The following is a 121577-nucleotide window of genomic DNA, read 5'->3' on the forward strand; positions in this document are numbered from 1 at the left end:
CTCTCCCTTCCATCCACAGCAAAAGTAAGAGGTTAGATAATGAAATTTTATTCTTTCTTCTTCACCTGCACTGGAGATGAGATCATCTGTAGTGAATGATTCACCTCCCAGCTTCAAAAAATTCCCAAGCGTAAGAGCCTTTATTTATATCTGAGTGATCTGATCAGGAAATCACCTACCTAGAGGCCATTCTGACACCATTCTACAGTGAACCCCGCTCTGGGTGGCCACAAAGAAGAGGGCAGTAGCTGACCTTCTTTTTTGTCAGCTGAAATTTGGGCACGTTGATCTTACTGAACTACAGAGACCACCTTGCCCTTCTGGGTCATTTTCATCATCATGAATCTCAAACACGATGTAGGCTGGGGTTGGAACACATGCCAAGGGTCAGTCTAATACCCTGAAAACTGGAGAAAAAGCCCAGACTGTAGTTAACACTACATTTTCTTAACAAATAGGAGTAATTTCACAGGCTAGAGTATTCTCTGTGTGTTTCTAAGCTATCTATCATTATACTTCTACTAAGAATTCCTTGAAAATCAACTCTTCAATAAGAGTGTATGAAATTGCAATGTGTCATTTTATGCTGGTAGGGTATGGTTTGCTGGGTTTTTGTTGGCTTTTCTAGCAGGGATTTTAGAAATGATTCAGAGATTACAAAGCAACATAAAGACCAGCTTTGAAAGATAGGACATTCTGCTCACTATGATTTGTATGAACTAATCACTAACTCCTCTTTGGGAAAAAACATCATAACTGAAGCTTATATTCCATTGCATATATTAGCAATGACTACTTATTAATCTTATAACCTTTTCTAATTAAATTCCAAAATGAATACAAATTGAATGTATCCAAGGGTAAAATATATTCAGCTATGGAATGTGCCCTTATGTTTGCCGAAATATCTATGAAGTAAGTGGTGGGTCACAGAAATAATCTGTTTCATTTCTTTTTCATTCACTTTTAGTCAACAAGAAAAGAAGTGTCAGCAGCTGGCACTTTGCAAGTAGCACATCTGTGTCAATCTTATATATTACCATAGGCACGGACAGTAAAATTGCTTGCTGTTGCTGCTGCTGTTGCTATTGCAGCTGTTGCTATTTACTATATGCTACAGTTCTTTCTTCCAAATATGTGACCGATGAAAAGTAGAAGAGAAATGTGAAGGGCAAATTTATATCTAACATCTTAAAGTCATAAGGTGCAATGTGCAAATTAATCTGTGGAATGAATGATGCTTATGGAAAACATATTACATATAAATTGACACTGTATGGAAATTCTGCTGTGCATATTTCAACCATCAGTTTGTTCCATAAAACCCAGCACAGACAAAAGTGCATGCAGGAACCATTATCATAAAAAGAGGCACAAATGCCTATAGAGATTAGGACATGGTAAAATGAAGAAAAAATACCTCTAGTTATTTCCTAGCAGGAATCAAACTGGTATAGTTATATGAACAAGAAGCAAAAAATATAAAGAGACTGAATCTAGTCATAGTAAAAGTTTAACAGTTTTGGTATTCAAAGGAAGGAAAACAATTTATGTGCAGTCCTTTAGAAGCACCTGATTCTCATTCCACTGTCTATACAGGAATTAAAAAGCTGCATTAAACATCCAGCTTTGATTGCCCTTTCTTATCCAGGAACCAAACAGAAGTTCTAGAGCCCAGGTGATACATTACTTCAGCTGGAACCTATTTCAGCACACTCAGCTCTGGAATAGAAGTATATATATTTTTCATTTGTGGGAAAACAGTTCAAATTTGAGGACACATCTGCAGAATCAGAATTAATATTTTACTTGAAAAATTACTTAGAGAAAATAGGAAACATGAAACATATAAGAATAAAATCAGAACAGGTTGTTTTTTTTTTTTAACTTCCCATAACAAAAACTCTAAAATATCCAGTTTAAGACAATTGTATCAAGTCCATGATACACCAAACAAGATAGGCAGCAAGAGCCATAAATCTGAGATTAATAATTAGGGGTATATATTTTTCTTTTAAATGTACATTTCTCTGCGTAAGAATACATGTGTAAGGCATACGGGCTTCTGTCAGTGATGCCCAGTGACAGGAATAGAGGCAATGGGCACAAAGTGAAATACAGGAGGTTCCCTCTGAGCATCAGGAAACACTTTTTTTCCTGTGAGTGTGACTGAGCATTGGCACAGATTGCCCAGGGAGATTGTGGACTCTCCATCCTTGGAGATATTCAAATACTATCGCACCTGGATCTTAGCAACTGGCTCTAGGTTGCTTGGCTTGATCAGGGGGTTGGACCAGAAGAACTCTGAAGGTCTCTTCCCACCTCAACTGTTCTGTGATTCTGTGATAGCATCATTAAATCATATATGATAAAAAAAAAACCCCTATGACTAAATGAAGTTGTCTGTTTAATTAAGAAAAGCAACTTCTATAGTAATGCCATAAAGCAAAATTATGACTCCTTTGCAGTTGAGTAAGTTTAGCCCAGAGACATCTTATAGGTGTTAATCTGTGTGGCTGAACATAGTTATTAAATGTGTTGAGTCTTTTTGACTCACATCCCCAAAGCCATTTAGATGCTAAAGTTCCATGGACTGAAATTGATGAAATTATGATTAACTTGAAATTAAATGACTTCTAAGTGCCTAAAACTCTCCAAGGTATTTGGTCCTCTCTCTTCAACAGGAAAACATGTCGAACAGGAGACTTCCATCACTACATAGTTTCCTTGGCACAGCTCTTATTTCTTGAGCTGTATGACTGACATTGTGCTCTGTAAAATTACCAAAATGAAAATTAGTTTTTAATAGAGTTTTCTCTTCTTACTACCACGCCAAATTGTATACAAATATTACCAAAATAATAACTCAAAATTGAAGTGTTACAGCCAATGTATATACAGTTTTATATTTATATTTTCCTTCAAATAAGGTAACTCCATTATAACTATGAGTGCTAAAAACACAAAACCAGAGCTGCTATACCAGAAAACATATTATATTAGCACAGAAACCAAGAAAGATTAGTGACAGATGAGAGCTAAAAATGTAAAAAAACAAACTCTTGACTTTTTACTGCATCTGTCTCCAAAAGGCGACAGGATTCTGGGGCTCTTTTGGTGTCTTGTAAAGATTATTTGGTATGGACTATTGTGTTGCCGTGATTAGATAAGCAATTCCATGCAGACCAATATTAATAAGTATTGAAAAATTCATAAAAAATATTTAATCAGTGCTTTTAAACTAATCTCCACACATTTGCAGTCGATACTCATTCATCAGAAGCTTTCCTTGAGTTTTTATTGCTAATTAGCATACCACATCTTATCACCTAGTTTGGGAATACTGGAAATATCTGACATAATTAGAGGAATTTTCTCACATCAGAGTTATTTGAGTTATGTATATCTATTACAGGATTCAGTATTAATTTGCTATGTGACGTAAGCAAGGAGACAGGGGTTTGGATGGTGTGGAAAAACTATCAGACACCTCAAAATCCAAGTTTTGTAATTTGCAATTCAAGCACACAGTAAAAATCATATTCATTGCAGATGAGTGCTCTCTTGACTGAAGAAAGCCCAGCGGCAACAAAAAAGAAACAAAGAACCCGCCCAATATACAAACAGACCCCCAGGAAAACCCACATTTTGCCCACAGGATAGAATATCTTCTGGAGTGAAATTGAAATATGTTAAGTTTTATTTTGAGCAATGCTAACCCCAGATTTTTGTCTCTTTTTTGATAACATGGTGATTGGCAGACATGAACCCACCATTGTATGAATGCAACCATTTGTTATAGCAGTCACCAACTTCTGATATCAGCCCATTTCCCTCTCAGCTAAAACCATGTCAGGCAACATCACACGGCATCAATTATTTTTTTTTTACTCATCCCAACAAATCTTCACTACTATAAAAATCCATTTTCTTCTTTGGAAATACTTAGAAGGGTTGCTTGTAAAAAAAAATCAACTGATTTTGTAGTGAGAAGGAAACATGGCAATGCAGGAGAATCATGTCTCTGCAGTGAATTCTGGTTAGCTTCAGCTCCAGAGGCCACAGGATCCATGGGAAATGTGGTGTAGCATCACAGGCAACTCCTACTGTTCAGCAAACAGACAACACAGGTGTTTAAATTGGACAAAAGCACTGGAAACACTACCAATATCCAAGCATTCTGTTTCAGCACACTCTCCCACCTGCAGTCTGCCATCCATTTCAAGACTACCAATCAACTCTTCTCATTTTATGCTGATTTTATATGCAAACAAGCTCCTTGTGCATACACTCATCCCAGTGACTGTTGCGAACTCAGTTGTTTAGTTTGGGCACTTTCAGTGACAAACCATGCAACTGAAAGATAAAGCTCCATGCCTCCATCTGTTTGAAAGAAGGTTTCTTAATATTCTGTATATGTTTAATCCTCTTTACTTGCTGTTTCCTCAATTTGTCATACAAATGTATTCTTCCCACTGAAATCAAACTTAAAATAAAATTTGCGTTCCATGGGTAATGGCCTCCCCTCAGACACCTGGAGAATGATTCTCCTCTGTCTGGCATCTTTTATCAGAAAATCCAGTTTTTCCCCATGTTAGAGTTAGCACCAGTGCAATTATGACTGTCACAACACAGTCATCCCAGTGTATTAGGCTGAGTGCTTCCCACTGAAATAAGAAACAATTAGTAATTAAAGTTCCCATTCACATAGATTCCATTCCACCCTGTCTTTTTGAGGAAGGGGGAGGTAAACACAAGCCTGAACTGCTGTATAGGGCTCCTGACCCACCAGCAGCTGGGTTTTCTCCCTTACTGTCAGAATTAGTTTTCTTCATTTGGGATGAAACTAAAGCCGGCATTTTGAACTCTTATGTTTCAGAAATTATTTTGGTGTCTTCATTAGCAAGTGGTCTTTATTATTCCCTCCTGGTGATATTTAAGCCAATTCCTATTTCCCCTGTCCTCATTTTCAGGTTTCTTTCATACTTTGATTAACTTGATTGATATCCCTTCAAGCATAGTATCAAAGTTTTAAAAAGCAATACCAATATCCCCGGGAATATATGCCAGGTCAGTTTAGTATGACATGGCACTTAAAAGTTGCCAGTTCTTGGGGTGTCACTACAAGAAATAACACAATTTGGCTATCTCCTGCTGACCTGCTTGCTCCTTGTGATGGGAAAACACCAACCTTGTGTACTTTAAAACTCCCAGTGAGAAATATTTTGGTCTCTCTCCAGTCTGTAGGCGATACATAGTCAATGAAAGGTCTTTTGCAAAGTACTCCTCCTCCACTGAGGAGGTGGCAGACAGGCATGGACATGAGAGAGGGTCAGAGGTACAGCTGATACCTGTTACAAACAGTTGGTAGGGCAAAACAGAAAAATCCCGTCACCTTAAAGCTGCCTTCTCCTTCCCCCTCCTCCCTCTCATTCCTCTGCTCTGTCACATGGAGTCTCTCTTGAAACACGTGAGGGATGGGTGAAACAGATAACACTGAAACTTTGGGAAGGGGAATAGCCAAGAGATTCCTGGAGCTGCCTGATTCAGTACAGGGGTGGCAGGGAGAGAACAAAGCCCCCAACCCTTGCCACAAAATACTGCTCTGCTGGGGAATGTGTCCAAAAGTGGCCTACTCCTGGGGAGTAAAAAAAAGGAAGAAGCACAGGGGAACAGCGTGATGATTGGAAGGACTAGAAATCACAAAAGTGAAGATTGACTTTTGGGCTGAAAAAGCAGCCTTGCCTCCAGTGACTGATTACCAAAGTGACAGAGCTGGCAATTCCGGTTGTCCCAGGCAGAACAGGGCTGGCGGGTTATACTGTTCAAAAAACAAACCAAGACAAATAAACCAACCAAAAAAAAAAACCAAAAACCAAACAAAACCCCAAGCCCTGATCTACAACTTTATCTTATTTATCTGTTTTTTTAAGGCTTTATGGCTGTGTTGAAAAAGGATCTCTCCTTTTGGGGAAACCCTGACACTGGGGCTGACAGTTCCAGAGTTCCTAGCGCTGCACTTTTAAGGAGCTCCTGTGCATCATGTTTGAATTAAAGGAAAAAAAATAACTGGCATGTCATGATGACTTGATTGATGGCAAACAAGCTTCTAGTGAGGAGGCAGGAGAATCAGAGCTCTTGCAACACAATATGGAAGATTAATGCTAAGTATATTAGTATTGATGTGGGCAGTAGATTACACTTAATAAACTGTTTTAAACAAGGAACTCACACAGACTGATAAACAATGGAATTTCAGAGGTTCTTTAAAAGATCATATGTATCATCATAATGCAGAATAGTTATAGTTTAATTTGGAAATTCATCTTCATTGTTTCAGTGTTATTCAGTATTATTTCAGTACTATCTTGCTTTCCAAGGCAAGGAAAAAACCACCAGAAACACAGGAAAACACTTCCACCAGAGTCCTTTCTTTCTCATCATTAGGAACCAGTACTATATTTGATGAACTCCTCCAGCATGAAGAATACAGTTGCTCCCTATCTTGGACCTTTTATGTGAGAGGCCTTTGCACACCTTATAAATTCAAAGATATGAATGTGGTAAAAGTACTACATATGATAAAGACTAATTTCCCAGCCATATGTTTTTTCTCTGTTTCTGTAATCTGGTTCAAGAATCTGTGTTATCTAGCACTGAGCTGAATGGGAGGTATCTGTGCTCTGGCAGTAACAGAGCATCCTACTGAAACATTGACTGGAACAATAAAACAATAACGTGTCTTGAACACTGAAATTATGTGTGCTCCAAAGCCTTTTAAAGAAGGGCAGAGGGCAGGGAATACTCACAGAGCAGTAATAAATATCACAAAAAAAGGTCACCCTCTAGTTGAGACAAAACTTTGTATTCCTTGGAAAGGAAAAATCTAAACTGTCTGAAAAATATCTTTTTAAGCAATGTTGAACTACAACAGAATATATTTTACAGCAAAACATAAGGTACCTAACCCTCAGAGTTAAGTCACAGATAGCTGGGAGTTGGTATTTGAAAAATGACTCTCTTCTACTTATGAGTTGATATATGGATTCACATCCCTGATTGTAGGCATCAGACACACATTCTTCCTTTTAACTTGCAATAATGCTTTCAGGGCATATACAAGAGCAGTAACCCACAGAAAACAGGCGAATTACAACACTGACTTAGCAGCAAAATTGTTCTTATATTTTCTACTAATGAAAAACAGGTGTTTTTTGTCAAAATTTAAAGTTTTCATTAAAACATGTTCATGTTTGTCTCAAAAAAAAAAAAAAAAAGAAAAAATGGGAAAATGTCCACAGTTTCTTAATCTTAAAAAAATTCTAAACAAAAAAAGGAAGAAAAAGGAAGAAAGAAAAAGGAATAGATCAAGGAAAATAATTTTATCAAAATATTTAATATTTGAAATAAAATGCAAATAAATTTATTTAATCTGGTTTTCCTCTCTAATAACACAACCAAAAGTTTCATAATAAAAAAAAAAAATGCTCCCTTTCAGATGAATATTCTGCTTCACTAAAGATCGTTCTTTGAAAATATTGTGATTGCTGGGAAATGTTTTCCACCATGACTACATATCTCACAGTTTGAATCTAAGCTAGAGTGGTAAACATTTGAAAAATAATTTAAAATTTATATTTGTATAGCTAGAAATCATGACTTTTCAAGTACTACATGACATCACAAAGCTTTCCATCACCTCCCGCAGCTCCAGCCTTTCACAGAAAAAGGTTTTGCTGCTACTCTTTAAACTACCATGCTTTTTCATGAAGAAAAACTGCTTAAATTGGGAATACATTTATGTACCTAGATCCTAACACATGACATGTATTGTTATTTTATGTTGCATTTTGTTTATGATATTCCAAAGGGCACTTCACTGGGTCTGACAATGGTATGCCCTTTACAATTCTTACACCTTACAGGAAGATAGGGGCAGTATTTTCTTAGGGGATCATTATTATTGGTGAAGACTTATTAGAATCATTTTTACTCATTGAAGATGTGAGTAAAATGAAGAACATATTGCCAATGTCACCTCTTCTGGCACATTTCAGGAAGCAATTTAACAGCTACTGTGGAAAATACTATCATAAAGGTTAACAGGATGGACACCATAACAATCATTTTAATGGAGTTTTAGAAATTCCAGTTACATCCTTTTCTACTTTTTTTCCAAATGGTATTCTGGAGGTTTATAAAGGAAACTTAATGATGTGCATGCTTGTGCATGAAGAGATTTTGTGCATCAGTATTCCAGAACTGAAAGCACAACCAAGAAGACCTCAATGTTACTTGTTGGTGTGCCTTTAGGGCAAAAGAGTTATATTATTTAATCTGGGAACCATGGCAACATAGAGGTGCAAGATCAAGTACAGACTGAGTTCAAAGGATCAGGTTGTCAAGCAACATCTTAAATGAACTCAGGTCTGGCAGGGATCTCCAGATATATCTATGCAAGTTAAATCAAGGCTTCTTAACTGTCAGTGTTACTCAATCTTACTCATACAAGGACACTGAGAAAATCTGAGGACAGACAATGTAGTTAAACATGCAGCAACACACAGTGGCTTCAGTACCTGCTTTCAAAGGCCTCCTACCAATAAATTAGTTTAAATAAATTAGGTAATTCTTTTTGTATGGAAGGTTCAAGAATCTTTCCTCCAAAATGTTTAGTGTTTTAATGAATGTCATTGAATGCATTTATAATGAACCATTTATATTTTCATCATTTACCTTTGAGGGATAAGAAGCCTATGTAGCCAGGGAAACCATGTAGTTCAAGTCTATTTACAAATACTGACATTCAGAGGATTGATCAAAATTTTAAGTTTACTTTTCAGGGCTGAGATATTCTTCTTTGATGAAAGGAATACCTTTGTTAATACCACGGCTTTGTTTCTCTGGTGCATTTGTTATTTTATTCTGGTGTTTTGGTTATACCTTCACCTCTTTCTTTCCCTCACCATCAACATTTCAGCTGGTAGGTCTTCTCACTCAGCTTGTGGGCTACCTCTCTAGCCAAGCCTATACAATCCTTTCCTCTGCACATGTCCCTTGCAATCTCCTTTCAATCAGCTTTGTTCTCTAATGTGAGTGTAGTGAAAGACTTAAAAGCCATCAGTATCACTACACAGCTGTAAGTTTAGCAGGGCTTCCCCTAATTAAAGCATTGTTGAATAAAAAGGAGAGGCAAGGCGAAGCAAGGCAAGGTGAGGAGAGGAAGCTTACATGAAATTAAATTATTTAAGGGTGTTTTATTAGAGGTATCCACCAGTTATGGGAACTTAGCTGCAGATTCTCTAATTTGCATTGGTGTGTCTTCTGAAGTAGTGATTAAACCTTATTCCTAAACCTCATTCCCCTACTTCACTGGATTTCCACCCTGAATATCTTGTGTTAATTGCTTCTTAAAGTTAGCAACAGCGTTCATCTCTTCTTTAGAAAATGCTGCTTCTCTTTGATGATGAAAATGAGCAAAATTGCAATGGAATAAAGAGATATAAACTTGATGGACAGAAATAGAAAAAAAAGTACAGAAAACATTTCTGTGAAACTGAAATTTAACTTTCTGCTGAAATCAGGTTACTGACTTCTTAACTGATGCACATTTATTCTAATTCATTTCAAGCAAAACTAAATGTAAATTAATATTGAAACATGGATAAAGAAACCATGCTTTTCTGTGATCACTAGGCTTGATTTTCATCTAAGGTGATTAGTAGAAGTTGTAGACAGTCCACTAAAAATTGCATATTATCTCTTCTAAATAATCAGTTACAATGGGTAGGCTTCATAATATGACACTCCTTAAAAAGATTGATATGCTTTGAATTTTCTGATTAATGTTGACAAGTACATGCCACTTTTGTTATGGCAATTAATAATGCATAAGATTGGAGTGTCTCCTGCTTCAACTCTGAACTTTTCTTTTTTTCACTATTTTATGTTCCAGAAAGATTGACACACTAAAATCTTTAGAAATATCTCTTTCTTTTCTTGTTTTTTGGAGGGTTTGTTGCTAATCTCTCTATTGTGTTATTCTGTGAATTACAAATTGCTAGAAATAGAAACAAGCACTCAGGACAACAGCCCATTTAGACAGTTATCTGTCCAGAGGAAATCTTCATCGTCCTTTGGGTATATTGTTTCTTGGATATATTGTATCGTGCTACATCATCTGAGGAAGTCAGCGCAAATAATTCATTAAAAAGTGCAGGGAAATGCATGCTTATAGTATAGTGAGTCTGAGTCTGATATTTTGCTAATGGTCTGAGTCTGGTATTTTGCTAATGTCAAATTACTTCAGTTTTGGATATGGCTGTACTTCAGATTTTGGTGCAGCTAATGCAGATAGAATGAGACTTTTCTAATGAGCTTACCCAGCTGCTGGTTTGCAGTTTAACCTTGTAAGCACAAAACTGAACAAGGATTAATTTATGCTTCTAAATGATATTATTCCTTTGGAAGCTACATTTTAAGAGGCTTTAGAGTTTTATTTAGTAGTAGTAGCAATTAGCAGTATTAGAATTTTATTTGGTGTTATATTTGACATGTTATTTGACAGTACTTAGGATCATGATGTTACATAGTAATGGAAGTAGGTAAAGAGCAGAGTTACAGTGAGGAAGAGAAATGAGAATGCAGAATTATTGTCTTAATGATTCATACCAAAACAAATTTACATGTCCCTAAGCACAAATTTGGTTTAAACAGAACTAAAAACGTGTATATTTTACATATTCAGTCTGGGATCATAGCATTTATTCCAACAAATCTGAATCAGTTTCTATTAATGTCTTTCATTCAAAAAAAAAAAAAAAAAAAAAAGAACTAGGATACTTGTCCAAACAAAAAACATTTTAAATGTAGGTGATGAATGATTTCTTCATTGCTAGAGGCAGTCATCATGTTTCTTAAATTAATACATCTTATTTGCCCCAACATTTACTTTGTCTAAGTATTTGGTAACATTGTATTATTGTAACATTGATCAAAACAGTCTGGTGAAATCATACTTAAGTATTTATTTCATTTTATTTGGGGAATAAGAATAGACTTACCATAAAAGCTGCTGGCAATGCTGGAGGATATCCCTTGTCCCAGATCTCCAACAGGTTCCAAAAACACTATTTCTGGATTGCTTCTTCCTCTACACTTAGCTTTGAGAATTTCTCTTTGTGTTTAATTTTATTGTTTACAATTAACACAAATATGACATACCTCTGGCAACCTTCAAAGTCGTCTACATTTTTGCATTAAATTTATATATGAAAATTAGGCATTTAGAGGGACTTCCTCCACCAGTTGTAGGTCTTCACAGCTGTCCAAGTCAAACGGAGATTTTTATAGAATCACAGAATGTTTTGGCATGGAGGGGACCTTAAAGACATCTGGTTCCAAACCTCCTGACAACAACTTTCCACTTGACCAGGCTGCTCAAAGCACCATCCAACCTGGCCTTGGACACTTTCAGGGTTGGGGCATCAACAACCTCTCTGAGCAACCTGTTCCAGTGTCTCACCATCTTCACAGTAAAGAATTTTAACATCCAATCTAAACCTGCCCTCTTTTAGTTTGCCCTGGGAAAAGGTCCCTCTCCAGCTTTCTTTTAACCCACTCTAGGTACTGGAAGGCTGCTCAAAGGTCAGCACAGAGAGTTCTCTGGGATCAACAGCGTCAACTCTCACTCTCTGTCTTCATAGGAGAGCTGCTCCAGCCCTCTTATCCCTCTTATTATACCACCAAATTTGTCATACAGGATTTGCCCTTAGTGAAGACATGTCAGTTGTCACCAATCACCTCCTTATCTTCCATGGCCTCAGCATAGTTTCCAGGAGGATCTGTTCCATGAACTTGCTAGGCACAAAGGTGAGACTGGGTGACCTGTAGTTCCCTGTGTCTTTCTTTTTACCCTTTTTAAAAATGGGGGTTATGTTCCTCCTTTTCCAGTAAGTGGAAACTTCACCAGACTGCCACAACTCAAATACACTTCCAAGGGTATACATCAATATACAATAGACATCCAAGTATAAACACAGCTGGTGTACATTTTTTTTATATCTTTCTGTGGTTACTTGACAAATTCATATATTTTATGCTTGAATCCACTTTTCCTATATTTTAGTTTATTTGCTGTCCTTTCAACAGCATTTTATGTCTGTGGAGCCATAAGCTAATGTAACAGTAGCTAATACTGGGCTTAGCTCATTTCTATCTCCATGTGTAAAATGCTTTTTTCACCTCTCATTTATATATTTTTATCTTCTCTTTTAATAATGGAATCTAACAGATTTAGAGTTGCTTCTTGAGACCCATGTAAAAAGGTACATTTTATAGCTGGATAGTAGTTGATCATCAATGCCTTTGGATTTATCCCCTCAGAAAGCTTTTCATTTTTCTGTGTTTTTTATTCCTTTTTACCCTGTACATTCTACATCATGATCTTTATGGTAAACAGTATCCTAGTAACAGAAGTAATTGGCTGTAGAGCGCAGAAAAAAAAATATTAACTTGCACTGCACTTTCAACAAAAAGCAAGGCTGGAGGCAAGCTTACAAATATCTGATGGACATAGCCCAAAATTATAGAATGGGAAAGGTTAAACCTGGAAATTAAAATATGCAAAATGTTTTTTGTTTAATGTAAATTAAAGATATTGATAGTAAAAAGAAAATATTATACATTACTTAATCTGTGTATCTTCTCTTGAACAGTCTCAATCAGTAAAATTCCTGAACACAGTGGAATGATTCAAATGGTTAAATTCCAAACCTTGTTTCAATGCCCTGCTGAACTAGGATCTTTCTGCTTCTGTTCTTACTAGATACGTGTTTAGTCATGTGATAATATAGAATATTAGGAAATAAAATCCATTAAGGTGCTGCAACTAGTTTTATACCTAATATAATGCAGCATAAACATTTTTAACTTAAGAAACAAACTGTAAAAAATGCCTAGCAGATGGAGCCCTAAAATATTTTTTCATGCATAATTCAGTGCAGTTTATATGTTTGCTCGGCTGCAAAGTATTTCTGAAGATACAAGTAGATGGAAGATGTGTCATATGCATATAACAATGTAAATGTTTTAACACTTAAAGATCCACTATAGTAGAGGTTGAAAGTTGTATTTTAAATGTCATGATATTTTTTTCCAGAAGTCCAGCAGTATCCTTTCAAAACAATCATCATTGATGTTAAAAGAAAATGTAAATTGTAAAAGATCTTAAGTTATTTTTAGCAAAACTCTATTCTAATTGAAATATCTCATCATAGTAAAATAATTAAAGGGGCATAAAAATGACTAGTCTGATCTTAAAAACAAATTGCCTGACCTCTATAATGATGACACTTCTTTTAAATACTTCCAATAAGATATTTCTTCTCTTACTTGCAGAGCATGGTAGAGACAAAAAGAACTGAAGGTTCATGCAAATAACCCCAAGGAAACAAACACAGAAGAAATAAAGAAATTTATCCTTCAAAAAAAGTGTTTTCAGTGAAAAATAGGAATTTGGTTGCAAACTTCTGACTATGATGGTCCATTTTAAATTTCATACTCCCTACTTAAAAAATATTTCAAAAATTCCAGGAGAAAGAAGTAGGATTCTACTCCCTAAAACCAGATAAACAGATATTGTGGGATTTTATGCTGTTTAAACTGTATCCTGTGTCCTTGTTTTCCTTTTATCTATGAAAAAGCAAAAAAAACCCTCCAAATCTGAGAACATTATTAGGCATGACTAATAGAATCTTCACACAACCATACAAGCTAGGATAGACCCATCTTGTTTTTCTTTGTCCTAGGTAGAAATGGACGTAAGCCCACGTCTAGATATCTTCGTCATTTAACTTAAATAAATCTCAGACCTAGAACTATATTTTTCTACCTACAGTGGTTTCTAAATTCTTCTGCAGGCAGGTAATGCATCCTCCCTATGTCATCTAAGTACTTTGATCCTACTTTCAGAGCACTACTGGCAGTGCAAGAATGAGGTGCTTTCTGCACAAGCACAGTATTTCTAAGCCAGGGATCAAAGAAGACAGATAATACTTTCAAGCCTTCCCTCCTTGACATTTTTCTAGATGGGACACGCAGTTAAAACAAAGCATTCCTAAGCATCTGGCTGGGTGTGAAAAGGGGGGGGCAAGGAGAAGTACACTGTACATTCTGCTTTTTCTGTACAAGCTTTGCTGCTCTGAAGTGAAGACTCCTACCCTTACCAGGTCAGGTAGTGAGTAACAGAGACAGAAAGTGACTTCACAGCCATAAGGTATATCTGTCTCTGCTCCAGAGGCAATCTGTGTACCTCATGTGATTAAAAACACTTAATCAGTCTTGAAGTTTCATAGCAAAGCTGTCATCACAACCCAGGTGAGTGTCCTTACCGCTAGGGAATTTTACCCTCTTCCTCGTTCTCTGGATTTAAAATTTTTTATTATGCAGTGGCACAGTTTCAATCAGATGATGAAGAGTTTTTTATTTTTTCATTCCCAGACTGTATACTTTCCTACATCTTGATTTCTACATTCCCCAAAATGGGTCTGGAGAGCAAAAGGAAAAACACAAGATATACCCAAAAGCCAGCCATACGTTTAATATGTGAAGATGGAAATTCTCTACATAGCCTGGTACTGAGTGTTTAAAAACTGAGTGTCAGCAGCATTCATTTAGTACACACTACTGCAGCTGCTGGAGCTCTAGCATTCATTATGGTCATTAATCCAGAAAGGGCAGACTGCTTAGCTGCTGGGGTTGGTCTTTTGTGACTGAATTTTCTTGAAAGATAATCAAAGTGGGTTGTGATTCAGTAGCATAAATCTTAGCATCAGAGAGGATTTCCACTTATTTTTGGTAAGTATCATAGAGGAGAAGGAAGGGGTATGAAGCAGCTCGTTTTGCAGAATAACATGCTTTTTAAAAGCTTGGTCAGTGATGACACATCACTGAATGACTGTGTTTCTCACGGGTATCAGACAGGGAAGTGTTAGGATTTAAAATTCCTATTCTGGAATTTTAGACAAAAACCTCCCTGAAGTTTAAACAGTCATTAGGAGAGTGGCATTAATCAGGTACTTCTCAGTGCATTGGATATGACAATGCAAGGTTGACACTTACAAACCAAACAACACATTTTCCTAAATCTGAGTATTTTGTCTGCTTGGCAGGAGGAGTTATAACATAAAAGATAACAATAAGGAAAAAAATGAAAGAAATTCTCACACATAATACAAACTTCAAGTATTCTTTTTATTACTAATAGCAAAGGCAAACTACTCTTAAACTTTGAGGATTTTTTCTTTGTAACTTTATTTTTCATTTGTGAGCAATGAAGAACGTATTAAACCAAAGTTATTCTCTTGCAGCCCAACTTGAGTCCATAAGGCTTTTGAGATGCTTTGTATCTAATCTTTTGTAATAAATATTGCTACCCAAAGCAACTTCATATCAAATTCTCTTAAAGTAAGTGTCACAATGAAGAGCTCTGCCTTATAATTTAAACTGTTTCACAGTTTTTTTCACATAAATCAGGTACAATAAAATATTATCTGCATAAAAAGGCTTTATTATTGGATAACAGTAGAATAAATAACATTGGAGGGTGTTTTATAACTGAGCTGACCCCCAAATCCTGAATTTGTTATCTTCAAATATAGCTTTATTTTCCAAGGAAAGTACCTGCAACACCATTCTTTTATACATCAGACTAACATTATTATTCTACATGGGGAACCTACCATGATTTATATTAAAGGAATGTTTTTTAGGCATTTAGGAGATGCTGTATAAGCATTGCAAAGCCTATAATTCACATCTCCCAAGTTCAGCAATGTTTCATAACCTTGACAGTGCAATTAGAGACGCACAGATAATCAAGCCAGTCTTTATCTCACTAACCACTATAGCACAAACTCCAGTGGGTGTCTGGAATTCAGCATCTTTCCATATGTATAAGAAACCTTCAGTTGCTGTGCCTTGTGTTGGCACAATCTCATTGTTCTCAGTACCAAACTCACAGGTCAGAGTTATTGTGGGAGAGGTCTTAAGAAAAATTTGCAATATCCTTTGTTTGCTGTACAGGTGAAGTTTTAGGCAGATTCTTATCAGTTTTGATGTAAATAAAAGCTACCAAGAAGAGCATGGAAAAGCCATATGATCTGCCAGGGTGTTTCCAGGACTCTGAATTATTTGCAGTTTTAGCCCCCTGTAAACTGGGAGTCCCTAGAGCCTGGCTCAGGTCTTCTGGTCCTCCAGTGAAAAAAGAGACTGTTGCTGTCTTAGACTCAGAGTGTCAGACTAAGATCTGTCACCACATGTATGATGATTCAGGAGCAGTCTGCTTGGCATAATTATTCAGAAGTGAGGGGTGGTGCATCCTGTGGGTTCCAAACTAATTTCCACCTGACAGCCTGGCACAGAAGGACACTGCTGCAGAACACACAACAGTCCAGCTGGCCACAGAGGGGACCTCATTCTTCCTGGTCACCTGCAGTCCCTGAGAGACCTAGAGGAACCAGCAATTTCACAGAATCACAGAATATTCTGAGTTGGAAGGGACCTAGAAGGATTTCCAAGTCCAACCCTTAAGTGAATGGCCCAGATGGGGACTGAACCCAGAACCCTGGTGTTATTACTACTGCTCTCTAACCAACTTAACCAACTGAGCTAATCTCAGGGTCAATTTCCAGGTCTCTGTCTTTGGGTTGGAGATTACCCCCAGACATTCTTTGCTTCCTGGTGGCTCCCAGTTCAGAGTTTTGGCTAAGCCTTTCCTCCTGCCCACATGGCTGGCCACACTGCTTGTAGTGTTTTTGGGCAGGGTTGCTGCCTCTTGCTCCTTAGAGCATATTTTGGATGCTGCACAGGCAATGGCAGAGGAAAGGGAAATGACAGAGAAGATGAAAAGATCTGTCTTAAGCACAGAACTATTATGTCCTAATGTAAGTAAAAAACATTGTAGTAATGTATGTCAAAAACATAAACCAATTTTTAATATACATACTCTAGTAGAATACATTATTTTTGTAGCTGTACTTGCACTCTTTTTCTTTCTTTTTCCATTTGTTCCTGTATCAAGTGATATCTTAAGTGATATTTTTTACATTGTCCACATATCTGAACACCCAGATCTCACATTAATAGAATGTGAAATAAACTATTGCTGGCAAGTGATGATTCTCACTGAGCTGTGAAGTATACGGACCAGATTCTCTTAGCTCTCTGCAAACTTTCAGTTAGATTTAAGTGAGCTGACACTTCTCTCCAAAGCTCCTATTTCCATTTTTCTTTTTTTTTTTCCTTTTGATTTTTCTGACCATAATTTGGGGCAAGTCAGGACATCTCTATTTTTAATAGCTGAGAACCTGTGAGATCCAGTCCCTGAGGGAAAAATATTATTTATTATTCCATGTAGTTTCCTGACTGCTAAAAAAGAGAATAAATATGATCATAAAAATGTGACTTATAGCTTCCTCTGAATCCCAAGCATGTATCTTTTTTAGCCATCTATTTTCTCTCCTCCAGATCATGATCCCACATGCACTAAACAGTACACACAGAATCCACCTGAAAACCTCAACTTAAGGGTATCACATACCCCCTCGTATAGGGGGATCTTCTACATCCTAGTTTTCCAGCTTTTAAATTGTATCTTCTATAGAGAAGGTGCCTTATTGACTAGAAAGTGTACCTTTACCAGCTTACCACTTCCAGCATTTTTTGCTCCTTCAGTATTCCCAGCAGTTAGAGAAATACTGTTATCCTTCTCTGAGTGCAGCAGACGAACTGAGAAACGAGTTAAATGACTTGCTCTGGGCTGTACAGGGACTGCCACAAATTAGGATATGATACTGTTAAATAATACTGTAGAGGAATACACTTCCCTCTGAAGCTGAACCTCCCAGTTTAAACAGACATATCCAACAAATAGGTACCATGTTAAAATACCAGTGCTCATTAAATGATAGATTGAAAGTCAGTTTCCAAGTATCAGAGCACATTCTCCTAGAGCCTTCCTTGTTAGTAAGCTGTGAATCATGTATATCTCATCAATAACCTGTTGTGAAAAACAAAACTTTTCCTTGTTAGAACAGGCAGTGCCATTACACAAATGGTATATTGTCCTTCACATTTTATTTTGCAGATAAACAAGACTACTTTAATTACCCTGATCTGACATGCCATCTCCAGAACAGAAGGTACAGCACTGAAAGGTATAATACATTTGCAATACAGGGAAGGTTTATTCTAGGTATTAAATGAAATGGTATTAACATAGAGTATGAAAAATACTGCCCTTTTCTTCACAGAATCTTTCTTGAAGGAACAATTGTAAAAATGGATTTCATATTTTATTGCTTTCTTCAAAGTATTAAATGTTGTACTAAATGATATTTTTGAAAATATAAAGTTTATGCCACAAACAAGAAATAGTTTTTATTATTTGAGGCATCTCAGGTACGTTTTAATTACTTATATTTCATAATACCAAGGTAATTCTTGCTAGACCTTAAATAAGCAGGAGGTTAGCAGAGTCAAGGAGCCCTAGAAGTCAAATCCTTTTACAAAGACTACTTTTCATTTTCTGATTGATTAGGGCAAAATAGCCATTATAATCAATATGACAAGCAAACAGAAGGACTGAGTGGCAAAGAAATAGATGGAAAAGTATTTCAGGGATGTGGATGTTTTAAGAAAGGAGATCAGAAAGATGGCATCAAAAGCCAAAAAGGAGGGTATGAAAGAAATGTCATATTCAGGCGAGGAGAAATCAGAGCAGTGGAAAAGTCACCATTTTTGATACCTTGATCAAGCAGCACAGAACAACTTTTGTGCCTAGCAGAACAAAGAATTCTTGCACTTGCAGAAAGGAAAAGAAATAATAACAACACAGCATCTTTCTGATGAAAAGAAGTTGATATTAATCTCCTTGAAAATATAAATTGAGATCCCTGTAAAGGTCACAGACCAGAAACTGTGGAAACAAAGTAAATCTAACAACACCAAATGCCTTGTCTGAGTTAGCACTGTATACCTAACACACCACATATTTTTTCCCACATTCTTTGGAAGGAATACTTGTTTGAAAAGGTTTTGTGTAAGCTGGGGCAGAGCTGTGGGAGTTGGAAAGAGCATTCCTCCACACTGTGATGTTCCAGCACTCTGGACACAACCTGGGCTGCCCTTTGGCTGTGGGGAGAGACACACTGGCACCAGTGCCATGCCCCAAGGGGCTCCAGGGCCACACGGTGAGGACCAAAAACTTGGGAGGTACAGATCCTGCCATGATGTTGAGAGGCAGTCACTCTCATAGAAGAATAATTGTATTCAAATGAGGCATTTTTCTTCCTAAGGTTATGTAGTACATTAGTGATAAATACTGGTCATGGGACTCTGACACCTTCAGAGAGTTTGCAGAGGTCTATTTAAGATCATGAACACCAGGTGAAACATCAAAAATAGAACTCCAAGGAAAAAGTACATTTCCCAGGACAGGCTTCCGGATATTGTGGAGAATGAAATTTTGAATGAAACTGCAACAGAAAACTCAAATAAAACCTAGGTTTTACAGACAGAGAAATACACCATCTATCACAATAGATTTTTATATGACAGGCTTCAATAGCTCACAGGAACCAGGTCACAATCTTAATGTTGGTTGACTGAAGCTACTGCATTACTATTGTCACAGATCACTTTTGCCCCAAAGAGGTTTTAACATGTCATAATGTGGGAATTAACTGCTGCTTTCTGATAAGGAGCAAGTTACTTTCTATTATCAGACATCAAATCATTTTACTATTTTGCTGATATCTTCTTTTCTATATCTCTACGCCAAAGAAAATAGATTGTCTGCCTGTATAGTGGAAAGAAAATGTGCCTGAATAAGATGGAGATAAAAATGGATACAAAAATTAGCCCTTGAGGACAGTAGATTTCCCAAGACCTTGCTAAGAACTCAGAGACAGTTATATTTGGCTTTAAGTACTCAAGCCCAAGTTTATTTTCAGAAAATGAGAGATCCTATTCAGAGAGCTTAAAAGATGGCAAGGATATTTAAAGGAAGACGAAATTTTATTTATTTGTGATTAGTTTCATCAGTGGAAGAATAGTTAGGGTAAATAGATAGGGAAATACATATTTGTAGGATAGTACCATGTGAATCTGGAATGCAAATATCAAGTATGGATCGAATCTTTTATCAGTTGGACTATCACCATGAGAGTGTGCCTATACCAGGGATTGAAGGATTTATGGGTTATGAATTTGGCTTGCATATATATAAATACATATATATTTGTATGGAAACTTATGGTACACACTCAAGCACACAACTGGTGCACTTGAAGTGGTGTCCTTTGAAACAAAGGTTGCTGCCATGCAGTAGGACAGTGGGGATGCTTGGAAGCGTCATTTTAATATGGACACAAGGTCTTCCACTACATAGCTCTGTGCATTTTTATGGCACATTCAAAGTCAGACTGTTGGCAATCTGTCAGTTTTTTCATACCTGTCATGCTTGTTGATAGAGATCTGTTGCAAGTCTGCTCTTAACCTGTCTATCAGTTACCAAATGACTGCCACAGGAGGACCTCTCCACTCTTATCTCTCTATTTTTAATTACTTGGTGCTATGACCTACTAATGGATAACACTTAGCAAAAAGGACAGGAAAGTGTATTTAGTAGTTGTTAAATTGACAGAAACTATAGGTAAATCCTTTGCTGTGTAAGAAAAAAGCTGAAGGTCTAGAAAATTATCTCCCACAGAAGATGCTCACAAGTCTACCCATGTGTAGATTGGACAGCAACATGTCCTTCATGCTGTGTGATAAAGTCAGAAAAGGTGTGTCTTGCTCCCCCTCTCTTGGCACATATTCTGACTGAAACTCTTTTCTACTGCAATAGGTATTTGAAGACTAGTCCTCCTCCAACACAACAAAACCTTCTGAAGGCTTGTACCACAAGTTCAAGTCAGACACCCACACAGCCCTGGTCCAGTTTCTGAAAGGGAATTGCAGCTTGTTTATCCCGAGTGCACCTCCAGTGGACTCCCTCCTGACTCATAGTCACAATAGCAAGACTGAAAGAGAGATGAGCAGCAGAGCTGGAGCCATGGCTTCCAGAGAAGGTTGTCCCATGACAGCTGGTTTGGAACAGCATGCAGGGATCTGGTGTGGTTTTCTACTGCTTGGTGTATGACCCTGAGGATTTCGTAGAAACGGCTCTCAGTCTCTGGAGTCAGTGGGACTTTCTCTCCAGGGTCTCTGGACAGATCAAAAAGCAGTGGAGGATCATGTTGTGTAATGAATCCTCCATGGCAGAAGCAAACGTGAGAATCATAGCAACCATTGGAGTCCTCAGGACTGAAGTTTGGAGTGAAGAAGAAGACTTTCCAGACAGATTCACCTGCAATTTACATCCACAAAACAGCTGGTGATAAAGTGATAAAATGACAAAATGGAAGTCTCCTAGTTTTAGGAAACTCCAACATGGGAAATCAGTCTTTTGGTAAAAAGACAGCATAGACACTCTGTACAGAAACTGCATACTGAAAGAGTAAAACAAAATTGAGCAAAACAAAAATAAGCAAAACATGGTGATTTTCATGCTAAACATATTTATGAAACAATTATGACCATTTCATTCCCTTGGAAGAATTCTGATTACCTAAATCATAGAAGACTTTAAATAACGCTGTGTTTTACAGAAACAGCACTAAGAAGATTTGCAGAAATATATACTAAGTCTTCTTCAAGGCTTATTAAAATGTATTTTTGCCCCTTGACCATATTTATCCACTAGTAAATATGCTGGGCCCTGCATCTCATTTTGCTAATCAAAATAGTTTCCTTGTTACCTTTTTCTTCTCTTTCTCTCTTTGCTGTATTAACCCACTGTCCTCTGCCTCATGCTTTCTTTGCAAAGACCTGGGTGCAGAGTTTCTCATTTTATTAAATGGGATGACATGAAAAGGCATAATGAATGCTGTCTTAGGCCTCCAGCTGATTTTTCCAAACATAAATAATAAATAACAGTTACAGTAGCACAATTCTTAGGTGACATTCTGCTTTGTAAAATGAGAACCAAAGTTCTTAATTTATAGATTGGTCATTCTCAGCTTAATTTTCTGTGTACAGAAACTGAACTGTCCACTCTCATGTAACTTTAGTCAGTATTTTCACTGTTTGAAAATCCAAGATATTTCTTGGAATAAGAATAAGCAAATATCAGTTTGTTCTTTCAAGAAGCACTCTCAAACAGGTCAGTGGAGGATCAGAAAATACTTAACAAGATAGATGTAAACAAAAAATTTGTTACTGTTTTCCTCAAGTATCACAGAACAGATAGGAAAGGCAGAAACAGACAAAAACTTCCAGGGAAGCACACCATCCTCCTACAGCCAAGGAAATATATAGTTCTTCAGAAATGGAATAAAGAATAATTAATTAGAGTAAGAAAAATCTGTATTTTTCTCTTAATGAAAGCAGGTTACTAAACATCTGAGATCTATAATGTCAGATTACCTGCTCACTTGAGACTATAAAAACATTGGAAAAATTTAGTCATCAGTAATTTACATTTCTCAGCACCCTATTGTGTGGAAGGCCTTAGAAAATGTGGGACGGGTAGAGCAGAGATACACTGGTATATGCCATGGTGAAACTACATCCTACTCAGCTTTTAAAGAATAAAAACATGTTTAAAGAGAAATGTTTCAGCAGACTAAAGAGTCACAGGCTGCAGCTCTAGACCACAGCATGGATTTAAAGGACAGTAGGTGACCTTAAGATTCTTGACAGCTTCTTCAATTCCACAGCATTTTTCACATTATAAGTGATTTTACCTTTAGGAACCAATTCAATGACAGAGCCTGGGGACTTGCAGTTCACTTCATCTCCACTTAAATTGGGGTCGGATGGGTGATGGCTATTATACACATTAGACTGGGAGAACCCTCTGAATGCTTCTTGGAAGTCAGCAAAGGGAAGGACTTTTAAAAGCTGAGTGACTTGCTGGCACAGACAATAGGACGTGGAAGGTTTTAAAAGGCTCTGGCTGTGACAGCTGCAATAGCACAGTGTTACTGGGAAAAAAATGAAAGGAAATTTAAAGGAAGGCAAAGCAAGATAAGGCAAAGTAATGCAAGATGGCATTCCTTCATCTACCTCCAGGAACATTTGGAAAGGTTGGTTTGGCACTTGAATCTCTTGTTTTCTCAGAATTAAATAAACAAACAAAATCAAATAGTGCCACTTAAACTTCTTTGAACTTATGCACCGAACATTTCCAAGAAATATACCTCTCGTTTACTGAGATTTAGAATTTAAACTCTGAGAAGGCATGTAATTCTCTACTAAGCATTGGTTCAGGCTCCTTAGATGTGTTTAATTGCAAGATGGACAGAGGAGAACATAAAAAGCCATAGGGCTTGATTAATCAGTGCACTGTGTGTCATTGTAGACCATGCAACATTTGCCACACCTGAGAATTTGATTCAAGGCACCAGAACACCTTGACAGAAGATCAGCAGAAAAAAATTTATATGGCTACTAAAATGTCAATTAAAGGAAGTTCCAACAAGGCCACGCAGCACATGAGAACTTTGTGGTCAAGCCTACTGCACATTGGTCTTTCATGGTACATTTGTGCTGAATGACATTGAAAAGAAAACTTTCAGCTACCTTTTTTTTGGTGTTGGGCATTATAGCATCAGGTCTGCTCTAGGGCTTACAGATAGCAATACAAAGTTGAAAATTCTGAATTAATGCAAGCTGGTACAAGCCGCCAATATAGGTAAGAAATGGGGAAAAGAAAGAAATAAGGAAGTTGTACCATGATTTTTTTTCCCCCCAAAATAAAGACTTGCTTAGGTTTTGTTATATACAGAACATAGAGCATGTTGCAAAATCATGCGTGGGTTTGGGGACAAGGCGCGCGTGACATCGTCTCATGTCTGAGTGACATTGCTAGTGTTTTGAAGAGCTGATGGTACTTTATCAGATATGCAGCTATAAAATGTCATGATTATACAGTACAAAACACTGATCACTGGGAGGGCAAAGGTGTTACTGCGCAATGCTTATCTGTTGCACTGCAGCAGTGTTTCTGGAGACTAATGTTATGCTGGAGAAGCAGCAGCAGACTGCTGCTTCTTTAAACACCTATTTCCTAAGCATTATAAAAACTAAAGCATATCTGTCAGTGGCTGTGGCTGTGGAGCAGACAGTGCAATATACTAGGAGACATTAAGAACTGTCAGACTTCTAATCTGTAAAGCTGATGAACTGTATTAAGGCGCAATATTAAAAAGAGAGAGCTCTCTCCCCATCTCTCAGCTGATAGAAAATCTCAGGTTGACAGAGGGTTAAGTACAAGGATCAAATTAATCTCCCAGTAATTAATGGTACCTGTGTCCTCCAAAACATCTGGATAGTAAAACCTTGTTATAAAAAAAGATAACTGTATGTCTCTTCCACAGTGAAGTTAGTAGTAAAATTGCCAGGGCTTCCCCAAAGCCAAGTATATCAAGCCCCTTATGAAACAGCAGGCAGGCTTTAAGCCTGCAGCACCCTTAAAGGTCCTATCCCAGTGCTTCACAAATAATTTCAGTCCTTTTTTCCTGCAATTCTCCAGTTCTCTGAGTTGTCCAGTAAGATCGCTCTCAGAATACCTCTTTTTGTTACGTTAAGAAAACAAAAACTACAGAAGCTGTACTTCTAAATAGTTTCAAATTAAGATACGTTGCTATTAGTCCAAGTGTAGTGGTGCAGGTGGCTGCAGCTACTCTTTCTTCTGAGGAGAACTCAGACAATCAGCTGTGGTGGTCAGCAATCCAAATTTAGCATGCAACTTCAACTCATGATTCCCTTGTTTTGCTTTTTGCCTGTTTTCCCCTGATTGGTTAATATTTTGTCTTCTAGTTTTATGTATGAAGTTATGCATATTCATTTTCCTTCTTTAATATTAGTTCTAGAAAGTTCTTTGTTCCTCGACGCCCCATTGGATCCTTCCCTGAGTCCCTCCTATGTGTTGTTCCCATTGGTTCCCTTGCTGTCAATCCCACCTGCTTGCCCCAATCCCATTGGCTAAGATCCCTTTCCCCACCTATTCTGTACCCAGTATAAGATCCCTGGACCCTCCCACCAATGGGTCTCTTTGTCCCTGTCATTTCACAGGAATAAACCTGTGTGGAACACATACAGAGAATCCCCTCTCTTTACTTCTTTCCCTTGGCCTGCGTGCCTGCCTGGCAGCGACAGGAAGGTACAGCCCCTTTTGGGTGAGGAGCTCTGCCCCTTTTCAATGTGTGCTGGGCACTGAGTGCCGCCTTCCAGAGGGGTTTCAGCGTTGACCTCCAGGCTTCTTTGTGTCAGCATGCGAGGGGTAAAACCCCCTTCTGCCAGCTCCCAGTGGCTGAAAACCCCTCCATCCAAGTAAATCTGCTATGAACATAGTTGTTCAATCTCCCTAGAAGACTTCTCTTTTATTATCCTTTACCCAGCTATTTATCTTCTCATACAGACAATAGTAGCTTCAACTGACAGGTAGAGGCCATGAGATTAAATAAAAGTCTCTCAGTAAGATATATTAATATATTCAAGATGAAGTGACATACTGGATACGGATGTAATTTCTCTTATAAAAGCACCCTTCTTCATCACTGATGGCTAACTGGTGTTTTCTGATAAGCGGTTCTTGACGTGAATAGAAGCTATTGTTGCATTATTGCCTGGACTTCATTTTTACTGAATTTAATCTATGACAGTAGCTTTACAGGTTTGCAGCTACTGTCATTTCCTTTGTTCACATTATTGTGTGGCTTCCCTCTGTAGAAGAACAAGTTAAACAGGTCTGTTCTCCACCATACACTGGGGAGCTAGTCCCTGCTTGAATTCAGATGCCTCAGAGCCATCTGGGTGTAGCAGACCAACATAAATTGCCACAGACTTCTCTGTCTCAAGTGTGCTCTGGAGCCATTGTCAACTCCCACACTCTAACTCATGCTTTTCAACAGTTCTACACAGTAGCAGATGAAAACTGCAACTCACTTGAAAATTACTTTTTTCAGATAACTCTTGTTATTAGATTGAATCCTTTCTTCCCCATTCCTTTAAGTTCATTCAGAATTCTTATGTTCTCTGATAATTTTATTTGTAGCAAATATCACATATATGTATATATTCAGCTTTTCGATAATTTAACAGCGTAGAAAAGCTTCAGTTGTGAAATTCTTGTAAAACTATATATAACTCTATATAGTAAAGACAATACTATTTGGTTACTATAATGAAACTATACCTATTATTTTTATGACTATGTGCATTCCTCAATCAGCTAATGAAAAATATGCCATTTGAGTTTAAAAATTTGTAACTTTATTGTTCTTACAATGAAAATTCATTTTACTTTTTTTTATATATTTAATGTCTAGATATCTTATAGTGTTATATTGTTACATCAGTCAAAAGATAGCACATTATGTCCCAGTGTAGGTAGAGAATAGCTGAGTGATATTCAAAGACATAATGTTGGTTTATAAGAACCAGTTGTTGCTACAAGAGGCTTGCATAAAGAACTGTGCAGAACTTAACAGTTTTTGACTGAAAAACATGAAAAAATCAGGAGTAGCAGTGATTTTAAAATAGTTAGCATAAAACCTACAGTGTTAAGTATCTACTAAAACAGAAAGGATTGCACATTGCTGAATATCTAATAATCATACTGAACAAATACTGCAGGAGAAATATAAGACACGCTGAAACCATTCCCAGACTGATGAAGGCAGAAATCTCCCGACTGAGTTCATTATCTAGAGTAAGTGCTGTGGTATGAGAAACTTCCACTGAATCCTGTTCAAAAGTCAAGATTATCCGCTGAATTGTACTAGATGAAAAAGAATTATTTTCCTGAATTCTTCATCACCTTCAAAAAGAATTGATTGATCATTTGCAGTGTTTTCTTGTTGAAGAAAGTCTTAAAAGGGAAGAATCTGCGGGTATAGAAATTATGCTGCTAAAATAGGAAGTACTATAATGCAATGTTATGCCTCATATTTGGATGTCTTAGGTGATAGCAACATGGAAGAATACGTATTGCTCTGGAAGAAAAATCCCATCTGTAGTAATTTGATGGAAATAATCCAGACACCTGCTAAAGATTTGTTTGAAGAATATTTACTTGCTGAATGGTCCATGTAATTTTCAGTTCATCTAAGCAGCAGCTGATGGCATGCTGGAGAGAGAGGATAATGTTGGCACACACACTATAAAAAGAAACCTAAACCAAACCAAACCAGAAAAAAAACCAACTAAAAAACCTGGTCATTTTCAATCTATATTAAAAGTCCTTGAAAACACAAAAGCCTTATTTTAATGCTTATGAAAATATAGTCTTGATTTTCATGTGGTGGTTTTCCACCAGAGTCAATAAGAGATTAAGAACACCCTTTCAGTTAATCAGTCAGTTAAGAACACCTTTAGGAACAAAGCAGAAACACTTTGCCAAAGATGGCAAAACCCAAAGAGAAACCTATTCAGAACGGTGTTTTCTATTTTGATTTTTTGTCTGTTCTTCAAGATTGCATTTTATTAGCAGAAAATAAATTGAGGACAATAATTTCCCTCTTACAGAAAGCGGATGCAATATTTCTGAGTGAAAAGAACAGATCTATAAGATTCAGAAAGCAATTTTTGTGATACTAAACAAACACAAGGGACAAAGATGCAATGGAAGTCCTAAGCAACTTCTGCAAATATTTTTAGACAAATTTCTGTCAGCCAAAAGCAAAAGCACCACCAGGAATTTTCTTATAAATTATATTCTGCAGAAAGCTGTCAAAATTTGGATGTCAAAAAAATAAGCTGTCAACACATGGAATGCTAGTGAAGTACACAAAATCATTAATCTGAAAATTACTACCATGCACAACCTTTAAGTTATCAGATGTACATCTAAAAACAAAGAAATAACAGTTCAAAGTTGATTTAAAACTGAAAAATAGAAATTTTGTAAATGCAGTTGCCTGAAATTTTGTGCTGTGCCAAAGAATACTGAATAATCATTTGCTTTACTTAAAAAAGTTGAAGAAAAGTGAAATATTCTTCCTTACAAGTGTCTTAGCTAGTTGAATTATTTTATTATTTTCTTTATTTTTATAAAGGTACAAGGTCACTTAGACAATCTTTTGGAAAAAAAAATCATTTTGAAAATTCATTCAGTTAAGTATGAATGACAACAGAGCAAAGAAGTTGCTTTTATGAGAGTAAAAAAATTGAGTTGAAGAAAATGAACATTTGCAAGTAAGATGGTGCAAAAAATATCAGCATCAGCCACGCCTAAATATTAAAAAAAAAATCAGAATGACTGAAATTTGGTTTTATTGTAAAGATGTATGTGCAGTTCAGCATCTGAAACATAAGACAGAAGCTTTTATCCCAGTGTTAGAAAATGCATGTCTTTTCCAGAATCTGAACCCAGTAAGATTATGAATGATGTTAAACCATAAATTTGCAATTTTCCTGACACTGAGCAAACAATGCAAAAATCCTTCAAAATCTGAATTAAAAACCTTAGCACCAAAAGGACATACCACAGGATGCTCTCTTACATGTGATCAGCAGGGACTGTGGTACAAATAACACATTTATTCCTAAGAACATTTCTAGAAGTATATTTTCTGTTTCACATGGACTTTTTCAAGGTAATGGTATTTCATAGAAATCCAGCAGTTTGCCAGTTTGGACCTTTATGCAAAATCCAACCTTTTTTTCACAGTTCTCCAGGCAGCAAAAAATCTTTGAATTTGAAAAGAAGAGTTTTAGGAAAGTAATGGGAATATTTTCTTGTTTTGGTTGAATGCAAAATGAATGTAGAAATCTCCAGCTATTCTCCAGATGACAGTAAAAGATGGAAAAAGGAAAGAATCCTGACTCTCTTTCATAATTTTCAGCTTAAAAATGCATGTGTACAGTGCAGTGAAAAACAGGCTTTACCCTTCAGAAGTGCAATAACGTGCTAGAATCTCCTTCCTCTGAGAAACAAGAACAGAGAAGGATCTCCTGGAGATGCAGATGAAATGAATATGTTTTAACTTTTCCTTATATAGGACTTAGATGGAAACACCAGCATCATTATAATGAAAAGTTATTTAGGTCTGTCATTCAATTAATACAAAATAATTTTGTAATTTTCAAGGTTTGTTTGTTGGGGCTTTTTTGATTTTATGGGGGCTTTTTGGTTTTCATTTCTTGTTTGGGTTGTTTTCGGGGGAGGGGATTGTTTGGGGTTTTTTGTTTGGTTTTTTTTTGTTTGTTTGGGGGTTTTGCTTTTTTTTGTTTGTTTGTTTGTTTGTGTTTGTTTTTGTTTGTTTTGTGGGTTCTGGTGGGTTTTTTTTGCTTGTTTTGTTTTGGTTTTTTGTGTTTTGTGTTTTTTTTTGTTCTGCTTTTTTTTTTTTTTTTCTTTTTGGAGTGTTTTTATTAAGGAATCATTCATTGGATTGGTGTACAGGAGGTTTGGCTTGTACCTTCCACGTTGCAGCCATATTCCTGCCCCTTACCTTGCAATAAAACCAGGATGAAGGGAAGTGAAAATAAGAAGCAGAAAGGCAAAAAAAAGGTCTCCATTTCAACTTAAACAACTGCAATAATAAATTGGTTTTATGATCTTGCTAGGATTAAGAGTAGGGTAAGTATTTTTTTGAGGACAGTATTTAATTTCTTTTCATTCCCTTTATTTCTCTCTCTTTCTCTCTCTCTCAAAGTAGGGGAATGCTGGTAGGGAATGGAGCACTGCAAATCCCAGGGTATAAATAGCTCTGCCTGAGCCTAACAGTAACTCTGCTGCCACTGACACAGGGCAGAGCAAAGGCAAGAAAATACTGTAACAGTATTTGTCATGCTTGTCAGGGGGAACACTTCCCTACCTAAAATATTGTGAGCAGAAATGTGTATCAGATGATTAGGTCAATTTTCTCGAGCTTGATATAAACCATTTCATGGTGTCTGTTCATGCTAGAAATGCTCTTCTCTCCTTTGACAGTCATGTTATTTCACACTTATCAAATCATATGTCCATAACTGTGTCACCCAAATTCAACTGTAGCTGCTCTGATATAAGGCTCAAAATAGCAAATTAAAATTCTTAATGAGATAGTTTAGGTAAATGACACTTGATGCTTGGTTTGCTTCCTCCAGTGCTGTGGTTGAAACACTGAACATAAAGAAGGGTTTTGGGAGATAATTTGAGATTTTTGGAAGATTTTCTTGATTGTAACTCCATGACATGGAGAAGATCAGGTAGAGAGAGGGGAAAAAAACAAAGGAGAGAAACATGGAGTGAAGATGTGTTCATAAAGCAAGTTAGGAAGCAGGGAAACAAAATATCTTCAGTAATCAGATGAAAAGGTTGCAATGAACGACAGCAAGAAACAGTAATAAGTGATTCAGATGCTTCATGCAGAGCAAGAAGATACTTCTTTTTTATATAATAACTTTTCTGTAAACTGTAACATGTAAATGTCTAAATATCAGTAAAAGATATGTCTATTTATCTATGGAAACTTTGTATTTATTGCAACAAGTTTTTGTGCAACTTCTTGATAGATTACTTTGCCACTGTGTGTTGGTATTAAGACAAAGTCTGGTGACAAGGAATGAGGTTTAATGAGACCTAATGAAGTTTTTTAAAGTGTTTTTGTGGAGGGGTGCCTTTGCCTCCACAATAAGAGCTGCCCCATCACCGACAGCACCTGTGAGAAAGAGTAAAAAGATTCTCAGAGAGCCAATAGCTAATGGACAATGTAAATTACTGTTTTAGTCTTATGTTAAAAAGAAAATTCAACAAGCAAAGTGAATGGCACTTTCTTAGAGTGCCACTTAAGTCAGGATTTGCATTTTATATTTTTCTGACCATTCTTGTCAGTTCTTTTATTACACTAATACATGTATAAAATGCGGCTTTGTGATCCAAAACCAATTCACTATTTGCATTTTATTGCACATTCTAATGGCTATCTTATTTATTTGTATTTGTAGACAGGTCCTTTTTTGAACCTCTGCTGATTTAAAAGTTACACTAAATAAATTCCCTGAGTCTAAAATTCCCAGTCAATTTCAAAATACTCTCACAGTGTTCTTCCTGTCACTTAGCACAATAATACTATTTTTCAGACTGTGAAAAAGGTAGCAGGGCATCTCCAGTTCTAAATTCATGTTACTAAATAGGATTTATTGCTCATCACTTTGCTGCTACTGCTACAGTATTCAATCTGACAATCTGGTCACCTCACCTAATTTTGGATCACTGCAAGCAACGTGCAGGTCTTCATGTAAGTTAGTTATCAGCCTATACTTACCTGCTTTTTAACTTTCTTAGAGATGTTTAAGGTGAGAAGAGCTCTGCTTGTTTCTCTTTTGATGAGAGTGATTTGCTCTCATCAGGTTAGCTCAGCTGTAGGTGTCTACTACACTGTAGACATGTACATGTTGTCATCACCATCCTCAGAGTCTGCTAAAAAACCAAGGTGTTCTTTAAGAGTCTTGAGGCCATCAAAAAGCCTCACTGGACCTGCCCAGCCCTCAGCTGGATCAGGTGGTGCCCCAGCCCCACCTGCTCAGGTGGGCCCTCATCCATGCAGGATTCCCATTTCAGCTCAGCCCAAGGCCATCACTCCCTGCCTGAGTGGTGCAGCAGTGGCCAGTTCCCAGCCCTGTCTCTGGATGTTCCTATGTTACAGCCTTTCTTCCAGCTTTGTCTGTGCTCTTGTCTCCTCCTGTTCCTGACCAAACTCTCTGGGTGGACCTTGAATTTGACTCACCACTCTCCCTCCCAGGACTGGGGCTGTTGTGGAGCCTTTACCAGCACCCAGCTCTGCTCATTCTGCTCAGTTGCTGGAAGACATTGGTCTGTCAGTAAAGCCACTGTCAGTGCTGGGGTCACTCACAGTTCTGTTGGAATCACCTTCAGGGTGAAGTGTCATCCCAAGTTAGAAAGCTGAACTTGTCTCTCCAGTATTCTCTACTGTATCCTCAATTTTGTTTTTAAGATCAAATATCTATCTACAAGGTGCTGGTGCTTATGAAAGTCCCACAGTGTTCATCCATAGGGTGTTAAAAATTTCCTCCTCTCAAGTACATGTAAAACCCACATATTTCACTGACATGGCCAGAAAATAAAGAGGTTTGCCTTCCTTGTTCATATATGTTACTTCTGCATACCTTTTTTTAAATAAGTCTTATTTATCCCTAATGATCATTCAATGATCTTTGAAATATAGTCACTAACTACAGTACATCTACATCAACACTGCCTATGAGATGCTGTATCTTGCTCATATAAATGTACTGTTTCTTTTGTTCCAGTTGTATAGAATAAGAACAAAATCTCATTCCAGGTATTTCAAGTGAAGTCTCTTTTTGTCATCTAATTCATCCCCCTGCCACTGCACAATTGTTCTCCACAATGTATTTTCTAAGAGCTCTCTTGATGTATGGTGTCTTCAATTGTAACTTTTGTGCTACTATCATTCATTTCCTTTATTGCAGAAGACAAAGACATTTTATTGGCATGCTCCTTTCACTTAGTGTTTTATGTACTAACTTTTTCAAATACAAATCCTTTACAAACTTTTTTCTGAAGTTTAAGGATTTTGGTGCAGATGACTGTCTCACAGTTCATTTGGTTTGCCCCATCCCTCAACTACCTGTTGCATTGTCTATTCTAAATTCCATTTCTACACCTTTTGCAGAGTTGTGGTGCACTGAAGTGAATGTTAAAATCCCTGTGAATTTACTGATGATTTAATCTTGTTTGCCTTCAGTTCAACAAAGTATTTTTACATTAGCTTAAGAATACAAATAATAACCCCATGCTTAAATTTAGCAAAGTACAATGTATTCTATGACTGAAGCTGCTGTGTGCTTAACTAATTGTTTGAGCCAGGATCTATATATGCTGCTCAAATTGCATCAAATCTCCTACTTCAAACTATTTGATGAAAAAGAATGAGTAAATTATTTTTTGGCCATCTGTGCTCTTGCTTAATAAAATAGTTAATAAAAACTGTTTTATTTCTTTGCAACACTCATATATATTAATGGATATAGTGTGAAGAATTTATTTAATATTGTCTCAAGGTCTGTAGGAAGAAGCAACCTGAATCAAGTTTTACCAAGTCGAACTTTCCTGTTCACTGGACAGCTGTACCTTGTAGAAAAATCAGTGTTCAGCATTCACATCTTACCTCCCTGAAAATTAAACTCATGTCTGAGTAGCAACAACCTCTACCTTCAAACATAAATTCCTCAGTTACTCAGAATCTCAGTGGTAATATCTTGTTGCCTTTTCTTCTTCTGGCATATACATGTATATGTATACATGGCATACTACTTAATATATCCAGGTAAATCCAGGTGGTTTTGAGCTATGTGCTGTGTGGACCTGGTGCAGCATTTGAACAAAGCCCTTTCCAGCTCTTGGGCCTCCTGGAGAGATTCATAAGCATAGGATAGTCCTACACAATGCCAGAGTGCTCAGCTGAGATGTAATCAGCTATGGAGTGAGTTCATCTCAAACTAGAAGAATGCAGCAATGGACCTCGGGAACTCCAGGCATTATCCCTAATTCTCTGTGCTGTATTTTCTTACAAATTTTTGTGTAAAAAAGATAAAAATGCTAGAACTTCAGGCAGTGTTTGATATCTGTTCTAAAACTGACTTAAAATTTCTACCCAATCATTTTCATGGGTCACAAAGGGCAAGGGGTTTTGATGACACGAGTGGCAAAAGGGATACTGGTGGGGTATTTTCCCTCCAGTTTCTGGAGCACACTGAGGGAGGGTAGGTAGACCACTGCTGTGACTAAGGTGGTAGAGACCATGTCTGTTCCCTTTGGCTTGATCTTTTATTTTTAACTAACTATACAATTCAATGTAATAATTCTAACTAGTCTCAAAGTATCTTTTGAAGAGGGCACTTATAAAGTTAAGCCAACACCTACTATTATTTCTTGTGGCACTATGAGGTCAAAGGTATGTTAAGCAAGACAATTACAAAGACAAGTTAAACAAAGAAAGCTTTATCCTTGAGCATGAAATTCTACAACTTTTTATTGGTCTAAGAGTATGTTGCCATATATTATGGTTTTCTCTAAGGGCTCTAACCCCTTTTTTAAGAAGTGATATAAATAAATAGAATATAAAACTGTTTGCATTCTGAAGTAATTCAGTTACACATTGTACTTTCTCAAAACTACTGAAAGTGCTTTTGGCACTACATGACAGATATAAATTTTATATATGCCTTCCATCCTCACTGCAGTTAAGAGTGATGACAGGATATTGTGAAATAGAAACATCTGCATACTGGTAGTTGTTTTTGGACTGTTGAATCTTACATTAAATTTTTAATTCATAGTTCTGCAAACTCGACCTCCATCTCTCAATTTTAGGTGGTTTATTTGTCAAAGTACTCCTTATAAAATCTATGACAATACTAATGGCAACAGGAAAGACTAGGAAATGTTTTTCTATTTTATTCACTACCATGGCCCCTTCTAAGAATTTTTATGGTATTCTTCACAAGGCAAATAACCTTACACAAATTCCTCATCCATTGCAATGGAAAAGAAAATTGATTACATGAATGATTTTCAGCTGTAAACCAGGTTTGGTTTAGCATTCAGCAGTGGTTTGAAGTAATCCTTCCTTCATACTATAGTGCACCGCACACTGACAGATGTTCACCTCAATTTCATGTTGTGATTAATTAAAGCACAATTTCTCTTACTTTTCCAAAGAAGTCTCTAACTAGCTGTCATTCACCCTGAACATGTCCAAGCTTGTACTCTTTCTTAAACTCTTTACTGATACCCAGTGGGAATTCCTAACTGAGGGCTTGGCACTTAGACTCTGTAGACATAAAAAGGAACCTGAAATTCAGTTAGGATTAGAGGATAGGAAATCTTCCAAACAAAGTGCATTCAAATGGTAGTCAAGCCAGGCAGATAGACCTGCTGAAAAATTTACCTGTCATCCAGATCTTCACCCTCACCTTGACAGCTTTGCCTGTCCTGCTGAATCTTATAGGTCTGTCTAGTTTTAACTTCAGAACTTTGGATCACTACTCACCTATCAAACATAAAAAAACCAAAAAGTTAAGTATGAAAAAGGTTATCTGCTTTCACAACTAGCTCCCCAAAAACAGATCAAAACTTACAGGAGGAATAAGATGGCCATATACAGACATATTACACAGCTGTGCAGATGTGCAGGAATGCACATAGTTTAAGGCTTCCTAAAGGTTCTCCTCTACATCCCTGAGACACAATGTGTCCTCACACACCTTTTGCAAGTATGTAGCAACTGAAATACAAAACCTAACAATGCAGTGTGATAAGAATATATCTGAGGTCAACTGGTCCACAAAGAGAACAAATTGCTTGAAATTGGTTAGAAAAGACCGAGTATAATTATCATAGGAGCTGTTCTTGTGTGTCCAGGCAGAGACTACATTGACAGGCTCAGCCCAGCTCTGAGGTTTACATGTTAATGAGGTAGAAACCCCTTTCTGACTCTTCCATGCTATGGTAATAACACAGATTTAGCAAGCTTGACATGTAGGCATTGTCCTTGTAATCATTTGCCAACATCTTAGTTTGAAAAATACCCACTAATGGAATAACACTTTACAACAGTCAAATAATTTATACTTAATTTTCTTGATTAAAAGATAAAAATATGTAACTTTTTCACATTTAAGCTGTGTTAAAGAGAGTGATGTTGATTTTTTCACATTTTCTGTCTTCCAAGTACAAACACTTCTCATGGATTAAATGCTTTGAAAGATATGTACTCAAAAATATTTTCTGAAATACAAGTGGCACTTTTACTTTTTTAAGTTCCACCTGCTAGTTGCTAAGCATTCAAATATACTTCTCAGAACTTAGTTCAGGGTTATTGTTTTGGTTTGGCATGGTTCGGTTAATTTTTTTCAAAAATCAGTAGTCATCACTATTCAAAAGCACTGGTAGATATTTAACACTTCTATCTGGAGACCTCAAATATTTTGGCATATAAAAGCAGGGAGAAAAGAGGCCTTTGATAATGATCAGGAGGTACAGGCTTTGTATAATCTACTTAGTATCATGTTCCCAAATCCAGTTAAAGCATTTCTCAGCACCTTTCCCTTGATTATTACAATGACTCTGTAAATACCAGCACGGTTTTCTAGGACAGACTTCTGTTGCCACAACACAGTCCTGGTGTTTGGAGCCACTTGGCATTCTTGAGATCACCAGAACTTCTAAATAACCCAACAGCTCCACTCAAGCAGAGCTGAATGAACTGAAGCATATGAGAAAACAACATGTATTCTTGTACAATGTTTTGCAATTCCCAGTTCCTTTTCTGTCTACTGACTGATTATGTTTCCATTGACCGTGAAACTGAACTGAGACATTTGTGTTCAGTACTTACTCGTGTGCTAAGATAAGCTTATTAATGCACTTTGCAAGATTTTCAGGATAAACCTCAAAACTGTCAAAGTATGATATCCAGTAGAATAAATTCAGTTGTAATAAAAACTGGTCATTTTTGCTAATTTTGATAAATTAAAATATCATAATTCAAATATTTCAAGTATCATATATAATTCATTTTTCATAATGGATTTAGTTTTATTATAATCCCTATTTCAAGTCACATCGTGTATTTTCTGCCACTAAAGAATGCATCAGATTACTAATCTTTTCCTTACTCAAAACTTAAAATTAGAGAATGAAAAACAAAATAATGTATGAGGTCCTAAAGTTTTCCTTCAAAGTTTAAAAGTGACCATTGCAAATATGACTCCAAAGAAATTCTACATGCTTTCTGTATTTGTTTTGAAAAAAAGTCAGCTATATAAACCCTCAGTTTCAGCATGACATAATAGTCACATTTTTTTCTCTCCCTTATTTTCTTGATTCTCCCTTTGGTCTTCTTATTCTGATCAGCTCTGTTAGGATAAAATCTTCCATATGATATTTAGGTTTTCTAGCAAATTTCAAACTTTAAGGCAAAACTTCAATCTCACAGCATAATTCAAGTCATCTTGTATTTCTCCTCATACTTGCACATAAGCTCATGCCTTCAACAGCATACATACCAATACTCCTCACTGATGAAACTGATTTCCTCTGGAAGATGTTTTGTTTAATCTCTGGCTTTCTTGTAATTTGCTTTTTGAAAACTGACCTGAATGTGCAAGAGCTACAGTTGTTTCTGAATCATAAAAGTATGTGGTCTTAGAGCCTCTGGCTACAGCTGAAAATTTGTTTTAATAACAATTGCACTGTTTTTCAGAGTCAAAAAATCATTTTCAACTAAAAATACTACAAGCAATCCACCATTCAGTATTATAAAGCTATCAGTATCATCCTCTATGGGTGAAAGCAATAACTTTGAACTTTTATATAACATTTATGCATCAAAATTATGTTTGATTATTACACATAATCAGACAATAGAGAAATCAGACAATAAAACTATTATATCATATGGAGCACTTGATGCAGATATATATATTTAAAAAGAATTGTTTTAGCTTCTAATTTAGATATGCTGCATAAAATGGAGAGGGATATGCTACAGCACAGCAAATTCCATTTTTATATCAATGCCTTAAAATACACAGTCTACATACAACAGACAGGAATTGCATTTTTCTGCAAAACAACTTAACCATGTCTGAGACAAAAAGGTAACAGCTGATCAAGAGCAAACAGCAATGTAGTTGCAACAAATTCCCATTTGTGAGACTGAAGTTTGGGATAATTTGAGAGATGAAGTAGAGAAAGTGCATGAAAGTGCCTCCATGACCAGCTGTGGGATAAAGTGAACTTAGACCCTGATGGAACTAAAGGATTTGCAGTTCTAAGACACTGTGGTCACTAAGAACTAAGGAGTCCTAATTTTAATGTTTCCCAGAGCATTCTAGAACTAGAGAAAAGTGCATTCAAAAGAAATTCCAGAGTTTTGAGACACCATTTTCAGAGATGTCCTGGGGTGACTGTATGATACTGTATTCCCTATCGTCTGCCCTATGCCAGACATGAACCCTGTGCCTTTCTGTACCTTTAAGATAGAGGGGGGAGAGCCAGTGGAATTTGTTTGGCGCTGTGTTCAAAACACAGATAAGCTCACTGGCTTCTCCTGCTCAGCACCTCCACTTCTGCAGCAGGGAAGAGACCTACATTCCTTTTGCTTTCTAGCTCGTTTCTTGTTCATTAGCTAAAGTACAGAGCCCTGGGACTTTGGCTTCTTCTTCTCTTCTGGAACTGTTCAGAACACCAGATCATCAGAACTTCCCTGGGAGGCCTTTCCACCGAGGCCTGGAGGGACCCACACCAAACCCCAGCTCCGGAGAGAGAAAGCCCCACCCACAAAGGACTGAAATCTACCCAGGTTCTCTCCATAGTGAGAGGTTTTATTACCTAGCATTATCCTTTTCTTCTCGTGACTGCATGCACTTTTGCTTGTTAAATAAATAGGGCTTTTTAAACTTTCCTCTGAGGAAAATTCTCTCTGAACTTGGGTGGTGGAGGGGTGGTTGTAACCTGCCTTCTATCAGAGAACGTTCATTTCGGACATTCCTTTGAATTTGTCTCAAACTGGGACAAGAGAATAAGTAATTCTTCACTCAGGTAGATTTATTTACTCACACCTTCTTGCCTAAAATTTCAGCCTTATGCTTTTGTAGTGCTAAAGTCAAAATCTTCATGAAACCATTTATACTTTATTAATCCCTCTCTCTAATTAACTTTGTGCTTATGTATCATGGTACAGTTTTAGCAGCTCCACTAAATGATTAATTAGTTCTTCCCATGCTGGCTTTTGGAAGATAATAAAGTATTTAGAGCTTGGCATTGGGTAGGGATGGGAGGGGAACTTGGTTAAAAAAAAAAAAAAAAAGAATCAACTAAAACCTTCCAAAATTGCAGTTTTGTGAAGAGCTAAAGTGAAGAATTCAAACTGGAATTATCAACAACACAGTAAATCAAGAGACTCGTTTTAAGCTCAAACTATAAACCTTTGCTGACTAAGTAGTTTTGCTTTTAAGGATATGAACTAATGCTAAGGTAATTACAAGCTTTTAGGAGTGAGATTCAGTCTCCATTTGTCACCAAACAGGACCATACAGAAAGATAAGACTTACAGAATGAAAAGCTGCCTGTAAAATATCCTACGACCTTGAAGAGAGCCCAGACAATATAATTAAGATAATCTTGAAGATTCTATGGAGTCTTGAAGCCTCTACTCTTCTCACTGAGCAAGTGAGATGATTGAAATCTTGCTTCTATGATATAATAGCATTTAAAAATTAATGTCTAACAGACAGGTAACAGGTTGTACATGAAAAATTAGCACACACTTGGTAATGACAAAATTATCTTAAGGGTAACTAATATTTCTTAATACTAAAAGGGTCACCCTTTCTTTATTGCACCAGTGCTAATTCTAGGTGCTAAATTATCATGATCTTTATTGAGGTTTTATGGTCTTGTTGACTTTTAATGTTGTGAGTGAACCATGATTTCTAACTTCCCCTTTGTACTTTGAATGCTAGAAACCTATTTTGCTTTAAAATATCAATCTTGAAGAGGACTGAGTGAGTCTCAGAAATGTTTGTCTTAGAGTCCCACAACCATGAGACCATAAAATTCTCCTGAATATGAGTGAACTGCATCTGAAGACTTATTTCCAATAAATTTGGGGGTAAAACTTTGAATAAATCTGAAAAATGTCACAATGTGTAGGGACTTATTCTATACAATTTCACCTAATTTGCATTGCTACTAGGAGGTTATTGAAAGAGCTAAGATAAAAAACTATACATGAAATGTAGTCTCTTTCGTTTCAAAAAGCTTTCATACATATCCACCACAAAACTTCTGTACTAAGAACAACAAAAGAAGTAACAAATTATAGAAAGCTGTGTGGTGTTTTGCTGTGGTATTTTTAACCCCTTACTTCTAGTTTTAGGAAACTATGGATGCCTTAAGAAAAGATACTTGAAAAATGAAATGTGTTATGCACCCTCTGATATTTTGAGACCCCATAAAATTGTCTGAAAGCAATAGAAAGATCACTCTTTTTACTGAAATGTGAGCTTTTTTTCAGGCTGAGAACAGTTTCACTGATTATTGAGTAATTCTGGTTGTGTTCTCTGTCCAAAGTACTGATCAGTACTTAAATTTAGAAGCAACTACATGGTACAGAGTGCACATCATCCACAGATGCACACTGGCCTCCACCACAGTATTGCCCAAGTGCACCTAGCCTGCAACCATTCACTGTTTTCTTCTACATTTATTTCTTTGGCATTTCATGGCAGGGTCTTTTATGGCATACTGGGAAGTCACCTTGCTCTTGACAGTCAAGTTTCCAGGGAATTTCACTAATAAACAGATACTTTGCTTTATTTTCTAAGAGTAATAATATGATGTTAGAGGCTGTGGCACACAAAATACTCCATGTGGGCTGTGCATGCATTAACTACTTCCCTTGAAGAACATTGCCTAAGACAACATATGCCATTTGAATCTGATTTTAAAATTAGGATGAATCAGCGCTATGTTCTGAATGTAACATGCAAAATGCTGCAGGCTCAAATCCAACATTGAACTAAAGATATTTTTGGAAGTGTAATGCTCTAGATATTGTTAAAGGCTCTTTTTTAATGGTATTTGGAATGATGAAATTAATTTTTGAAAGTTGCAGTGCATTTTTACCTAGTCTTCTATGTGGCTGTTGTTATTCATACTTGTTTTAACTACTGCTAAATTTATAAGTAAATTAAAAATATTAGACAGTTGCTCTAACTCAGATAACTTTTTCTATTTAAGTGTTAGCTGTAGAGCAGAGAGGAAAAATCTGTTAAATTTTTTTTTTTGTAAAATTTTTGTTTTTCTTTGTCACAAGTGCATGACAAAATATCTGACAGCAAACGATTAAAGCTAAAGTTTAAATAGCACTGAGTTATCTACTTTAAATGCCTTTGTCTTTATATGATCACTGAAACCCGTCAACCTCTCCATGTTCACTAAAAACATTGCTAATTTAGGTCAGGATATTTTGAATTCAATAGAGCAGTATGTTACAGTTTCTATTTTTCTATGAAGAAAAAGTATTCTGATCTGATCACTGAAAGTCTGTGTGTATAATGTCACTGTCAAAGGACATTTACCATGGTCTTTCACTGGGGGAACACCCCTCTAAAAACAAAAGCATTCCTGCATCAATTTTACTACAACTAAAGAAAAAGTTTATTCCTTCTAGCTAGAAATCTAAAATTTTTGTGATAATAGGAAAGTTTTACTCCTTTAAATGTTTATTCTTTCTGTTTTATCCTTTCTCATCTGTTATTTTCTGAGAAAAGATATGAGGTTGGTGTGATAAGATTTGACAAAAAAAATTTATGTTCCTTTGAAAGAAAACAAAATGTTTCCTTGACAGCAGTGAAAATCACATGGTAGTATCTCTCCTTTGAAGATGTTGTGCAAAAGAAGAAAGTTGTGGATCAAGCTTCTATTACATTTACCTTCCTTTGTACTGTTAAGCAATGAAAGCAACTATAACTGTTGGCATTCTCAGGGCCAATGCGAGTCTTTACTAATCTGTAACAACATCTTCTAAGTCCTTTGTTCCCCACAGAGAAGGCAAATAAACCATAAATGGAAAAAGTTCCTCAGGGAAGCAAGCAAAAACAATAAGAAAAAGTTAGGCAAAGGTATGGGTTCTGCCAATGGGTCTACTGTGTGTGACAAGCACATCCCACATCTTACATGTGAAGCTACCTTAGCATTCATTCACCTTATGGTAAAGAACACACTGAAAAATTTCCCCTCTTATTACTAAGAAAGTAATAAAAAAGAAGCTTATGAGGCTTTAAAGAATGAATGGCTTGAAATTTCTTGTTTATATTTAGAAAGTAGAAGCAATATTAAGAGAGATCTTTAAATAACAAGTACTTAGGAAAAACTCTTATACTTTCTAATTCAGAGAAAACAGAATTATTCATTTACTTTGTGGACGTCTGGATAATTATATTTTTTAGATGAACTAAGATAACCAAACAAGGAATGACAGGCATTTTCAAACAGAAGTGTTCTAGCACCACATAACACTCCAAAATCTCCCTTATATACAAATTAATGCATTTCTGTTTGCTAGAGACAACCACTAGATTCACCTACCCTCACACTGAGAACTTGACTGTAGAAAAAACATTTCAAGCTGGTTCTAGACCTTTATAGAAGTTTTCCAGTTTCTGTTACTTGTCTTAACTCCAACTACTGTGTTTTTCCTCTCAGTACAATATTGTGCTCACAAGCCACTATTTTAAACATATGAATTCATTTTACAGTTTTTAACTATTAACACTGAATGTGATATTACAAAAAATTAAGCTAAGAATGGCACCATAAATAATACAAACCCTCTTAATTTATAAGGTAACTCTTACTACCTCTTAAGGCATACATAGCATTGGGCTTTTGAGAGGCAAGGAAAAGGGAAAGGTATTCCGCATATTTAATTTCTTCAGAAACAGGTCTTATTTTAACTCAATTTCACAAGAAAGGTTGCACTTAACCAAACCAGAAGTCATTACAAAATGACCCTTCTGAGCAGATTTTTCATGCTTTGTCCTCTCTTTATTTTGACTCTAATGCCTTTAGTCAAACTAAATCTTGAGGAACCGCTTAAAAACCCCAAAACACTATTTTGTAAATTTATCCTACAAATCCAGTCTGAAAACTACAAACTAAAATATTTCTCTCTCATTCACTTTTTGTTTTTTTTTAACCTTTAACAGCTGAAAATGTAGAAAAAGGCTAAATTCATGACTAGGAAGAGCCTATAACCCCTATCCATAGAACAAAATATGTCTCATGAAATACTGTTGGATGCTGGAAAACATTGCAACAGCCAGGAATCAGAGTAGCTATGAATTCTGTGATATTACAGAAAAAATCCCTAGTTGGTGAATTTGACTGAAATAATTTCAGTAATTGAGGAAGATCACAACGTTCAAGAAACTCAGTATAAACACTAATTGAAATGTATCTTATTTATTAAGTAAGGCAAAGTGGGAAATTTCTATATAAAGCTTTCCAGTGAATTTCTAGTGTCTTTAAAAGTCATTATATTTGTGAGATAATTTGGCTATGCAGTCTAGTCTGCTTCAATTGAACCTGCCATAGGAAACCTCCTTTTCTTTTGTTCATTGAATGACATATTCCACTAAATAACTAAATTAATTTTGAAATAGAAATTTCAAGTCTAGTAAAGTCACTCTAGCATTTATCAGAAACATTAGTATATTTTTATTAGTAGTACCAAAATACTGTGAAGAAAATTATTTCTTTATAATGCAGACTGTATTACATTATATTTCCCAATGTTTATCACACAGCATTACAATATATTTCCTCCTTATCAAATCAAAATTTTGCACACAATCAGTGCAATCTGAAAGATTCAGTTTCATTCAACTGTAGATTTGCTCTGTATCTCATTAATTCTCCCCTTATAATTGAGTTGTCATAGCAAAACATTTTTAATAGTACTGATTCATACGTCAGTAATATTCTGGAGACAGTGCTCTTGGTAGTTTTTTAGTACTCAGCTATGCTAAATTATAATGTTAGCAAATACAAAAGTACTGGTCAACTTGCTCAAGCATAAGAACATGGGATCAGACTTAAAACAGGCCAAAGCATCATCTGACATACACCACAGAAAGCAACACAAAATTTTGGGTGGCTCAGCTCAAGAAAGTAAAGGCATCTGTTTTATTTTCAATATAAATGCTTAATGATTAAAAAAATTACTTAATGCTTTAAAAAAACTAGGTAACTACACCTTACTAGGAAGAAAAAAAATGTAGTGTTTTTTTTCTAAAGGTGTTGGTTTTATATATTGGTACTTCTATGGTATACCAGGGAGCTGTGGAAAAAATATTGATAATGGGAAATCACTGTACTTTTTGGACAGTTTTAGCATGTCTTCCCCTCTGTATTTTTAACAGCTAAATTAATTAAAAATATTTATAAGGGTTCAAAATAACAGGAAATCATCCTTTAAGGACTAGGACTATATGTCTTGGCTGTTTCCAAGGCACTTATAGCAAGTTGGACTCAATGGTCCTTGTGGGTCCCTTCCAACTCAGCTTATTCTGTACTTCTGTGATTCTGTGAAGTATCAGCATGCACAAATCTGTGAGAGTGAAAGAAAATTGCCTGATATTTCATTCTATTTTTTTTTTTTAAATTCAGAATGTGAAGAATTATGTGCATTATTTTCTACCATCAGGTAAAATATGAGTCAAAGTGACATGAAGAAAAAATGGTGTTAGCTTATTTCTGTGGCTGAGAAAGAGGAGGAAAATAGAAAAAAAAAGAGAGATTGTTTTCCTCATGATGCTCTAGAAAGCACAAGGTTGAAATTCTGAAGACTTGTTTGAGAAGATCACTGCATAGCACACATCCTCTAAATGCTCCTTCAAAGGACTGATGAAGGGGAAAGTACATTGTGAATGCCATAACTGACCTAACTAATATAACTTAATGAAGATGTGTATTGATTTGGTTATGAGGAGCTCTTAGCCTCTAAATATACAAATGCAAAATGGTAATTGTTCACTCTGAAGTTTCTGACCTTCCCTGAATGATGTGAGAAACATGCCTGCTTAAGTCAGACTAGAATCTTGCAAGCAAGGGAAAGATGTGCAACTACCAAGAATTTAACATACACTACATTTACCTGTTTCATATATATAACCTAAGAGTCAAAAATTAAACCAAAAAAAGGGAGTTTGGACTGAAGCACAGTGCAAATCTAACAATGGCAAAGATTAAGCTACTAAGGGAACTGTGGGGTGATGGAGTTAAAAAGGGACCAAATAGCTAAGCAGAATTTTGCTTCCCTCACAATTCTTGGTATATGCATTTTTCCTGAGGATCAAAGCTAAACCGAAACTTTGAATGTCTAGAAAAAAATAGTGAAATATGCAAGCTGTAGCTGACATGCAAACTGAGGCTTCCCAGAAAATAAATATAATAAGAAATCTGATGATATATGCATTAATAAGTGCATATACACAATATATGTACCTTTACCTTGTACTTGAATCAATAAATACATAAATCTTATTTTCCTGGGTTGCAAGCTTTCACTTCTAAGCTGTTGTTGCTTTGTTCTTCAAAAAGTGCATCTTTGAAATTAATAGAAATTACATGTTTAATGAAGGAATGAGCAGTCTAGTTGGACAATTGGGTTCTTCTTAGAAAGGCCCGTTACCAGAGAAGTGTAGAAGATGCTGAACATGGCTGAGGGTTTTCATCCCACACTGTCATGGTTTCTTTCACTGAGCCTCAGGTGGAGTGGGAGGCAGAGCTGCTCTACTGATCTGCAGGTAGAATGTTTTTACAGAATTCCAAAGTAGCTGTAGTTACCCTAGTTAACTATGCAGCACATATCAAGAGGAACACAAGTTTTTTCTGGTCTAAAAGATCATTTACAATACACAAAAAGAGAAAACTATTGGTGACATTTTTTTCCAGAGTTTTCATATTTTTTTGATAAGGAATATCTCTTCAAGACTCTCCTTAAGATTATTAAGTATCTTCTTCTGACAGGAGGAAGCACTGCTGGGACAGCTGACTCCAGCTGACCCAACACATATCCTAGACCAAATGGCATCATGCTCAGCACAGAAAGCTGCAGAAACAAGAAGGAAGGGGGGATATTCAAAGTGATGACATTTGTTTTCCCAAGTCACCACTATGTGTGATGGAGCCCAGCTTTCCCGGAAATGGCTGAACACCTGCCTGCTAATGGGAAATAATGAATGAATTCCTTGTTTTGCTTTGCTGACACATGTGGCTTTTTCTTTATCTATTAAACTGTCTTTATTTCAACCCATGAGTATTCTCACCTTCTCACTTCTACCCTTCCAATTCTCTTCTCCATCCCACCATGTTAAAGTGGCTCTGTCAGGCTGTTTCTACCTGGAATTAAACCACCACAACCTTCTGTAGAAAAGCCAGCCCACTGTTATGAAAATGTTATTACCAGGTCCTGAGTGGGCTTTATCATTTGAATGCCTTGGAGAAAGGAAGACACACTCTATATTGCTGTTGCTCATCAAGTAAATACAATAGACTAGCCCCTCATTCTTGCTCCCATTCATTTCCCATCACATTCCCCTTCACTGAATAGCAAAGATGACTCTTTCCTCAGACAAGGGATATATCACCTTGTAAAGGTGTACGTTTGAGAAAAACAGCTTCTCTGACTGTGAGAAGCTCTGCCTACTTCTCTCATCGTGATGCAGAATAATTTCATCCAACACCAGATACAAAATGCTCCTAGATCTGATTGCTTTGTTCTTCCTTATGATTATTTATTCCTTATGATTTATTTATTATTTATTAGAGCAAGACAGAGGCACAGTAGTGGTAAATAAATATTATATGTAATATTTTCCCTTTTCCTAGTTTAAAGTCCAAGACAGGTAGAGAGTCGGCCTACAGACGATCAAGAAGACAAAGTTTCCAAATACTTTAAGTTTGCATACTATTAAACAAGTCCTTTCCCAAAACACTTAAATAAAAAATTTCTAAGGCAAAGCTTGTCTTGGATCATCTTTTTGAAGCTGTAACACAAGTCATCACTTTCAATGTCAACTGAGATGGGACTAATATGTGTTTAACTTCATTCAGCACAGAGATTTTTATAGAAAGGGAAATATGCTTTGGTTAATGTGGAAGGTGCTACCAGAAACAGTGAGCTGTTAGTTAAAAAAGAGCAAATCAGTGAGAAATGCTTTTTTCCTTGGCCTACAAAGTAGAATTATGTCATTCATAAAAAGCATGAAATGGGACTCTATAATACTATATTCATTCATTGGATAATTATGACTTTGACTCAGTGATTCTTCTATGTTTTGCTATCTGAATAATAAAAATGGCCAGGCTGACATCATACTTGCGCTGTTATTCAGCAAACCATCCTATTACCTGTGCATTTTTAGGACAATGTAAGAGTCAGCCTTGACTACTTTATTTTGTTGCACAGACTCTCTCTCAGGAAGGTTTAAAAAAAGGACAGTTTCGGATACCATAGATCTCAGAATTGCATTGATATTTAACATTAATGCATAATAACAAAATAACGTCACACAGTGAAATGGCGAATAGGCATGCAATAGCAAAGAGAAAAGTTAAAGAGAAAGAAAAAGGCTAGATATTTTAAACAATTTTTTTATTACTATAGCCCAAGGCTTCCTCCTGATTCTTTTCAAGCTGCAATAAAAATTATATTAAATATTTAAAATGTGAACAGGCAAGTTTACTTACTGTTTCCTGGATGCCAGCGCACTGCATTTAAATATGCATTGCAGTAATGGAAGAGAAATTCATGCTTAGATCGAGTAACTTTTCCTTGAAGTAAAGGTAGCAGATCATGTCCATCAATAATCCTGAGTAAGAAAGCATTTCAAAATCAGAAAAATAACTCAAACCTCACTTTCCTGAGAAGATATTATAACTCTGCACATCTGCTGCCTAAAATCCCCAAATCTGAACAGCCACCTCCAACTGGTCAATTGAGAGAAAAACCTTCAGGTGCTCTTCCCTTCGATTTTTACATTAGCTAAGGAAACAATTTTACATTTATGTCATTAGGAATAGTTGTTCCCTCAACTTTTTTTTTTTTTCCCCTTTAAATGAGAAAGTGAATGGACGTAAATGAATAAATTGCTACAACAGAGTCCTTCACATTTACCTGCTTAAGTTTTTGGGAGTAGTCTGGCTGAAGTACCCTAAAACTAGAAAAAATATGCTGTTCTGTGCTAGAATCCTCAGAAGTAGTGGTAATATCTCTGTCCAGCATATTACGCATATCAGAATTTAAGACAGAAGTGGTCATTTCAAATTTGAAAATTAACTGTTTAAATATGCATTTACCAACTACACACACGCATACACATAAATATGTATAAATTCTCTAAATGCTGCTGGACAACTTTGATCATGCTTTGAAGGAGTCAGTCAATTTACATAAAAACTGACTTATAAAATAAGCAAGGCTTTTAACAGTTTCCCTAAATTAAACCTTTGAATTGCTGACATCAGCTGGCAGGGGAGAAATCACAATCTGCATTTTTGACCTGGTATGGATTACAAATTTTTCAATAATTTTTATAGGAAATTACTTTTTGCTGATATACAGATCAGCAAGTAATTCTTTCTTCAGCATTTTGAGCAACATCCCATTAAAACTTTTTGAAACTTACAAAAAGATTTAAAAGGTCTATGTTAATTTTCATTACCTTTACATACATGACCATTTCATTAGCATTATATAAAACATTTTTTACTTTAGTTTAACTACTGCAAGACAGGTACTACTTTTTAAGTCGCATGTGTTAATTAAATTCTTGTCAGCAACTGTATGCAACAATCCATTCAGAGTAGCACTTTTCTCAAAGGATGGGTAGGAAAACTTCCTGTAATTCCAAAAGCTACCTTGTCTGATAACTGCTTTCTGGGTTAATCCCTATCTGTGGGGGTCTGTTGAAAAGAGTCTTTCCCACTTTCAGTTTTTCATGTTTTCTTGCCTGAGTAACAGACTCTTGTATTGCAAGCTTGCTTATTAACAGATGCATATCTATTGAACACTTTCTGCTCTACAGCCTGCCCGTTGATGGGGAAAAAGGCATCTCCAGTACTCTAGCACCCCTACAACTGCTGGATTCAGAGGAATATACTAGACTTTTCTTTCCAACGACTAATTTCTTCAACTAGGAGCATCTCTTCCATTCCTCTTTAAACTGCTCCCTCACAGTGACAGAACACTAATTATATTAATTTTTCTTATTTCTCAGGAAGAATTCAGTGGAGCTATAAGAATTCAGCTACTGGATCAAAAATACTTCACGCTAGTCCATGACCTAAGATGTAGTAGTACTTGTGGCATCAGTCTACACAGAAGAATCACAGTGGAGTAACCTGCAAGTGGAAGTTATGCAAGTATATTTGGATTTCTATAAAAGAGATCAAAGGAAACATCAGTACTTAGTATTCACTCAAGCAATATGAAAACAAAATGCATAAGATCTGCCACATTAAGAACAATCAGAACTTCTGATATTCGACAGAATTACTGCTTGTAGAGCATCTCTCAGGACCAACCTGACTAATTTTTCATGTCTTAGACTTGTCCTGCCCTGCCCTTTCCTTCAAACACTCAATGAATAATCATTAGCAGAGTGACTGCTCACCACTGGTCTTCCCCATGTGGATTCTTGATGCTTTGTGCTCAAAAGCTGTTTGTGAGTCACACACATGTTCAAAGCGTATGTGTATCGACAGGGTTCTCCACTTACTGGATTTGGATAGCAACAGCATTTAGAAAGAGGCACCTTGCCACTGAGACTGTGTATGTCTCAAACAAGACAAAGCCTGGGGATATACCAGTGTCAGGAAAGCATCTTTTGAATTGTAGAAGTCCAGTGGCTTTTCTTATCAGGCTGCAAAACTCTGTATGGGATCATTTTCACTAAGTTGGTACAGAGAAAAAAAAAACCAAACCAAACCAAACCAAAAAAACCCAAACAAAACTGTGAGAAAAGCCTAGCTGGCATTTTGATGTGTTTTATTATATTAAGCAGGTCAAGGATGAGATCATGAAGTTTAAAGTAATTTACACTTATAGTTTCTTATTCCAACATATTCACTCATGCAGAACAGAACCTTTTTTGATACATTCATTTTTGCCTTTAGTAAGTAATTCCAAGTTTGATTTGACAGTACATTGCTCTGATGGTATTCTGTTATCTTTTTGGTGGTTGGTGCTTGTTCTGCAAGTTAATCTGTATTTACATACAACATTTCTGTAAAATACTATCAGTATTTCAATATGAAAAGAGACAACATAATATTGCAAGTATAAAACCTAGTTTCTTATTTACATTCTGACTCAATAGATATCACCAGAGTGTACAAAACACTCATGACACTTTCTCTAAGACAGAGATGACTACAGAGCATACCTGTCAGAGGGTAACTGTGCATCTGCAAGTTTGACAATGGTAGGAAATATATCCATGTTACTCGTTGGCTCATCAATATAGGCACCAGCCTGTACCACTCCAGGCCAACGGAGAAGACCTGGCACACGAATACCTCCTTCCCAGTTCGTTGATTTTCCACCTGAAAAATTAGTTTTGTTTGCTGAGAAATCAATTTCTTCTTAGATAATGCCACCCCGTAAGATTCAATTTCCAAATATTAAACATTTTGTCTAGCTAGAATCTCTACATGAGATGTATTAGCCTTGTTCTTAATTTTCTAGATTTTTGACCTACAGTAGTACTTTCTCACAGTAAATTTACTAATATGTATTAGAGAGAGCTTATAAGATGCATTTAAATGACACAAAAATAAGTAGTTGTAGGAGATTAAAAAGCACTTCATTGGAATCTTCACATAGAAATTGGTCTAGATAGTGTGCCCCACAGCCATGTGAACCTACAACCAAAATACAGGAATCAAAAAAAAATTGAGTTATACCTAGATATCTGAGGTATGGACCCAGAGAAAGTTCATGATTTTTTATTAAAAATGGTGCTTAATGACTTTATATAGAAGAAAGTACTAATTTAAGTATATTACTGAATTCTCCAATTCAGTGCATTAGAAAGAAATTCCCTTCAGTGATGATAACTTTCAGGATGTTGTGAAGAACTTTTTGTCTTCTAAACCAACACAGTTGCATTAAATGCACTATCAACTGATTGCATGCAACACTTCATTGCAGTCATTTATTGTTTCTACAAGATCCATCACTGCACAGTCCTCCCAACATCTTTGCAGCAGGGCAATGGGTTTATTTTATGACAGCATGGCTACCATTACTTAATAAATAATTGACACGACTCTGTAGGGACGGGCATCACAAATGCTATTACCAAGGGCCCGCACAGTCGTGACTGTGTAGAGCACTTCAGGGTGACCTTTGAAATTAATACATCACTTGAAAAAGAAACCTCTGTTAAACAGATGGGGTTTTGATGTGGTTAAGCATGGTCAGGGCCATTTACAAGTAAGTTGAGATTGTTTTATACATTTGAAACTTCTGGAAAAAGAGGAATATGTGGGTTGGGCTCCTTCCATTAAATGAATCAAATAGCAATTCATGGTTCAGCCAAAACTCCTATTGGCCTATTTTTTCCTGTATCTCCCTTTTCAAGTAAAAAAAAAGAACAAAAGAAAAAATATTACAACAAAGTACTTCAACAGTTCTGTTTCCTCAGCATCTTAAACATCCAAAACACCTCATAGATGTCAATATCTTTGGTGTTCACCCCAGGCCTTGTTGTAACTGCTGCCTATTTTACTGACTCCTTGATGATCTTTTCCATTTCAGCAAAGGGGGTTAAGAATCCACCTGGTTTTATACAGGTTTTTCACTGTTCATAAAGGTAAATAGTAACTTCAAGACAGACAACTCTTTTGTGCATAAATTTACCTTTTCCTTTTCTTGTGACTGAAAGACCATTAACTCATGATTCTTTGTTATATCAGATTTTTGCTTAATTTTTTCATGGGCTTTATCAGAATTCATAATATTGAATAGTCAGGGACACATCTAGTCTGACGTCAGAAAACTTAGACTATCTAATATTCAGCCTTATGTCAAGTGACAATACTTGTTTTAAGTTTTTTTTTTTTGAAAACAGAGCCAAGATCTCAAGAGGACTGTCTGTCTTCTGGAACACAGTTAAAAGTATACTGTCATCACTGAGTTAAATGTAATTCCATTCTTATGATGAAGTGTGTGACTACCTATTCAAAAACTCAAGAATGAGATGCATGTACTATTTTTGTTTACATTATTGTAAAATATTAGTTTCAAAATACAAGTATAAAGAAAATGGAGATTTAAGTCCATAAACTGTTATTTGGTGAGACACAGAACACCTTTCACCTAGCAGAAGGAAGTTTTCACCTAAAAGTGTGTTGATTAGTTGTTAATGTTGTTGGGTCAAGATCAGTGTAAATGTCACTAGACTGTGTACATCTTCTATAGAAGAGATGATTCTACCCCTGTACAAAAGCCATTAAGTTTTCAAAGTTTGTTGGGAATTAGATGTTATGTAGCAGGAAAGATTAATATCCTGACTGAGCTATGGTGCATAGAAAATCCTGTTGAGCGGGAGTTGTTAAATCCAAATCAAAATTCAAGAAAAGCATAAGGCCATAAAATTACAGATATCCTCAAATTAACATACTTTCAGTGAACAGCTATGCCAGGGAGATGATTTAGTTCATGAGCCAGATCCTAATTCTGTGTACAAATGACAGCAGCTTTAGGGCTGAACAGCATCAACAGACAGACAACACCAGGAGTTGATCTATACCATAGGTAGCTTTAGGTATGATGTTCCTTTTATTTCTTTATGCCTGTCAGAACCTAGTAAGAGTGCTAGCTAGATAGGATGTTTAAATAAAGTCTCCTTATACTGTTGTCTCCTGTCTAATCTGAAGACAGAAAAAATTTCAAGGTAAGTGGTAAATCTGATTCCCACACATTGCAATTCTTAAAACCTAGATATTGTGTCGCTTTTACAGTGTTTAGGTTCACAGTACAATTTTCTTGAATAACGCAGAAGAGGTCAGAAAAGTTGCACAGTACCCAAGCACAAAGGAGCACTCCACAAACTCTGATGCCCTGCTGTAAGATAGAAGAAGCAACATGGATTCCACAGCAGGGCTCTTTCCTCACTTACATCTATGAAGAAGTGACTGCTGTTTTCTTTTCAAAAGGCTAATTGGAGCATAATTTTTTTACATCTCTGGAGACTGGGAATAGCAGGGAATCAGGGCAGGAATTACAGGTCATTGCAGAAGACTATCTTCTATTATCTATGCTTACATGGCGTTCATTTTTATTAGAACTGTGTTTAGTGACTAGAGGTGCTTAATACTATTATATGATTACAAATCCCTGGACATTTATCATCTTTAAAACTCTAGCTGTTAATTTTTGTTCAAGATATCTGCATTCCTTTTCCTTATAGAAAAAAAATCAAGGTTTTACTACTGATACTTGAAACATGTAGCAAACATCTAAATGACTAATAAAAAAAACCAAACAACAAATGTCATTATTTTGAAACAAAATCTCTTGATATTTAAGGATCTGGCTCATTAGTTTTGTATTTTGCTCAGACTTGACAACACAGGAATAGAGAAAAACCTGCAACCTAGTAGCCTGTATACCTTGCAGACTCTAGGCAACCTAGCTTTTTGTTATTTTTTTCACTTAAATTTGTCTAAAAATATTTTTTAAAATGTGTAAAACACACCAGGCTGTATTTTCCTGCATAGCTATCTACAATTTCTGAGTAGTTACACCTTTCAGTGTTATGTTCAACAATAGCCTACATCCACCTTTCCTGAAAAACCTGCAGGAGCAGGCAAAATGCAGACATAACTCTCTGCAGTCATCCACAACATGACATCAAATTTCCATTTTGACCTCATTTCAAATCTTAGCTAAAAGAATACATCTTTTTTTTTTCCTCCCTCTGGTTTAAATTGACAGCTATTACCTAAGTCTGGCAATAGAGGTTTTACAAAGGATGATATACAAAGGGGAACTGTGCAGTAAATCGGTATTAACATTATGAATGATTAACGATGAAAACAATTTTAAATAGCTTTCTTAAATCACATGGATTATATACTACCCTTTCCTTCATATATTCTTTTAAAAAACAAAGCTTCTAAACCCAATTTATTCTCTTGAATGATAGAGAAATACAAAGAAATTAATTATTCTACCCATCTATATCAGATTTTATGCCACAAATATCAACAACCAAGACGGGTTACTATTGGTTACTTTATAAAATGGTCAAACCACAATTTATTTTCAATAGCAAATTTACTCTTTATTTTACTGATTTTTAACCCGTTTTATGTACTGTTTTTGTTAATTTTTAATCTGAGTTATTCTTGTACAGGTGAATGGAACAGACATGGCTCATTTTGCCATTTTTCATCTGACCTTTCTTCCAACCAAATGAAATGATCTCTGAGGATACCTTCTGTTTCAGTCAAAATAACAAGATGGGTTGATTATTTAAAAATCTGGATTACTTCAGAGAGAATATAAAAGTACAGTACATTTGAAAAGAAAGGGTCAACTACTGCTTTCTTTCAAGTCAAGAGTGAACTCCAACAAATATCACTAGATATGCCATAGCATGATTCCTGGGGCCAAAGTAATGGTCAGCCTGGTTTCTCTGTGGCTTACAGGAAGGAAAAGGTTTACTAGCAGCTCCAAGAAATGCTGCTGAACTAACTTATCACTGCAGTATATAAACTTGTATTACAGTAATACATTTTAATAAAATATTGGGTAATTGATTCCTCCATTTCTTGTTTTGGTCTCACAGATCTGTAGCAGATTTAAAATATAAGGGTCTAAGTCCTTAGGAAACATTAATTATTATTTTTTATGGATATTAACAAATAACTATGATAATACCTATTTCTAAGGCACAAAGCACTTAAAATTGATGTTCAGTTTGGCTTTATCAGTGTTTGGCTCCACTTCCATTACTTCCATTAACAGCAGAACTCACGGCCCAGCACGACAATAGCCAAGTGTCTGTACTGTGCTAAGTGCTTCACAAGTACAAAGACAGTGTTTCTAATGCAGGTCTGAGCTACAGGCAACATGTACATATCCAAAAGACAGTAAGAGATGTAAGGAGATTCAACAGAAAATCCCATATGTAACAAAATGGGATAGATGTCAACAAGTGATAGTGAGGGAGGACTTCTACTGTCTGCATATGTACCAGTGAAATACTACAGTGAGAAAAAGTGTAGAGAAAAGTTTTTACTGCCTTCATTGTTTACTGCTATAAATTGTGTGTGTGTATATATATATATATTTTATAGCACACTGAAGCTAATTCAAGAAATTACTCACTAAGAAACTAAATAAAAATTACCCCAAAATATTTAGATGCAAAATCTCAGGGTACCAAAGAAGAATATAATGGTTTCCTTCAAATCAGTCACCTTATGCTGGTTGTTAATATAGAGGAAATTCTATTCATTTACTTATTCTACTCATCTTATTTGAAAGTAGAAATCCAAAGTATTTGGAAAAACTAAACTTATTTCTGCTCCTAAAGGAAAGCTATGGTGACTAGCTCAAATGGACATGCTTCAATGAGGCAGCTAGTGAAAAACACCTAAAAAGAAGTCAGTGCAGGTATCCTGGAAATCATATACACAAGCAATACCTTAATGTTTCATACTTTCAACATATTATGGAACTGAAAAAAAAGCTGGAAAATTACATAGAAAGTTTTAAGAAGATACTTCAGTTACAGCTAATATTTTCCATATTTCAATATAAAATTGTTAATATTAATGTATTAAATTGCTAATATTGTTAATCTAATTAAAATATTAATAGTATCTTGTACAAATCCCAGGAGTACTTCATGAGTTCAGGTAAGAAGGCCTTCAGTTGTTGGTAAGAAATTCTTACTAAAATAGCCACTATTTTTTGTTTTAGAAGCTGTATCTAGATTTAAAACTTTGAAAGATCTTTGACAAAGACCTTTGGGAAAAGTTACTGGAACATTAATCATGGTTTAGGAGACAAAGGGTTATCATGAATCAAAATCTGACTAACAGTCAGGAAACAAAAAGAGAAAACAAACAGCCTGTCACCCTTTGCAAAAATACCCAAAACCAGTATTAAGGTACCTTGATGCTACTATATGTTAAGCCCCTTACTACTTTAGTATATTTACTTCAGTTTTGAATGGCAAGTAATTCACAGAGGAATATAACAAGGAATTAGAGACAGGTAAAAACTCATCAGGTAAAATTGATAAGAGAGTTGGAAGAGACAATTATCTTCTGAATTTTTCCTCTGCAAAGAGACACACCATAAAAGTATACAAAACAAATCTAAGCTAGGGAAGATATAAAAACTTTTCCCTCCTTTATCCTGTATCAGTTAGGAAATGTTATTAAATTTCAAGATATTCCATGAAATTTGCAACTGCCCCATTTCAAAGTAGTAAATGAAAGCACTGTGTTCTCATGGACAAGTGTTAGAGGCTATGCTCAGACTTTAGAAAGACTCAAAGTGGAAATCCATCTTTATATGATGAAAAATTATGTAATTAATAAAAAGAATCTTTGTAGAATCTAAATTGTCAGGATTCACATCTTAAACCAAGGTCATAATATCTAGGATTAGGAGGAGATCTTGGGGATTTTATTTACTACACAGATTGTGATCCTGATAATCTTCAGTAAAAGGCCGCTGGAAAGAGATTTTGACCCATCACTTCATTATTACTGTGTAACGTCCTCTGAGAAGGGATACTGCAGAGATAAACCAGACTGTGTCCAACTAAACACTATGTTAGCTGTAGTTTCTAATTTCAAGGGCTATCCAAATTTATGGTGAACTGTTCTGTAGTTAGAATCCAAAGTAGTAAAACCTTCAAATAGCAATTTCCCCTTTTTGCATTGAGTCTTGCAGCACTAGCTTAACTCTCCAAACCCCTCCTGAATTTTATTATTGGTGCTTATTTGGCTAGGTATCAAGAGAAATTAGTGAGTTAGAATTGTGGAGATTGATTGAGAGCTTTTGAATTTAGGGCAGAACCAATTATTGCTTAGTACACTGCTCGAGCTCTGACAAGAGGGTTAAGTGGCTTGATTCATATTTACATTCTTACAGCACTCAGATAGCTAGTGGAGATTGACTAGCAGAGACAGGGAGAGAGAAAGGATGTGTATGTCTCCCAGTTTTTTAAACTACACACCAGAGGAAGCAAATTCCTAGTGTATGCACACATAATTGCAAGCAACACAAAGATTGTCCTTTTCCTTTTTTAGGCACATTGCTATATCAGTGCCTGAGTCTCAGTGCTTCACAGGTCTGCTTCTCATTAACTCTGCCAGAGATGAACAGACACTTTTCATCACACATGACTTTTAATATGAATAAATTCCTATGTATGAAAATTGATAGTTATGCAATTAATTGACCATTTCCACTTCAGTCCTTTTGAAAATTATGCATAATATACCTGTTAAATTAAGGACTGATTTGGAGATGGAGCGAGTAGATGATAAAGCAGAATTCATTGTATTTTAAAATGTTCGAAGTATATTCAACTAATCACATGGGTCTCTTAATTTATTTTAATTTTATTAAGAATGTCTCTTATCAAATAATAATTTTGTTTCTTACATTGTGATTATTTTCTGACCCGTTGTATATTACATTTGCCAGCACAGCATAGGTGTTAACTGCAAAACACACAATTTTTACTTTTTTTCTGAAAAGAAGCCCCATTACTATCCAACTAAACCTATCAATCAGATTTTTTTATTAATCCAGGTAAGATCTATTTCAAATTTTTCTCTGCACTGTAAGTATGAATACAAAATTTTGCAAGGCTTGAGAGAAAAGACTCCATTTAATCAGAGTTCCTCAAGAAAACATATTCCCAAGAGTATTTTTTGCTTCCTCTCATTTATCCTGTACCTTATGCCTGGCACTCTAGAAGGCAAATATTTTTTAGAGTTTCTAAAACACCTCAGGCTGTGCCTACAGCTACAGATATGTAACCATATGGTTCCTTAATTACTTAAATCACTATGCAAGGCCTATGTGCTAATGTTCAAGACACATTTCACTCTGGTGTTAGCCCAAGGGGACCCATCTGATACACAGACCTCATGACTTTGGCGTTCCTTGTTTTTCTTGTGTACCATTTCCTTCGCAGCTCTCTTAAAATATAAGGGTCATTTCTCAGACAGATACCTACTGACTAAAAACTGTGGGGTCCTCTTGCTTGAAAACCTCACTGTATTGTTATTGCTTACTCTATATGCCTGTATTTTTTCCTTTTTGAAGTCTGCAGATGATATAAATTAGGCAAGAGTGGAAGGTAGTGTTACCATCCAAAGGGACCTTAATAGGCTTGGAGAAATGGGCCAAAAGGAACCCCATTAAGTTCAGCAAAGGAAATAACAAGTCCTGCATCTTCACAGCAGTAACCTCTAGCAAAGCAAAGGCTGGGCAGTAACTGTCTGGAAAGCAGCTCTGCACAGAGGGACTGCAGGGTTCTAATGAACCAGCTGAACATAAGCCAGCAATGTGCCCTTCTAGCAGTGAAGAACAACATCATTCTGGGCTGCATTAGGAAGAATGCTTCCAGCAAGTCTTGTTCTCTTCTCAGCCCTAGTGAGACATACATGGAGCACTGGGTCCAAGTGCAGGACTCCCCAGCAGGGACTTGGACATAGTGGAATGAGTTCAAAGGAAGGTGATGAATTATTAAGTAGGAGAGGATGAGAGAGATGTTTATCCTGGAGAAGAAAATGCTTAGCAGGATCTTACCATCTGTAGGGACACATGGTAAAGAGTGTACCTGAATAAAGAGGACAGTCAGACTCTTTTCATTGGGAGGCCACTGACAGGATAAGAGGCAATGGACACAAACTAAATCACAGAAAATTCCATTTAAACATAAGAAAATTTTTTTTATGGTGAGTGTGATCAAACACTAAAGAAAGTTGCCCAAGGATGCTGTGATGTTTCCATCACTGGAGATTTTCATAACTTGACTGGATACAATCCCGAGCATATAGCTGACCCTGCTGTGCAGGGGCTGGGACTGCAGACCTTGGGAGATGCCTTCCAGGCTCAACTGGATTTGTAGTTGATTTTGAGACTTTGTAGTTCTGCGATACCATATATAAAAAAAAAAGAAAAAAAATTCAGACCTAAGGACAATTTACTTATTTCTACAACTAGAAGCTTCAAGTTGGGTGAATGACTTTTTAAAAATTACTGGATTTCTTTGATCTTGACCCCTGAAATATGAGTGGAGAACATAGCACAGCCTCTACGTAGTGAAACAATGAAAAGAAATTAATCTCTCGTAAAGAGACAAGAAGACTCATTGAAATTCATTAAAAAGAATAAAAACAAACATTCTTCATTTCAATTAGATTGAAGATTTTGACCTTGGCCACATAGTACATTACAGTTTTGGTGCAAACCTAAGGAGATGCTTTCTTCTTGCATTTTTCAAGAACAATCAGAGAATATTCACCTTTATATATGCCATTGTATCCTCCATGGACTTCTCCAGCACTGGAGATTTCTTCAACATGAGCTCCTTGGTCAGATGTAAAGTATACAAGAGTTTTGTGACTCAGATTATGTTTCTTCAGCACATCCAAAACTTGCCCTAGGTATAAAAAAAAAAAAAAAACAAAAACCAAAAAAAACCAGCTTTGAGGTCTTTAGCACATATAAATATTTGTGTCCTTATGCCTTCTCAAGACCACTTTTCACATAAACTCTCTTATACACAGCACTTGGCCCATGCAGCACACAGTAGGGCACAATCACACAGGGCTTGTAGCAATCAGGACCATGACTCGATTGCTGCAGGGTTTCTTGAAGTACAGAATGAGAGGATTTGTGCACTTCAGAGAAAAGAGCTAATCCACAGAGAGCAAGTGACCTTTGGAAGCAGTTGCTCTCAATCAAGGAAACCCCTTAGCAAGAAGATTCAAGCCACTGAGGATATCTGAAAGAGTCTCAGCATGCAGAATAGATCTCACAGTTTGGGGGTAAAACCTTGATGCCTAGCAACCTATAGAGGCAGCAAGGCAAAAATCTCAGTGTGAGTGTTAGAGTAAAACAAAAAAAAAAGAAGTAAGAGAATATATGTAGCACCTTTGGAGTATGTGTGGTTTCATTGTCAAACCTAATAATTAGTCTTTAATAGCTCATCATATAGAAAAAAATCAACTAAACTCAAAATGTGCAAGGTAATTAACACACCCAGGTGCACACATTTAAAAGAAGTATCCACAGGGATATATGTTTTGTACCTCTAAGGCACCATGGACTCCTGTTTCATTTTCACAAAAGGCTCCTCACACTACTTTGTCACTGTGGACTGCAGTTATATAAATTACACTGAAACCTATTTTGACTGAATTCTTTCAAGTGTGTTTCTGTATGAATGAGAGTAAAGCTGCTCTTTGTAACTTGCTCCAGTGAATTTTATACTGATGAGGAATCTAAAATTATTTGTCCTGGAAAATGACCAAAGGTTAAGAATATAATTCTTCACATCAGCCTGACATTAGGGATCTAATGCCTGTCCTTTAGGGATCTCAGAGCATACAAAGATAATTCTGTCTTCACAACCATTTTATCTTTATTCTTTTAGTTAAGTACCAAGAATAGTTCAATTTGAATGTTAATTTTGATTTGCTAACCTGTCCACCATGTCATCTGATGCCCAATTATTGTGTCAAAGTGGATGAGATAAGAACTTTGAAATACAGAGCCTTGTAAATGGTTTTCAGGTCATTGTTTCTGTTGCTATGTTCTTTTTCTGGATAAGGAGTAACTACTTTACCTTATTGATACTATTTCTAGTTGTCTTTTAATGTTATATCATTCTAAAACTGCCTTTTTAAAAAGGTTGACTGTCTTCATTTTTCAAATGACTGGGTCATCAGCAGTTAAATTTAAGTGATACCTGTTGGTCTTGTTTGTAAACTAGGAGCAAAGAAGAAATGTAAGAGTAGGAGAATTTGTTTATGTAAATTTTGAAGCCTTGTGGGAGTTGAAATTTCCCAACAGAGCTGAGAAAATCTGTTACAGAGGCTGACATTTTAAAGTTTGTGGGTTGAGGGAAAATCATGCAGATCCATCTGACAAGCCATGCGCTTGCTGCATAAGGTGGACTTAGTGCCAGAAAAGAAAGAGGCCATTTCCCATTGGCTTCTGAAATTGTTTGGAGAACGTACTTGCTAAGTGATTACAATATCTCTTGGAAATGTGTCAATGCTGATAAAAAAGTGTAGTATAAAGATAAATTAGGACATTATGTGTAGGTATTCAGCCACATGACCTCCAGAATTCCCTCCCAACCTATATCAAGCTATATTTTATGACACTATGACAATAATAATAAATGGTATTGTGCAAAGAAATATATGTGCAGTGACGTGCACAACAGTATTTTTTTACATACACCATTTTCCGTGATGAAATTGAACTTTCAAATTCATCCTGTATATAAAACAAAATGAAAATAAAATGTGAGTTGCACTCAGTAAATCACATTAAATGATCTCTGGTGAACAAAGGCATTGGCAACCATTCAATAATGGCCATTTTGCTTTCCCAACTAATTTGGGAAAATAGGAGAAGCAATGAAAAGTGTCTTGATATCACAGATTATTAAACATAAAATTAAAAATTCATATTAAAATTAAATATAAGACATTATGATGACTTTTTTTTGGTAACAAGACTGAGTGACTTGATTTGCCCTGAAAAAAATATAAAATTCTGACACTCAAATGCTTCCCATTTTAGAAAAAAACCACCCAAATAAAATGCACAGAAATTTTCATCCAAACTTGTTAAACTCAATGGTAAAACTTCCATTTCCTTCAAAAGGACTTCTAAACACAAAGAAGATTGACTACATTAGGTTTAATAATGAATGCTAAAATGACAATTTATCGTAGCAGCAACACTTTTCAGTACAGATGGACTAATAGTGATAATTCAAAAAACATTATTGTCAGAGTATGGCAGTCACAACACATTCACAAGCAAACCTTCCATTTTTATTTTGATCTTGAACACTGGCACCTACTAGAATGAAAACTGTAGATAAACAGAAAAGTGTGTGTGCTAGCAGGAGATAAGCCACATTTAAGTACATTTGAATGATGTGACTACCGTTAACACAGGAAATACATTCACTTACCAGTATTTCTAAATGGTAACCAGTGCAGAAAAATGCAAAGAGTGCATTGTGGATGTCTATAAATAGTTATCTTTCTTGTTCAGTATTATACAAATTTTGGAAGCAAACACTATCATGAAGACAAAACACATCTTTTACTGTTTTCTTATAAAAAATTATTTCTTTTTTAATTTTAACTCCTTCACTCTCACTACTTCTGTATATTTCAGAGATTTTAGAATTAAATTAAAATTGATGTATAAATATTCACAGGCAATGGCAGTTATTTTAGCTGCCTGGGAAGAGGTGAATCACAGCAGCAAAAAGACCTTTTTTACCTGTTGACTAAAAAAGAGAAGATAGGCAAATAACTGAAAACTAAATGCTTTCATATTAGACATCAAGGACAGTAAGATGGATCGTACCCAAAGTGCTAGACATGCAACTCCATGAGCAACACACTTTAATGAGTGTGGTGAACAGATAAATGATGTCTGCGTAAGAGAAGATGGTAAAATTGTACTGCTTCACCCATAAAATATGATTGGAAATATGTCATATGTCATGTGCTCTTGAACTAGAAGAATGGGCCTCCAGCTGACTTAGTGTCCCCTGTGAGTTCTATTGCAGGCTGCAGAAAGCACTACAAATTTCAATCGAATTTTTGGATGTAGAGAGTTTATACAGAATATGAAACTGTAGGATGAATAGGTCAAAGCTTCAGGAAAACCATGGCTTTGTTAAAGCAATGATAGCTTACTATCCCCAGAGTAGGAAATTATGAATAAAAATGCAAAGAGTTTAGACTAAAATACCTCATTGAAAGCCACATTCTGAAAAATTAACTGCTGTACTGATCCATGTAGATGGTACCAGTTAATTTTTTTCTCATTTAAACAGAATATATTTGGAAAGACAACATTTCTGAATATCAAAATCAATCTAGCTGAAGGAGCTACATAATTCCTGCAGCTATTTAGTAACTAGAATTTCAGATCAAGCTACACCTACCATTGCCATTCTAGGAATGTATTCCACAATGTAGGTGACTGACATTGTAGCAGACAAAGGCGCTAGATCACTGGACATTTTTTTTCCATTTATATATTTTAAGATACAAAACAGATTGAGGACTGCATTAAGATGTAACTTGTTTTAATTAATACATCAGTATTCCAAAATTCAAGTGAAGTTTCTTCTGAAATATACTGAAGAGTGCTCTCTATATTCTGCTCTCCATTCTTGTTTCAAACTGTGTAAAATTATAAAGAATTGTTTCATTCTGAATATGAAAATGCCAATTTCAGTGGAGTGATAGCCATGTGAAAGTGAGAAGAGCAATTGACTGTTCTTTGGAAGGAAACACAGTGCCATGCTGCTTATTCACAGCCTGAATGGTAGCTGAACCAGCCTCGCTAATGATGATTGTAATTGCTGAGTTTTGACTCATGTAAAGCTCCTACTGTATGCATCTACATGAAGACATAGGGTTTATGAAAAATGACTGTTCATTTGTAAACAAGGTATAAACACCAAGAAAAACAGTAACGTGTCTACAAATGTGTTAGTGATTTGGAAAAGTGTTCAAAGGTTTAGTCTGAAAAGCATATGAACAAATGCATTTTAATCAAAATTAGTTTACCATCATTTCAAATCAATAGGAAAAAAATATTATTTGTATTAATTCAAAAAAATGTAGAATATTGCTGAAACTGTGAATAAAAAGACAGAGGAAACAGAATACCTCTGTGTAATCTGGGCATTAGAAAAAAATAGTCTCTCTACTTGTGAGGAAAGCTTTAAAGCAGTTTGCCAGTTTCAAAGAAAAAACGTGTTGGAAGGAGAGTTAAGGATCTGTCTCAGGAAAAGACAGTTGACAATAAAGGAAATTCCTGTAAATGTAACACTCTTCCAACTACAGTAAACTTTCACATGCCTGTCTTGTATCCAGAAACTTACAGCAAGCTTGAGACAATTATTGAACAAAGATTCCAATAGATCAGGCTGGGAAAATAAGCCATCACGTCACTGCCTAGAAGAGCCAGTTTGATTGTTGTTGGGGTTTTACTGTTTTTATTTGCTGTTCAGAATTTGATACTGCTGCTCATGTTTGGTTTTCAATAGCATCATTAAACAGAATCACAACTTGTAGTCAGCTCCAGGCATTCACCTCTCTGAGTGGCAAGCCTTTGAATAAATGCATAAAATCCTACAAATTAATGCTACATTCGTAAGTATTTGGAAACCCAGATTTCTCCCAGAAAATATATTGATGCCATTCAACTATATACCCATAGGTTTACTACATAGTAAACCTTTTGGGAGCCCCTTTCTGCTATAGCAGTTTAAGGTTTTGCCACAGTTAACCATCTCTTCAGGGCTCAAAGGCTAAGATTTTCACTTTATGAAAACTTAACGTTGCAGTTTCTGCATAGCATCATTCACAAGCTAACAATCATTTTAATCTCTATGTTGATTTACTGTGATGAAGAAAAGATACTTCATTTCAATGCACTGATCCGATTACAAAATCCACTGACTAAAAGCTTTGTATTAAAACAAGCTTATAACTAAGACCAAGACATCCCTATCTTAATTTTAGCTTTTGTACATTTCAGGTTATAAATATGCAAATGTTCCCAGAGCCATCCAGTTTCCCTTTGATAAATATGTAAATCAGTTTGTCTCTGCAGCAGGGAAGTAATTATCACTTTCAGACCTAGTCATTGAGCACAGTATTTGAGGTAAAGATGGAAAATAATAAAACCATTGACAGCAACACAAGAAGTGTCTGCACATATGGTGAACAGTACATAAACTCTGCATGCAACTTGTTTAACATTCAGAGCTACAACACAACCACTGTAAAGTGGAAATTCTGGGACAAAGCATTATGGGATATGGGATATGCTATGGCACATTATCTAGCCAGTCAATGGAACACATCCACCTAAGAAGACAAGTGATTCTCATAACGAGGACATTAGCATATGAACCTTAAATGTGAGAGTGAATACTAGGTAGTACAACTCTTTGACTAGAACAGAAAACAGATGCATAACTAATTACAAAAGGTATAAGGTTCTTCCTGCAGAAAGAAGGCAGAGTGTAGCTTCAAGTACAAAGCCTTGAATCAGCACTACCGTGCTACTATTTCTAAAGAAAATACCAAGGAAATAATCCATACAATGAAGTCTGCTCCGAAAGTACAAAGCTGGAGTCTCAAATGTGCTAAGCTCCTGCTGTGATAGGTAAGTGGGATCTTCAACATCATCAGGACATTCTGCCAAAAAGTAGCATCTGGTTATGAAAAACCACATCTATATTAGTGTTTTAATTCATAACAGGAGTGCATATTTACAGTAAGTCCAATCATGGACAGTTAACATATTTATGTTTCCATAGCAAAGCCCTCTTGGATTTTGTGACCTGGATTTCTTTCAAAGTCTAAATTTAAGGACTAATTCTGGGAATCCAACTAAGACACTCACATTACTGACGGACATTCAGTCAAGGACCACAGTAGATCTGGTCTGAAGTGGGTTTCTTGTCTCTGCTGGTGTGCTGACAGTCTTTTTGCAGCTCAGAAGACAGTTCAGACCTGCCACTGTTGGCAATTTTAAACATGGTAGGATTGGTGAATCCTCCACTGAAAGTCTAGTGCAGGCACAATCCAGCTCCACCTGCTCATGCTGTAGATACATTGAGGGTGGGATTTACATACAGTGTACACAAAGCAAAAAGTATGTATTTTCCTATGCAGCTCACCTATTGTAAGAATTTGGTCCCAAAAATCCTGTGTTCTTTTTAAAGTGAAGTAAGGTGAGGCAATTGCCCCAGATATAACTACTTACCGCTAGAAAACAGATAAGAAGGTGTTAGGTCCTGATAGTCTGTAGAACATCAAACACTTCTCTGTTAGATTCCCCTAGCCTCAGAGGAGGACAAATAAATCAGCGGAAGTGCTCAGAAAAGGGCAGTTTTTTAAACAAAAAACAAGGCAACTTTGATGTGGAGTCAGCTAAGCTGTCAGTGTGAACTTGCTTTTTGTTTGGATTTGCATTGCCATGTAGCTGTAAACTCGAAATTCACTTTTGACTGTTTATACAGTTTTATAAGTATAATGTGTCTTTCAGAACCTTGGGATAAATTTTCTGCATAGTGCACAGCAGATTAGGTACCCACACTGCTCAACAGCTTTGAATAAATCAACCAAATTTGACTTATGCATAAGGTTTTTCCTAGAGATGAGTACCATATCTCATTTTTCTTATTCATATAGGTTCAAATTATTTTTTAAATATGAAAGTTGGAATGATACTTTAGATATGTATAAATACATGTGCATAATAAAGAAACAGTTAGATGTCTGAACACCTGTAAGTATAGCAGCAATATAAACAATACAGGATGGAAAAGTTTCCCATACTATAACACTAATAATGGATTATTACAGGTCAAAAAGTATAACTAATCAGTGGCTATTTCCTTATTAGTATTTAAATTACCTAATAAATGCGTTGCTTGAAATTCACTCTTAGACCTTACATCTGTTGAACATAAGTCTATGTATTTCTAATGTAAATCTTGATTTTTAGCCTGCTTAAAATGCTAAAATATGAGAGATGGTCATGCAATTTTAGGAGGGTCCATTGCATTTGCATTTTGCATGACAGCTGTGATAACTTTTTGGGTAAATTTGCATCTTCATTTTTCACATATCTAAGATGCCATTTCACACATACAACAAAGATGCATAATGAAAAAGACATTGTCTTATTTCCCACTTTGAGATCTCCCATGTTTTCTTCCAAACTATGAAAGGCATTTCTTTAGGTGTGACCTTGGCAAACTGTAGTGACAACTGAGGGATACTATTTTATTTTGAATTAGACTGTCAGGTAAAGTTAAGGCTTCAGGTATTTTATCATTCCAATATATGCCGATTGTGACTGATTGAATAAATCTGGAGTGATTAAAGAAACTCTTCTCTGTGTCTTCAAAGGTTTAAACATTTATTAATGTCAGACTAAGTTTTAAACTGAATATGTATATGGTCCTAGATCCAAATGCATAATGACAACATTTTGCCAGATTAAAGTATGAAGAATGATGAAGAATTTAAAGCAGGGCAAATAATTTAACCTCCCATTTTAATCCTCTGCACTTTTCTGAAAACTTCAAAGTATTTGCCAATTGTTTATTTCATTTTTATAACTTTTATTAAGTAAAATTCAAACTGTGGTAAAACTGTCTGACATTAGAGTATAAGCATTTATTGTCTTTCAGCAGCCAAATTTTTTAATCTTTGCTGAATTTGGAAGCAGGTTTTAAACACTTGTTATAAATTACATACCATAAGGTTAACAGGAGTTTTATCAAGATTGAGTTATTATTCCTCATGAAATCTCAATAAATTTAATTTCCTGGTTTTCTGATTTTAATCATGCAAATCTAATCTAACATGAAAGTAGATGTGCATTAACTCACCCCCAATACACAAGACACCTTTTTTTTTCTCCTTGACATGACAATCACCATGCAGACTTGTTAATTCACCTACTTCTCTAATTTCTTTTGGAAAACTCAGCAGCTTTTATGCCTAAGTGCTACTAAACACTCAAAGCCTACTGTGAAATCACCATCTCCAAAACATGTTACCTGTTAATGAATCTCTATACAGACACTGTTACTACCAGTAAGAAGGCAAAACTGACTGTGAAAATTGTCTCAAGAGACTTTTCCACTAATGATGTAGACTCCACTCTGTCTTCTCAAGATGACATTCAGAATTTAGGAAAAGAAAAAATACAAACACATTGAGAGGCACAAATTATGATTTGGTGCTTTTTTCCCCCAGTATACATATGTGTGTTAAATATGACAAATATATGCTAACTTAAATTCCAGAGGATCCTTTCTGAAGGGAAGGCAAATAATTTTACAGGTCATCCTCATTGATGATAGATTAGTAGCTCAAAAAGATTACTAACTATCTTATGAAATTGCACTTTGATTCCTTAATTCACCTAAGTGCTCTTGAAAAAAATATTCACAGGCTATTCAGAAAGAGTTTTGTTGAAGTTTCAGAGTAGTATTCAGTAGCACAACAGATGCCTATGAGGGAAAAAAAGAAAATCTGCCTTTTTCTGGTCTGAGGCCTGGAAAGAGAAATATGTCATTCTTGTTTTAAATTGGTTTGGAAATACTTGAGGACTCTTCTTAGGCCAAGATGTATTTGATGCCCCTAAGACATGGTGGAGTCATGAGATCAGAGAGGGCCATCAGATCATTAGGCTCATTTCTTTCCCTGTTCTCTAATTTGGACTCATATAATAATAAAATAATAAAATGAGTACGTTAAATGTGAAATTACTAATTAATCTGAGTTCACAAAGGTTTAACACTATGAATGCTATGTGTCATTTTGTTTGTTACGAGAAGTTACAAAAGTTGACCAATACATTTTTCCTGTGTGAAGGCAAGGCAGAATTCTGAAAGGGTTCCACCTTGCATGTAATGATCACAGTGAGATGTGTTTTTTAGGATAAATCTGAAGGCTAAATGTAAGATGAGGAAGGATCATTCACACAGAAACACCAGAGATCAACTGAAATATTTATGTAGATACACGGAACAAATTAGTCTACCTGTAATTAGACACTATTTGGGGAAGATGGGAGTTATTGCCAAGGTAAACTCTCCAAAGAACAGATGGCAAATAACTACTTGAAAGCCCCAACCAGCACATTTCTTATGGGAATAGCACTATTCCTATGGATACACAGGCAGGTAGAGGGTTAGTTCCTCCCTATTAATGTATGATTTTAGAAACTAATCATTTCTGAACCTATAAAATCAAATTTAAGAAGTTGTATATAAACAGATGTCTTTGAACAGAAAATGTCTGGAAGCTTCACATTTCACAGGAATAGCTCTGTAACACACTGGTGTTTCAGTATCACATGCGGAGAGATGTAAGTACAATGCAGCAAATAGATTTCTGCTCTAGAAGGCACTGGAAAAGTATGGCTGGCTATACACAGGAACTGACTCTATTGTTATCAAGATTCAACACGTAAATATGGTAACAGTAGGACAGAACGTTTGCATACATTTCCTGATAACGTATTTAATATACCAGCGCCTCCTATTTAAAACAATTATCTTCTACTCTTTTGCTATGAATTGCTAAAGTTAGTTTATAACAAGGGAAGTAATTAAATGTCTCATCAAAAATCAGTTTACATTCTGAGAGGTAAATGTGATATTATTGTCTAGTATTTTTTTGCCAAGAAATTCCTCAAAGCTCTCTTTAACTAGGCCATCTATTTTTTATGAGCAGCACCTGGGGGTTATTGCACAAGTAGATTGGCAAACTGCAGCAGAATCACACAAAGTTGGACTGAGAAATTTGGGATATGGAGCTTGACTACCTCAGCTCTAAATAGGCAAGAATATTTAGGAAATGTCCTGTAGAAAGGTTTTAGGCTTTTTTTTTTTTTTTTTTTTTAAGGACAACTACCAATTTTATGCCTTATTAAAAAAATGCTGGTAAAAAAGCCATCATAGCAGCACTTTGCTCAGAATACCCTGCTAAGATGTTCAAACCTTGTTCTGTAGGATGTGCTGGTTACATCATGTCTCACTCTCTCCTGATGTTGGTTTGGAAGGGGCCTTCAAAGATCATCTAGTCCAACTTCCCTGCCATAGGAAGGGACATCTGCCACTACATCAGCTTACTCAGAATCTGGTTTTGAACACTTCCAGTGATGCAGCTTTCACAACTTCTCTGGGCATCCTGTTCCAGTGTCTGACCATCCTCATTCTAATATTTCTTCCCAGTGTCCAATCTAAATCTACCATTTTGTTGTTTAAAACTTTTGTCCCTTATCCTGTCTCTACAAGTACTGATATCAAGTCTTTCTCCAGTCTTTATTATAATTTTTTCTCCTTTATATACTGAAAGGCTGCAATAAGGTCTCTCTAGAGCCTGCTCTTCTCCAGGGTCTCTCAGCCCAGCTCTCTCAATCTGTCTCCATAGGAGAGGTGCTCCAGCCCTCTGATCATCTTCACAGACATCCTCTGGGCCAGCCCTGAGAGGCCCACATCTTTCCTGTGCTGAGGAGCCCAGAGCTGAATGCAGCACTCCAGGTGGGATCTACCAAGTGCAGAGTAGTGGGACAATTCACCACCTTTGCCCTGCTGGCCATGCTGCTTTAGATGCAGACTGGGATATGGTTGACTTTCTGGGCTTCAAGTTCACACTGTTGGCTCATGTCCAATTTTTCATTTGTCAGACTGAAAGGATAACATATATCTTTGAATTATAACAAAATAAAAAATTATTCATTTATTACTTGCTTAATGTATGCTCTGTGATTTTGTGATGACAAAATCAACTGAACTCTGGATTAGAAGCACTTTGCTACCTTTTACACAGCAATATACTATACATTGAAATACTATATATTGGCTATACTTTTCACATTACCACAACTAGTACCTTCCTTGACTTTACTAGAAATAATGAGGAATCCTGAGCTATTAATTTCTTTCAAACATCTGGCATTAAGTTATCTTTGGATTTGCTGGAAGACCAAAGTTCATACTGCTTTTCTGGGCTAGGCAATTCCTTTCTTTAAGATTAAAGTGCAGTTACATTTGCATTATTTCTTGTTTCCTTCTTTGTTTTTAAATGCCAGTCTGAATTCAGAAATGAAAGTAAACTTGATTTCTAACCCACAGCTATCTCAACCACTGAGATACAGGAGCCTAAAGAGCCAAAATCTTTTATCCTCATAACAGTGAAATGGCAACAGTACCATAAAACCATGAAAACTGAAGGACCTAAGTTAATCACACTTAATTGTAGACAAAGTAAGTGTGACATTATAGATGAATACATCCAGTCATTTGCTAAAAGGCCACTTGCTTAAAAAGGAAGATTTTTCTCTTCTTCTCTTCTTTCTCCTTCTTTCTATTTTCTCTGGAAGCTGGTTAGGAAAAAGGAGATAAGGGAGAGAGGGATGCTCTGCCTCCCCTCTTGTGATATCATAAGGCTGCAAGATCCACTGAAGTTGTGGAATATAAGGCAAGAATTTGATTAACCTGGAGTCTTTTTTCGCTCATCCCAAGTAAGCAACTCCGCCCTCGGGGGTCAGGTGTTCATTTGGATACTGAGCTTACTACTGTAACTTAAAATCAGTTTGGTGTTCTCATGGTTACTGCGATGTGCTCTTCATGAGGAAATGTTATAAAGAAAGTTTCATTGGTAGGGAGAGAGAATGATTTAAAAATAGAAATGTGTATACAAAGTCAAAAGAAAGAAAAAACAAAAAGAAAGCATCAAAACTAGTAAAAAAATACCCTGAGTACACTGTGAAACACACAATCCCTGCCCCGCAAACATCAGTATTAAAAAAGAATGGTAAGAAAGAAAAATAAGGATTCAGTATCAGTTTTCCTTAAACAACATCCTAAATTAAAATATAAATGCCTTTTTTTACAACCAACTGGTGAGGGAAAAAGCTGCAGAGCAAAATTACCACTTTACCAGCCTGCCTTTCACTAATCACTGCATCATTACTCTACTGCTTTCCCTAACCCTAAAAAATTCATTATTTATCTCATTATTGTATTTCATTATTATACAGAAAGAAAAAAAAAAAGCTTTCTTTAATGCAATATAAACAACATTTTTCTAGAAAATTAATGATCTTTAGTAGTATTACCACTCTGCCTATTACATAGTGTGGTTGTTTTAGCAGTCAAATGTACCACTGAAAAATTACCAGACAGAGTCAATAAAAGGGCAGTTCTATCAACCTCATCAATAAGAGCTTATTACCACCTGGAATTTGAACCTTGTGATTCAGCAGTGTGAAATCTCTGCATGGAAATTCACTAATAGGAACAAGTCTGTTGAACAATACAGAATCAATATTGCCATACGCTTTATTGTATGATTACTGCTTTCACTCAGAATTAGGTCACCTTTTATTTAAGCAGTACAGCCTCAAAAAAATTAAGATACATTTCAAAAGAAGCATGAAAAAGTTTCATGTCTCTCTCCAAAAAACATCATGGATTATTTTAAAAGAATCTCTAGTATTCTCAGTATCAACACTGAAACTGAAATGCACATGATCGGTTTTAGGGTTTTTTCTACAGCTAACTGATATGCACCCAGCTATGAAAAAATGGTAAAAGGATGGAAGACATTCCCTGAGTCATCACAGAAACTGTTCATATCATTATAGTTTATTTGTTGGCAAAGATATTTAATTATCCTTTAAAAATACCACTTAATCCCTAGGACCAGAAGAAAACCTGAGTTCCTGAGTCCAGGTGCACATTCTAACCTCCAACATGGATCAAGACCATGAAAAAAGAATTACTTATCTTTCCCCCTTCATAAATCCCATGCCAGCTGAATAAAGTCCTAATGCTTTACTATAGATCCAGATCTGGATTAGTGGGTGACTAGCAACAAAGTTATATCTCAGTAGGTAAAACTGAACATCATCTCTGTGTCTCAGTTTTTCTTCTGGGAAACAGATTAATGAGATTCCCCTATCTTACAAAGGCTTTGTGAAAATGCTTATTTGCAAATCTGTTATACACTGTAGCAAAGTACTGACAGAGAAAAGATGAGAAATGTCAAAGAATCTGTCTTCAAAACAGAACTTCAATAGTATGTGTTAAATAAAACATGAGAATTCATATTGAACAATGAGGAATACACCTAGTGTTGAGAAGCTGCTCATTAAGAAGGCATTCAGTGACAAGGAGATAGGATTCCAGTGGGAAAAGAAGTGGCATGTAAACATATGCTAAAAAACTGTACCATAAGACACAAACATAGGAAGATTGATTTCTTTCTATCTTTGAGTACTTGATTTCACAGTCTTACAATGTTCACTTGTGCCTTCTGCATGTTTGTATGCATTTATGGGCTGTATCAGCTATGTTAATGTATTGGGTAATCCACTACAAAACTATCTGAAGATACAAGGAAGAGGCATGGATGAGAAGGTTTAAACACCCAGATGAAAAGTCCTTGACATTTTCAGTTTCTCTGTTCCTTAGTTTCATGTTTAGGCTTCTTTCATAGACATGCAACAACTACTGGCAACATCCTTCTCCTACTAGCACAGTCACATTCTTTGTAAAACCATGATTACAAGCTCTATAAATACCTACGCAGAGATGTTTTCAGTGTCCAACTATTGAAGAAAAAGGATGGCAAAAGTCATGTTCCTAACTCAAGGATGAAGGTTAAAGGTTGACAACAGTAACACTTTCACCAAAGCGAGTAAAGTCTATCATCCCTATCCCTTGTTCTGGATAACTGACTTACTAAATTCCTGTGGAGTTTTTCTAGGACAGTGCAAATGTAATTTTTCTTGAAAGCTTCATGGTATCTGTGCTAAAAAGGTTGCTATGCAGAAGCACTTGACGTGCAAAACCTTTACCTTCTTCCTTAAAATTGTTTTTCCAGTCTGTATTTTGGAGATTATCTACAATTTGAATAAAGTTAGCCCCATTCTGTTTCCTCATTGCAACCTTCGTCTGAGTATTCATAGAAATCACTGTGTTCCTGTAGGTCAGTTTTGGCTTAAATCTCTGCTGTGTTCTTTATCCCACTGATAATGGTTTTCCTTACCCACCTTAAGCAAGGAAAAAAATCCAACCATACCATTTATATGTAAAATTAAACCTCAGAGGGAAAGGTTAAACAAAAGGTTGATAGCACATTTCATTACAGAACTTCCTATCCTCCTTGCTTGGATTCATCCTCATTGCTTGGAGTCATCAGGATTTTCTTATTTCTAGTTTATCTAAAGCAGGCTTTGAGCTTTCTCTTCCTAAAGGAAATTAGCTTATCTAAGAGTAATGCTAATTTTTTTTTTCACCAATTACAGCATTTTGATCTAACACAATGTTATTTTACTGGTTTTGTATTAGAGCAAATTTTAAGAGCTTCATAATTTACAGAAAGCCTTTACATTTTTGAACATTACATGATTACGTTTTTGAAAAAAAAAATTGCACAATGCACTACCACATCTTGTCCTGAAAATTTAACTTCTGCAATATCAGATGCAAATGAAACCTCTTCAGAAGCTGGCACCAAATTTTGAACCACACAGCACTACTAGCACAAACTGCATTACACTGAATTTTTCCGTCATGGAGTACTAAGGCATTATTTGAACATGACTGATTAAGAAGTGCTACAGAAATGGCTGCTTAAGGTGTGCCTTGTAATCTTGTAAATAATGTTCTGGGAAGGAGCTTTGCTTTATACAAAGATGTGATATAGAAAGAGGAAACTACTTAAGGAGGATTAGGTAGATCAGGAGGCTTATCATAGTGGAAATGGGAGTCTTTCATCACCTAGTCACTTCTTAAATTTGGTCCCATGCAGCAGTGACTGAAAGTCATTGCTGCTTAGTGACATATGAAATGGGTTTGGGTTTTAGAACAGATTGCAACTGGAAAGCATCCATGTCATAAAAGGCAGAACCACAAATGTCTTTAATCTGCACCCATATTGACAATTTTCCCAGATGTGACCTAATGAGTGAATGTGCTTCAAGAGCTTAACTACTGTCTTAGAAGAAGAAACAGTCTTAATGCTAGGATAAGAGCAGAATGGCAAGACGGAGAGGGAAAATTTTATCCTAGTCACAGAGTACCTGTATTGGCTGAATACCTTCTTCCTCAGAGGTGCTGGCTGAACATCTTTTATGATAATAAAACCAGCCTACATTAAACCTTATAGATTTGAGATGTATACCAGTATACATCCAGAAAAGCAAGGTCAAGGAATGCACCATCAGCATCAGGCATCCATTTTCAGATTTTTAGTTTTATCTTTAAGTTTTCAGGCTCAGCCAACATTATGTCACATTCACAGTAGCTGGATAAGATCAGTTCTTATCTGCTGCTTCTGATCATGTAGCATCATTCTCCCTTGCTTATCTTTTAAATCGATGTTGCACTGTTATAAATGACTACATGAGGTGAAAAGCCATGATAAATTAGACTTATCTCAGTGTACAGGATTTTTTCTTGAGAAAAAAAAAATAAGGATAGATCACTCATTTTTTTGTCAAAGCAATAGGAATTTATTCCTTTTTCCCCACTCATATTATTAATAATGATTATTTTGATTTTTAGTATAATTCAGAATTCTCAGAAAATTCATGGTACATTTTTAGGTTGTTCCTTATGGAATAGGGTTCTACATAGAGGTTCAAAGTCTAAAAAAGATGTGAGAATTCGAAATAACAACCACTAACAATTATATGTAAAAGAAGAAATATTTATTTCTGATGAAATTTAATAATACTATGCTGTTTACCAGAAGGACTATAGTTACTGTTCAGTATTGGAAAGAACATTAAAAAACTCCACAAAACCCCCAAAAAACCCCAAACACCCAACCTGTAGGAATGTAAGTTCAGGCCAGAATAGATTGAAATAAATATTAAAATTAAATTACTTTGTAATTAAAAATAATAAGTCAGCTTTAAAAGCTTAAAGGATTTTAAGTTTAAAACAATTACTTTAAAAAGAGAAAAACATTACTTCTTTTTCTCTTTGCTTTGTGAATGCTTTAGACTGTGTTACTTCCATCAGAGAAAGAATTCCTATGAGTCTTTTGGACATAGTTCAGTTTGAAGTCTCCTAAATATATTACATTTTCCAAAGTAACATTTGGTTTTTTTTCTGAAAGCATTCTTTCTATCTATTAATGAAGTGGTGGTACATCTATTACCAAAACAGAGAAAGATGCCACAGGGGTCATTAAAAATAGTTTATATTAAATTGGAACGGTTTTCACTTAGACCATTGATTCACATCATTCCAGAGTAGAAGAAAGATTAAAAGTAGAGGATGTGATCAAGTTCACATATTTAGCATATTAACTATTTAAACAGGCACAAATTCATCAGATAAAAGGTATGTAAGAATTTAGTTTTCATCATCTCACAATTGGGTGATATAGAGATTAGGAGCCACAGCTTAATCCTGCACATATTATTGATATAATCTCTTTTACAACACTAGGAAATCTCATTAGGGAATAAATAAATTAGATATTTTTCACTAAAGTCTGGAGCTGGCTTGGTTGAGCTTCTGCCCTTCTCTTGCCCTTTGAAAGTGCTATGTGAAGATACAAATTTATAGCCAATTCTTAATCATGGTAACAGTGGAATCAAAGAAAAACAGTGTGAAAAGGGGTCTTTCAGTTAGTCCTCCTGGACTGCACCCCAGCTGGCCTTCCTCAGTGAAGTATACTTTACACCTGCCCTGCTGCATTTTAGAATAGGCCACATATCACCCCAGAGAGTCATGTTGCAGAGTATTGCAAATGCTTCAACAAGTCATAAATGTTCTCATGTAAGGTTCAATTTCTTCAGATATCTAAGGTTTAATTACAGTTACTTCTAGTTAGAAAAAAAGGTTATGGGTTGTTATTTCCTTATGAGGAAAATCCATTTAAGATATCATTAGCATCCTCAAAATTTGTCAATCACTATAGTAATACAGAATCACAAAATGGTTTGGGTTAGAAGGGACCTTCAAAGATCATCTAGTCCAACATCCCTGCCACATTGTTCAGAGCCCTGTACAACCTGACCCTGAACACTGCCAGTGATGGGGCATCCACAGCTTCTCTGTGCAACCCCCCAGTGTCTCATTGACCTCATCACAAACAAGTACTTTCGAATAGCTAACCTAAACCTGCCCTCTTTCCAGTTTAAAACCATTGCCCCTTGTCTTGTCAATATAGGCAATGGCAACAAGTCCCTCTCCACCTTTTTTACAGTCCCTCTTTATACACTGAAAAGCAGCAATAACATCTCCCTGAAGCCTTTCCTTCCCCAGGCTAAACAATCTCAGCTCCCCAAGCTAAAGAACCTCAGCTCTTTCAGCCTTTCTTCAGAGGAGAATGTTTCCAGACCTCTGACCATTTCTGTGGCTCTCCTCCGGACCTGGATGCATTACACTAGGTGGGGTCACACTAGAGAAGAGGAGGAGAGTGTCATGACAGTATCTTGCTTCTGTTTGCTTCAGAGCTCCTTTGTTCTTCTACACTGACTTTTAAAGGTTGTATTTGATTTTGTTTCAAATATGATTTGACTTTGTTGAACAGCTTTTTTTGTTTTCTCCAGCATCTCACAGAATAACTGATGTTGGAAGGGACCTCTGGAGGTTACCTTGCCCAAGCCTGCTGCTTAAACAGGGCTACTTGGAGCCCTGGACCATCTCCAGACTCTACCACCTCTATGGCAACCTGTGTTACTGTGTGATCATCCTCAGAGTAGAAAAGTTTGCCCTGATGTTCAGAGGAAACCTCACGTTTCAGTTTGTGCCCATTTCTTCTTGCCACTGGGCACCAATGCGAAGACCCTGGGTCTATCCTCTTTGCACTCTCCCTTCAGGTATTTATATAGGTTAAGAGAATACTCTCTTCACCAGGCTGAAGAGGGCTTCAGTCCCAGCTCTCCCAACTTTTTCTCTAAAAAAATGCTCTAGTCTCTCCTATAACCCTTTGCTGGACATTGTTCAGTAGCTCTCTATCCCTCTGGTACTGGGAACATATCAAGCTATACCCTTCCTATAAATTTCTATAAAACCTTCTAAGATATTTCAAATAAACATTACATGTAAGATTCTTTGGGATTCCTTTTTCCTTTCCTTTCCTTTCCTTTCCTTTCCTTTCCTTTCCTTTCCTTTCCTTTCCTTTCCTTTCCTTTCCTTTCCTTTCCTTTCCTTTCCTTTCCTTTCCTTTCCTTTCCTTTCCTTTCCTTTCCTTTCCTTTCCTTTCCTTTCCTTTCCTTTCCTTTCCTTTCCTTTCCTTTCCTTTCCTTTCCTTTCCTTTCCTTTCCTTTCCTTTCCTTTCCTTTCCTTTCCTTTCCTTTCCTTTCCTTTCCTTTCCTTTCCTTTCCTTTCCTTTCCCTAACATTGGAAGACTGCAATATTTTCTTGCAATATTAATTTGATCCTAAGACAGGTCAAAAGATCATGGTAGAGAGGCAGTTACGTTTTTTCAGCTTTCAGGGTATTCATATAATAAAGATATCCAGACAAGGCCCCCAATTTACAGTTACCTAGCCTGTGCCAGACTAAAATTTCTGAGACTTTTTTACATCTAAGCCTTTCAGTTGTGATTATCCTACAAAGGAAGAAGACCTGATATGTAGTTCTGCTACTGCTAAAAGAACAATAAACAGCCATTTGTAAAAGTGGTGTTGGATTAGTGTGTCTTCACACAGCTTGCATGCAAGTCTACAGGGGGCTCCAAAACTCTTTGCAGTGCTCTGTTTGGATTAAATTAGTGTAATGCAATTTACATCAAAAACAATTTCTGAACATATCCATTTTTCTTCCTATACTCAATCAAGAATGAAGGAATGAAAAAAGGGAATAGAGGAAAGAAGAAAAGGATGACAGTGCATTCATCGATTCATTCATCATTTCTTTTTCCATTTTTAGACTGTAAGATTATTTCATCTGCTCTCATGTGAACTATAATTAACAGCATTAATAAGGTGCTTAGCCTACATTGAAAGAAAATTAATGTTATTAGCCAGAGAATAATTCTCTAAGGCATGTCACATGCAGTGACAATATAACTGTGAATGCTTTCAACATTGAATTCTGTTATACACACACATCAGTTTGCAAAACCAAGACACATACATGGTCCCAAACCTTATCAAGAGGCTTTGTATTTTGGATTTTTGACATGGATTGCAATAATACTCTTCAGTATTGGTTTAACAAGTCACAAACATGAAATATTCAAAGAAGTATTTTATTCATGTGTCTTTTGGGCTTTTCTCCTCCTAGCATGATTGGTATTGATTCTCAATAAATAAACAAATGAAAATGGAATTGTTTCGCATTTAGAATTCTGAGTCTTGCATGGACTTTTCCATCTTAAGAGAAAAACTTTTGCTTTCTCTCTTGAAAATGGCACTTAAAATCTTTCTGATTCCATCTGATCTCTCAAATGAGGAAAAATATTTCAGTTGCATTTCATTCTTCAATCTTCACATCTTTTTCATCACTGCTACCTGGCAGTCCTAACTTCTACTTGCAACTTCTACTCTTTTCTACTCTTTTTTTTTAAGCCATCCACAAAGGTCTTCCACAAAATGTTTCAGTCAGCACAAAACACACTGTAAATTTCTTTCAGAACTGAGTTAAAGCTGGTGTATTTTTCCTACCAAAGGTCAAAGATTTCTGATGTTGTTCTATAATGTAATTTTCTGTGCACTCATTTTTTCTTCATATGCTGTGTTGTCTTTTCTTAGAAAGTCTTGCAGCATATTGTTATATTTGTGCTATTTTGTTCTTATTGCTTTTGCAAGTTACACTCATCTATGCATAAATAGTAATTTCTGTCAAGTGAATGATAAAACCTCAATTTCTGAAAATCTTACAGTATTCACTTTTTCATCTTTTCTAGACCATTTTTTTTTTAAACTTTTCTACTGTAACATCTTCAGAGGCATTTGCAAGAACATACTGGTTACTGACATCAGCAGTACAGTGACTCAATCTACTTTCTCTGACATAGCTGATGCATTAAGACTGGAATTTTCAGTGGAGGTTAATGGAAATAAGTACTCCTTTCAACTGAAAAAAAAGAGAAAAGCTATATTATTCCTTGAGATTCATTTGGAAATAAAAGCCATAACTTTTTTTTCATCAGGCTAATAGTGGAGGAAAAAGTAGCACAGGAACTGAACACATCTTCTACCTTCTGGAGCAAATATGCCATCTCTCATCAGTGAGATCTTACAAGACATAAGCAAAACTGAGGAACCAGATCCCAACTGAAAAATAATTTGTTGCTTTTTTACTAGTAAATGACAGTTGTGAATCTGTTTCCTGATTAAGCTAGCCCTACTGTCCTTGATGCTCCTGTAATGAACAGGAAAGGACAATAAATGAGGAATGTTGTGTATCTCCTCTAAGTTTGTGCTAAATTCCTATATTATCACAATTAAATTTGTATCACTGATTTATTCCAGCTTTTAAAATAGCATGCTTCTGTCCTACAGTTTGGTTTATTTGACACATCTCCTAAGAGCCTGTGGTCATTCTAGAAAAGAGCAGTGGTTTTCAGTCTGTTACCATCTCTGCATCACTAAATAGCCTGAAACAGCAACATGTCAGGTACCCTGCTTTCCAACTTGCTGGTTAAGCCCTAGAGACACTCTCTGGGGCAGCAAGGAAACAGAAAAATGTAATGGCAACAGCAAATAACCAATTAGGCTGGAATAAGCTAAATATTGCACAACAGAAAAAAAAGGAACAGTAAAATCAAACACAGACAGTAAAACCAGCTAATTCTCAGTAGATTGCTACAATGTGGATGCAAACAGAAATGATAACACACACATTCTTTTACCTAGTGCAAGTACTCAAATGCTGGTGGCCACTGATAGACATGGTAAGGATTCAGGGTTGACAGAACTGGAATAAAACCTGCTCTCTCTTTACAAAACCTGATTTACAAGAGTATTGTTCTGTTACCTCCTACACTGAAAACCCTTCCTAAGCACATCACAGTTTCCCAAAAAGGTTTTCCCCATTCCTGCAAATACTGCAATAAGTACATTACAAATCACTAAGTATGCTGTGCTGCCTTTTGCCCACTGTTTCTGCAACTAGACTTCTTGATACAAAATATGCAAATACATGTCTAACTGCACATGCTAGCATAATTTATGTATTCACCAAAGTTAAATATCTGTTTACAGCAACTTAGTCAGAAAGTTTTCTTCAAGAAAACTTATTTTTACTGACTTGTATTGGGAAGAGAATAACTTGGGGTGTACAGGAAGGAGGACGGTAAAGTCATCTTTACCTATTATAATACTGCTTTTATACAATATGATTATTTACAAATATGAACTTGTTACTTGTTTTCACAGGTGATTATCCCTGGAATCAAAGAAACACTTCAATACATCTAGAGATATAGGAAGCCTGTTGAAAGATGTAGGGACCAATTGCATTCCAACCTCAAAGAGAACGGAAGGTGCTGAAAGGCAAATTCATTGGTTTTGAATATTCTTAATAAATAGAAGTGGACCTCACCTTAGTGATTTCAGCAATTCAGAGAACTCACTGAAATAATTAGCAAATTAGTTTTGCCAACAGTGCATATTATGTCACTTCATTTGAAAATATTTTGATACTGATATCATATGGTAACTTTTTGAATTAATATGTTATTTTATAAGGATAGTTTGAACAGGCCAGATGCACCCAGAAGCTCAGAGGGTTGGATTTAACCACCAACTTCAAAAGTCCGCAGGTAAATGTCCACACCTCTGCTAAGTCCATGCTGTATAGACCACCTTCACAGTCAAAGAAGGGAATGGGCTTTTGTAGGACACAATAGATTTGGCAATAAAGTAGGTGCTGCAAAAGCTCAGATTATTGTGCTTTCTAAATGACTGTTTCTTTCCCCTAAGTATAAAGGACAAGTATGACAGATATACTGTAGACACAAATTGCTGGTCTGAATTTGGTGAACATGAGCACAAGTTATCATGAATTTCCTCCACTGCTGTTAGAAGCAAATGTAACATACCTACACTCCAGTCCATTTCCTCCACTGCATCACCATATAAACCATGCTTGCTCTTTCCTTTGAAATTTTCTGAAGCATATAGAGCAGTATGGACATGAAGATAAGACAGGACAAGAAGAAATGGTGCATCAGTGTTCCTGGAAAACAAAACAAACCAAAACCACAAATCCTTAGCATATTTTATAATAAAATTTCTACAAATAAATCTTTCGACAGTAGAGTTAAAAAAAAAAAAGGTTCCCTGTCCCCCCATAAACAAACAAATACCAAAAAAAAGGTGAAAGGAATAGTGTAATTGATTACAGGGTAATTCTGAACAATCACACACACAGTATAAATGCCATTCTTTTACTGAAATGAAAGCAAAGAGAAGTGACAAAATCTAGATAATTATTATTTGCTGTATATATTGAAAGAAGACTTGTTTAAAGGCAGGAATCTAGTAGTTTCTGAATACAAACACCCCTCTTCATTTTACAAGTATATATTTAAAAATCTGAATACAACTGCTGTTCAAAAACATACCCTCAGAACTAAATATTTACATGAAACACAATTTCCTTCCTCACAAAGTCCCGTGGAAGCGATCAACTGCACTATTATGAAGACCTGGGTCTTTATGCTGGACTAAGGTATATGACCAAATCTCTGCTCTTTTAAAGCTCTGTGTGTGTATGCATGTGACTGTACATAATCTCAAAGTATATACTGATTTAAAATTTTTCTTCTGAAGGTAATGAACAGTCTCCATTGTCTTCTATTTCCTAAAGAGATACAGAAGAAAGAGTGCAATAAGTAGACTCTCAGTAAATTTTGCTGTTCATGTGATCTGTCAACACAGTATTTATGATCAGTTCCAGCAGGCTGTGAAAGCACAGCTCAAACGAGTACTTCTCCTTATGCATTATTTATAGTACTTTATTTAAAATTGTGCTGTACTAGCCAAATTTACTGCTATATGCTCTAACAGCATTTGCAGTGCATTATGCATATTGTAAATATCAGCTGAACCACAAAAGCACTACCCAAAAAACTTGTCTGGATCTCACCTTAAAGCACACAGCTTATTATAGACTATTTTTAGTTTTATTTATCATATTTTCCCTCAGCAAGCTGTGGTGGATAATACCTGTGATTCACGTCAACATCAAAGGGAAACCATATATTTCCTCAAGCAGTTGATCCATCCACACTTTAAAGAGGGAAGACACAATACAGGCAAGCTCATAAAAAACATTTCTTTGAAATTAACAAAAAAATTCTAACCTTTAGAACTTGAAAACAAAGTCTTTTAGTAAAAGAGATTCATCTGATATCGGTACTTTCCTCTCAAAGAAAAATAATTACATTTAATCTAGTATATTTATGATCCATTTTTCCTCCCTCCTTGGTTGGATCTGTTTTTGCTCAAGTTGCATGGTTATAGTTTTTTTCTCCTGGCATCTACAGTAGTACATAAATACAAAATAGGAAATTTTTATCCATATTACTCACTTGATGATTATGTTTCTGATGGGGAATTTTTCTTCACAAAAAATTTCTTTTTTTTTTTTAAGAAACCCAGAATAAATGCAACTTTCTTCATGTGGAAAACGGGTAAAAATATTTTAATTCTCTTACAAATATTTGTGCATTAATCCTGTGTTACCTTACTAATACAAAATACTGATCCAAAAAAATTTAAGACAATGTTTTTCATAAAAAAACACTTTCCACAAAGTTGTTTGTTTCTATTTGAAAAGTCATACATGTGAGAACTTTTCACGATTTTAGAAACAAATAATAGGAGATTCCTGAGTCAATTAAAAAGGCTGCAAATACCACCAATTGAAGTAAAAAAAAAGGTGTATACTTAGAAGTTACATATTTAATATATATATATAAATGTAATACTGACCTTTCATTAGAGAACTTTACTGAAAGGCAGATGATTTTTGTTTTAAACTTACAATTTTTTAATGCCTGGGATTATCTATTGCATCTGCTGACTTTTTCCTTAAACACAGTTCACTGAGTTGAGATTAATATACAAGTTCTAGATAAAACACCATGTCTTGGGGTGACTTTATGATGTGTATCCCCTATTGTCTGCTCTATGTCCAGACATGAATCCTTTGCCTCTCTGTGCCTTTAAAGCTAGCTAAGGGAGAGCAGGGAGAGCCAGTGGAATTTGTTTGGCGCTGTGTTCAAAACACAGATAAGCTCACTGGCTTCTCCTGCTCAGCGCCTCCACTTCTGCAGCAGGGAAGAGACCTACATTCCTTTTGCTTTCTAGCTCGTTTCTTGTTCATTAGCTAAAGTACAGAGCCCTGGGACTTTGGCTTCTTCTTCTCTTCTGGAACTGTTCAGAACACCAGAACATCAGAACTTCCCTGGGAGGCCTTTCCACCGAGGCCTGGAGGGACCCACACCAAACCCCAGCTCCGGAGAGAGAAAGCCCCACCCACAAAGGACTGAAATCTACCCAGGTTCTCTCCATAGTGAGAGGTTTCATTATTTAGCATTATTCCTTTTTTTTCCATGCCTGCATGCACTTTTGCTTGTTAAATAAATAGGGTTTTTTTAACTTTCCTCTGAGGAAAATTCTTTCTGAACTTGGGTGGTGGAGGTGTGGCTGTAACCTGCCTTCTATCAGAGGATGTTCGTTTCATCTCAAACCAGGACACACCGCAACAAATTATTTTATACTTTTAATACTGCAAGCAAAATCTAGTTTTCATGCAAACTACCTTGTTCTAGTGCCACAGAGATACTGCATTCTCATAACTGCCTACCTGTTTTGCTACAAGTGAGTATCAATAGCCTCCACTACAAATGATATTTTCAAGACGTAATGACTCAAGTTTCTTGTAGTTTGTTTTGTTTGTTGTTTGTTGAGCTCACACAAAGATCGAACTTTCATGAAGAGTCATCAAATCAATGATTGATATGGAAGGACACTACATCATTCTCTTTTTTCCATCTAAAATTGACAGATTTTGACTGACAGCTTGCTGTCAGGTATAGAAGTGTCGCACCTATTAATATCCTTTAAAAGATCAGAGACAGCTATTTATCTCCTGCCAAAACTCTATGAGGAGAATCATAACTGAATACCTTTACTCTGACCTTGAAAATGGAATGACAATACCAGCTAGTAGGCAGGAGAGAAATTTGACAATAACAGCTTAACTCCTAAACCACTTCAATAAACAGCTCTTTCAAAAATGCATTCCCACTATCTTTTACACAGCCCAAACACAGAGAATCTCTGTTTCAAAAGATTTGAGATTTTTTATCCTCACATGAGTCACACATCTTTTTTCAATTTATCAAGTAGCTAGAGAGATTACATACATCTGACATAAGATATTCTTCAGGGTGTTTTTAATGGATCTTGAAAACATCTTAAAGCATCACATTGCTCGTGACTCCTCTGCATTGCAAAGTACTGGGTTCGTCTTTTTTATTGTGAGGTGTCTTTATACTACTTAAGGATTCAGCTCAGGCTTGAGATGTAAAACACAGCTTTAAAGTGAGAGAGCAATTAAAACTAATCTGACTTTGTGCTTCAAACACAAGTCTTTTAACTTTTTTCCTGCAAATCTGCTCCAAATGCTTGATGCTTTGAAAACTCCTTGGGCAATTGTTTGCTTTTCTGTGGATGGATGTGGTGCAGCTGACACATCCACCCAGAGGCACCTGGACAAGCTCAAGAGTTTGGCCCATGAGAATTTAATGAAGTTCAACAAGTCCAAGTGCAAAGGCCTGCACCTGAGTCATGTCAATCCCAAGCACAAATGCAGGCTGGATGAAGAATGGATTGAGAGCAGACCTGAGAAGGACTTGGGGTGTCAGTTGACAAGAAGCTTCACATTAGCTGGCAGAATATGTGCTTGCAGCCCATAAAGACAACTGTATCCCAAGCTTCACCAAAACCAGCATGACCAGCAGGTAATCCTTGAACACTTCCAGGGATGGGGCATCCACAACTGTTCTACCTGTCCCAGTGCTTCATCACCCTCTGAGTGAAGAATTTCTTCATAATACCTAGTCTAAACCTGCCCCCTTTCAGTTTAAAACTATCACCTGTCACTATCTATCCTTACAAAAAGTCCCTCTCCCTCCTTTTATAAGCCCCCTTAAGGTACTGTAAGGCTGCAGTGAGGTCTCTCTTGAGCCTTCTCCATGCTGAACAACCTCAGTTTTTTTCAGCCTGTCCTCACAGGAAAGGAGTTTCATCCCACTGATCACCTCCTTGACCCTCCTCAGGATCCACTCTAAGAGGTCCACATCTTTCTTGTGCTGAGCACCGCACACCTAGAAACAGTACTCTAGGTGAGGCAACAGTGTGTCGACACAAGCAGATGGAAACATAACATTTCTTTTCCTGTAATTTTCCTTTTACTAAAAAAGTTCTTATTCAGTTTCCCCCCCAGTGGGTAAATTCATTAGTGCTTTTTTCCCATGGATGCCAGATTAGATCACCAGTAAGACAGTGCTCTTTGTGCTAGGACTGGCTGAACGCATGTCATTAAACCTTCTTGTTCCTCCAGGAGGAAAAGCCAAATTGTGGCTTACTTGTATCAAAGCGGGACTTTGTTCTACATGCTGGATTTTGTTTTGTTTCAACTGCTAACCATGCTAAAATTCTTGTTAGTCTGAATGAATCCATTAATTAATGTTTCTGCCCTGCTCTTTAAAAAAACACACCTTCAAACACAGGTGTCGTATTTTCAATTTTTTTCAATATCAGGAAGAGAACTCCAGACCACCTGGGAGTAACTTATCAGAACTAGGTGTTGAAAATGCAACAGAGAGAGGGGGGAAAATGTAAATATATAGAAAATCTGATTCTTTCTAGTAGATATTAAAAGTAAGGTTTGTTACTACTATATCTGCATTTTAGAAATAATTCTTCCATGCCAATAGACAAGACACTTCTGCCTCTCCAATTTCATGCCTTCATTGCTTCTTTGAAATGCTTAAGGTAAACAACTCACATGTTTCTATTTCCCTTCTATATAACCTTTTTTCTCCCCCTCCTAAAGAACATTTTTGTAAGCATGGAGAAAAAAAGAAATTTCTCATCTAGTACAAATTATACTCATAACTGAACCCTCTCATCCTCGAAACTTTGGAGTCCAGTATACAGATCTACTTCTGTTTTAGAAGTGTACCACTGTCAATTCAGTCTGCCACTCATTGGAGAACTAGTGAGGTCCCTAATCATTCTCAAATGATCTAAAGATTTAGTAAAGCCCTGCATGAACTCACACCTTTTTCCAACTTTCTTGTTCAAAAGGCACAATCAGAGGTCTGAGAGAAAAGGCATGAAGATCCAAGTTACTACGCTTTTTAATATATGTGCATATATACATCATATATATACAGAGATACGCAAACTTTTCTCTATAATTTTTATTTTGCTGTAAGCTATAAGGAACATTCTTGTAGGATTCATAAAAACAGTTGATTTCAGAACTCTAACTCCAGTACTACATGACAACTGCTAGATCTTAAGACTCAGTGATATATGGAAAAACTCTAAATCACAGTCTCCTAGAGTAGATAACAAAAAAATTTGAAGAGGTGTTGCAACAGTGCTTCAATGACTAAAATAGAATAATTAAGAGAAAATTTACAATTTATTAACTGTTCTCATAAAATTTTGAAAATTATGCTTATGTAATCTATTACTGGTAAAACTAGGCAAGAAAATTCTTCAAATTCACCTTCACCACAGCTTTTAAATATAATCATGTTTGTATTTAAATACTTTTCCAGAAAGTTTTCCAGAAAGTAGATTTCATTAGACATTGTAAAAATTTTATTAATTGTGATCAGCTATAGAAATTTGTCAGAGAGGTATTCTGTATCACAGAGTGGTACTTTTGTATTGTTAATTTCTGATACATTAGAAACCAGACTCTGGCATTTTGCAAAATTGGATTTTCTGTGCAGCTGGTCATTGAAGGGCATGCTGAAGATGTATGAGTGACAACCACATTGAATTTAACATGAAATAATTAGCATCCATTTGACTTTCAAATACACTGTAATACCAAAAGAGCATTAGAATTAACATACACAGAGCTGACCTGCCCACTCACAATTAGGGCAAGCAACTAAATTACTACCTGTTTTCACACACCAGATCTGACATTTGCAATTGCATACATTCTTCTGTGCCATTTTTGGGCACTGAATTTTGTATTTGATCTTTTCCAGTCTCTTGAGGAACAAACAAAAATTGTAATATGCATGCACTGGACAAAGGAAGATAAAATACAATACCACCTCTCCAAAAAACAGACCAAAGTAGCTATACACTATGAAGAAATTACAAGACTTTAAAAATACGAATTCTAATAGTTATATAGAATCACAAGCCAAGTCTGCCATCCAGCAGTCCAAGGTAGTAGTTCTAAAGACCCCTCTCCTTATTTTGCTAGAAATCAGAAACTCTTACCATTTTGTCATCCTTGTGCCCAAAGAGCTTCCAGCCATCACAACACCCACCACTCTTTCTCTGTTCACAGAGAGCGGGTTCAGCAGGGCCCCTCGCCAGTTGGGTTCACTCACCAGCTGTGTCAGGAAGTTATCTCCCATACACTCCAAGAAGCACTTACACAGTTTCCTGTCCACTGTACTGCATTTCCAGCTCTGGTAAGCTGAAGTCCCCCTCATGAATAAAGGCCAGGAATTGTGAGACTTCTCCCAGATGCTTATAGAATATTTGGTCTTCATCCTGTCTGGGTGGTCCATAACATATTCCCACCTTGGCGTCTACTTTGTTGGCCTATCCCCTGATTCTTACCCACAAACACTCAAATCTATCACTACCATCATTAAGCTCTGGATAATCAAAACACTCCTTAATACAAAGGTCTACCCCACCACCTCTCCTTCTTTGCCTATTCCTTCTGAAGAATTTGATGTTTCTACATGGTAAGAAGTCACAAAACTGAAAATTACTGAGAAACAGCTAGAAAAGAGAATGTCTGGAAGTCCATCACCTGAACTCTGAAGAACTTATAGAGGTAATATAGGTGATAGGTATATTAAACTTACATAGATAAAACACTGGAAAATAATATATATATTAATATACATTGTATATAAATATAACATAAAAAAAGCTTTATACCAGTGCTGTTGAGGGTTGGCGCTTCATCATATATTTATTGTAAAGATATTTAACCAACTAAAACACACATGATATCTGATGATTTTTAGTTTGATGATAAAATGTGTATTCAGAACCAGTTAATGTGAAATCCTGAATTCTTCAAATTCAGGATTGCTTGCACTCTGGTATAATTGTGTACAAGGATTACCAGTGTACGTAAGTTAGCTTGCTACTTAACGTGTCATCTAAAGAAAAGAAGACTGTGACAAATTGAATGTTCAAACATGTGGCTAAAGGGCTGAAAGACCTGTAATGACAAGAATGCTGTCAAGCACTGTGACTTCCAAAAACCTTATGACCCCTCACTTTTGCAACCTGGTTGCCTCTCGGTGGCTATTCACCTACAAATGGCCAAAGTCAATAGATTAGTCATAAAAGCAATGGTCTACTGGTGCTCTGGAGTTTATAGGTATGAACTCTGTCATTTCAGAACTAGTGTGTCAAAGCAAATATTGATTTTGTTGCTCACACTAATACAGGAGACAGATCAATTCAGTGAATATTAATCTAATTACTCATACCCCAGGAGTAAGGTTTATGGTCATATACTTGGCATGTGGGTTCATTAAAGGGCACAGTTAAGATTGCTCAAATGTCCTAATTGCTTCTCAATACCTTAACATGTTTGGATATTCTCTAATATAACACTGCTTATGAAGAGTCTGGGTTATAATTCTCATTGTAATTGCAGCACTCCTGTAACAAAGTTTATTGTAAAACACGAATATGTGCTATTAACCTGGAATTCAATTTAACATCACTGTTGTCTGAAAACTACACTGACATTTGGGGCCAAGTGCCTAAATGATATGAAGCCACTTACCTCCAGCTGGGTCAAAAAAGCTATGCTGACCTAGATGATACATTATTTTGCCAGCTCGAAACACTGGCAAAAAACAACACTAATCTACACAATAACACTGTGCACATTACACATATCAATACAGTTAAAAGAGTTACTGGTTTCCTACCATTGATTTCCATCTTCAACTCACCTATTCTGAGGCAGCCATTTTATTGTCATGGCATTGAAATCAGTGAAACATTCATAGATACCCAAAACACTGTCACTACAGGCACTTTATATACTGGTAAATAATGCAAGAATATACCAACATATAGTTAATGTACTTGAGAGTCTTTTAAAATCACTGAATGCTTGGTCACTAAGCAAGTAATCTCTCAACAATTTTCAACTGTGTGTGTTTGTGTGTTTGTAATAACAAAGTTATTCACTGTTAAATTAGTTACAATGCATCTGAGAAGGCATCTTTATATCTATCCCCATTGCCATAAGGAAATAAAGATGGTTTAGTCCATTTATAAATACTTATGAGAATGTTGATTGTTGGGAAGACTTACTCACTTAAGAAAATTTGTTATGAAACCATTTTTTCAGTAGAATGTGTAGAAATGGCCACATCAAATATTCATAATGATAGAAATGATAAAAAATTACAGCATGAGATTGATATTTTAGATAAACATTTTTTCTTGCTAACAGCTAGAAGCAGCTGCTGCGTGCAGTCATTAAGTATAGAAAATTTAGCCGCAGATTCTTTGGTACATGTTTTCATCCAGCAACGACACCATATACATGTATTCACAGTAACTGGTGCTACATACTTTAAAGAATAGTAATTCAGGGATGTAGAAGAGAAATTCAAGATAATAGTAATTCTATATCTTAGAATGTGATTTTAATTTGATTTAGTATTTTTAAAAATGCTGCAACCTGTGTCAAAAGTGGTGGAGAAAAATACATACATGTATTTTTTCCAGAAGTTAAATTGATTAGGTATTTTTTTCTCAAATATATTGATTTCTATTTTAGAATACACAAATGTATACTTTTTTGACTTAATCCCATTAAGACCCCTATAGTGACAATTATGGCAAAGTAACTGACTTAGCAAAAATGAACGATGACTTACAATGGTTTTGGAAATCCAATATTTAGGTGGCCCCATGTGATGGCTATTAAAAACATTGTTTTCAAAACACCACATTTGTTTCACAGAATCACAGAATACAGAATGGGTAAAGTTGGAAGGGAAAACAGTGGGATCATCTGGTCCAGCCTCCCTGTTCAAGCAGGGTCATCCCAGAGCACATGGCACAGGAGTATGTCCAGACGGTTCTTAAATATCTCCAGTGAGGGAGACTCCACAACCTCTCTGGGCAACTGTTCCAGGGCACTGTCCCCTGCACAGTAAAGAAGTACTTCCTCATACTCAGAACTTCCTGTGCATCAGTTTCTGCTCATTGCCTCTTGTCCTATTGCTTGGCATCACCAAGGAGAGCCTGGCTCCATCCTCTTGACACCCTCACCTCAGATACTTAGGTATGGTGACAAGGTCCCCTTTCAGTTTTCTCTTCTTGAGGCTGAACAGGCCCAGCTACCTAAGCTATTCCTCGCAAGATGGATGTTCCAGCCCCTTAATCAACTTTACTGCCCTCTGCTGGACCTGTTCCAGGAGCTCCATGTCTCTCCTGTCCTCAGGATCTGAGAACTGGACACAGCACTCCAGATGTGACCTCACCAGGGCTGAGCAGAGGGGCAGGGTCACCTCCCTCAACCTGCTGGCAGTGCTCTTCCTAATGCCCCCCAGGATCCCATTGTCCTTCTTGGCCACAGGGACACACTGCTGGTCATGGACAGCTTGTTATTCACCAGGACCCCCAGGTCCTTCTCCAAAGAGCTGCTTTCCAGCAGATCACTCCCAGCCTGTCCCTGTGCCTGGGGTTATTCTGTCCCAGGTGCAGAAGCTAGCACCCTAATTTCTGAAAACCAAATCTTTTCAAAATTAGTATAATAAAAGTGGAGTCATCTAAAATGCCAGTATCTTAAAAAATTTGCCATATGAATGCCTTTTAATGGATGTATCAACTCCATGATGAAGAACATTTCCCCATTCCAGAAAAGTAATGGATTATGACTCTGCATTGTGCTTTCACAAAATTGTCACACCACAAAAAAGTTTTCATATTTCAAGTTACATGAAGTTCTTAAGAATTAAAGTCCTAAAAAAGGAAAATTAAAAAAAAAAATTCTGAAGCATGTATATAAAAATGATTTACTTTTTATAGAGAAATTAATTACATACTAAATAGAAAGAAACCAGTCATTTCCACCAAAAAGATTGACTTCAGTCATCTTTTAAAGGAAAAAAAAATTGATCAAATATAATGACATATTCCTTGTGCCCACCAGCTCACATTTATTTCTAATTTTCAGATGCACTGTCATTATGAAATGCCAACAATAACTTACAAAACAGTTAGAAACCTACCTTCCAATAAACTGCATGGCTTCTTTTGTCAGCCTCTGAGTAAGGTTCTCATAGGACAGTGGCTGCTGGATAATCTGATGGTCCCTCATTAAAAAGCAGTTTAGGTGTCGAAAATGATAGAAGAAAAAAGTCAAAACCACAAGTGAAATTGTGATTATTAACAAGAAGTAACCCAATGCTTGGAAGGGTACTTTGAGGAGGCCAATGTACTGTGCTATCGCCAAAGACACAAGGGCGATTCCAGTGATTTGGGTTGGGGTGACAAGGGCTTTCTGAACCCCTTTTAGAAATACGCTGCCTTGGCCAAGTTTGCAGTCTCTAAAATTAGTCACGGGAAGGCCATAAAAGTAATCAAATCCATGACTGCGGGGGTGGTGACAGAAGTCATTCCTGCTTTCACAGTTCATCCCAAGATGCCACTTTCCTACAAAGAGAGAAGGACAGGGAGTATTTTGTACATATATAATCAAACTTACTTTTAATTTGCATTATTTCAAACATGAAGCTGTCACTATCTGACTGATATCCCCCTGCTCCCAGCATTTATTTTGTGGACCCCTATTTTCTATTTAAACTTTCTTTATGCCTTCCTCAAAGATTTTTTTTCATGTCTGCCTCTTCATCTCAGTTGGAAATAGTTTGGCATGGCTGCTGCTGAAGAACATTAAATTTTGAGTGGGCTAGCAGGTTACTGAAGAGCAACAGAGCCCTAAAAGTGTTAACTTTGGAAATTAAGCCTTTGTGGATGTGTAGCTGTCATAAGAAAATACTATTTTGCAGCAGCTACTGATTGAAGAGGAAGAACTAATATGAAATTACAAAATATATTTTCTGAAATTTTTCTGGCAAATAATTTGACTAGCTAAAAAACAAAAAAGAGAAAAGAAGAAAAGAAAAACAGTAACAAATAAATAAAGAATAAGGAAATTATTAAAGCATTTATTATTTAAATGATTGCAAAATCTCTGATATTGCCAATCTTCCTCAAAATACACATATATATAGTGAGGGTGATTATTTTGTATTTATATATTTCATATATATAAATTAAAAACAAACAACAGTAACAAGTAAATTGCTGTCAAATACTATCTCTCACAGCATTTTGTCCCACTAGGAAATCACTCTAATCCTGCAATAATGTTGGACAGTCTGACACAAGAAACCACTGAGCCTGATTTGCATTATACTAATATAATCTACATTCATGCTGATTATGGTAAGCATCTAGATAATTCATTCTGTGATTCAGGTACAACCTCTTACCATATGCTTATGCATTGCTTAGCACAACAGATCTAATTGGTAGCTGTTATTTGAATCAAAATGCATAATTATAAAAAAAAAATTCAAATTCAGTTAAGCCTATTGAGATGGATTATGGCTAGAGCTATGCTCTTTGCTCTCAGCAAGAAAATGTGTTGAATATCTAAAAAAGCATGCTGGCCTTGACAAAATAGATGACATTATATATTGCTGGGCCAAACTTTAATTTATTTTTCTGAATCAAATGCCTAAACATGACCAGCATAATTCAGGGGTTGTGATCTTAAAAGAAATAAACAAGAAAATCTGCAAACCCAGTAAATCTTCATTCCCATTACTTAGCCCAAAGAAATTTGAAATATTTGTTTTAGAGACTTCAGAATACACATGGCAGAAAGTGCAAAACAGGAAAAAAAGCATATATATATACTTTTCCCTTTTTCCAAACCACCCCATCTTTTAAATATCTCTAAGAAAGTCCTGATGTAAACAGTCCTGACTACCTCCTTCTGGGTCTACAGAACAGCATATTCATCCTGCACTTCTTCCTTCGGCAGTGACAAATGCAGGTACTGCAGTACCAAAGAGGGTGAACATGGAGATCTGTTCTGCTTTTTTTAAATTTAGCAAATGAGCTGGGTGTTCTTATTTTTCTTCCACAAATAACAGAACTGAGGTATAGGATGAGAATGCCATATGCCTAAGTTCATCTGTCAGCAAAGGTGGAAAAAACACAGAAATCTTGAATCTGAGTTGAGTCCAGTTGTCCTTGTACATCTCTTGATGATCTTAAGTTAAAAATAACTTCTGTATATCAACAAAACAGGTATAAAAGATTTTCAGGTCTGCTTATGTGCCAGTGAAATGAAGGCCTCTACACCTTTCTCATTCCATCAGAACTTTTCCCTGTCAGATGGCCCCTCACCTGAAGTGGTATTCTGCTTTTTGTGAGCAGAATGGTTCTTGTCACTACTTTTGATGTGGTCCAGGGAAAATTATTGTGGTCAATTAAAGAAAACAGCAGTACACACCATTGTACTGAAATTTCAGCAGTTATAATGGTGCTATTAAGGACTAGTTAAGGCTGGAACACTGATTTTCATTCACAGCAAACAAAGATGCATATTTTTGAAAAGAAATGCTTCAGTTTTTCTCTTAGGTTTGGATGACTGTCTTAATGGAATAATCATAAAGCCAGATGTGTAACAAAGTGAGCATGAAACTCTCATCAAGTTAGATAACTGATTTAAAGGTAGAGGCTTAAAATCATGAATATAAATGATTTTCAGGCTTTAATTTTAAATTTTTTGTTGTTATATGTTAATCTCAAGGTACCTATAAATCAGTAAGAAAACATGAAAAAGAAACTCAAACAAATTAAGTATACCTTCAAGGTCACTTATTATGATATAGGGTTTTTTTTTAACTGGATCTCAACTACAAGCCAGGACAGAAAAATCTTGGAATAACAAAGTAGGACAGGGGGAAATATAGGTCCTATTTTTATCGAAAGGGTTTTAGCAAGCACAACAAATTGTTCAATGTCAAGATGAACTTGGGCCTCAGAAAAAGATTTTTTGAGAAGCAACTTAAGCCAAACAAAGCAGAGAGCAGGTTAGCAGGAAAAGCAATAGAAGCCCTGGTTCAAATTATATCGGCAGCTGTGACGGAATGACACAACTGCCATTCTCAAACGCTGGGGAGGTAGAAGGTTTTGATAGATCCTGCACTGCTCTGAAAAAGCAAGTGATGACTGGGTCCACAATACCTGTTTTGTTTCACTCCTTGTGACAATAACCCCTGCCTTGAGCTAGTGCTTGAACAGATTACTGTAATGTGCTTTAGATTCTGGGGCCCTCCTGAATCTGAGAGCAGTGCAAAATGCTCTCATCTCTTTGCCAAGTGATGCTTCATAGAATGGACACTCCACACAAGCATCATAAGCATTTCAGCAGATTCTACCAAGCTTTTGAGTGAAATTTATGCTGTTAATTGTAAATTATGAGTGCTGTAATAATTTGAGACCTAGGCTTTTTCCCTCTCCGTCAGCCACAATTACGATTTCTGCAGAGAGAAAGAAGTGCAATGAAAAGCAAGTGGAAATGAGAGGCAAGTTCTATTCAGCCAAGAAACTTCACTTGAAACTCAGTTTTTCAGAATGCAGAATCCTGAGGACACTACAGAAATCAATGTTTCCCCTGTATTTTTCCCTCAGATAATGGGAAAGGGAGCAGTATGAAGACTGATTTTTATATAATGATATATTTCTTTAGGAATAATTTTGTGCTTTTCAGATAGATGGCAAAATACAAGATGTGGAGCAAGATGCAAACAGAAATATTTTATGTTCTTAAGGAAATATACTTATTTGAAGTACAGAGAAAAAATTATGAAAAATATATGTGCATATGGTATTAACACGGACAGGTTTTAAGCTGTTTTATGAATAACTATTGTATTAACTCCACTCCATAGACTCAGCCAATCTTGAATTGGACACCATACTACTGTGATGTGTCCAAACATTACAATACTTCATTCTGGAACAAATAAGTACCAGTTATCAATTAGTATTTTAGCTTCAGAGATAAGCTACATAGGTGGATTTTAAACTTCTCTGGACAACACACTGGATAGCAATAGTGAGGAAAAATTAACCTTTACTCAATTTTAATTAAGTATAGCAGTAGTTAAAATAATATCAATCAAATTTAAGGGGAATTTTTGAATTATGAATAGCTATTTCCAACAAAACATCAGCATTTCTTCCCACTGGTGAAATATTACATATTCTATGCATCTGCTTTTTTTGATAGAACCTGTTTTTGTTGCAGCTCTGATTGTGTGCTTTCCTGACAGATCTATTGGTTGTCACCTTCTTTATGTCACAAGGGAACACAATGAGGTAGAAAAGTGTATACATAAAGTAGATTTATAGCTAAAATATATTTTGGGACATACCAAACAAAAGGAAGCATATATTCAGAGGAGAAAAAAAATTTAAAAAGGAAACAAAAATGCACCTAGGGAAGAAAAAGAATGTCCTTAGAGAGGAGATTGGCAAAAAAAATTAAAAATAAAACAACAGGCTTGAGGAACAGAAAGGCTTCAAATTACCCTTATGCCAATCCATCACTGGTGCAGGATTTGACAATTAATTGTTTGGGAACTGCTGAGTTAGACTGAACCAAGCAAAGACTCCCTACCAATATGATGTGATAAGAATACCAGCAAAAGCAGAAAATGTACTGGTTGTGAATCAGACTGCCTATCTAGCCTTCAAATCTACATAATTTTTCTTTCTGCCATTTACATATGCTTTATCTGTAATTTTAATGCACTTCTTGATTTTTGGAAACCTTCATTATACTCTAAGGATATGGTAATATTGTATTTTATGGTCTCATAGCTATCATTCAGGCCACTTGGAAGAATTGTTCATTAAGCATCATGGAGATAACTTCTGGAGATCCAAGTGGCAAGCTGTCATGTTGCAGTGAAAGTGGTTAAAAAAAGAACATTAACTAGGTCAGCCCCAGAAAATGAGTTGTACGACTGTGCTGGTAACAAATAGAAAAAAAACAGTCTTTAATTGAGTATGAGCAGTAGGAATTAAGTCCACAAGGAACATGACAAATTATGAACAGCTTTTTTGTACTATGGTTCCAATGCACCTACACTAAATAAACTTCTGATAAGAAATTCTGGTTTTCTATTTTCATTCTTTCAGGACATCATGGTATTTTATGCTTTATAAGACTGGGGTATAGCTAAGTAGGATTTTTAGCTAGGAACACTGACACTGGTTTATCTACATAGTACAGACATTTTTTGAACAGTGGTGTGAATTGTTAGCCTTGCTAAACAGCCTGTTTTTTTAAACAAAAATTACTTTCAAAATTGCAAGTTTCTGTTTCATTTAAAAATCAGATTGGGTGCATCCTTCATCTAAATTAATTTAGTAATATTCCAGTATGATGTTCTCTGTACAACTATTCCCTGGCAATTCCAGTACAGAAATACATTATGTAATACAAGTTGAACTTCACAAGAATCTTCTAAAATATAAGCAGTGTGGAATAAGTCAGTGGCCAAATTAAGAAAAAAAATCAGAAATCTTTAATGTTATACTTTTATGATATTAATTCCAGTTCTATTTTATATTCATCTAGTGTGATTCCTTTTGCCCATCACTGGATATTTATGCTGCAATCAGTTGTCTGAACGATCTTTATAATGAGAGAGAAATACATTTTTATATTAAACATCTACCAAAGAATATGAAAAATTTCCTAGAAATGCCCATTTCTGTCTCATGACTAAGACAGTAGCCCATACATCACACTATTTACTTTATGGGTATTTGAACACCGGTGAAACGAAAACCACCACTGTGCTGACTTGCACCCTATGATCAATCCCTCATTGTCTCTCTGATATAATCAAACTCCTACTTATACTGAAAACTTTTCAAGAGCTTGACTAATTTTCAGTTTGTTCATGTTTCTTCAGTACCTTGCAAAATGAAACTATAACTACAGAAGTGAATTAGACATACTTACATGACTAGTGTTTCACATAGGCATGGGAATGTGCTCAGTTTTGTTCCAGAAAAATAAATTCATTATGCTGTGGGGGAGAAAAGCTTAATGCAGGCCCTTTATGGCCTACATGGAAAGCTAATGTTTTTTTCATTGAAATGAAAGAAAATAGTGCTGCATATGTCTGCAATTTTACCTATTAGAGCTGTTGCATAACCTTTCTGCTTCAGGAGTTTGGAAAAAGTTATTTCTTCAGAAGGAAGTCCCCCAGAAGAGGCAGAAAATAAGAAGACACCAACTCGTGAGAAGGCAGCCATTCCTAAATACAATAAAAATGAGTGAGACCACGATAATACAAAGAAACAATTTCCATTCATTAGTTCTGCCTGAACTTTTTTTGCTTTAGGTGGTATCACTTAAATGACATAATACAATCAGACATTAAATGTTTCGAGTGGAAGATACAATCATCCATTCAGCTGAGCGAGGTCTTTTCTGTATTGACACTAGAAACTGAGACATGGAGAAAAAAATTCTCAGCGCTTATATATATATATATATAAGCTTATAACCACGGGGACAGCCATCACATAAACAGGTGCAGCCCCTTCTGTAGATTTCCTAAGGTATAGCAAAAGTTTAAGAAGTTAAGCTTGCATAATTTATTTTTCTTGTACATGGGGAGGGAAGGAAGATGAGGACTAAGTGAGATCGTTCCCAAGTTCTACTCTCAGAATTTCCACTTTCCTCATATGTGGTTTTCTACAAGCTTTAAGGTTTTTTGAGAGAAGGCACATTGAAATAGGGCAGTCTTACAGCTTGGCATGTAAATATCATGAGGTCAGAAAGAGCAAGGGAGAATCTGATTCTGTAAATAGAGTAGCTTGGGCTGTCAGCATTGATGGGGAAGAACCAGTGTTTCAGTGGCACAGACACATCATCCAATGCATGCAGAGCGAGCACACTAAAGGAGCATCAGGTACTGGCTAACAAGACAACATCTAAATAAGGCACAGTAATTTCTATATACTAAGAGTCTGAGACACACAAATGAGCTTATAAACTGCTCTCAGGATGAGGAACTTGAGAGCTCAGGTTCATGAAAATTCGATTACTAGGATTCCAGACAAGAGCTGGCACTGAAAACAGACAGAAGAAGAAGAAGAACAGAGAATGTCTATGCAAATCTGTGCAGATGTATCTTCAGGAAGTCTAAATTATGCAACTGGATGATTACAGTTCCCAAGTTAATACAACTGATGTAGACAAGCAGAATCCTCACCCAAGTATCCCTTGTGGTTACATGAGAAAAGGACTCATTAGACTGGTTTAATAAAGAGAGCTCAACCTTACCCTTCAAGTGCTGACTTCAGATTTTCACCCCAGATAGTTTTGCTGATCAACACTTCAGACAGAGTCAGTCATATATTTATCTATATTTTATTTATTTATGTTTGTTTTTATGTATTTCAAGCTCTTGTAACTGAAATCAGTGTAATTCCCTTAAGTTATCAGAATGAAAGTACAGAAGCATGATTTCCTTTTTTTCATCATTACCTTTCTCTGCATTTGTGTCCCATCCAATACTGCATTTTGGAATCTTTTTCTTCAGCTCTATTAGCAAGAGTTTTATATTTCTAACATTTTATCCACATCATGATTCTAGTGTCTTCTATAATAACCCTTTACTAGTTCTTCACAGATATTAGGAAGCAATCCATATTTAGAAATTTTGTAATTTAAGTAAGACAAAGTTCAATTTTTGTACCTACATGGAAATTAGGTATGTCTGAGAGCTGATCAGTGAAGAAAAAAATTAGTTCAAGTGCTAATTTTTCAGAAATAAGAACAAGAATCATAATGGAAAGCGACCTGTGACTTTACCTACAGTAAATATTAATAGCAATATATCTGTAACAGGTATATAAAATTTTCCTTTGCAGAAGAATGTAATGGAAAATTTAGCAAGTTATATTAGCTGGCACTTTTGCAGAAGCTTGTTACTTGATTTGAATGAGCACTAACGTATCAAGTAGGCTCCAGAGTCTTGCTTTGCTTTCATTCCCAGAAGCAAGGACAGGATGTTTTATCACTAATGAACAAGTGATCTGATTAATGTATAATGATCCTTGCTAAAAATGATGTTAAGGGAATGTTAAAGTTGCATGACTAAGCACTGAGAGGCTCAGTCCCAGAACACTAAAATAAACAGACTAGATCTTCATTGACTCAAATAGGCTTTGGATCAGGTACTTTAAAAGTAAGAGAAATTAAATGCATGTATTCACAGGATATTTAACACTGTGTATGGGTAGATATGGAACAAAAATAACAGTTTACAGAGATGAGAGATTTTTTGCTCTCTTCTTCCCAGTTTTAAGGGCAACTTGAATACCTTAATGAACTGTCCTGCCCCTAGTTCTGCCCCTCTGCAACAAAAAGAAAACCAAAGCCAAAATACAAACCCAACAATTTGTCTAAACAAAAAAGTTTTGCAGAAATAGAAATGTCTGAGCAGAAGTATTTACATTGGGTTCTTCCACTGAGCCTTTCTAGATGCATCTCTGTGATGTTCAATACTTGTGCTGCCCACCAACATGGTGGGAACAGCCTGAATGCAACTGTGGAGGCAGGCAAAGAGCCTGGGGTCATTGAATAGTGGAGGAAGTTGACAGGATCACAGAGAATCACAAGATATGCTTAGTTGCAAGGGACCTACAGGGATCATTGAATCCAACATCCAGCCCTGCACAGGACATCCTCATGAGTCACACCATGTGCCCTGGAGTATTGTCCAAACACTTCTTGAACTCTGTCAGCTTGGTGCACACAGCACTCAAGGTGAGGCTACCCTCAGAGCAGCACAGAGAAGTTCAGGACAATCTCCTTCCTTGTCTGGCTGGCAATGCTGTGCCTGATGCAGTCCAGGACACAGCTGGCATTAAACAACCACAGTAAGGTTGTTTTGTCAGTATTTAAAGAAAAAAATATTTTACTCACTAAAAAACCTTTATCTTTTTGTCCACTCTTCTGAAATGTGAAAATTCCCCATATACATGAAATATATCAAATGTAGACCAACTCTGCTGAGCTTGATCAGTCACTGAAAGGACTCATCATTTATGATTACTCAACCCAGTAATGATCAACAAATCAAGAAAGGCTAGACAAAAAACCTGCATACAGTTTACTGTAAATAAAATATTATATTTTTATATAAATAAAGTAATGGATTTTACCTGATCTTATAGGATATCTCCCTGTCAGGAAAGCTGCCCTACTTGGAGTACAGAGTGGGGATGCTGCTATATGCTGAGTAAGTGTCACTCCTTCCACTGCTATCCTGTCAATATTAGGGGTTCTGGAAAAACACAAGCAGGTGAGAAAAAATACACAAAGATGATTATTTGGATACAGGCATGGCAAGCCCAAGGCACCTGAGGCAAGAACTATCAGGAAAATATAGTTAATATTTACTGTATGTAAATTATCAAAACCATGTTGGGGTTGCAATTCCAAATACTATCAAGTCAAATATTTTTACATTAGGTGTCAATACTGAAGAGAGACAATGTGACATTGCAACAAACATCTTTTTCCCCACTTTCATCTATTCTTCATGACCAGTGCTAAACTGCAACATGTGGACATATAGTATTTTAACCCTTTTTAATGTGTTCCCTGACCAGAACTGTAGTTTTACAACCTTTTTGCTTCAGTAATGAGGGCAAGAGAGACTAGAGAAAGATTGTGCTTCCTTACTCCCTACTTGGTGTCTCTTCTGTCTCTACCCAGCAAAAGCTTTTTGGGGTAGGGATAATGTTGTGTGGTGTTATCAGCTATTAGAAGAAATTCAAACGATTATGACTCTGTGTTATGCTCTATATTAACAATATCTACATGTCTGACATGATTATGTCTGCTATATTAGACCCAGGGGCACAACCAAGCTTCCATATCTGCATGGGAAAGTTGTCTGTGACCTGGCTCATCATGCACATTAAAATTGGTTCCTGCAGGAAAAAATCCTGTATCCTTGGTTCTACAGATAAAAATTACTAATGCAGACTGGCCAGGAGCTGCAGCATGCTCTAATAGCTCTCTGACCCTGGAGATTTATGACCGTGACCTCAAGGCACACCAGTGCTTCCATCATCTAAGTCTGAATAGTCAGAAACATTAATTTTCCAATGGACTTACTTTCTATCTGTAACGTCACCTACTGATAACAATCAGTAAGATGAAAATTCGTCATATTCCAAAAATCTAATTCTGAATTCTCCCAGCAGAGAATATAGATCTTGGAGTCGTTCTGGTGCCTGAGAGGGGAGTGATCCAAGCATCAGTGTTGTAAATGTTTTTCCCTGTTAAAAACCCGATTAACTTGATTTTTTTTGTTTTAAAGAAGATTTTACTTCTAACTAACATCAGCAGGAATAAGAGCATTTAAGGTTTGACAGAATAGTGCTTTTAGTCTGCTTTTATTCAACTTTGCCAAAGACTTTGCACCACTGAAACACAATGGCTAGATATCACTTGCTCTGTTTACACAACCATCACATCTAAGCTGGTAGCAAGAAACATCCTGAGGCAGACTGATACATTATTCAGGTATATTAGCATTCGTTTTAATTAATATAGTGACTGCTGTATGAAGATAAATTAAGGACATATCAGCTCTTTATTTGCAATTAGTTAACAACAAGCTCGTCCCAAATCATGAGTGCTTCAAAATATGTTTAATTCATAGTACTTGTGTTATGTATATTTTAGAAGAAAATTGTTGATTATATTTTAGTTCTCTAGAGCTATCCTTATTTGGTTGGTTGCTCAATCCTCTGTTTATAATGCAGCTTTTCAGCAGGATAAATGCATTAGCTAAGTCTTTGGTCAAAAAAAGAAAATAAAGATTGAATACTCTAATCTCTGGAAAATTTATTAACTTTGGTTACTCAGAAAAAAATAATCAAACCTCTGAACATCCTGGCATTTTTAATTTTACAAATCCATTGAAAACTAAATATAAAGCTATGACTCTGCCAAATTATCATCCTACCTTAAGGTTCTGTTCCCATAACATCCCAGGTCTCCAATACCAAGATCATCAGCCATCAGTAATATGATATTGGGCTTTGAAAGACTGTGTGTTTTGACACTGTTTATGGTACACTGGCAAATTATTAAAAGTAAAAGGAGTGCCATCTTCTTCCTGGTGTGTAAGAACAGGTGGAAAATATGATAAATAGACTGTTACTCTAATTTATTCTTATTATTACACTTTGCATAGTAAAAGGAAAAAAGAAATATTGCATACTTTCAGTTGGCTTTTTTCTTGAGAGTTTTTAAAAACATTTTCTCTCTCATACTTTTTAAAAACAAAAATGCATTTTTTAGTATATGGCTAATTTTTCCTTCTACTCCTTTACACAGATGAAGCCTCTAAATAAAGAGAAATAAAGAACTAGGTACAACCTCAGTGGCAATTTTGCATACACACATACACTATACCTCAATAAATCATAAGAGTTAACAGTGCTTGGGTATTGGGTATTTTTTGTTGGTTTGTTTTGGGGTTTTTTTTTTGTTTTTTTTTTTTTTGTTTTGTTTTGCTTTTTTTTGCATTGTTTGTTTTTTGAGTGTGGGGTTTTTTTTGCTTGTTCTTTTTTTGTTTGTTTTTTGTTTTTTTCTGGCTACAAATGTGATTTCAGGAACACAGAATCTGAAATCATTTAGGAGCAAAATCTCCAAGGCTCACTGCAGAAAAAGTAAGTTAATCAATTCCAATAATGAAGTAAATGACTGAATTTCTCTTCAACAATGGGGAAAAAAAATCCAACAGAAGTTTCTGGAAAGGAATAAATATTATGGAAAAGAGGGTGAAGAGATGCACTATGAAATTATTTTAAGCAATTTTTAAGAAAAGGCTCTTCACAAACATTCTAAATATCAGGGTCTATAGCAAAATCAATTAAAAATATTTGATATAATATCACAATGTTCTACAAACAATGCTCATGCCATATTGAACCTTAAACAGGAAGAAGGATGTATTCCACACAACACAACATACTATTATGTGCTTTTATGGTAAAAGCAGAGTATTTGCAGATGTACATGCTATGAATGCTATTTTACCTAAATCAGAACTTGTCATATCTCTGTTTTAAACTGCACTGACCATGCCCTGGCTGAAACTGAGTGCCTTCAGGCTGTAATGGACTGTGCCAGGCATACACATCAAAAAGAAGAGAGATTATCTTTTTTCTCTAGTAAGACTCCAGTCTTTTCTGGATGCAGACAGCCTTTTCCAAATGCAGGCAAAACATCAGTCACACCTGCAAGCTGCATTATTCTGGGACAAGAAGTAAAGTGGAAGAAAACAGAAATGCAGAAATTTGTAAATGAAAGAGTAGAAGAAGGAGATAGAGACAAAAATTTCCAGAGAGAATGGGGATAGCAGGTCAAGAAAGAAAAATCTTGTCAATCAATGAGTTATGGTAGATAAAAGTAACTGGAGAGAAGATAAAGAAGTCAAAACTGAAAGAGCAGGTACAAAGAGACTAGACATCAAGGGAGACATTCACAAATCAGTGAGGTGGGTAAAGGTATTTATAGAGAAGACAAAATAGGCAGAAGTAGAAGAGTTTACTCTGACTTTAATAGCAAGACTGGAAGTTGAGAACCAGCTGGAATGAGAATTGCAGGCAGAAATGAGGAGAAATAGAGGAATAAAGAAACTGGAAGGGATGACAGTGAATAGGAAAACAAAACTGAGGAACAGAGGTGAGAGAGAACTGGGAATGTCTGGGAGGAAAGTGCTGAGGAGTTATGATTAAGGTCAATGAAGAGAACTGATTGGAAAGAACCTGGGAAGATAAGATTTGGGACTAACATAAGTGAGAAGAGATCAAAAGAGTAGGGATCAACAAACACAGACTGGGACTTCTGATTCCCAAATTCATTATTGCTATTCTGTCAGAAAGTATAGGTTCAGAGAGGACTCTAACTCTCTTAGTGCCTGCTCACATACAGATAAAACACTAGTAAGTATATCAGCTATTTTTTACTGCTTAAGGTACACTTTATAAACACTTTGGTGACAATAGTTCTGGCTTAGACTTCAGCCAGCAGCATGTGAAGACCCCAGTGTTATCACTGCAGTATATCATTATCTTGTTTATCCCATGGGAAGCAATATACTTCATTTCAGACATGGAAAATAAATACACAAACAGTAAGACTAAAACCATAAACGTATTTCTGTATAGGATGCATCTAACTCATCCTTCATCAAATAACCATACTAATGAAGCTGTGTAGTCCCTACCATGGTGCAGATTTACCTTTCTTCCCTGAAAGGATAAACACACATGATTTGCTTCCCATGCATTCCAAGAGAACAATTAACACTCAAATTGACCCAAGAGGACAAGAACAACCTGCTGCTAGATCTTATGTTTCTACTCCACTGTTTAGGCTGCAAAGGTCTCAAAGGCCAATGGCAATGGGCATTTTGAAAAAGAAGACATTATATGTTGGTGACATTATGTAGAGAGTTGCATGGATGCTTACAAGGAGTGCAGAAGGTAGCCTCATTTATTACCTCCATTTCTCATTTTGTAAATCAGCCAGATGTAGCATTATTGAAGGTTGTCTGATACAATACTGCTGGATACTTCACTCTGATGTAGTATCTGTAGATACTCTCACACATTGAGCTATTTGCCTTCACCTGATATCATGTCCCTGAAGTGAAATCAACAAGGAAACAGGAAAAAAAATAATCCAAACAACTATGATTTCTCTGGTGTACTCTTTCTGCAGCAGATTTTCATGTGTCTTGAAAGGATGTGCATAGAAAGCAAGAAAGATCAGATGGATGAAATTGAGTGGAACAGACAACAGCAAAGAAATTCAAAGGAGCTATAAGCAAAGGACGTGAGCAGAATGAAGCTCTGAGAATGCTGAGGGCTGTCTGTACTACACCAGGTTTTCTCCTGGTGAAAACACAAGCATGTGTAGACCTAACATGAAAATGATAACACCAAATCAGATGAAGCTTCCAGCTAACTAATGTTTCCTCTCTGTCCAGAGCCAATTCAAATGCTTAAGGAAAGATTGTAAAAAACTTGGCAAAAAAATTCTTTTACTAGCACATCCTTCTAGCTTTTGGCAGCCAGCATTAAAGGAATTTTGGAGAGGAGAACATTGTAATGAATATCTCTCTATGGCTCTTTTAACCTTCATGGATTTGTTATAGTCTGTTTTGAATCAATTAACTGTGTTTTGGTTTGGTTTTTTGCATTGAACCAATTTGATTTAATTTTTTTACTTCCGTAACACTCTTTAGATGTTCCTTCAGTAGGTGTCAGCTTTGAAGGCTTGTGTTTCATGTTCATGTGGCAACATTTTTCCTTTTTTTTTGCATGTAGGGCACGTAAGTGCAAGTTGTAACCTCTGCTTCACTTTCCCCATGATATAATACAACTAAAAGTAACTTCTTCCTTTCTAAGGTGGCTGCTAAGTTGATTAGATTCAAGAGGTGCTTAATCTCCTTCAACAATAGCCATGTAAGAATTTGTATTTCACATATCCTATTTGAACCTACAATAATCACTGTATAGAAACATATAGAAATGCATAAATACACACACAGACGTCGATATGTACATACACATGTATGTGGGGGCATATACACTTCCTACTTTTTCTACGTATCTCCAAATTGTAATTTTGGGATTCTAATACATATTTTCTATTAGCATTAAAAAACCCCACAGAATAAATATGCAAGAACAAATGAATGAAAGAAAAGCCCCAAACAGACACAATCCACTATTTCTTGATATTTCACATGGATTTACCAAACACTTCTTTTAAGTTTTAATTTTCTTCATTAAAAAATGCTGGTCAGAGTTTTGGTTTTTTTTTTTTCGTCCGGATAACTGACTCAAGATATGGTTGTCATAGAATCATAGAATATCCTAAGTTGGCAACCTACAAGCATCATCAAAGTCCAACTCCTGGCCCTGCACAGGACCATCCCCAAGAGTCACACCATGTGCCCAAGAGCATTGTCTAAACACTTGCTGAACTCTGTCAGACTTGGTGCTGTGACCACTTCTTTGGGAGCCTGTTCCAGTGCCCAACCACCCTCTGGGTAAAGAACCTTTTCTAATATCCAACCTAAACCTCCCCTGATACAATTTCAGGCCGTTCCCACAGGTCCTGTCACTGGCCACCACAGAGAAGGGATCAGTGCCTGCCCCTCTGCTTCCCCTCGCGAGGAAGTTTTAACTGCAGTGAGGCCTCCCCTCAGTCTCCTCCAGGCTGAACAGACCAAATGAGCTCAGCTGCTCCTCACACGGCTTCCCCTCAAGGCCCTTCACCATCTTTGTTGCCCTCCTTTGGACACTTTCTAGTAGTTTAATGTCTTCCTTATATTGTGGCACCCAAAACTGCTCTCAGCACTCGAGGTGAAGCCACCCCAGTGCAGAGCAGAGTGGGACAATCCCCTTGCTTGCCCGGCTGGTGCTGCTGTGCCTGATGCTCCCCAGGACAGGGTTGGCCCTCCTGGCTGCCAGGGCACTGCTGACTCGTGTTCAACTTGCCATTGACCAGGACCTCCAAGTCCCTTTCCTGGCACTGCTTTCCAACCTCTCATTCCCCAGTCTGTACATCCAGGGTTACCTCATCTCAGGTGCAGAATCCAGCACCTGCCCTTGTTGAACTTAATATGGTTGGTGATAGAGCCAGCCCTCTAATTTCTTGAGGTCTCTCTGCAGGGCTTCTCTGCCTTCGAGAGAGTGAACAGCTCCTCCCAATTTAGCACCATTGGCAAGCTTACTTAGTATACTTTCCAGTCCTGCATTGTTTATGAAGATGTTGAAGAGCACTGGGCATAAGATGGAGCCCTGTGGAACCCCACTAGTGACAGGTTGCCAGTCTGATGTCACCCCATACACTGTAACCCTTTGCACCTGACCCACAGGCCAGTTGCTCAACCACCACATGATGTTTTTATCCAGCTGTGTGCTGGATAATCCTTATCCGACTACTACAGACACATGCATTTTTACAAGAACAATTATGCTGACTTCGGCGGGGGAAACCATGCAGACAATCAATGTGATTGATAAAGCAAGCTTCGTTTATTAGCAATACAGAGGCACTTACATAGTATCTATATATGCTTGTCAGTTCTTGATTGGTTTAAGCTTACAAAAGCACATTCTTACTTCTACATAATTGGGTTAGATAAAAGACTACATTTGGCAAGCTTCTATTATTTATGTTTTGACTTGAGAGATCAAAGATCTTCCTCCCTTCTCATGGTCAGTACATTTTATCAGCACAGGACTGTACCTCCTTAAAACTCCCTTTTGGTTCTCAGGCCTGTTTCTCACACAGGCATTTTCTCATGGAGGCTTTTTCTCATGCAGGCCTTTGCTTGCAGGCCTGTGCTTGTACAGTTCTTTTATTGATTTGTACCCTTTATCAATAATCCATGTCCCTGATCCTCTAACCATTCTCCAACACAATTATATGAAAGTCTTTCAAACATCTCTTCTCAACTGAATCATCTCAGCATTTTTATTAACTGATTAAGCAATTCATCTGTAAACTACTCTTTTAATGTAAAAGAACCCTTTGAGAAAATGCTTAATATACTTTACCCTTGCAGGTATAGTATTTCTGATGAAATAAGCAACATTTAAAAATACCGATCTCATTAAAAAATGTGCTATCCTTAAGCAGTATGCAAAAAAAAAAGAAAAAAATTACCTTGCTTTACTGAATGCTAAAACTCAAAAAATTTCTCTAAGAGTCATAAAAAATCACAGTATAAACAAACTAGAGACAACCCTGCCCTCCATAAGATTCTGAAACAAGGAAATTCTTCAGCTTAGTGAGAAACAAAAAAAAGAGTAAGCTTTTAAATTTTAAGAAAGGGAAAAGTGAAATTATGTACAATTGATAATTTGCTGGTATCAGTTTAAGATTTTCTAAAATCTCTCAATTAATTCCTCTCTTACAAGTTGGTAATATCTGCTGAATCTTTGATGTCATATAACTGCTCTTCTGAAATTTTTCCTTATATGTCAGTATGCATCTTAACTATATACATATATGAAAATCTGTATTTAACTAATTAAAAGTTGTCTCATTGAAAGACAGAAATTTCACTTGATGCAAACTGAAAAACATTAGAACGAACAATCATGTTTCTTAAGTGCAATTAATTATTGGATCTGAATTAAATAGAGATGAAGCCACAGAGCCCCTATCAGACCTAAGTTTACCTTAGGTATCTTTTTAAAATGGTCTCTCAAGAATTTTCTACTTTTGTCTCAACTAAGTTACAGAACTTAACAGCAGTATGAATAAATAATAGACATTATTTCTGGTAGCAAATTATAACCTGAATGGAATAAAATATAATCTTTTGTGATACAATGTCATTATTTTTTTTGTAATAAAAATCCTGTATAATTAGATACACATAGTAGAGCACATACATTTTTTACACCGCTACTGTTTCACAATATTCCCCATTAGCCAAATGCTCACTAAAAAGTTTATTTTGATTATGGGCTCTGATCAGCAACATAAGAGAGATCCTGGAGATAAAACAGGTAGCCATCTTATTTGCCAGTTATGTACCATCCTCAGAAAGAAAAATCTTTTCAAAAAAAAAAAAAAAAAAGCTAATAATGAGTAACTAACTACTGTGACTATGTCATTTCACTTCCTGGAGACCAGATGTAAGTACTCAAAACAATCAAAAGAAATCTTTTTTATATTCTTTGAGGGCTTAGCTAAACTCATCCGTGATATTTAGCTTACTTAATAGTTTTGAAAGATGTTGAATCAGGGTTTTTTTAATATACGCAGATGTTGACTGAAATTACTATTTTTGACACTGCCTTTTTCAACAGTGTCAAATGGACACGAGGAAGGACTTATGTGCCTAAAATTTTGCACTTTAGTGTTATGCAAGCAGATAAGGACTGTGGATTTCTGCAAGACTGTGACTCTTACACATGGAATTAACAGTTTGGCTACATCCATATCAACTGGACAACATAGAAACCACAGCTTCATCTCACTGACTGGTTACAAACTCTTCACCTTTGCCTAACTACAGCCAAACTAGTCTCCTTCGAGTTTCCATTCATATTCATTGAAGTGTTTTAAAAAATCCTTAAATAAAAGTTCTAATTACAAGTAATATTGGAGTAAAAGACTCAACTCCACCAATGCACTGCTTTCACAAGGAGAGTGCGCAGGTCTGAAGGTTGGTATTTAAGTTCTGCTGTAAGTCGCTGAAGGGACAGTAACACAAATAACCAACCACTTAACACTGAATTTTACTTTCCTTCAATTTGAAAGCAGTTTCTAAACCCTTTTCACTGAAATGGTAGCCTTTGAAAGCCTATGAGGGGAAAACATGAAACCTAACAGAAAAAAACCCCTAACAACTCAACCCCAACCAGAACCCACCTCTCTTCCCCTGAGTTACTTAATGGAATCCTCTGGAGTCTGTCAAGATCAAAGCTTTGGATTTTATAACACCATATTCCTCTACCCATCATCACCTTTTTAGACAGAGTGGTTTACCAGAGAAAATTTCAGGGAAATGGCCAGTTAATTTTTCTTTGCTACACAAAGCTAGCAAGGAACACATCAATAAAATGACCCAGCATGTTATGCTATTTCCAAAATGATTATTCATTTAAAGAAAAAATGCATTTGAATTAGTTTGTTCTTAAAGTGTTATTATTTTTATACCAGTTCTATTGTTATTTATACTTTCATTATGATAACATATAAGAACTCTCAATACTGCTGATTGTACCAGATAGAAAAATTAAGAAAAGGCTGAATTCAACCAATACTGATTTAGCCCATGTAGAATTTAAGTACCTCTATGGCCCATAGCAAATAGGCACTCATGGTGCAAACCAATCCATGTGAATGTATTAATCTTTAAGTTGGGCATTTAGTCTGAGCTAATTATCTAAGCTTTCTTTTTAATTAAGAGGAAGATACAGGCACCTTAAGAGCTTCTTCTTAAGACTGGTATAATAAAATGGTGGAAGGGATGCTCAAGACCTTTTTTCCACAGACTAGAAAGTCTTAACAGCTAGTTTAGACTAGATTTATACAAAAGGAATAGTTACATGAAAAAAATTCCACCCTGATGATGGGTTGTCTGTATGCTCTCAGCATGAAATATGAAAAAAAATCCCCTTTTTGTAATAAACAAACATGATATTTTTCAATTAGTATGATGTGCTCTACCAACCTTAGTGGTGTAACAGTTTCTTAGTCTGTGAGTAGTAATTCCTACTACAAATCTAAGAACTAGGGACAAGTCCTCATGAGTATTAGTAGCAAAATTTTTCTCCAAGGGACGCTTTTAAGTACTTTTCCTTTCCAGCAATATGAAGAATATTCCATCTTAAATATTTTATTCTTTCATTACTCTGAAACAAAAGAGACAAGAATGATCCATCCAACAGCAATGATTATTTTATAGGAATGCTGGTAATTCTCTAATTGAAGTCAGCTATAGCCAATATATGTTTAGGCTACCATCACAAGTCTGATTGGAAAAATAAACTTTATTTTGACATAGTTCTGAAAGAACAGAATTTATTCAAGCTGGATGATGTATCAAGGAAGCTCTTGTCAGATGTGACCAGTCAACAGACTGTAAGCTCAGCCTGTCTACTCCCTGCCTACTTTCCTATGAGCTACACACACAAGGCAACCAAAACAGCCTGTCACTGCCCAGTGATCACTAGATCATGTTACTTTCCCTCACGAGGTCCTTGTCACAGAAGAAAAATCACTTCAGTTCCTGATAAATAAGAAGAAGTCTGTTACTGTCCATGGGCACTGTTCAGCAATTCACGTGGATAGCGAACATTTTGGTCATGACACCACTCACATGTATAAGCATCCTACATGTTCTCCTGACCCCCATCACACCATGGGACATTCATTCATTCTAAGCATGGAACCGTGATGCACATGTTTGTCCTGTCACATAAGAGGTAGGAAAACAGGTAGGTTGTTTTGGCAGCAGAAGGGCACTCCAGGGGATGCCTCTGTGAGAACAGACCAGGGGCTGCTCTGTGCTGAACACGGTCAGTACCCACCAGCTCTGCAATGGACCCACTGCAGGTCACAGCTGAGCCCATCAGCCAAGCTGGTGGCACTTCAGGGAAATGTATTTAAGAAAGCGCAAAAATACTGGGAGGGGGGGAGGAACAGAGCGAGAAGGGCTGTGAGGAGCAGAGGGAGAGGAGGAAGAGGAGGAAACAACAAAAAGGCCAGAGCAGTAAGAAGTGTCCCACACTGGATCAGGAATGTGCCTAAAGGTACTGTGGTCTGTGGAGCAACAAGGAGTGGCAGAGGGAAACAGCCAAGCAGTGACTTCAGCCTTGTGTGCCACCCAGTGCCTCCCTGAAGGGACTGTGCACAACCTGCAGCAGTAACACAGCAGGAGGAGATGTCTGGAGTAAAGGTATGGAGACTAGGAAAGTGAAAGAGAGGAAGCTGAACCTGGGAAAGTGGGAGGAAAACTGTTTTTCCTGCAAGATTAAATATTTGTCCCTTTTTTTGTTTTGTTTTGTTTCCCAATACTCCAACCAATTAAATATTTATGATACCGATCAATAAATTAAGTTGTATTCCCCAAGTGGTTTCTCCTATGACAGTGATTTTCCTGTCTTTATTTCACCACCAGTTTTCTCTCGCATTCCTACTAATTTTTCCCCATATCCCTGGGGAAGGAAGGAAGTGAGCGAGCAGCTGTGTGAGCTCTTGGCTGTTAGCCAGGGCCAACCCACCACATTTCAAATGAAAAGGAATAAATGGATCCAATGACAAATTACTTTCATTGGTTACCAGTAGCCAAAAATTTCTTTGCTGTTATTGAATCCATCTAGATTCTAAAAGTGAACTTTTACCAGGGAGAGAAATGGCAAAGCTTAAGCAAAAAATAACTCGACACCAACTGACTTATGGTGTTGCTGCTATAAGCAAGAGGCCCACAGGAGATACAAAAACAGCTTCTCCTTCCTCTTAATTTGCATGGGTAAGAGACATTAAAAATAAACAAGTAGTGGCTTATTAAAGACCAAGCTCCTTCCTTACAGTTTCTAAAACTGGAAAAACTGGTTGATGTTACTTTTGTCCTACAACTAATATTCATGGAATGGCATCCTCATTCTGCAAATAGTTATGAATGAAATTGTCTGGAATTTTTTGACAAAATTCTTTCTAGAAGGAAAAAAAAAAGTGGTTTCAAACCAAAAAACGTTTTTCCTTTTTTAAATTAGGCAATTTAAAAATGACATTGTTCTCCCTTACTTTTAAACATTAAAAATAGCCTTTTTGGCATTTACAAGGTGAAAACAAACCACTATTTTGTTCTTTTGGGCTGGGAGATATTTTTACTGCATTATTTTGACTTGAGTTAAAAGATTAACTCCCAAACTACTCAATTCTTAGGATCTAATGCAAAATTAAAACAAAGATAATAGCTTTATCAATTCAGCATTTCTATTTTCCCCCACAAATAACATAATGAAAAAAGAGCTTCAGAAAAGGGGGAGTGAGGGGGGGACAGGAGGAAGTAAGATGGTAAATAATTTTCTAGCCACGTTTAATGAAGAGATACTCCAGTAACATTATTCACTAAACAACAAAAGTATGAAACAAAGCTTAAAAATAAAATACAATCATTGCAAAACAAAATTGAAAACAATATGTAAGGATCATGAAATTAGTAGGTCTTCCAAACCAGGAAAATGCTTACCCTAGAAAGAACATTTATACAATTAGGAAAAGAAGGATGAGGAGCTGCACAGTGGCTATATAGCAGCTTGATTGGAAACTACACAGATCAGAGTCTGCTAAAAAGTGTGCCAGACAAAGGGCAAAGACATTTACAAAACAAGACATATACATTAACCAAATCTGTATCCTAATTCCAAAGATTTGATCATTTACTAATTTCAATAATCCTACAAAAGAATAATCGACTTTCCCATCAATAAAAAAAAATTGTGACTATACTTACCTTGGAAAAATATTTGAGGGATAGACTTTAAACATCATAGGATTAGGTAAAAATTAAAATGAATATCTTAAAATGAAGGATACCTGAAACAGCAAATAATTTTAAGACTAAAAATATATGTCTACAGTACAAGAAGAGGTTAAGTGGATCCTTAGAGACAGATAGAAAATAAAAATACCTGAACAAACAGTGTAGAAATGCATATATTGTATTACAACAATATAGGAAAAACAGCAATGTAAGCCAGAGGTATCCAGGTTTGTTCTGCCCTGTGTAAGTAGAAAACTCTTGCTACTTCCCTTCCTTCCTTCCTTCCTTCCCTTCTTTTTCTCTAGTTCTTTACTCCTTGCTTTAATAGGAACTCTATGAAACTTGCTAATTCTTGTTGTTAAAACAGAATCGCATTTTTTTTTGCACATAGGTGCTGAGGCAAAATCCCAACATGACAACATGAAAATTATAATTAGCTCAAAACTATAGCAGTTAATTTCATTTTCACCTTATTTTGCATGACATTTTAAGATAATAAATAAATCTAGAAAGTATTGAGCATTTTTCTATTTTCTTATGGCACACCTTTTCTTGTGGTACACCAGCATTAGCTTCCATTTAACATTTGAAAGTTTCTCAGTAATAGCTCCAGGGGTCTCATTATCTTTTGGCTTGGACTGGAGCATGCTGCCAGTATTTCTGAAGCAAATAATATGATTTTCCAATTGTATGAGAATGTTTTTAAATAAGTTTTTAGGAAAGGATGTTTTCCTTTGCTTTGTGCCTTTAGGTACAACACAACCTTATGTTTTTAAAGGATGGATTCTGTTCATCAGTGAGAAAGAACATATCAATTCTTCTGTCAAAATGCATTTTTTCAGGACAACAGTTTACTGCTATTATTAGACAACTGCTATACTAGACAACATACCCAGTCGTCTATTATAATAATATAGGATCTGGAGATGGGAGATGTGATGCTAAGAGTTACTCTCTTGTAAGTGACTAATTGTAAGAGCTTCTAATTTTCTTCATCATAATAGTCAGTTCTGTCAGCAGTGCAGAATATAAACAATACCAGAGAAAAACAGATCTGAGCTCTGTACCCTTAGATTTCCTTATGACTTTGGCTGATCAACTGATTCTTTAGCATGGTAGACAAAAAGAAGAGGCCGTTTTTGCACCAAATTTGAAACATTTGTTCAGGATGCAAAAAAAATCCAAAATCAGTTTCACTGCATACCTGAAGCTGTTCAAACTTGTGTCTTCACAGCCCAGAGTGCCATAGGCACAATTCTTGTTAAGCACTTCTTAAAAAGCAATCTCAATTGTCCTGTAGTCCTACTCTCCATTAAACTTCTCACCTAATTTTTTTTCATTCCTCCTCATCCACAGCCTTCCGCTCATACAATCAAGACATACAATCAAACTCTTCTGCAAGCCTAATCTTTCTAAACCATGCCCTACCCTATTTCAAATCCCTTCTTACGCAAGAATCTCCTATCAATGTGCCATCGATGTAAACTGAGGCTGAATACCTTATGAATGCAGTGGCTCAACTCCTCCAAATCTGCTTGCCCAGGTGCTGCTATTGTCACTGCCTCTCTAGTACTAGTCACTGCTCTCAGTGCTGCTGTGCCTCGCTGCCTGCCTCCTCCAAGACTTCCCTCAACACAGGCTCCCACGGGCCAGCAGTACACAGTGCTCCCTATTGGTGACTGGGGCTCTCCCTGTGTCAGCGCAGCCTCAGCTGTTGGTCTGACGGGGCTTTAGCAAAGATCGTACTAAAATCCACCTACAGAGCATCCTAAGGGCAAAAGCAAAATACATGTTTGTGAGAAAACAGGATGTGTGGAATACATATTATTAATGAGTCATTACAAAATTGCATAGCAAGCAATATGTATGGTCTGATTCTGTTCCACCACTTGTTTTGGTTATATAGGCTTCTCCTCTTTCATCTTCCTCCTTCTTGTCTCAGTATGGTTGCTCAAATGCAGTTTTTATCGTTTAAGCCTGGCAGATACAACCTATCCAGAAGTTATGATTTTTTCCTTACCATTTCCCTTTCTCTATTACTCCTTGCCATTCTCCTCCATCCCAGTGTTTCCTCTTGCAGATACAGTCCCCTCAGTAGCTGTGTTTACCCCCAGTTTGCAAACTGAATGGGAATGAGGTTACAAAGGAAAATATTAGACTTATTTACTATCCCTTTAAAAGTTACAGTCAGGTCTTGCAGGCTTCCACCTTTGAACTGGACTTTGTCAGATTACATACACTGCACATGAACCAGAGTCACTTCAAAACTACAAGCTTATATCAGAACCTACCCCCCTCCAAAACAATTTAACAATTCATTTCCATCTGATCTTTGAAACAGACTCCATAATCAAAATTACATACACTTTTAACATTACTTTTTAAACAACCAGAGATTAAGTGCTAAGAAAAAAACTTCTGTGGCACAGCTGGAAAATCTTCTAGTTCATAAAGACCCTGCTTTCTATTTTCTTCAAAATGCTTTCACAATTCAAGTAATTCTTATGCTATTTTTAATCTGTTCAAGATAGGGAATGTTCTACTCCATTGCAATACGTGAGAAAGTGCATTCTGTTACAAAATAATTTGCCACTATAGTTGATAGTATCTTATAGACATGAGTATATGGTTTAAGCAATCTTTTTCATTCTAAAAAACGCACTGTATTAAGTTAATGCAGAAAAGACAACACTAAATATGTTATTATTTCTCGTAATTGCTAACTTCCTGCCATGAAGAATTTCTTTGAGCTGTGAAAGAATATGAACTCCAACTACACATTACCCCAATATTTACAATTAAACTATATATAAATGACAGACTTTGGGGCAGAAAGGGTGCTTTACCTTGCAGAATGGAATTGTTTCAGCTTTTGCCTCTTGTTTTCAAACAAGATGGCTGTGGACTTATCAGAATATGGGTACAAAGTCCAGTCATGTAAACTGAAACAGAAGGGTGGAGAGGAAGAAGGATAACACTGAAAAATATAACTCACACAAGACTGACAGGATTTCTTGGTAAGACTCTGCTTCACTAGTACAAAACAATCTCAGCATGTTCTCATAATGGATATATATATATATCCATAAGCCTAACCAAGGTGCTTGTTTTAGCTTGTTACTGAAGACCTCCCGTTAGACTTTTTTGTGAATTAGCACTATATGTTTGGAAAACAAAGGCTGTGCCAGAATCTCAGGTACATTTCTGCCTTCTGTACACATGGGAAGCATTCCTGCAGGATATCTACATAGCAACTTTGGACAAACTGCACTGAAACACCTTTTAAAGTATAATTTCAGATCAGTGTTTTTTCAAACTTTTCCATTGGAGGCATAGAATATTTAGAGATTATCTTTTTATAAATACCATACACTATAGCCCATTCTAGTTTGTTTAATATGCATTGTCTTAGAACCTATATGTGCTCCCAGAAAATGACTGCTCCCTGAAAGCCCAAGGATCCTAACATGAAAAATCATTCACTAAACTTCAAAAAGTCCTAGCTAGTTGACATACTACCTTCCTTCTTGGCTATTGTCCTCCTCACCCCAATTTATGTATTTCACACGGGAAATTTGACCAGGAAGAGAAAGATGGATGTCCAAATATGTGTGACAATCACTGCTGATGAAACTTAACAGAATCCAAGCCTTACAACTTAAGTATGAAATTTTACTTTTCTTCCAGGCAAAACCTGGAAGCTCACAATGACTCCAAGAAATCAAATTGAACCAAGATTTTTGAACAGCTGTCTAAATGCAAAGTTTAAAATACATTTTTCGGTGGTTCAGGAAATCATTACAGCTTGTCCTGAGCTTTCTCCTGCATTTTTCCTCCATTTTAAAATAACACTCTACTTTAACAACTTGGAAAGAATTTTAAATTACCAACCTTTTCTCTGTCTCAAATACAGACAGGAAACGCTAGCCCTGCCTTAAGCCTTTGAAAACCCTGCATTGTCTTGCATTTGTTCAAAGCATTAAAAAGTGAATATAAAGACAATTAAAAAAAACCTTGTCTATCTCTCTAAAATAAATAGCCAGTTACTTTTTAATGTCTTTCATTAATGATATTTTTTGATTAATAATATTTTAGAAGATACTTTAAAAAACCCTGTATATGGACAAAAAAAGCAGTGCTAGAGATACAACAGATGAGAAGCAACACTCACTGGCAAAACACCATTTCTTGTGTACATACACTGCAACTCTTAAATGCATAATAATAACTATTTACTTACAGTAAATTTTATTTAAACAAATTATTATTAAGCAACTTTAATTCAAAACCCTGTGATTATGTAAATTAGAAGAAAGTAGTGATGAAACAAGGATATGTATGACAAAATATAGATAAAAAGAATGAAAAGCAGGCTCATCTGTGCTAATTAGCATGACAATTCAAGGCATTTGATATGAAAAACCAAAATGCAGTGTATAAAGATCTATTCATTCTAACTATAACAGTATGCAAAAAATTACAATGCATTAATGAGTGAAAAAGTAAACATCCTCTCCCTCTCATATCCAAATTTGAGTACTGAATGAAGACTGAATAGAGGGGGTTGGTTTGTTTAGGTTTCTTTTCCATGTTTGATTAAAAATCACTAAGGAGTGCTAAAGTGACAATTACTTGCTGACTTCAAAGCTTAAGCAGGACTGAAAAGTTGAAATGTCAACAGGGAGGCTGCATTTAGCTATGGCCAATAGGGTACTACGTTACCCAGTAATGTATTCTCCAATGATTTATGCTACTTAATGGATTATATTATCCATTTTGACCAACAGGTGTTTTTGTGGTTTGGGTTTCTTTTTCCACATGGACACGAACAGAGAGTCCATATTTTTTCCTTCGTAATATGTTAGAAACATTACTTTTTAAGGTATTTTGGACTTATGGTCCCAAATGGGAGTCCGTATCTACCTATTTATTTATGAATGTTCATACGTATAAGAGTTCAATTCATTGAATTGGTAAAGGAAATTACCAATTTCAGTCTGGGATGAAAAGGAGGAAGAAGGATGCATGACCCAGTTTATTGGAATTTAGTGGTAAGGCAGAGCTGCAGCAAGGCAGACCTTTTGTTTCAGCTCATCAAAACCTCTCTGCCAAAGCTTTAGAAGTTTAGGATCCAACTTTACCATACCACTAAATGTTCATCTACAAGGTATGGTACAGTGTCTTTGTAAAAACAAAACATGATACACCGTGGCCTTATCCTGCCTGGATGCTGGTGCACATATAAATGCTTCTGCTTCCACATAAATCTAATACAAACTTGTATTTTACTTAAGATTCACATGAAACATACCAGTAACAGAGCTAAAATGAAAAAAAGGGTATCTGTTAACTTCTCTTATCATAGTGAAACCCAAGGAATTTGGCTAATTTCAAAGGACATTTTTGAAAGACACTTACCCAGAATTAAAAGATAACAGTTTTGCTGTTCTAGGGACTTTGTACAAATTGGGTTATTGAATTCTAGAGAACATTAACAAATCTTCAGTAAAAAAGATGCTTAAACTTTATTCTTCAGCTTAGTCCAAAAACCAGTGGCAAGTTTCCCTCTGAAAATTCTGTAGTCACGTAGTTATCTTGATAGAAAGTCATTATATGAACTTGTGAAATCTGTGGATTGCAGAGGACTTTAAACAGTTCTGAAGAAGTCCCAAAGGCTTTTATACATGGAACTCTATGACACTATCTAAAGGTTTTGGTGGGTTTTTTTAAATCATGGTTGTGATTAACTTTGGTTAAGACTTACATATGGGAGTTTAGCTGGAAGCGTGTTGGCTATGCCATGCAAGAATAAAGATTCAGGTTGTGTAGTCGCTATAACTATAGTTTCTGACTATCAAATAATATTGGTCTAAGCTACCTACGTCATAAACATAACAGGATTTTTAAAGAAAGATGGGTTTGAACAGGTGGGAAAAATATTCATTTGATCTACAACATAATTTGTTTTATTTCCTGGATGTGATGAAGTAAGAAAAAGCAGATGGATATTCAGGTCCCCACACTTTGTCAGGTTCTTCGATCAACAATCATCCAAATACTAAAAATAATTGAAATCAGGCAAGGTTTTACTTTATTTCCACACACTTCAGAAAGTTTTGGTGCAAACATCACCCTAGATGATGCTGGTAGAAACTCGGTGACAAGAATGCCACATACTGAGTGAAGCCCTATGCCCCCTGAAGCCTGCAGGCTTTCCTCCATGCTCTGCAACTCCACAATACACCCTAACCATGCCTCATTTCATGACCACAACACAAGCTCAGTTTTGGGATGGCTCATTAGGACATATAGCCATCTTAATATTCAAAGTCTTGTTAATAGCTTTTGGAAAATTGCATTAGTCTAATTTTTCCAGATGAGAGCATAATTATTAACATAAAAAAGGCAGAGTCAGTGAAAAACAGATTATGGAGCCAGGCTGTCAAACATGGTCATTAATATAATACTTATTCCCATTTGATTGTAGCAGTCACTAGTCTAAAGGACACATACAACATTTCTAAAACAGTGGTACAACAATTCATTCTGTAGCACAGACTCTTGCAGATATCTGCCTCATTAGGCTTGCAAGATAGTAGTTTTTCATACTTAAAAATGCGTAAAAAGATTTTGAACTGTATGAAGAGGTAATAAGCTCTTAATGGGATAGAGATGTTGTCACTGATCTCTTTCAGTGAAGTATGGTACTGATTCCTCTTAATTAGTGAAACTAAATATAGAAGTGAACCATATAGAAAATTTTAAATTGGACAAATAGCAACAAAAGTTTTGAGCTTTTGGCTTGGTACAACACAGATAACAACCTGACTAATCAGCAGTAAAAACCAAACTATGGCAAAGACGGTAATTCAGCTCTTATGTTAATTCGAAGGTGTTGGTCTATCTGGGACTAAGAAGGCAGTCTAATGTTGCTGCCTGCCTGAAGGGGCTGCCCTCACCACGGGGACCTGCCCAGGCAGGCCTGGACCTGTCTCTGCCATGAGCTCGGAGACCTCCTTTGCTCCCAGCGGGTAAAAGTTGAAAAAAGCACTGACCCTCCGGAGCAGTGTCCGATTGGCCACTTACCCCGGCCCGCCCCCTGCCTTCCCCTCTCCCTTGCCCCGAATAAAGAAAGAGTCCAGAAGGGCCCGCCCTCTTTGGCGCTGCTAGCTTCTGCTTGCAGCATTGTGTGTCTCGGGACAAGAGCAATCTACTGGCAGGATTAAATCTTAGAGCGAGAGCTATATTTCTACCTCTTTGCTTCTGCTCTTGATATTAACTTTGCAGCTATCACTTGCCGCTTTTCGGAGCCACCGAGTCGCTGGATTGCCTGTGCCGTCTCTCTAGGCAGCTCAGGGCTTTCCAAGGCACCGAACGGTGAGCTGAACGACTGAGCAAGCTGTGAGCATTTCGTAGGTCTAATAGCAAAAAATGGCCTTCTATTTGTCACTTATAAACCCCACAGCTACAATAAATGTACTTGAGTGCTGGACTTCTCTAAGGATACGGAAAACCTGAAATGCTGAAGAGCAACCACAATGCTAAAAGCTTCACAAAGCATAACTTATAACAATAAGTTAAATAAATGAAATTTGTAAAATAAAAGAGCAGAGGAAAAACGTTGCTGCCTGTTCTGAGCTTCCCCTCCCCCTCC

General features: G+C 36.3%; 1 protein-coding gene across 3 annotated transcripts; it reads right to left on the reverse strand.

Moving 5' to 3' along the window:
* Window positions 1–4018: 4018 nt before the first annotated feature.
* STS (steroid sulfatase) lies at window positions 4019–116807 on the reverse strand. Of its 3 annotated transcripts, none has more exons than XM_069003880.1 (11): window positions 116770–116807; window positions 102854–103006; window positions 101037–101158; window positions 97994–98116; window positions 91991–92414; window positions 81527–81663; window positions 59221–59358; window positions 50095–50254; window positions 47399–47520; window positions 5192–5351; window positions 4019–4106 (listed from the first exon to the last, which is right to left on the reverse strand). In XM_069003880.1, exons 2-11 carry the CDS (start codon window positions 102997–102999, stop codon window positions 4091–4093), a joined length of 1548 nt encoding a protein of 515 aa, XP_068859981.1. In that variant the 5' UTR covers window positions 103000–103006; window positions 116770–116807; the 3' UTR covers window positions 4019–4090. The 3 variants fall into 3 exon arrangements, with proteins under 3 accessions (XP_068859981.1, XP_068859988.1, XP_068859977.1); XM_069003887.1 differs by having other exon boundaries at window positions 4060–4103; XM_069003876.1 differs by lacking the exons at window positions 4019–4106; window positions 5192–5351 and adding an exon at window positions 18130–21409.
* Window positions 116808–121577: the final 4770 nt, after the last annotated feature.

This window comes from Aphelocoma coerulescens, chromosome 1, assembly GCF_041296385.1.
Source record: "Aphelocoma coerulescens isolate FSJ_1873_10779 chromosome 1, UR_Acoe_1.0, whole genome shotgun sequence".
Lineage (NCBI taxonomy): Eukaryota > Metazoa > Chordata > Aves > Passeriformes > Corvidae > Aphelocoma > Aphelocoma coerulescens.

Excerpts from the sequence above, each read along its gene's own strand:
- STS (XM_069003876.1), bottom strand. The coding sequence starts at position 102,999 with ATGGCACTCCTTTTACTTTTAATAATTTGCCAGTGTACCATAAACAGT. Across the intron at positions 98,117-101,036 it reads GAGATATCCTATAAGATCAG|GAATGGCTGCCTTCTCACGA; the intron begins GTAAAATCCATT and ends TATTGTATTTAG. Across the intron at positions 47,521-50,094 it reads GCACAGTTACCCTCTGACAG|GATTATTGATGGACATGATC; the intron begins GTATGCTCTGTA and ends TTTCTTACTCAG.